Source organism: Heterodontus francisci, chromosome 21 (genome assembly GCF_036365525.1).
Source record: "Heterodontus francisci isolate sHetFra1 chromosome 21, sHetFra1.hap1, whole genome shotgun sequence".
NCBI lineage: Eukaryota > Metazoa > Chordata > Chondrichthyes > Heterodontiformes > Heterodontidae > Heterodontus > Heterodontus francisci.
The window spans coordinates 51,256,793-51,400,971 of NC_090391.1; the positions used below are offsets into that span (position 1 = coordinate 51,256,793).

The following is a 144,179-nucleotide window of genomic DNA, read 5'->3' on the forward strand; positions in this document are numbered from 1 at the left end:
TGGCACGGAGGGCATTTCCGAGAGGCGGCTCGGGCTGTGCGGGACCGGCTTCTGAGGAGGGTTTCGGGGCCTGGGTCCGATGAGCAGTTCCGGCTGAGCGGAGCTCCACGGCTAACGGACTCCACGCGGAGCTGCGTGTCGTCTTGAAGGCAGTGACACTGGTGGAAAAAATACGTCGCCAGCGCACACCATCTGGGAGGATGCTCGACGTACAGGTATCTCTGCAGGGTCCGAAGGCGGAGAGTCACAGCCTGGGTGCAGACGCACACCAGCGACTGACCGCCCTCCTCAATCGGGAGACTCAGGACCGCGACAGATACCCAGTGTTTCCTCTTGCCCCAGAAGAAATCGACGAGTTTCTTCTGGATCTTGGTGGCAAATACAGGGGGCGGGGCCAAATTGACCAACCAGTACCACAACATGGAGGCCACCAGTTGGTTTATGACCAACGCTCGGCCCCTGTAGGAAAGCACTCGGAGCAGTCCTGTCCAGCGTCCCAGCCGAGCGGGGACTTTCGCCTCCTACTCCTGCCAGTTTGCCGGCCAGGCTTCCTCAGCGGGGCTAAGGTGGACTCCCAGATAGAGGAGGTGCGTGATGCTCCACGCAAAAGGTGTCATCTCCTCCGGCAGGGAGTCCAACTGCCACTGACCATCCAGGAGTCCGGAACATTTCTCCCAATTGATCCTCGCGGAGGACGAGGCAGAAAAGGTCTCCTGGCAGTCGCGCATCCTCCGCAAGTCAACGGGATCTGTGATTGCGAGGAGCACGTCGTCGGCGATAGCCGAGAGGACGACCCGCATGGCCGGCTCGCGCAGAGCCAATCCCGTCAACCTCCTGCGAAGCAGGGTCAGGAAGGGCTCCACGCAGATGGTATACAATTGGCCGGACATGGGGCATCCCTGACGCACTCCTCTCCCAAAGCGAAGGGGCGCCAACAAGGACCCGTTAACTTTGACTAGACACTCTGCGGCGGCGTATAAAAGTCGGACCCGGGCCACAAAATGTGGCCCGAGTCCGAAAGCGCGCAGAGTCCCGAAAAGGTGATCGTGATCCACCCTGTCGAATGCCTTCTCCTGATCGAGGGAGAGAAAGGCGACCGACTGACCAGTCCTCTGGGAAAGATGGATCAGGTCCCGGACCAGGTGGATGTTGTCCTGGATGGACCGGCCCGGGACCGTGTAGGACTGGTCGGGGTGGATCATGTGGGCCAGCACGGAGCCCAGGCGGGTAGACATAGCCCGGGCAAAGATCTTATAATCCGTGCTGAGGAGGGAGACCGGACGCCAGTTTTTAAGCAGGCGGAGATCACCCCTCTTTGGCAGCTGGATGATGACCGCCCTGCGCCATGAGAGGGGCATCTCCCCAGTCGCCAGGCTTTCCCCCAGGACCCGCACGGAATCGATCCCCAGGACGTCCCAGAACGCCCTGCAGAAATCTACGTTCAACCCATCCAGTCCTGGGGATTTGCCCCTCGAGAGCTGGTGGAGGGCGCTGGTCAGCTCCGCCAACGTTAGCAGAACTTCCAACCATTTGGCGCCCTCCGGACTGACCTGCAGCAGGTCCTCCCACAAAACTCTGCGCGCGTCCTCGCTGGACGGATCCGGAGAGAACAACATACTGGAAATAGTACGGACCAGGAGGCCAATTCCATCCGGATCCGTGATGGAGGATCTGCCATCAGCGAGCAGCTGCTTACGGAACCCCTGCCATTTTTCCAGCGAGTTGAAGGGTGAGGCACGGTACAAAACTTCCATGATCTGGATCCGTAATTGCACATACGCGCCTCTGGACCCTATGAGCTGCAGGTCCCGAGGCGCGCCCTTCTTCTCTTTGTACGCCTGCCACAGGGCCGGGTCCACGATGGCATGGCCGAGGCGGGATTCCAAGTCGAGCACCTCCCTCTCAAGGTGCCCGACCTCGGCTTCCCGCCTCTTGGTCCACACCTTCACCTGATCCTGACTGAAGACATGGATGATAGTCTTGCCCACACCCACCATATCCTCAAGGAGGGGAAGCCCCCTGCTTCCGTCTCCATTCAGCCCAGAATCGATGGAACGAGTCCCGGAATCGCTCGTCTTCCAGCAGCTGGTTGTTCAAGTACCAGTAGGCAAAACCCGCCCGCGTGCAGAGCAGAGTGAACCTCGCCCACATCAGGTGGTGGTTCGAGCAGGGCACCAGCCTCATGGAGGCCGCCGAGACTCGGGAGACGTACGCCTGCGAAAAGTAGAGGTGGTCAATCCGTGCCCCTCCTCCTCCAGACTTTCACGTGAAGGCGCAGGAGTCGGGATGGAGATTCCGCCAGACGTCCACCAAGTGAAGGGAGCTGATCAGTTCCCTCAACTTCTCCACCAACGCATGCCCGCGCTGTGGAGCGCAGTGATCCCCCACCTCGAGCGTACAGTTAAAATCGCCCCCTCCGAGGATGTTGCAGTCACTGCTATCGAAGAAGCTCAAGAGAGAAGACACTTCTTCAAAGAAGTGCGCTTGCAATGCGCCGGGCCTGGGCACGTACACGTTCACAAAGTTGAGCAGCACGCTACCCAGACGAAAGGCGAGGTGGAGCAAGCGGCCCGGCACCAGCTCCTTGACCCCCAAGATCTCTGGCTGAAAAGTTGTGGCCAACAAGATAGCCACCCCACTAGAAATAGGGGTGAGGTGAGGGTTGTGGACCCACCCTGCCACTCCAGGAGCCAGGTGGCTTTGTCTCCCAGAACAGTGTGGGTTGCCTGCAGAAAGCTCACCACATATCTCCCTTCCCTGAGGACTGAGCGATTGTGCAATGTGCGGTGAGACCTCCCCTGCTGCCGTTGATGTTGAGGTTGGCTGTGATCATCTTCATGTCAAAGGTTCTTAAAAAAAACCGTCACCAACACTCACTGTGGAGCGGGAGTGGAAGAGCACCTGGCCTTCCTCTCACCCAGCAACCCATTGAAGAAGACATTAAAACGGCGCCTCTCAACCAGTTTCATGCCAGCACCCTTGATCGCTTTCTTGAGAAGGACAGGAACGGACCGGATGATCCGCGCCAGATTCGACCAACTGCCGAGGGCCAGCTCAACCTTATGGCAGAAATCCCTCAAAGCTGTGGGGAAATCCCGGAGTTCTGCCGTGGGGATGAGAGGAGACTCGGTGGGAGGCACGAGGAACTCCACCATCACACTAGCGATTTAATCAGGGTCGTCCTCCATGCCCCACACCGAGTCCCCGTCCTCCTCCGGGTCATCACCGCCAGCGGCTGACACGCCCACCACACACTGTGGGGGCGGACGTCCCGGCTGCGCCAGCTGGTTCCGCCTCCGACCCGATCCCACCCCCAGGATCGATGGCGGAGGAGTCCTCTCTGGGTTCTAGGATCGAACTGGAACCTATGGATACCAGCGGTTCAGGAACTGCCTCCATCCCCTTTCCCAGGCCAATCAGCTGTCCAGGGGAGACAGAAGTTCCCGACAGCAGCAATCCAGCCGGAGCCGGGACCAGAGGCGGAGAGAGGAGGCTATCTCCTGCCGCGCAAGTGCCCACAGGACCAGCAGAGAGGGAATTCCACAGATTGGCCTCTGGGTCGGGAACGTCCCGGGCGGCAGCGTCAGGCTGTTGGGAGGGCGGCCTCTCACAGGTCTCGCTGTCACCCAGGACACACGACCCATCGGACAAAGGAATGATTTCTCCATTGTGGTCCACCGATACCCCCACCAAGGGGGGTGCCCCCCACCTCAGGATCACAGGGGCATCTCCCGCACCTCCGCTCCAAGGGGTGGAGGGCTCCCTCCCAGGGCTCGAAGCCCTGATAGTGCTGTTGGCAAGGGGAGCCTGAAGACCCACGCCAGGAGAAGGACCCCGTGGTTCAGGGCCTTCGTCAGAGGAGGGACATCTCCTCCTCTTATTTTGGGAGATGCACGGAGGCTCAGAGACCTGGATCCTCTGCCTCCGAATCCACCTTCTGTCTGGTTACCCTGGGCCTGAGCCCAGCCCTGGGGCAGGTGGATTCCCTGGCAGCGGGCCTTGGGCTGAGCTCAGGCTTGGGTTGTGTCACAGTGTCCAGGGGTGTGCCTCCCACTGTTTATTTTTCCTCCGCACCTTTCTTCCACTTGGATGGGCACACCCCACCCCACCGTAGGCTGTGAAAGTCACAGCCAGCGGCCCACACGCCCACCACGCACTGTGGGGCGGACGTCCCAGCTGCGCTAGCTGGTGCCGCCTCCGACCCGATCCCGCCCCTAGAATCGATGGCGGCGGAGTCCTCTCTGTGTTCCAGGATCGAAATCACAGCCTCTGGCACCGACTGAACGGTATCTGGTGGAGATACAGGGGAGGTGGGAGGAGGTGCATCGGCGCCACCCTCGGCTGCAAAGGTGGAGTTGGCAGCCGGGAGGTTGGGGCAGTTCTTACAAACATGCTCCACGCCCTTGCACCGAGCCTCGTCCCAGGTCCAGAAGACGCCATAGGACGTCCCCTGGAACTCGACGTTGAAATGGCCTTCTGTGACCCCCTCCTGCACGAGCTGCATGAATAGGTGGCGGTGGAGGGAGTACACATGCCGGAGGCTGTTCTCCCGAAGACCGAGCGGAACAGGCGTGAGCCCCGTCTTTATGTTCCCCAGATGGTGCAGGTGGGGAAGGAGGAGCTCACCAGGAATGAAGGGCAGGACATTTCTCTAAATGACCCTTTGCACAGTGGTTTCCAGGGGTTCACTGGCAAAAAGGTCCCGCCCACGGTGAGCCCCTTGCTCAGAGCCAGAGACAAACGGCGCACTCGGTCTTCAGGTCTTCAGGAAAAACACTGCCTTCCCGTACATTTTAGAGGCGGCAACAATGGCCGAAGGGACGACAACCTCGGCCAATGCTTTAACATATGCCTCGACCGTCATGTTTGGATGGACGTAGCTCTTGACCCCATGCTTTGATGTTGTTTGTGCGAACTGTGACTCGGCAACAGCTGCAGTAGCCAGAGCTGCATACGTGCGAGAATGCCCGGCCACCGGTGAAGAGGGAGTTGCTGTGTGGCCTCAGAGCCGCGCCCACCCTGAAGAAATAAACCATCAGTTTATTTTAAACTAAAGCAATATCATGGGAGGGGTCGGGGTAGAGGAGAATATCGGTGCAAAGGAAACGGACAAGGAGAGGGGAGAAAAGACAGCCGAGCGTTGGAAGGGAGAGATGAGCGACGAGGATGTTGCTGTGGTTCGGTAGTTGGAGCACCTTACTTCAGAGTTCACAGTCCTATCTTCCAGTTAGGTGAGGGATCTTCGCCCGGGTCGGTTAGAGCCGCTCACTTCTCTCCTTTTCTGCTGCTCTGTAAAGACTATGAAGACTTTCTTCAGCTGCGCAGCTCCAGCCGTGCCGAGCCACACAGTTGGGGGTGGGGAGGGTGCCGCTTTTGCGAGGATGCCAGATAAACACGATTGCAAATACTCCCTATAAAATTTGGTAGCCCCACCCCTGAATCTTCTGGTGCCTCCTTCCTCCCTCCACTATCCAAACAACAAACAGTTCTTTGGTGCTCCAACAGCCACCTCTCCAAAATCACTTGCAGATCTTCTCGTCTTGAAAAGGTGCAACAGTTCCACAGTAAAATAAAAGCAAAATACTGCGGATGCTGGAAATCGGAAATAAAAACAAGAAATGCTGGAACCACTCAGCAGGTCTGACAGCATCTGTGGAAAGAGAAGCCCAGTTAACGTTTCGGTCAGTGACCCTTCTTCATAACTGGCAAATATTAGAAATGTCAAAGATTATAAATAAGTGAGGTGAGGGGGGGTGGCAAGAGATATCAAAGGAGAAGGTGTAGATTGGACACGGAAATGTCACGGAGCAAAGACAAACAATATGTTAATGGTGTGTTGAAAGACAAATCATTAGTACAGATATGGTGTTAACGGACTGTAGATTGAACAGAGGCAAGTACAAACATGCAAAAAACAGTGGGTAAGCAAACTGAACAAACTAAGATGTAAGATGATAAATAAAAAAATATTGTAAAAAATGTAAAAATGAAAAAATAAATAAAAATAAAAGTGAAATGGGGGGCCCCGTCATGCTCCGAAATTATTGAAATCAATGTTCAGTCCGGCAGGTTGTCGTGTGCCTAATCGGTAAATGAGATACTGTTCCTCGAGCTTGCGTTGATGTTCACTGGAACACTGCAGCAATCACAGGATAGAGATCTGAGCATGAAAGAAGGGGGGAGTGCTGAAATGGCAAGCAACCAGAATTTCGGGGTCCTGCTTGCAGACTGAGCGGAGATGTTCCGCAAAACTGTCACCCAGTCTGCGTTTGGTCTCCCCAATGTAGAAGAGACCACATTGTGAGCAGCAAATACAGTATACTCATTGAAAGAAGTGCAATTAATTAGCGGCTTCAACTGAAAGGAATGTTTGGGGACTTGGATAGTGAGGAGAGAGGAGGTAAATGGGAAGGTGTTACACCTCCTGCGACTGCAGAGGAAGGGGCCATGGGACGGGGGCGAGGTGGTGGGGGTAATGGAGGAGTGGACCACTGTGTCATGGAGGGAACGATCCCTTCGGAATGATGACTTGGGAAGAGAGGGGAAAATGCGTTTGATAGTGGCATCATGCTGGAAGTGGCGGAAATGGCGGAGCGTGATCCTTTGGATATGGAGGCTGATGGGGTGGAAAGTGAGGACAGGGGGAGCCCTGTCATGGTTCTGGGAGGGAGGGGAAGGGGTGAGGGTAGAGGTGCGGGAAATGGGCCGGACCCGGTTGAGGGTCCTGTCAACAGTGGGGGGGGAATCCTCGGTTGAGGAAAAAGGAAGGCATATCAGAAACACCGTCATGGAAGTTAGCATCATCAGAGCAGATGCGTCAGAGATGGAGACACTGGGAGAATGGAATGGAGTCCTTATAGGAGGTAGGGTGTGAAGAAGTGTAGTCGAGGGAGCTGTGGGAGTCGGTGGGGTGATAATGGACATTAGTAGACAACCTATCCCCAGAGATGGAGACAGTCCTACACAGCTCGACTCCCCCATCTCTTCTTCCGGTACATTGATGACTGTATCGGTGCCGTTTCCTGCTCCCACCCCAAGCTAGAAAACTTTGTCAAATTTGCTTCCAATTTCCACCCTTCTCTCACCTTTACATTGTCCATCTCTGACACTTCCCTTCCCTTCCTCGACTTCTCTGTCTCCATCTTTAGTTCGTTAACACCCTATCTGTATAATGCTTTGTCTTTCAACAAACCATTAACATATTGTTTGCCTTTGCTCCATGACCTTTTGGTCAGCTCTGTGGCCTTGTCCAGTCTACACCTTCTCCTTCGTCATATCTTGCCCCACCCCACCTCACTTGCTTATAACCTTTGACATTTCTAATATTTGCCAGCTCTGAAGAAATTTCACTGACCCGAAACGCTAACTCTGCTTCTCTTTCCACAGATGCTGCCAGACCTGCTGAGTGGTTCCAGCATTTCTTGTTTTTAGTTCCACAGTAGATGCAGCTGCTTCCACACTAGTCACCTCTTTGCTGTTACTCAACTCTGCTGTCTCCTCTCCAGTTACTCCACTCCAGTTGCAGTTGCAGCAACATAGGTGCTGCTGCTCTCCCTGATTGCAGGCAAGAAGTGCTTCCCAAATTGGCAAGCCAATCGCAGTGCTGTACCAGTCCTGGGAGTATTTTATCAGCACAGTGTAAAGGGAGCTTTACTCTGTATCTAACCCCATTCGGTCCCTGTTCTGGGAGTGTTTGATGGGGACAGTGGAGAGGGAGCTTTACACTGTATCCAACCCCGTTTTTTTTTTTCGTTTTTTTTACTCTGTATCTAACACCGTTTTTTTTTCTTTTTTATTCTTTTTTTTTTCTTTTATAAGGTGGCCTTTATACCCCAGGCCCCTTTTATATTTTTCACATCGAGGGGGCCTTTATTCCTCAGGCCCCCTTTATATACATATTTACAGTTTTAAAATAACTTTATTAATAACAGAAATAAACAAAAACTCAAATTAAAATGCCATTTTCAGCATCGACAATGTACTCTAGTCCCTGCGGTGCCCACTGGTCGTGGAAGGCCTCAAGCGTACCGGATGACACCGCATGCTCCTTCTCCAGGGACACCCGGGCGCGAACATAACCGCGGAAGAGGGGCAGGCAATCGGGGAGGACGGAACCCCCGACGACCCGCAACCTGGACCTGTGAATTGCCACCTTGGCCAGGCCCAGGAGCAGACCGACGAGGAGATACTCCTCCCAGCACAAGCCCCTCCGCACTGGGTGCCCAAAGATCAGGAGCGTGGGACTGAAGTGCAGTCAGAATTTGAGGAGCAGCCACTTCAGATACTCAAAGAGGGGCTGCAACCTCGTCCAGGCCGCAGAAAGTACAGGCGGCCAGGGAGTCCGTGAACCTACTTAAAAGTCTATTGCACGGGACTGCTCTATGCAGAACCCTCCATCCCAGGTCCCCGATGTAAAGGGGGAAGACTCCCGCGTAGGGCGACCTCTATCGGGGATTCCCCTCGCCGCCAGATGGCATCGCGGACCGCCAGGACGTGTCCGGCCGGCTGACGAGGGCGAGGAAGTGGAGAGTGTGCAGGAGCAGCCCGTGCAGGAAACCCCACCGCGCCGATTGGAATGGCACGGAGGGCATTTCCGAGAGGCAGCTCGGGTTGTGCGTGACCAGCTCCCGAGGAGGGTTTCGGGGCCTGGGTCTGATGAGCTGACCACCGCTCGGCCGGGATCGCCCCGCACTCCCGAGCCCCCTCGCCACCCGCAGTGAGGTGCGTCCCAGGGGTTTCGGCTACTCCTCCGCCCGCCGGACCGTCCCCGGAGTCGGCCGCCCGCACAGCCGAGGCGCTCTCCTCCGCCGGCGCGGGAGCGCCCGGACTGGAGGCGACCATGTTCCAGACTCAGAATAGATCCCGGTAAAAGACAGGCAACTCCCTCAGAGAGGCGCGGCTAACGGACTCCACCGGGAGCTGCGTGTGGTCTTGAAGCCAGTGAAACTGGCGGAAAAATTACGTCGCCAGCGCACACCATCTGGGAGGACGCTCGACGTACATGTATCTCTGCAGGGTCCGAAGGAGGAGAGTCGCAGCCTGGGCGCAGACGCACACCAGCGACTGACCGCCCTCCTCAATTGGGAGACTCAGGACCTCGGCAGAGACCCAATGTTTCCTCTTGCCAGAGAAGAAATCGACGAGTTTCTTCTGGATCTTGGTGGCAAATACAGGGGGCGGGGCCAAAGCGACCAACAAGTACCACAACTGGAGGCCACCAGTTGGTTTATGACCAACGCTCGGCTCCTGTAGGAAAGCAGTCGGAGCAGTCCTGTCCAGCGCCCCAGCCGAGCGGTGACGTTATCCTCCAACTCCTGCCAGTTTGCCGGCCAGGCTTCTTCAGCGGGGCGAAGGTGGACTCCCAGATAGAGGATGTGCGTGGTGCTCCACGCAAAAGGTGTCATCTCCTCCGGTAGGGAGTCCACACGCCACTGACCCGCATGGCCGGCTGGCGCAGAGCCAATCCAATCAACCTCCTGCGAAGAAGGCACAGGAAGGGCTCCACCCAGATGGTATACAATTGGCCGGACATGGGGCATCCCTGACGCACTCCTCTCCCAAAGCGAAGGGGCGCCGTCAAGGACCCGTTAACTTTGACTAGACACTCTGCGGCGGCGTATAAAAGTCGGACCCGGGCTCCGAAATGCGGCCCGAGTCCGAAAGCGCGCAGAGTCCCGAAAAGGTAATCGTGATCCACCCTGTCGAACGCCTTCTCCTGATCGAGGGAGAGAAAAGCGACCGACTGACCAGTACTCTGGGAAAGATGGATCAGGTCCCGGACCAGGTGGATGTTGTCCTTGATGGACCGGCCTGGGACCGTGTAAGACTGGTCAGGGTGGATCATGTGGGCCAGCACGGAGCCCAGGCGGGTAGACATAGCCCGGGCAAAGATCTTATAATCCGTGCTGAGGGGGTGACCGGACGCCAGTTTTTAAGCAGGCGGAGATCGCCCCTCTTCGGCAGCAGGACGATGACCTCCCTGCGCCACGAGAGGGGCATCTCCCCGGTCGCCAGGCTTTCCCCCAGGACCCGCGCGTAAGCTTCCCCCAGGACGTCCCTGAATGCCCTGAGGAACTCCACGGTCAACCCATCCAGCCCTGGGGATTTGCCCCTTGAGAGCTGGTGGAGGGCGCCAGTCAGCTCCGCCAACGTGAGCGGAGCCTCCAATCCTTCAGCGCCCTCCGGGCTGACCTGCGGCAGATCCTCCCACAAAACTCTGCGTGCGTCCTCGCTGGACGGATCCGGAGGGAACAATGTACTGAAATAAGTACGGACCAGGAGGCCCATTCCCTCCAGATCCGTGATGGAGGATCCGTCGTCTGCCAGCAGCTCAACGAGCTGTTTAAGAACCCCCCGCCATTTTTCCAGCGAGTAGAAGAAGGGTGAGGCGCAGTCCAAATCTTCCAGGATCTGGATCCGCGACCTCACGTACGCACCGCGATACCCTATGAGGTGCAGGTCCCTCAGCGCGCCCTTCTTCTCATTGTACGCCTGCCACACGGCCGGGTCCACGACGGCATGACCGAGGCGAGGCTCCAAGTCGAGCACCTCCCTCTCAAGCCGCCCGATCTCGGGTTCCCGCCTCTTGGTCGACCCCTTCGCGATCTCCTGACAGAAGACGCAGATGTGAGTCTTGCCCACATCCCACCATAGCCTCAAGGAGGGGAAGCGCCCCTGCTTCCTTCTCCAGTCGGCCCGGAATCGACAGAACGAGTCCCGAAATCGCTCGTCCTCCAGCAGCCGGTTGTTAAAGTGCCAGTACGCGGACCCCGCCCGCGTGCGGAGCGGAGTGAACTCCGCCCACACCAGGTGGTGGTCCGAGCACGGCACCAGCCGCATGGAGGCCGCCGAGACGCGGGAGACGTACGCCTGTGAAATGTAGAGGCGGTCGATTCGCGACCCCCCTCCTACAAACATCCACGTGAAGGCGCTGGAGTCGGGACGGAGATTCCGCCAGACGTCCACCAAGTTAAGGGAGTTGATTAGCCCCCTCAACTTCTCCACCGACACTTGGCCGCGCTGGGGACCGGTGCGATCCCCCACCTCGAGGGTGCAGTTAAAATCCCCCCTGAGGATGATGCACTCGCCGCTATCGATGGAGCTCAAGAGAGCGGACACTTCTTCAAAGAAGCGTGCTTGCAACGCGCCGGGCCTGGGTGCGTACACGTTCACAAAGTGGAGCGGCACGCTACCCAGGCGAACGGCGAGGTGGAGCAAGCAGCCCGGCACTAGCTCCTTGACCCCCAAGATCTCCGGCTGAAAAGTCGGGGCCAACAAGATAGCCACCCCACTAGAAATAGGGGTGAGGTGACTCATGTAGACCCCACCCTGCCACTCCAGGAGCCAGGTGGCTTCGTCTCCTGGAAAAGTGTGGGTTTCCTGCCGAAAGCTCACCACGTATCTCCCTTCCCTAAGGACTGAGAGATTGTGAAATCTGCGGTGATACCCCCTGCTGCCGTTGATGTTGAGGCTGGCTATGGTTATCTTCATGTCAAAGGTACTTAAAATCCGTCACCAACAGCTCACTGTGTGGAGGGAGTGGAAGTGCACATCTGGCCTTCCACTCCCCCATCAACCCATTGAGCAACACATTAAAACGGCGCCTCTCAACCAGTTTCACGCCCGCGCGCTTGCCTGTTATCTTCAAGGCGGCACGGACGGACTGGATGATCAGCGCCAGATTCGACCAGCAGTCGAGGGCCAGCTGGAATTTATTGCAGCAGCCCCTGCAAACCGCGAGGAAATCCCGGAGTTCCGCCGTGGGGATGAGAGGAGATTCGGTGGGAGGCACGAGGGACTCCACCACCTCACTGGCGATGGAATCAAGATCATCCTCCGTGCCCCCCACCGAATCCCCATCCTCGTCCGGGTCGTCACCACCAGCGGCCGACACGCCCACCGCACACTGTTGGGCAGACGTCCCGGCCGCGCCAGCTGGTCCCGCCTCCGTCACGATCCCACCCCCAGGATCGATGGCGGAGGAGTCCTCTCTGGGTTCTATTGTGAAACTGGAGCCTGCAGGCACCAGCGGATCAGGACCCCCTTCCACCTCCGTCCCCAGGCCAATGAGTGGTCCAGGGGAGACAGAAGTTACCGTCTCCGGAAAACCTGCCGGAGCCGAGACTGGAGGCAGAGAGAGGAGGCCATCTCCCGCTCCGCCAGCACCCACAGTCCCAGAAGATGGGGCAGCATTCTCGGTTATAACCGGGTCGGGTGTCTCCAGGTTGGTGGTGGACTCCGGCTGGGAGGGCCGACCCTCTGGGGCCTCGCCCTCCCCTTCACTCAGGGCACCCGACCCAGTAGCAGTGGCAGAATGGGCGGAGTCCCCAGGCATCCCAACCACAAGCAGGGCCCCACTTTCTCCTTCAGGAGGGGCCTCATGTACCGGGGCCTTCCCCTCCCCTCCATCCTGAGGAATAGGGTGCTCCTGCCCGGACTTTATATCCTTGGTGGTAGCGGTAGGGGAAACCTGGGGACCCGAGACAGGAGACAGCTCCCCTCCAACAGATGGGCACTGCGCCTCAGGGCCCCTCATTACCTCTGTGGAGGGCTGCCTTCCCCTCTTTTACCACCAGGGCGCAGAGGCTCAGAGACCTCGATATCATCAGAGGCCTCCACCTCCACACTCTCCTTTTTTTTATTCACCCTGGGCCTGAGCCCACCCCTGGGGCAAGTTGACTTCCCGAGATCGGGCTTTGTGCTGAACTCAGACTCGGGTGGTGTCACGGTGTCCAGGGGACGCGCCACTCGATGTTTATTTCTCCTCCGCACCTTCCTTCCACTTGGACGGTCACCCCCCTCCCTGTGAAAGCCACAGCCTCCGGTACCGACTGAATGGTATCTGGTGGAGGTGTAGGGAGGGTGGGAGGAGTTGCAGCGTCGCCACCCTGGGCCGCCGAGTTGGAGTTGGCAGCCGGGAGGTTGGGGCAGTTCTTACGAACATTCCCCACCCCCTTACAGACATGGCACCGCACCCCGTCCAAGGTTCAGAAGACGCGGTAGACCGTCCCCTGGAATTCTACCGAATACCGAGCGGGACTGGGGTGAGCCCCGTCTTTACCTCCCCCAGATGGTGCAGGTGGGGAAGGAGGAGCTCACCAGGGATGAAGGGTGGGACATTGGATAGAATGAGCCTTTGCGCAGTGGCCTCCAGGGGGTCCACTGGCAGAAAGGTCCTGCCCACGGTGAGCCCCTTGCTCAGAGCCAGGGACACCGCCCGCTCGGTCTTCAGGAACAACACTGCCTTCCCGTACATTTTAGAGGCTGCAACAATGGCCGAAGGGCCGACAACCTCGGCCATTGCTTTCACGCATACCTCGATAGTCATGTTCGGGTGGACATAGCTCTTGACACCTTGCTTCGATGTTAATAAAGCAAACGGTGACGGTCAACAGGTGCAGCTGCAGCAGCCGCAGCAGCATATGTACGGGAAGGCCCCGCCACCGGCGAAGGAGGGCTTGCCATGGGGTCTAAGAGCCACGTCCACCCCCAGGAAACAAAACAAATTTACACAATTTTAAATAAAAGCAAACTTTAAACAAGGTGGAGTGGGAGTAGAGGAGGATGGGGTAGGATGGTAAAGGAAAAGGGGAGGATAGGTGACTGAGGCGACTGAGTGGAGGAAGGGAGAGAAAGGCTGAAAAGGATGTTTGATCCAACTGCCAGTTGGAGCACCTTTACAACAATTAGTCCAAAATTGTTTGTTGTCTTCCAGTTGGGGGAGGCTTCTTCGCCCGGGACGGCTGGAGCCGCCTGGTACTCTCCTCTTCTGATTTTAACAAGACAGTCTTCACCCGGGCAACTCCAGCTGTCCCGAGCAGGCAGTTGGGGTGGGGAGGGAGCTCCCTGTGTGCAAACAACAATACAAATACAGGGGCCCCTACTGGATTTGGCTGCCCCACCCCTGAGTCTTCAGGCCTCTTCTCCCTCCCCCAAACAGTTTAAACTTAAGAGTCTTTCAGGTGCACTGTCACCCACCTCTCCAGAAAAATTGCAGCCTTCCTTGATGGTTTCCCTCCATTCTGTATTCACCTTTCTCCAGTCTCTCTCCCCAGTTGCTGCAGTCTCCACTCTCCACTCTGTATTCACCTTTCTCCAGTCTCTCTCTCCAGTTGCTGCTGTTTCCAGTCTCCACTCTCCTCTCTCCAGTTGCTGCAGCACAGGTGCAGCTGCTCCCCCTGATTGCTGGCAGGAAGTGTTCCAAATTGCCCAGCCAATCCCAGTGATGTACCTGTCCTGGGAGTGTTTGATGGGGACAGTGCAGAGCGAGTTTAACTCTATATCTTCCCCACACTACCTGTCCTGGGAGTAGATTGAACTAATATGATTGATAATCTGCATGTGTGACATTCCTGAACATTAATCACTGTGACAGTGTCTATGCTGTTCTGTACTTATAAAATAAAACTCTTTCTGTTGCTGTCTATTGCTGGAGTCTGTGTTCCTAAGTAGTTGCCTCATTGGTTATTGCTGAGTGTTGCTATTGAACTAGGGGAGCAGTCACTGCCGTCGCCATAGTGACCTCTGTCAACTGACCCGATCCACCCACTCCATTCCACTCCACAGCCAGTGTCTGTGGCTGAACCAGCTTGTTCACAACCTAGGCTTCCTATAGAACTCTGAGCCGAGCTGCCAGCTCCATCAGCCAGACCACTTACTTTCAACTCCATATCCTTGCCTGTCTCTGCTTCTGCCTTGGTTCCTCTGTTGCTTAATCCGTAATCCATTCCTTTGTCAGTTCCAGATGCAAATATTTCAACCCCCTCATCACTTACATCCAACCTTGCCCCCCTATAAACTTTAGCCCATCTAAACCTCTGCTGCCTGTATCCTAATTCACACCAAATCCCATTCATCCATCATGCCTGTACTTGCTTTTCTACATTGGCTCCTGGTCTGGTAACTATGTCCTCCTGAAGTCTCTGACTATCCACCTCACAGGTTACATTTCCCAGCTCCACATCATCTGCAAACGTTGAAATAATGGTCATTTATATCTACGTCTGTGCCATTAGTATGTGACAAAAGGAGGAGTGATCCTAATACTGATCAATGGGGAACACTACTGTATACTCCCATCCAGTCTGAACAACAACTGTTCACAACTTCTCTCTGCTTTCTGTTTCTTAGCCAGTATCATATCCACACTGTCACTGCCCCTTTAATACATGGGCTGTAGTTTCCCTAACAAATCCATTAGATAGAAAATGATCAGATGACATTTGAAATTCCATATAAATAGCATCAGCCATGCTGCCTTCAACAAGCCGCTGCATGATGTCATTGATAAACTCGATCAAGTTTGTCAGACATGATTGGCATTAACATATCCAGGATGCTTGTCATTTATAAACTCCTGTTTTTCCAAGGCAAAAAGGATGTGTCCCAGATTATAGACTGTAATAGTTTACATCGATGTTAGATTGCTGGAACTGTAATTCCAGAGTTTATCCATTTCTCTGGTTTTAAACAGGGTGTCACATTGAGGAATCTGTAGTAATCTATCACCATATCCTAGGAGCATTGTAAGATTCTGGCCATTTCCTCTGCTATTTCCACCATTCTTTCCATCAGCAACCCTCATACATCTCACCTGGAAAGCGTAAATGGTATTCGTTATCATGGTACCAACAGTGTTGGATTGAAATGAGTTAACTGAACCTGTTTGTTCAGTGACTGTCATTAATGTCAGTCTCCGTGGACCGTAATTGTGTCACTGGAGGGTTTCCATCTTCTATTAATAACGGGCACCTTTCAATGTGATATCCCAAAGTGTCAGCGGGAGCTTCATCCCTGGCACTAATGGATCAGTGGTTCTAGAGAGAAGGAGAAGATAGATCAGAATCTGAGAACAATAAGTTGTAATGTTACAAAAATGGAACAGAATCTGAGAACAATAGATTGGAATGTTACAACAATGGACAGGAGTTTATCTTATTGGTTTGACAGTCTTACTGCAGATGATGATTCGATACCATTAGAGTGGCGGATCTCCGATGCATTGAACATGATTCAATGCATTTACTATCCCGTTCTCGCTATTGGTGGTGTCCCTGGTAAGTCTCTCTCACTACCTTTCAATTCAATAAACCATGTTTAACTGCAATACTGATCTTATCGTTTACTCTGTCCACCTTGTTACTGTTGTCATTCCTGGTAAATATCTGTCTCCAGATAATAGCTCTAAAGACCATTACTAACTGTATTACTATTGTTTTAATTTGCTGTTGCATCTTTGCTGCTGTTGTCACGTTGCTAAGCCACTCTATTCAGCTATTACACGTGTAAACCACAATTCAATGCATTACCGCCCTTGTTATTGAAGTATTGGGGAGATTGAAGCCATTGTTTTCAGTATCCAACACAAACTCTGTTCACTATCCAACGAATCTGCCAATACATGAGGCTGAAACAGAGTGTTCACTTCCTCGCTGATTGCTTTGACCCTGAGCTAAGTTCCAATACTGTATCCTGTCCATCCCCAATCCTGTCTACGACTATTTCCTGGACATTTTCCACCCTGACCTGCCTAGTGCTCCTGCACAGTGCATCCCCAGTGGCTGTAGGCAGTTCTATTTGTTCATGGACGTGGGCATCGCTGGATAGGCCCGGAATTACTGCCCATCCCTAAATGCCGTTGAGTAGGTAGAGGTGATCTGTTTTCCTGAACGTTTTTTACCCAGCGACAGTGAAGGAATGGCAATATAGTTCCAAGTCAGGATGATGTGCTGCTTGGAGGGAACTTGCTGGTGGTGGTGTTCCTATGTATCTGCTCCCTTTGCCGTTCTAGCTGGTAGAGGTTGCGGGTTTGGAAGGTGCTCTTGAAGGAGGCTTGGTGAGTTGCTGCAGTTCATCTTGGAGACTGTACACACTGCTGTCATTTTGCTCCAATGCTGGAGTCATAGATTTACGAAATAGAAGGAGACCATTATGCATGCTGCCACTGTGCAGAGCAGTCCAGTCAGTCCCACTTTATTTTTTATTATTCATTATGGGATGTGAGCGACGCTGGCCATTTGTTGCCCATCCGTATTTGCCCTTGAGAAGGTGGTGGTGAGCTGCCTTCTTGAACTGCTGCTGTCCATGTGGGGTAGGCACACCCACAGTGCTGTTAGGAAGGGAGATCCAGGATTTTGACCAAGCGACAGTGAAGGAACGGCGATAGAGTTCCAAGTCAGAATGGTGTGTTGTGCACTCCCTGCTCAGTCCCCATAGCCCTGCAAGAACATTTCCTTCAAGTGCCATTCCAGTTTCATTTTGAAATCATTCATTTGTCTCTCCTTCCACCACCCTTATGGGCAGCGACTTCCAGGTCATTTTTAGATTTAGATTTAGATTTTAGATGTAGAGATATGGCACTGAAACAGGCCCTTCGGCCCACGGAGTCTGTGCCGGCCATCAACCACCCAGTTATACGAATCCGACACGAATTCCATATTCCTACCACATCCCCACCTGTCCCTATTTCCCTACCACCTACCTATACTATGCAATTTATAATGGCCAATTCACCTATCAACCTGCAATTCTTTGGCATGTGGGAGGAAACCGGAGGACCTGGAGAAAATCCACGCAGACACAGGGAGTACTGAAAACTTCACACAGGCAGCACCCAGATTTGAACCCGGGTCGCTGGAGCTGTGAGGCTGCGATGCTAACCACCGCGCCACTGTGCCGCACAAATTATAGCTTTTAATTCCGGATTTTTATTAATTAAATTCAACTTCCACCTTCTGCCATGGTGGGCTTCGAACCCATGTCCCCAGATCAGTACCATGGGTCTCTGCGTTACCAGTCCAGTGACAATACCACTCCGCCACCGCATCCGCATTACGACCCATTGCATTAAAAAAAACGTTCTTTTTCACATTCCCTCTGCATCTCTCGCCGAAAACCTTCCACCTGTGTCCCCTGGTCCTTGTACCATTAGTTAATGGGAACAATTTCTCCTTGTCCACCTTATCTGAGCCTGTTATAATCTTGTCCACCTCCATCAAATTTCCCCTCAATCTCCTTTGCACCAGTGAGAAGCACACCTGTTTTTCCAAACTAACATTATAACTAAAAGCCCCCATCCCTGGAATCATTCTGTCAAATCTCCTCTGCACCATCTCAAGGACGCTCACATCGTAGGAACTAGGCACAGAGCTCCATTTGGTGCCTAACCAGAGATCTGTATCGTTGCATTATAAAACTTCCCTACTTGTGTATTCTATTTCCCTACTTATGAAGGCCAATCTGTCAGTATTTCCTTTCACATTCAAACGCACTTGGAGACCCAGCTCCCTCTGTTCCGACACACTCGTTAGAACAGTGTCAATAAGGCTACATTGCCTCACCCTATCCCTTATGCCAAATTGTATCACCTCATACTTGTCTGTATCAAAATCCATCTGCCACTTGTATGCCTATTCTACTGGTCTATCTATGTCTTGTTGCAGGAAAATCATATCATCCTCGCTGTTTGTCCCTCCACCAAGTTTATCATCAGCAAATTTTGAAATTCCACTATATATCCAAGACCAAATCATTTGTATACAGCAAACTCAAAGCAGTGGTCCTAGCCATGCCCTTTAGGAAACACCACTATCTACCATCCGCCAGTCTGAAATCAACAACATTTTACCACAATAACTGTTTACTGTCGTTAAGCCATGTGTTTGCTCCTATTGGACACTGACCCTCCTATTCTATGAGCCTCAATTTTATTCACCAGCCTTTTATCTGGTACTTTATCAAACACTTTGTTCAAATCCATACAGACAACATCTACAGCATTCAACAACTTTCTCAGATTCTTTATCTAAAATACAATTAGATAAGTCAAGCATGATCTCCCTTTTTCAAATCTGTGCTCAATATCTTTAGAGATACAGCACTGAAACAGCGTCTGTGCCGACCATCAACCACCCATTTATACTAATCCTACACTTATCCCATATTCCTACCACATCCCCACCTGTCCCTATATTTACCTCCCACCGACCTATACTAGGGGCAATTTATAATGGCCAATTTACCTATCAACCTGCAAGTCTTTGGCATGTGGGAGGAAACCGGAGCACCCGGAGAAAACCCACGCAAACACAAGGAGAACTTGCAAACTCCACACAGGCAGTACCCAGAATTGAACCCGGGTCGCTGGAGCTGTGAGGCTGCAGTGCTAACCACGGCGCCACTGTGCCGCCCCGTTTATATCCTTATTAAACTCAAACCTCTCCAAGTGTCTGCTAATATTTCCCTGAGAATTGTTTCTAAATCTTTAATCGACACTCACAGAATCACATAATCGTTACAGCAGGGAAGGCGAGCAATCGGCCCATCGTGTCCGCACTGGCTCTCTGAAGGAACAATTTCCGACTTTTCCATTCCCCGACCTTCTCCCCATAAAGCTGCACATTCTCCCTTTACATTTTACTGTCTAATTCCCTTTTGAATACTTCAATTGAACCTGCCTCCACCACGTTCTCAGGCAACGCATTCCAGATCTTAACTACTGGCTGCATGAAAATGTTTTCCCTCATGTCACTTGTACTTCTCTTACCAAATATTTGAAATCTGTGTCCTCTCGTTCACGATCCTCTCACGAGTTGTAACAGTTTCTCTCCATCTACTCTGTTCAGTTCGCTCATGATTTTGAATACCTTTATCAAATCACCACTCAGCCTTCTCTTCCCCATGGAAAACAGCCCTAATCTCTCCAATTTATCTTCATAACTGAAATTCCTCATCCCTGGAACCATTCCCATGAATCTTTTCTGTTCTCTCTGCAATGTCTTTCCTCAAGTGTGGCACAAAGAACTGGATGCAATACTGCAGCTGAGACCGAACTAGTGTCTTATACAAGTTCAACATAACTTCCTTACTCTTGTACTCTATGCCCCTATTGATAAAGCCCAGGATAATATATGTTTTATTAACCTCTCTCACAACCTGTATTGCCACCTTCAATGACTTATGCACATATACACATAGGTCCCTCTGCTCCTGCGCCCTATTTAGAATTGTCCCCTTCATTCGGTGTTGTTCTTTTTACTGAAATGAATCACTTCACATTTCTCCACATTGAACTTCATCTGCCATCTGTCTACCCATTCCACCAACATGTCTATGTCCTTTTGAAGTTCTACACTATCCTCCTCACAGCTCACTATCCTTCCAAGTTTCGTATCATCTGCAAACTTTGAAATTGTGCCCTGCACACCAAGATCTAGTTCATTAATATATATCAGGAAAGGCAAGGGTCCCAACATTGATCCCTGGGGAACACCAACCACTACTCTTTGTTTCTGTCACTCAGCCAATTTCATATCCATGTGGCTACTGTCCCTTTTATTCCATGAGCTACAAGTTTGTTCACAATTCTGTTGTGTGGCACTGTATCAAATGCCTTTTGAAATATCATGGCCACCACATCAACAGCATTGCTCTCATCAATCCTCTCGGTTATCTCCTTGAAATACTCCAGCAGGTGAGTTAAACATGATTTTCACTTAAGAAATTCATGCTGGCTTTCCTGAACGAACTCACATTTCTCCATGTGACTATTGACTTTGTCCAATTTTTTTTTTTGAAGTTTTCCGACGACCAAAGTTAAACTTAAATCACTGATGATGAATTAACTGACCTGTAGCTGCTAGGAAGGTCCTCACACCCTTTATAGTATAAGGGTGTCACATTTGCCGTTCTCTAATACTCAAGCACCTCCCCCAACCATGGAGGATTGTAAGATGATGTCATGCTGTTGTGATATCTCCATTTCCACTTCCTTCAGCAGCCTGCGATGGAAGCCATCCAGACCAGGTGACTTGTCAACCCCAAGCACAGCCAGCCTTTCCTCGACCTCCTCCCTTCAATGCTTACTCTATCCATTATCTCGACTCTCTCCACTTCCATTGATATTTTGTCAGATTCCTCTTCCTCAGTAAACAATGATATGAAGAACTCTTCAGGTATATTTGATTTGCTCTGTGTCTCTATGTGTATATCACACTCTTTTCCCCGAATATACCACACCCCATCTCGTTCTACCTGATTAATATCTACATGCCTGTGGAAAATGTTTGCGTGCCCTTTTAAAAGATTTTTGCGTTCTCTTTCATGTTGAATAGTAGTGAATGGCAACGTGGTAAATGATGTACTGATGATTCGGGCTATTTTCTCCCGGATGGTGCAAAACTTGCTGAGTGTTGGATCTGCACCCATCCAGGCAAGTGGGGATTATTCAGTTTCACCCCTGAATGTGTGGTGTAAATATTACTTGCTAATTCTCAGCCCAAGGCTGGATATTGTCCAGTTCTTGTTACATGTAGGCATGGACTGCTTCAGTACCTACGCAATCTTAAATGAAACTAAACACTCTGCAATCCGTAATGAATAATCGCACTTCTGATCTTCTCATTGAAGGTCATTGATGAAACAGATGAAGCTGATGAAAATACCCTGAGAATAAACTGCATTGTTGTCCCAGGACTGACATAATTAACCTCCAACAACCGCAACCATCCTCATTTGAGGCAGTTATGACTCCAACCAGCATACATTTCCCCCCTGATTCCCATTGACCAAAGTTTTGCTAGGGCTCCGTGATGCCATACTCGGATGAATGCTGCCTGAATGTCAAGGGCAGTCACTCTCACCTCACCTTTGGAGTTCAGCTCTTTTCTCCATGTTTCGACCAAGGCTGTAATGAGGTCTGCAGATGAATGAACGTTGAGGATCCAAATTGAGCAGCACTGAGCAAGTTATTGGTGAGCAAGTTCCAGTTGGTAGCACTGCCGATGATACCTTCCATTATCCGGTTCCTGATAGTGAGTAGAATGAATGGTTATGAAAGCATGAGTATGGAAGACTGCTGACGTACACACTGAAAGAGAGCAAATAGTCGCACAGGATGTCCGTGAGGGCCCATGTTCATACTGCACAAGCTCGGTATGGTGATCAGTATCCTGGTCTGATTGACCCACATTCACACTGTACCAGTTCAGCAGGGTGATCAATATCCTGGGCTGGTTGATCCATATACACACTGTGCCAGCTCGGCATGGTGATCAGTATCCTGGGCTGGTTGACCCATATACATTCTGTGCCAGCTCGGCATGGTGATCAGTATACTGGGCTGTTTGACCCATATTCACACTGTACAAGATCGGCATGGTGATCAGTATACTGGGATGGTTCACCCATATCCACACTGTACCAGCTCACCAAGTTGATAAGTATTCTGGGCTGGTTGACCCATATACACACTGTATCAGCTCGGCAAGGTGATCAGTATCGTAGACTGGTTGACCCATATTCACACTGTAACAGCTCGGCATGGTGATCAGTATCCTGGGATGGTTGACCCATGTTCACACTGTACCAGCTCGGCATGGTGATCAGTATCCTGTGCTGCTTGACATATATTCTCACGGTACCAGCTCGACATGGTGATCAATATCCTGAGCTGGTTGACCCATATTCACATTATATCAGCTCAGCATGGTGATCAGTAATCTGGGTTGGTTGTCCCATATTCACTCTGTAACCGCTCAAATTGGCGATCAGTATCCTGTCGCTGGTTGACCCATATTCATCCTGTACTTGCTCGGCATGTTGCTCAGTATCCTGTGGCTGGTTGACCCATATTCAGACTGTACCAGCTCGGCATGGTGATAACAATCCTGGGCTTGTTGACCCATATTCACACTTTACCAGCTCGGCATGGTGATCAATATCCTGAGCTGGTTGACCCATATTCACATTATATCAGCTCAGCATGGTGATCAGTAATCTGGGTTGGTTGTCCCATATTCACTCTGTAACCGCTCAAATTGGCGATCAGTATCCTGTCGCTGGTTGACCCATATTCAGACTGTGCCAGCTCGGAACGGTGATAAAAATCCTGGGCTGGTTGATCCATGTTCACACTGTACTAGCTCGGCATGGTGATCAGTATCCTGGGCTGTCTGAACCATATTCATCGTGTACTTGCTCGGCATGTTGCTCAGTATCCTGGGCTTGTTGACCCATATTCACACTTTACCAGCTCGGCATGCTGATCAATATCCTGAGCTGGTTGACCCATATTCACAGTATACCAGCTCAGCATGGTGATCAGTAATCTGGGCTGGTTGTCCCATATTCACTCTGTACCCGCTCAAATTGGCGATCAGTATCCTGTGGCTGGCTGACCCATATAAAGACTGTACCATCTCAGCATGGTGATCAGTATCCTGGGCTGGTTGACCCATGTTCACTATGCACCAGCTCAGCATGGTGATCAGTATCCTGGGCTGGTTGATTAACTTTCACACCGGAACATTTCGGAATGGTGATCAGTATCCTGGGCTGGTTGACCCATATTCAGACTGTACTATCTCAGCATGGTGATCAGTATCCTGGGCTGGTTGACCCATGTTCACTATGCACCAGCTCGACATGGTGATCAGTATCCTGGCCTAGTTGACCGATATTCACACTGTACCAGCTCAGCATGGTAATCAGTATCCTGGGCTGGTTGACCCATATTCACACTATATCAGCTCAGCATGGCGATCAGTATCCTGGGCTGGTTGTCCCATATTCACTCTGTACCCGCTCATATTGGCGGTCAGTATCCTGGGCTGGTTGACCCATATTCACACTGCACATTCTCAGCATGGTGATCAGTATCCTGGGCTGGTTGTCCCATATTCACACTGTACCTTCTCAGCATGGTGATCAGTATCCTGGGCTGGTTGACCCATATTCACACTGTACCAGCTCGGCATGGTGATAAAAAATCCTGGGCTGGTTGATCCATGTTCACACTATACCAGCTCGGCATGGTGATCAGTATCCTGGGCTGTGGGAACCATATTCATCCTGTACTTGCTCGGCATGTTGCTCAGTATCCTGGGCTTGTTGACCCATATTCACACTTTACCAGATCGGCATGCTGATCAATATCCTGAGCTGGTTGACCCATATTCACATTATACCAGCTCAGCATGGTGATCAGTAATCTGGGCTAGTTGTCCCATATTCACTCTGTACCCGTTCAAATTGGCGATCAGTATCCTGTGGCTGGTTGACCCATATTCACACTTTACCAGATCGGCATGCTGATCAATATCCTGAGCTGGTTGACCCATATTCACATTATACCAGCTCAGCATGGTGATCAGTAATCTGGGCTAGTTGTCCCATATTCACTCTGTACCCGTTCAAATTGGCGATCAGTATCCTGGGCTGGTTGATTCATTTTCACACCAGAACATTACGGAATGGTGATCAGTATCCTGGGCTGGTTGACCCATATTCACACTATACCAGCTCAACATGGTGATCAGTATCCTGGTCGTGTTGTCCAATAGTTACACTGTACCAGCTCGACATGGAGATTAGTATCCTGGGCTGGTTGTCCCATATACACACTGTACCAGCTCGGCATGGTGATCACAATCCTGGGCTGGTTGACCCATGTTCACACTGTACCAGCTCGGCATGGTGATCAGTATCCTTGGCTGGTTGAGCCATATTCAGTCTGTTACCAGCTCGACATGTTGCTCACAATCCTCGTCTTGTTGACCTCTATTCGCATTGTAGCAGCTCAGAATGGTGATCAGTATCCTGGGCTGTTTGACCAATATTCACACTGTACCAGCTCGGCATGGTGATCAGTATCCTTGGCTGGTTGAGCCATATTCAGTGTGTCACCAGCTCGACATGTTGCTCAGTATCCTGGGATTGTTGACCCATATTCACACTTTACCAGCTCGGCATGGTGATCAATATCCTGAGCTGCTTCACCCATATTCACATTATACCAGCTCAGCATGGTGATCAGTATTCTGGGCTGGTTGTCCCATATTCACACTGTACCCACTCAAATTGGCGATCAGTATCCTGTGGCTGGTTGACCCATATTCAGACTGTACCATCACAGCATGGTAATAAGTATCCTGGGCTGGTTCTCCCATACTCACAATGTACCCGCTCGGCATGGTGTTCAGTGTCCTGGGCTGGTTGACCCATGTTCACACTGTACCAGCTCAGCATGGTGATCAGTATCCTGGGCTGGTTGACCCATGTTCACACTGTACCAGCTCAGCATGGCGATCAGTATCCTGGGCTGGCTGACCCACATTTACACTATACCAGCTCAACGTGGCGATCAGTATCCTGGGCTGGCTGACCCACATTCACATTATACCAGCTCAGCATGGCGATCAGTATCCTGGGCTGGCTGACCCACATTCACACTATACCAGCTCAACATGGCGATCTGTATCCTGGGCTGGTTGACCCATATTCACACTATGCCAGCTCAGCATGGTGATCAGTGTCCTGGGCTTGCTGACCCATATTCACACATATGCCAGCTCAGCATGTTACTCAGTATCCTGGGCTGGTTGACCCATATTCACACTATACCAGCTCAACATGGTGATCAGTATCCTGGGCGGGTTGACCCATATTCACACTGTACCAGCTCAACATGGTGATCAGTATCCTGGGCGTGTTGTCCAATACTTACACTGTACCAGCTCGACATGGTGATCAGTATCCTTGGCTGGTTGTCCCATATACACACTGTACCATCTCGGCATGGTGATCACAATCCTGGGCTGGTTGACCCATGTTCACACTGTACCAGCTCAGCATGGTGATCAGTATCCTGGGCTGGTTGACCCATGTTCACACTGTACCAGCTCGGCATGGTTATCAGAATCCTCGTCCTGTTGACCTCTATTCGCATTGTACTAGCTCAGAATGGTGATCAGTATCCTGGGCTGTTTGACCAATATTCACACTGTACCAGCTCGTGATGGTGATCAGTATCCTGGACTGGTTGAGCCATATTCACACTTTACCAGCTCGGCATGGTGATCAACATCCTGAGCTGGTTGACCCATATTCACATTATACCAGCTCAGCATGGTGATCAGTATTCAGAGCTGGTTGTCCCATATTCACACTGTACCCGCTCAAATTGGCGATCAGTACCCTGTGGCTGGTTGACCCATATTCAGACTGTACCATCACAGCATGTTAATAAGCATCCTGGGCTGGTTCTCCCATACTCACAATGTACCCGTTTGGCATGGTGTTCAGTATCCTGGGCTGGCAACACATATTCACATTGCACCAACTCGGTATGGCGGTCAGTATCCTGGGCTGGTTGACCCATATTCAAATTATACCAGCTCAGCATGGTAATCGGTATCATGGGCTGGTTAACCCACATTCACACTATAAGAGCTCAGCATGGCGATCAGTATCCTGGGCTGGTTGTCCAATATTGACACTGTACCAGCTCGACATGGTGATCAATATCCTGTGCTAGTTGACCTATATTCACACTGTACCAGCTCAGCATGTTAATCAGTATCCAGGGCTGGTTGACCAATATTCACACTATATCCGCTCAGCATGGCGATCAGTATCCAGGGCTGGTTGTCCCATATTCACTCTGTACCCGCTCATATTGGCGATCAGTATCCTGGGCTGGTTGACCTCTATTCGCTTTGTACTAGCTCAGCATGGTGATCAGTATCCTTGGCTGTTTGACCAATATTCACACTGTACCAGCTCGGCATGGTGATCAGTATCCTTGGCTGGTTGAGCCATATTCAGTGTGTCACCAGCTCGACATGTTGCTCAGTATCCTGGGATTGTTGACCCATATTCACACTTACCATCTCGGCATGGTGATCAATATCCTGAGCTGCTTCACCCATATTCACATTATACCAGCTCAGCATGGTGATCAGTATTCTGGGCTGGTTGTCCCATATTCACACTGTACCCACTCAAATTGGCGATCAGTATCCTGTGGCTGGTTGACCCATATTCAGACTGTACCATCACAGCATGGTAATAAGTATCCTGGGCTGGTTCTCCCATACTCACAATGTACCCGCTCGGCATGGTGTTCAGTGTCCTGGGCTGGTTGACCCATGTTCACACTGTACCAGCTCAGCATGGTGATCAGTATCCTGGGCTGGTTGACCCATGTTCACACTGTACCAGCTCAGCATGGCGATCAGTATCCTGGGCTGGCTGACCCACATTTACACTATACCAGCTCAACGTGGCGATCAGTATCCTGGGCTGGCTGACCCACATTCACATTATACCAGCTCAGCATGGTGATCAGTATCCTGGGCTGGCTGACCCACATTCACACTATACCAGCTCAACATGGCGATCTGTATCCTGGGCTGGTTGACCCATATTCACACTATGCCAGCTCAGCATGGTGATCAGTGTCCTGGGCTTGCTGACCCATATTCACACATATGCCAGCTCAGCATGGTACTCAGTATCCTGGGCTGGTTGACCCATATTCACACTATACCAGCTCAACATGGTGATCAGTATCCTGGGCGGGTTGACCCATATTCACACTGTACCAGCTCAACATGGTGATCAGTATCCTGGGCGTGTTGTCCAATACTTACACTGTACCAGCTCGACATGGTGATCAGTATCCTTGGCTGGTTGTCCCATATACACACTGTACCATCTCGGCATGGTGATCACAATCCTGGGCTGGTTGACCCATGTTCACACTGTACCAGCTCAGCATGGTGATCAGTATCCTGGGCTGGTTGACCCATGTTCACACTGTACCAGCTCGGCATGGTTATCAGAATCCTCGTCCTGTTGACCTCTATTCGCATTGTACTCGCTCAGAATGGTGATCAGTATCCTGGGCTGTTTGACCAATATTCACACTGTACCAGCTCGGCATGGTGATCAGTATCCTGGACTGGTTGAGCCATATTCACACTTTACCAGCTCGGCATGGTGATCAACATCCTGAGCTGGTTGACCCATATTCACATTATACCAGCTCAGCATGGTGATCAGTATTCAGAGCTGGTTGTCCCATATTCACACTGTACCCGCTCAAATTGGCGATCAGTACCCTGTGGCTGGTTGACCCATATTCAGACTGTACCATCACAGCATGTTAATAAACATCCTGGGCTGGTTCTCCCATACTCACAATGTACCCGTTTGGCATGGTGTTCAGTATCCTGGGCTGGCAACACATATTCACATTGCACCAACTCGGTATGGCGGTCAGTATCCTGGGCTGGTTGACCCATATTCAAATTATACCAGCTCAGCATGGTAATCGGTATCATGGGCTGGTTAACCCACATTCACACTATAAGAGCTCAGCATGGCGATCAGTATCCTGGGCTGGTTGTCCAATATTGACACTGTACCAGCTCGACATGGTGATCAATATCCTGTGCTAGTTGACCTATATTCACACTGTACCAGCTCAGCATGTTAATCAGTATCCAGGGCTGGTTGACCAATATTCACACTATATCCGCTCAGCATGGCGATCAGTATCCAGGGCTGGTTGTCCCATATTCACTCTGTACCCGCTCATATTGGCGATCAGTATCCTGGGCTGGTTGACCTCTATTCGCTTTGTACTAGCTCAGCATGGTGATCAGTATCCTGGGCTGGTTGTCCCTTATTCACAATGTACCAGCTCGGCATGGTGATCAGAATCCTCGGCTTGTTGACCTCTATTCGCTTTGTACTAGCTCAGAATGGTGATAAGTATCCTGGGCTGGTTGACCAATATTCACAATGTAACAGCTCGGCATGGTGATCAGTATCCTGGACTGTGTGTGCCATATTCAGTCTGTAACCAGCTCGTCATGGTGAACAGTACCCTGAGCTGGTTGACTCATATTCTAACTATACCAGCTCAGTATGGCGATCAGTATCCTGGGCTGTTTGTAACATATTCATTCTGTACCCGCTCATACTGGCGATCAGTATCCTGGGCTGGTTGACCCATATTCACACTGTACCTTCTCAGCATGGTGACCAGTATCCTGGGCTGGTCGACCCATGTTCACAATGCACCAGCTCAGCATGGTGATCAGTTTCCTGGGCTGGCTGAAGCATATTCACAATGTACCAGCTCGGTATGGTGATCAGTATCCTGGGCTGGTTATCCCATATTCACACTGTACCTTCTCAGCATGGTGATCAGTATCCTGGGCTGGTTGATCCATATTCACACTGCACCATCTCAGCATGGTGATCAGTATCCTGGGCTGTTTCACCATATTCACAATGTACCAGCTCAACATGGCGATCAGTATCCTGGTCTGGTTGACCCATATTCACAATGTACCCGCTCGGCATGGTGATCTGTATCCTGGGCTGGTTGACCCATGTTCACACTGTACCCGCTCGGCATGGTGATCAGTATCCTGGACCGGTTGACCCATATTCACACTATATCAGCTCAGCATGGCGATCGGTATCCTGGGCTGGTTGTCCCATATTCACTCTGTACCCGCTCATATTGGCGATCAATATCTTGTGCTGGTTGACCCATATTCACACTGTACCTTCTCAGCATGGTGATCAGTATCCTGGGATGGTTGTCCCATATTCACACTGTACCAGCTCGACATGGTGATCAGTATCCTGGGCTAGTTGACCCATTTTCACACTGTACCTTCGCAGCATTGTGATCAGTATCGAGGGCTGGTTGAAGCATATTCGCAAAGTACCAGCAAGGCATGGTGATCAGTATCCTGGGCTGGTTGTCCCATATTCACACTGTACCAGCTCAGCATGGTGATCAGTATCCTGGGCTGGTTGTCCCTTCTTCACAATGTACCAGCTCGGCATGCTGATCAGAATCCTCGGCTTGTTGAAGTCGATACGCATTGTACTAGCTCAGAATGGTGATCAGTATCCTGGGCTGTTTGACCAATATTCACACTTTCCCAGGTCGGCATGGCCATGAGTATCCTAGGCTGGTTGACCAATATTCTCAATGCACCAGCTCGGCATGGTGATCGGTATCCTGGACTGTTTGAGCCATATTCAGTCTGTAACCAGCTCGACATGGTGAACAGTATCCCGGGCGGGTTGACCCGTATTCATACTGCTCCCTCTCGGCATGGCATCAGTATCCTGGGCTGGTTGACACATATTCACACTGTACCCAGTCGGCATGGTGATCAATATCCTGCGCTGGTTGACCAATATTCACACTGTACCCTGTCGGCATGGTGATCAGTATCCTGGGCTGGTTGACCCACATTCACACTGTACCCGCTTGGCATGGTTGATCAGTATCCTGAGTTGGTTGACCCATATTCACACTGTACCAGCTCGGCATGATGATCAGTATTTTGGGCCGGTTGACCAATATTCACACTGTACCCGCTCGGAATGGTGATCAGTATCCTGGGCTGGTTGACCCATATTCACACTGTACCCGCTTGGCATGGTTGATCAGTATCCTGAGTTGGTTGACCCATATTCAAACTGCACCATCTCAGCATGATGATCAGTATCCTGGACTGGTTCACCATATTCAAATTGTACCAGCTCGACATGGTGATCAGTATCCTGGTCTGATTGACCCATATTCACAATGTACCAGCTCGCATGTGATTACTAACCTTGGCTGTTTGACCAATATTCACACTGTACCTGCTCGGAATGGTGATCAGTATCCTGGGCTGGTTGACCAATATTCACACTGTACCCGCTCGGCATGGTGATCAGTATCCAGCGCTGGTTGACCAATATTCACACTGTACCCGCTCGGCATGGTGATCAGTATCCTGGGCTGGTTGACCCATATTCACACTATACCAGCTCAGCATGGTGATCAATATCCTGGGCGGGTTGACCCATATTCACATTGTACCAGCTCGGTATGATGATCAGTATTTTGAGCTGGTAGATCAATATTAACACTGCACCCGCTCGGCATGGTGATCTGTATCCTGGGCTGGTTGACCCATATTCACCCTGTGCCAGCTCAGCATGATGATCTGTATCCTGGGCTGGTTGACCAATATTCACAGTGTACCAGCTCGGCATGATGATCTGTATCATGGGCGGGTTGTCCCATATTCACACTGTACCTGCTCGACATGATGATCAGCATCCTGGGCGGGTTGACCCGTATTCACACTGCTCCCTCTCGGCATGTTATCAGTATGCTGGGCTGCTTGACCAGTATTCACACTGTACCCGCTCGGCATGGTGATCAGTCTCCTGCTCTGGTTGACCAATATTCACACTGTACCCGCTCGGCATCGTGATCAGTATCCTGGGCTGGTTGACCATATTCACACCATGAAAGCTCAGCATGGTGAACAATATCCTGGGCTGGTTGACCATATTCACACCATGAAAGCTCAGCATGGTGATCAATATCCTGGGCTGGTTGACGCATATTCACACTATACCAGCTCAGCATGGTGATCAATATCCTGGGCGGGTTGACCCATATTCAAACTGTACCAGCTCGGTATGATGATCAGTATTTTGGGCTGGTAGATCAATATTCACACTGTACCCGCTCGGCATGGTGATCTGTATCCTGGGCTGGTTGACCCATATTCACCCTGTGCCAGCTCAGCATGATGATCTGTCTGCTGGGCTGGTTGAGCAATATTCACACTGTACCCACTCGGCATGGTGATCGGTATCCTGGGCTGGTTGACAGATATTCACACTGCACCAGCTCAGCATGGCGATCAGTATCCTGGGCGGGTTGACCCATATTCACACCGTACCCGCTCGGCATGGTATCAGTGCCCTGGGCGGGTTGACCCGTATTCACACTGCTCCCTCTCGGCATGGTATCAGTATCCTGGGCTGGTAGATCAATATTCACACTGTACCCGCTCGGCATGGTGATCTGTATCCTGGGCTGGTTGACCCATATTCACCCTGTGCCAGCTCAGCATGATGATCTGTCTGCTGGGCTGGTTGACCAATATTCACACTGTACCCGTTCGGCATGGATATCTGTATCCTGGGCTGGTTGACCCATAATCACACTGTACCCGCTCGGCATGGTGATCAGTATCCTGAACCGGTTGACCCATATGCACACACTGCCATCTCAGCGTGGTATCAGTATCCTGGGCTGGTTGACCCATATTCACACTGTACGCGCTCGGCATGATGATCTGTATCCTGGGCTGGTTGACCCATATTCACCCTGTGCCAGCTCAGCATGATGATCTGTCTGCTGGGCTGGTTGACCAATATTCACGCTGTACCCACTCGGCATGGTGATCGGTATCCTGGGCTGGTTGACAGATATTCACACTGTACCAGCTCGGCATGGTGATCAGCATCATGGGCGGGTTGTCCCATATTCACACTGTACCAGCTCGGCATGATGATCAGCATCCTGGGCGGGTTGACCCGTATTCACACTGCTCCCTCTCGGCATGGTATCAGTATCCTGGGCTGGTTGACCAATATTCACACTGTACCCGCTCGGCATGGTGATCAGTATCCAGCGCTGGTTGACCAATATTCGCACTGTACCCGCTCGGCATGGTGATCAGTATCCTGGGCTGGTTGACCATATTCACACCATGACAGCTCAGCATGGTGATCAATATCCTGGGCGGGTTGACCCATATTCACACGATACCAGCTCAGCATGGTGATCAATATCCTGGGCGGGTTGACCCATATTCACACTGTACCAGCTCGGGATGATGATCAGTATTTTGTGCTGGCAGATCAATATTCACACTGTACCCGCTCAGCATGATGATCTGTATCCTGGGCTGGTTGACCAATATTCACACTGTACCAGCTCAGCATGGTGATCAGTATCCTGAGCTGGTTAACCCACATTCACACTATGCCAGCTCAGCATGGGATCAGTGCCCTGGGCGGGTTGACCCATATTCACACTGTACCAGCCCGGCATGATGATCAGTATTTTGGGCTGCTTGACCAATATTCACAATGTACCCGCTCAGCATGGTTATCGGTATCCTGGGCTGGTAGACACATATTCACCCTGTGCCAGCTCAGCATGATGATCAGTATCCTGGGCTGGTTGACACAAATTCACACTGTACCAGCTCGGCATTGCGAACAGCATCCTGGGCTCGTTGTCCCAAATTCACACTTTACCATCTCAACATGGTGATAAGTATCCTGGGCTGGCGGACCCTTATTCACGCTGTTCCATCTCTGCATGGTGATCAGTATATTGGGCTGGTTGACCTTATTCACAATCTACCAGCTCGGTATGTGATTATAAACCAGGGCTGTTTGACCGTATTCACACTGTACCCGTTCGGCATGGATATCTGTATCCTGGGCTGGTTGACCCATAATCACACTGTACCCGCTCGGCATGGTGATCAGTATCCTGAACTGGTTGACCCATATGCACACACTGCCATCTCAGCGTGGTATCAGTATCCTGGGCTGGTTGACCCATATTCACACTGTACGCGCTCGGCATGATGATCGGTATCCTGGGCTGGTTGACCCATATTCACCCTGTGCCAGCTCATCATGATGATCTGTATCCTGAGCTGGTTGACCAATATTCACACTGTACCCGCTCGGCATGGTGATCAGTATCCTGGGCTGGTTGACCCAAATTCACCCTGCAACAGTACTGCATGGTAGGCAGTATCCTGGGCTGTTTGACCCATATTCACACTGTACCAGGTCAGCATGACGATCAGTCCCCTGGGCCTTTTGACCCATATTCACACCGTACCAGCTCGGCATTGCGGACAGCATCCTGGGCTCGTTGTCCCAAATTCACACTGTACCATCTCAGCATGGTGATAAGTATGCTGGGCTGGTTATCCCATATTCACCCTGTACCAGCTCAGCATGGTGATCAGTATCCTGGGCTGGTTGACGCATATTCACACTGTGCCCGCTCAGCATGGTGATCAGCATCCTGGGCTGTTTGAACTTATTCACAGTGTACCAGCTCTATATGTGATTACTAACAAGGGCTTTTTGACCATATTCACACTGAACCCGCTCGGCATGGAGATCAGTATCCTGGGCAGGTAGACCCATATTCACACAGTACCCGCTCAGCTTGGTGATCAGTATCCTGGGCGGGTTGACCCATATTCACACAGTACCAGCACGACATGGTGATCAGTATCCTGGGCTGATTGACCCATGTTCACATTGTACCAGCTCGGAATTGCGATCAGTATCCTGGGCGGGTTGACCATTATTCACACTGTCCCAGCTCGACATGGTGATCAGTATCCAGGGCGGGTTGACACATAGTCACCCTGTGCCAGCTCTGCATGATGATCAGTATCCTGGGCTGGTTGACCAATATTCACACTGTACCCGCTCGGCATGGTGATCAGTATCCTGGGCTGGTTGACCCATATTCACACTATGCCATCTCAGCATGGTGTCAGTATCCTGGGCTGGTTGACCCATATTCACACTGCACAGGCTCAGCATGGTGATCAGTATCCTGGGCTGGTTGACCAATATTCACACTGTACCCGCTCGGCATGATGATCAGTATCCTGGGCTGGTTGACTCATATTCACCCTGTGCCAGCTCAGCATAATGATCAGTATCCTGGGCTGGTTGACCCATATTCACAATGTACCAGCACGGCATTGCGAACAGCATCCTGGGCTCGTTGTCCCAAATTCACACTTTAACATCTCAGCATGGTGATAAGTATCCTGGGCTGGTTGACCCATATTCACGCTGTACCATCTCAGCATGGTGATCAGTATTTTGGGCTGGTTGACCTTATTCACAATGTAGCAGCTCGGTATGTGATTACTAACCAGGGATGTTTGACCAGATTCACACTGTAACCGTTCGGCATGGAAATCTGTATCCTGGGCTGGTTGACCCATATTCACACTGTCCACGCTCGGCATGGTGATCATTATCCTGAGCTGGTTGACCCAAATTCACACTATGCCATCTGAGCGTGGTATCAGTATCCTGGGCTGGTTGACCCATATTCACACTGTACCAGCTCGGCATGATGATCAGTATCCTGGGCTTTTTGACCCATATTCACAGTGTGCCCGCTCGGCATGGAGATCAGCATCCTGGGCCGGTTGACCCATATTCACACTGTAACAGTACAGCATGATAAGCCATGTCCTGGGCTGTTTGACCCATATTCACACTGTAGCAGCTCAGCATGACGATCAGTCCCCTGGGCTTTTTGACCCATATTCACACTGTACCAGCTCGGCATTGCGAACAGCATCCTGGGCTGGTTGTCCCATATTCACACTGCACCATCTCAGCATGGTGAGAGGTACGCTGGGCTGGTTGTCCCATATTCACCCTGTACCAGCTCAGCATGGTGATCAGTATCCTGGGCTGGTTGACCCATAGTCACACTGTACCAGCTCAGCATGGTGCTCAGTATCCTGGGCTGTTTGACCCACATTCACACGATACCAGCTCTGTATGTGATTACTAACGAGGGCTTTTTGACCATATTCACACTGAAGCCGCTCGGCATGGAGATCAGTATCCTGGGCTGGTTGACCCATATTCACACTGCACAGGCTCAGCATTGTGATCAGTATCCTGGGCTGGTTGACCAGTACTCACACTGTACCCGGTCGGCATGGTGATCAGTATCCTGGGCGGGTTGACCCATATTCACACTGTACCCACTCGGCATGGTGATCGGTATCCTGGGCTGGTTGACCAATATTCACACTGTACCCGCTCGGCATGGTGATCAGTATCCTGGGCTGGTTGACCATATTCGCACTATGCCAGCTCAGCATGGTGATCAGTATCCTGGGTGGGTTGACCCATATTCACAGTATACCAGCTCAGCATGGTGATCAGTATCCTGGGCGGGTTGACCCATATTCACACCGTACCCGCTCGGCATGGTGATCAGTATCCTGAGCTGGTTAACCCATAATCACACTATGCCAGCTCAGCATGGTATCAGTGCCCTGAGCGGGTTGACCCATATTCACACTGTACCTGCCCGGCATGATGATCAGTATTTTGGGCTGGTTGACCAATATTCACACTGTACCCGCTCGGCATGATGATCAGTATCCTGGGCTGGTTGACTCTTATTCACCCTGTGCCATCTCCGCATGGTGATCAGTATCCTGGGCTGGTTGACCCATATTCACACTATGCCATCTCAGCATGGTGTCAGTATCCTGGGCTGGTTGACCCATATTCACACTATGCCATCTCAGCATGGTGTCAGTATCCTGGGCTGGTTGACCCATATTCACACTGCACAGGCTCAGCATGGTGATCAGTATCCTGGGCTGGTTGACCAATATTCACACTGTACCCGCTCGGCATGATGATCAGTATCCTGGGCTGGTTGACTCATATTCACCCTGTGCCAGCTCAGCATAATGATCAGTATCCTGGGCTGGTTGACCCATATTCACAATGTACCAGCACGGCATTGCGAACAGCATCCTGGGCTCGTTGTCCCAAATTCACACTTTAACATCTCAGCATGGTGATAAGTATCCTGGGCTGGTTGACCCATATTCACGCTGTACCATCTCAGCATGGTGATCAGTATTTTGGGCTGGTTGACCTTATTCACAATGTAGCAGCTCGGTATGTGATTACTAACCAGGGATGTTTGACCAGATTCACACTGTAACCGTTCGGCATGGAAATCTGTATCCTGGGCTGGTTGACCCATATTCACACTGTCCACGCTCGGCATGGTGATCATTATCCTGAGCTGGTTGACCCAAATTCACACTATGCCATCTGAGCGTGGTATCAGTATCCTGGGCTGGTTGACCCATATTCACACTGTACCAGCTCGGCATGATGATCAGTATCCTGGGCTTTTTGACCCATATTCACAGTGTGCCCGCTCGGCATGGAGATCAGCATCCTGGGCCGGTTGACCCATATTCACACTGTAACAGTACAGCATGATAAGCCATGTCCTGGGCTGTTTGACCCATATTCACACTGTAGCAGCTCAGCATGACGATCAGTCCCCTGGGCTTTTTGACCCATATTCACACTGTACCAGCTCGGCATTGCGAACAGCATCCTCGGCTGGTTGTCCCATATTCACACTGCACCATCTCAGCATGGTGAGAGGTACGCTGGGCTGGTTGTCCCATATTCACCCTGTACCAGCTCAGCATGGTGATCAGTATCCTGGGCTGGTTGACCCATAGTCACACTGTACCAGCTCAGCATGGTGCTCAGTATCCTGGGCTGTTTGACCCACATTCACACGATACCAGCTCTGTATGTGATTACTAACGAGGGCTTTTTGACCATATTCACACTGAAGCCGCTCGGCATGGAGATCAGTATCCTGGGCTGGTTGACCCATATTCACACTGCACAGGCTCAGCATTGTGATCAGTATCCTGGGCTGGTTGACCAGTACTCACACTGTACCCGGTCGGCATGGTGATCAGTATCCTGGGCGGGTTGACCCATATTCACACTGTACCCACTCGGCATGGTGATCGGTATCCTGGGCTGGTTGACCAATATTCACACTGTACCCGCTCGGCATGGTGATCAGTATCCTGGGCTGGTTGACCATATTCGCACTATGCCAGCTCAGCATGGTGATCAGTATCCTGGGTGGGTTGACCCATATTCACAGTATACCAGCTCAGCATGGTGATCAGTATCCTGGGCGGGTTGACCCATATTCACACCGTACCCGCTCGGCATGGTGATCAGTATCCTGAGCTGGTTAACCCATAATCACACTATGCCAGCTCAGCATGGTATCAGTGCCCTGAGCGGGTTGACCCATATTCACACTGTACCTGCCCGGCATGATGATCAGTATTTTGGGCTGGTTGACCAATATTCACACTGTACCCGCTCGGCATGATGATCAGTATCCTGGGCTGGTTGACTCTTATTCACCCTGTGCCATCTCCGCATGGTGATCAGTATCCTGGGCTGGTTGACCCATATTCACACTATGCCATCTCAGCATGGTGTCAGTATCCTGGGCTGGTTGACCCATATTCACACTGCACAGGCTCAGCATGGTGATCAGTATCCTGGGCGGGTTGATCCATATTCACACTGTACCCACTCGGCATGGTGTCCGGTATCCTGGGCTGGTTGACCAATATTCACACTGTACCCGCTCGGCATGGTGATCAGTATCCTGGGCTGGTTGACCATATTCGCACTATGCCAGCTCAGCATGGTGATCAGTATCCTGGGTGGGTTGACCCATATTCACACTATACAAGCTCAGCATGGTGATCAGTATCCTGGGCGGGTTGACCCATATTCACACCGTACCCGCTCGGCATGGTGATCAGTATCCTGAGCTGGTTAACCCATAATCACACTATGCCAGCTCAGCATGGTATCAGTGCCCTGAGCGGGTGGACCCATATTCACACTGTACCTGTCCGGCATGATGATCAGTATTTTGGTCTTGTTGACCAATATTCACACTGTACCCGCTCGGCATGATGATCAGTATCCTGGGCTGGTTGACTCATATTCAACCTGTGCCAGCTCAGCATGATGATCAGTATCCTGGGCTGGTTGACCCATATTCACAGTGTACCAGCACGGCATTGCGAACAGCATCCTTGGCTCGTTGTCCCATATTCACGCTTTACCATCTCAGCATGGTGATCAGTATTTTGGGCTGGTTGACCTTATTCACAATGTAGCAGCTCGGTATGTGATTACTAACCAGGGCTGTTTGACCATATTCACACTGTACCCGTTCGGCATGGAAATCTGTATCCTGGGCTGGTTGACGAATATTCACACTGTACGCGCTCGGCATGGTGATTATTATCGTAAGCTGGTTGACCCAAATTCACACCATGCCATCTGAGCGTGGTATCAGTATCCTGGGCTGGTTGACCCATATTCACACTGTACCAGCTCGGCATGATGATCAGTATCCTGGGCTGGTTGACCAATATTCACACTGTGCCCGCTCGGCATGGAGATCAGCATCCTGGGCTGGTTGACCCAAATGCACACTATAGCAGCTCAGCATGACGATCAGTCCCCTTGGCTGGTTGTCCCATATTCACACTATGCCATCTCAGCGTGGTATCAGTATCCTGGGCTGGTTGACCCATATTCACACTGTACCCGCTCGGCATGATGATCAGTATCCTGGACTGGTTGACCAATATTCACACTGTATCCACTCGGCAGGGAGATCATTATCCTGGGCTGGTTGACCCATATTCACCCTGTGCCAGCTCAGCATGATGATCAGTATCCTGGGCTGGTTGACCCATATTCACACTATACCAGCTCAACATGCTGATCAGTATTCTGGGCTGGTTGACCCATATTAACACTATACCAGCTCAGCATGGCGATCAGTCTCCTGGATGGTTGACCCATATTCACACTGTACCAGCTCGGCATTGCGATCAGCATCCTGGGCTCGTTGCCCCATATTCAGACTGTACCATCTGAGCATGGTGATAAGTACCCTGTGCTTGTTGACCCATATTCACACTGTACCATCTCAGCATGGTGATCAGTATCCTGGGCTGGTTGAGCAATATTCACACTGTACCCGCTCGGAATGGTGATCCGTATCCGGGGCTGGTTGAACCATATTCACACTGTACCAGATCGGCATGGTGATCAGTGTCCTGGGCTGGTTGACCCATATTCACAATATACCCGCTCGGCATGGTGATCTGTATCCTGCGCTGGTTGACCCATATTCACGCTGTACCAGCTCATCATGGCGATCAGTATCCTCGGCTGGTTGACCCATATACACACTGCACCAGCTCATCATGGTGATCAGTCTCCTGGGCTGGTTGACCACATTCACACTTTGCCAGCTCGGAATGGTGATCAGTATCCGGGGCTGGTTGAACCATATTCACACTGTACCAGGTCGGCATGGTGATCAGTATCCTGTGATGGTTGACCCATATTCACATGGTGCCAGCTCGGCATGGTGATTAGAATCCTGCTCTGGTTGACCCTTATTCACCGTGTCCCTGCTCGGCTTGGCGATAAGTATCCTGGGCTGGTTGACCCATGTTCACACTTTGCCAGTTCATCGTGGTATCAGTGCCATGGGCGGGTTGACCCATATTCACACTGTGCCAGCCTGGCATGGTGATCAGTATCCTGGGCTGGTTGACCAATATTCACACTGTACCCGCTCGGCATGGTGATCAGTATCCTGGGCGGGTTGAACCATATTCACACTATACCAGCTCAGCATGGTGATCAGTATCCTGCGCTGGTTGACCCATATTCACGCTGTACCAGCTCATCATGGCGATCAGTATCCTCGGCTGGTTGACCCATATACACACTGCACCAGCTCATCATGGTGATCAGTCTCCTGGGCTGGTTGACCACATTCACACTTTGCCAGCTCGGAATGGTGATCAGTATCCGGGGCTGGTTGAACCATATTCACACTGTACCAGGTCGGCATGGTGATCAGTATCCTGTGATGGTTGACCCATATTCACATGGTGCCAGCTCGGCATGGTGATTAGAATCCTGCTCTGGTTGACCCTTATTCACCGTGTCCCTGCTCGGCTTGGCGATAAGTATCCTGGGCTGGTTGACCCATGTTCACACTTTGCCAGTTCATCGTGGTATCAGTGCCATGGGCGGGTTGACCCATATTCACACTGTGCCAGCCTGGCATGGTGATCAGTATCCTGGGCTGGTTGACCAATATTCACACTGTACCCGCTCGGCATGGTGATCAGTATCCTGGGCGGGTTGAACCATATTCACACTATACCAGCTCAGCATGGTGATCAGTATCCTGGGCGGGTTGACCCATGTTCACACCGTACCAGCTCGGCATGGTTATCAGTATCCTGAGCTGGTTAACCCATATTCACACTATGCCAGCTCAGCATGGGATCAGTGCCCTGGGCGGGTTGACCCATATTCACACTGTACCAGCCCAGCATGGTGATCAGTATCCTGGGCTGGTTGACTCATATTCACACTGTACCCGCTCGGCATGGTGATCAGTATCCTGGGCTGGTTGCCTCATATTCACCCTTTGCCAGCTCGGCATGATGATCATTATCCTGGACTGGTTGACCAATATTCACACTGTACCTGCTCGGCATGGAGATCAGCATCCTGGGCTGGTCGACCATATTCACACTATACCAGCTCAGCATGACGATCAGTCCCCTGGGCTTTTTGACCCATATTCACACTGTACCCGCTCGGCATTGCGAACAGCATCCTGGGCTCGTTGTGCCATAATCACACTGCACCATCGCAGCATGGTGATAAATATGCTGGGCTGGTTGTCCCATATTCACCCTGTACCAGCTCAGCATGGTGATCAGTATCCTGGGCTGGTTGACCCATATTCACACTATACCAGCTCAGCATGGTGATCAGTATCCTGGGCTGGTTGACCCATATTCACACTATACCAGCTCAGCATGGTGATCAGTATCCTGGGCTGGTTGAACTTATTCACAGTGTACCAGCTCTGTATGTGATGACGAACCAGGGCTTTTTGACCATATTCACACTGTACCCGCTCGGCATTCTGATCAGTATCCTGAGCTGGTTGACCCATATTCACACTATGCCATCTCAGCGTGGTATCAGTATCCTGGGCTGGTTGACCCATATTCACACTTTACACGCTCGGCATGATGATCAGTATCCTGGACTGGTTGACCAATATCCACACTGTACCCGCTCGGCAGGGAGATCATTATCCTGGGCTGGTTGACCCATATTCACACTGTACCAGATCGGCATGGTGATCAGTGTCCTGGGCTGGTTGACCCATATTCACAATATACCCGCTCGGCATGGTGATCAGTATCCTGCGCTGGTTGACCCATATTCACGCTATACCAGCTCATCATGGCGATCAGTATCCTGGGCTGGTTGACCCAGATACACACTGCACCAGTTCATCATGGTGATCAGTCTCCTGGGCTGGTTGACCATATTCACACTATGCCAGCTCAGAATGGTGATCAGTATCCGGGGCTGGTTGAACCATATTCACATTGTGCCAGCTCGGCATGGTGATCAGAATCCTGCTCTGGTTGACCCTTATTCACAGTGTCCCTGCTCGGCTTGGCGATCAGTATCCTGGGCTGGTTGACCCATGTTGACACTTTGCCAGCTCATCGTGGTATCAGTGCCATGCACGGGTTGACCCATATTCACACTGTGCCAGACCGGAATGGTGATCAGTATCCGTGGCTGGTTGACTCATATTCACACTGTACCCGCTCGGCATGATGATCAGTATCATGGGCTGGTTGCCTCATATTCACCCTGTGCCAGCTCAGCATGATGATCAGTATCCTGGGCTGGTTGACCCATGTTCACACTTTGCAAGCTCATCGTGGTATCAGTGCCATGGGCGGGTTGACCCATATTCACACTATACCAGCTCAGCATGGTGATCAGTATCCTGGGCGGGTTGAGCCATTTTCACACCGTACCCGCTCAGCATGGTGATCAGTATCCTGAGCTGGTTAACCCATATTCACACTATGCCAGCTCAGCATGGTGATCAGTATCCTGGGCGGGTTGACCCATATTCACACTATACCAGCTCAACATGGTAATCTGTATCCTGGGCTGGTTGACCCAAATTCACACTGCAACAGCTCAGCATGGTAAGTAGTGTCCTGGGCTGTTTGACCCATATTCACACAATGCCAGCTCGGCATGGTGAACAGTATCCTGGGCTGGTTGAACTTATTCACAGTGTACCAGCTCCGTATGTGATGACGAACCAGGGCTTTTTGACCATATTCACACTGAAGCCGCTCGGCATCGAGATCAGTAGCCTGGGCTGGTTGACCCATATTCACACTGTACCCGCTCGGCATGGTGATCAGTATCCTGAGCTGGTTGACCCATATTCACACTGTGCCATCTCAGCGTGGTATCAGTATCCTGGGCTGGTTGACCCATATTCACACTGTACCCGCTCGGAATGGTGATCAGTATCCTGGGCTGGTTGTCCCATATTCACACAGTACCAGCTCCACATGGTGATCTATATCCTGGTCTGGTTGACCATATTCACAATGTACCAGCTCGGCATGGTGATCAGTATGCTGGGCTGGTTGACCGATATTCACACTGTACCAGCTCGGCATGGTAATCAGTATCCTGTGCTGGTTGACCATATTCACACTGTACCAGCTCGGTATGGTGATCAGTATGCTGGGCTGGTTGACCGATATTCACACTGTACCAGCTCGGCATGGTAATCAGTATCCTGTGCTGGTTGACCATATTCACAATGTACCAGCTCGGTATGGTGATCAGTATCCAAGGCTGGTTGACCCATATTCACTCTGTCCCCGCTCAGCATGGTGATTAGTATCCTGGGCTGGTTGATGGTTGACAGCAAGGGGTCTGGTGAAGCGGGATTGAATTGAGTATAAAATGTTGCCACACTGAAGGTTGGTTCTCCACTGAGACTTTGCCACTCCCACATGGTGACACTTCGGCAAACCTAGTAAATGTTTAAATCATCTGCTATGTGGACCTTTGAGCACGGAGATCCACAGCCATAGGAACATAGTAAATCGGAGCAGGAATAGGCCATTCAGCCCCTCAAGGCTGCTCTGCCGTTCCTCAAGATCATGGTTGATCAGTATATCTTCTACCTCTATGCATTTCCCCACACTATCTCTACATCCCTTGATATTTCCAATGTGTAGAAACCTGTCTATCTCTGTCTAGAATATACTCAATGCCTGAGCCTCCACAGTCCTCAGCGGTGGAGAATTTTTACACCCATCGCTCCCCACATCAAACCCCCCTCCCCGCCACTACCCCCACCCGCTCTCATACCAACATTTCCGACTTTGACCTGCTCCAGTGTTCCAGTGAAAATCAACGCATGCTCGAGGAGCAGCACCTGATCTTTTGATTAGTCACTCGACAGCATTGCGGACTGAACATTGAATTGAATAATTTCAGGGCATGACTGGCCTTTTTCATATTTTAATATTTTCATTTCAAGAAGTATTTAGATGACCGCTTGAAATGCCATGGCATACAGGATTACGGGCCAAATGCAAGAATATCGGATTAGAGTAGTTGAGTGCTGTATGGCCGGCACAGACATGATGGGCCGAATACCCTATGACTCTATAACTTTATTTAATTTTTTTTAACTGTGTGCCTTTTTTTTATGTAGACCGAGCTAATCATTATTCTGCTCTTAACTCTCTCTCTGGACTAATGCTTTGTCTTTCAACACCAGCATTAACACATTCTTTGCCTTTGACTCAGGTCTGTTTTGTTATTTAAACTCTCCTGCCTCTCCCCAACAGACTCCTTCCCTTTTGTTCTCTTCCCCACTGCTCTCCGCCCACCCCTTAACTTGCTTGAAACCTAATTCTTATCTAATCTTTGACAGTTCTGATCACAGGTTACAGACCTGAGATGTTAACTCTGCTTCCCTCTCCACTGCAGTTAAACTGCTGGCCTGTAGTTGCTAGGCTTATCTTTGCATCCTTTTTTTGAATAAGGATATAACATTTGTAATTCTCCAGTCGCCTGGTACTCTCCCGAGTCTAAGGAAGATTAGAAAATTATGGCCAGTGCCTCTGCGATTTCCAGTCTCATTTCCCTCAGTATCCATGGATGCATTTCATCTGGCTCTGGCGCTTTCTCATCTTTCAGTACAGAAAGCCTATCTAATACTTCCTCTTTATCAATGTTAAATCTTTCTGGTGTATTAGTTACCTCCTCTTTCACTGTGGCCTGTGTAGCTCATCTCCCTTGATGAGGACAGATGTATTCATTTAACACCTCAGCTATTCCCCCTGCCTCCATGTTTAATTCCCTCTTTTGATCCCTCATTGGTCCTATTCAATCTTTTTCCACCCTTTTACTATTTCTATGCTTGCAGATGACTTTGGGAATTCCTTTTATGTTTGCTGTCAGTCTCAATTCATACTCTCTCTTTGCTTCCCTTGTTTGTTTTTCACTTCCCCTGTGAACTTTCTATATTCAGCCTGGTTTTCCATTGTATTATTGACCTGATATTTATCAAAAGGACAATTTTTCTTCTTCATCATCATCTCTTTCGCTTTTGTCATTCAGGGAACTCTGGATTTGTTTGCCCTAACTTTCCCCTTCGAGGGAACATATCTTGATTGTGCCTGAAAAATCTCTCATTTGAAGCAGCCCATTATCCACATACCATTTTTTCTTGCTGACCTTTGATTCCAAATTACTCAGCCCTGATCGATTGTCTGTTTAATTCTTTCTGTGGGATGTAAGCATTTATTGCCCATCCCTAAATGCCCTTGAACTGAGAATCTTGCGTGGCCATTTCAGAGGGCAGTTAACAATCTAACCCCATTGAAGTTGACTTTCCCCAGTTAATTATTCTTACTCTGGATTGTTCTTTGTCGTTTTCCATAGTCTATCTAAACCGTATGATACAATAATCACTGTCGCCTAAATGTTTTCCTGCTGACACTTGATCCACTTGGTCCAACTCATTCCCAAGAACCAGATCCAGCAGTGTTTCCTTTCCCATTTGTCTGGAAACATACTGCTGTGGAACTTTTTCCTGAACACACATTGGGAACTCTTGCCCCCCTCTGCCCTTTGTACCACTTATATCCCAGTCGATATTTGGATAATGAATGTTCCCCGTTATAATTGCTCTATAATTCTTGCATCTTTCTGTAATTTCCTTCCAAATTTTTTCCTCCATGTCCTTTTCACTAGCTGGTGACCTATAGATAACACTGAACAACGTAATTACACATTTATTGTTCCTTAGCTCTATCCAAATAGATTCTGTCCTCGACCCCTCTGGGATAGCCTCTCTCTGCAGTACTGCAATACTCTCCTTAATCAAAACCATCACCCCTCCCCCTTTTTCCCATTCCTATCTTTCCTGAACAACCTCTATCCAGAAATATTTAACACCCAGTTCTTCCCTTCTTTGAGCCAGGTCTCTGTTATCGCCACAAAATCATGTTTCCACATGACAATCTGCACCTGTACCTCATCAGTCTTATTAAATACACTCCATGCATTCTCATACAAGTTCAGTCAGCCTAATTTAGACTTTATTATTTTCTCTGTTACTCTGATCTCAACTAATAACTTTCTATTCTCTACTCCAGTGCTATCTATCTCTCCCAGTATTCTGTGCACCTTCGTATCTGTGTTCCTCTCTGATATTTCTCCTAGTTCCCACACCTCTGTCAAGTTAGTTTAAACCTTCCCCAATGACACTAACAAATCAACCCGCAAGGTAATAAGTCCCAGCTCCATTTAGGTGCAACCGTCCGGCCTGTACTGATCCGACATTCTCCAGAACTGGTCCCAGTGCCCCAGCAATGTAAAACCCTCCCTCCTGCACCATCGTTCCAGCCATGCATTCCTATTTCTTTAATTGCTTGCGTGGGTGCTGGTAGTAATCCGTAAATTCCTGCTTTTGAGGTGCTGCTTGCTAATTTCTTACTGATCTCGCTGAATTCTGACTGCAGGACCACCTCCCTCTTTCTGCCTATGTCGTTTGTAACGATGTGGACCACGACTGCTGGCTGTTCACCCTCCGCCTTTAGGATGCTCTGCAGCTGCTCAATGATATCCTAGACCCTGACAACAGGGAGGCAACACACCATCCTGGATAAACATCAGCGGCCCCAGAAACGCCTGTCTGTTCCTGTGATCATTGAATCATATCAACATTCCAGTCTTCACTGTACCCTCCAGTACAGCTGAGACAGCCCTGGTAACATGGCCTTGTCTCTGGCTACAGTCCGCAAATGAACCATCACATTCCTCAGTATTGAATACTGGTTCGAGAGTGAGATGCACTCAGGGGTCTCCTGTGCTACCTGACTGACTCCTGTTGACTGTCCGATGATCACCCATTCCCTCACTGCCTGCATACTCTTAAGCTGCGAGGTGACCACATCTATAAACGTTCTATCCACAAATTACTCAACCTCACGTATACACCGCAGTGACATCCATGGTCCCATCATCTGCAGCTTGTACATCATCCCAGACAGCAGGATGAGGGGGAGGAGGGAGTTAAGAAGAGACATAAGGCAGGAACATCGCATCATCCTGAATACTTTCGGTGATGCTGGATGCTATGGGCTCTGTCACTGCCAGTCCCATGATGTGGGGAACCATCTCCTCCCTCAGGCTCGGGGTGAAGGAATGCCTGGCCCTCGCTGGTTCACTGCTGCTCCCTGTGATTATGGGCCACCTTGTCCTGTAAGAGAGGGGACAGAATGTCAGTGATGGTGTTGAACTGTGGTTGGGTGACTTGCCTGCCATAGCTGAATAGCTGGAGCTATGTGGAGGCAGTGAGAGGTGGGTGTGAGGCTGGTATCAGTGGAAGGTGTGTGAGGGTGATGTAGAGTCTGTGAATGTTAGGTGTTAGTCCTGAGTGTCTCGGAATGCTGATGGGTGAGTGATGGGGGTGTGGTACACTGAGCAGTGTGAGAGGTTGGTGATGTTGGGGGTAGGAGATGCCATGTGGAGATGAATTCACTAACATTGACCACGCGTGTGAGCTCATTAAACTTCTTCTGGCTCTGCTGCCAGGTCCTCGGGGCCACTAGTCTTCCATTAACCTCCCTGGGATCTTGCTCCCATTCCCTTCGCTCTTTCTATTTCTCTTTCCCTCTTTCACAAACACGCTCTCTCTCTTCACTCTCTGTGTCTCTTGCTCATAGATTCAGAGATTGATGCGGCACTATTGAAGGAGTTATGTCGGCCCATTGTGTCAGTGCTGTCTCTTTGAAAGAGCTATCTAATTGGTTCCTCTCCCCTCCTCTTTCCCCAGACTCCTACAGTTATTTTTCGCTTTTCAAGTATTTGTTAAATTCCCTTTTGAAAGTATTATTGAATCTGCTTCCACCATATTTTCAGGCAGTGAATTCCAGATCCAAACAACTTACTGTGTCTGAAAATTCTCCTCATTTCACCTCTGGTTCCTTGTCAATTACCTTCAATCTGTGTCTTCTTAATACTGAACATTCTGACACTGGAAACAGTTTCACATTAATTACCCTATCAAAAACCCTTCATGATTTTGAATTCTATATGAAATCTCCTCTTACCCTTCACTGCTCTAAAGGTAACAATCCCAGCTTTTCCAATCTGTCCACGTAACTGCAATCCCAGATCCCTGGTACAATATGATTACAATTCTGCTGTTCCATGTGTCATGTACTGGGATGTGCTGTAGTGTTTTATATAGATTTAACATAACTTCCCAGTTTTGTTTTCTGTGCCTCTATTTATAACGCCCAGGATCTCATATGCTTTATTACCTGCATTGTTAACCTGTCCTGTGACCTTCAATGATTTACACATAAACTGCCCAGGTCTCTCTGTTCTTTCACTCCCTTTACACTGTAACATGTAACTTTTGCTGTCTCTCTACATACATCCTTCTAAAATGTATTACCTCACACATCTGCTGTGACAATTCAAATTTGAGAAGATTGAAGACGTTGTTTTCAGTCCCCGCTCCAAACTTTATTCCCGAGTTACCGACTCCATCCCTCTCCCGGCAGCGTGAGACTAAACCAGACTGTTCGCGCCTTGGTGTCATATTTGACCCCTGGATGACCTTCTGACCACCTCTACACACCTTCACTAAAACAGCCTATCTGCGCCTCGAAAATCAACTAAAAATCATAGAAAATCATAGAATGATCATAACACAGAAAGAGGCCATTTGGCCCATTGTGTCTCTGCCGACCAAAAATCAATCCCACCAGGCAAGTCCCACCTTCCGGTATTTGGCCCGTAACTCTGCAGATTACGGCACTTCAGGTGCATCAAGCCACCTTAAAATGAGTTCAGGGTTTCAGCCTCAACTACCCTTTCAGACAATCAGTTCCAGACCCCCGCCACATTCTGAGTGATTTTCTTCCTCATCACCCCTCTAATTTTTGTACCAATCATTTTAAATCGAAACCCCCTAGTCACTGACCTTACTGCTAAGGTGAATAGACCCTTCACCTCCACTCTATCCAGGCCCCACAAAATTTTGTACATTTCATCAGATCTCCCCTCAGCCTTCTCTGTTCCAAGGACAACAGCCCCAGGCTATCCAATCTTTCCTCATAGCTGCACTTTTCCAGTCCTAGCAACATCCTTGTAACTCTCCTCTGTATTCTCTCTGGTGCAACTACATCCTTTCTGTAATGAGGTGACCAGAACTGCACACAGTACTGAAGTTGTGGCTTAACCAATGAGTTATACAGCTCCAGCATAACCTCTCTGCTCTCATATCCTATACCACGGCTAATGAGGGAAAGGATTCCATATTCCTTCTTAACCACCTTATCGACCTGTCCTGCTACCTTCAGGGACATGTGGACATTCACTGCAATGGTCCCTCACTTCCTCTCCATGTCTCAGTATTTTCCCATTAATCGTTTATTTCTTTGCCTTGGTTGATCTACCCAAATACATCGCCTCACACATCTCCAAGTTGAATTACATTTTCCATTTTCTACCCGTCTGACCAGACCATCAGTATCTTCCTGCAGCTTACAGCTATCCTCCTCGCTATCTACCAAATGGCCAATCTTTGTGTCATCTACAAACGTCTTGATCATACCCCCTACATTTACGTCCAAATCGTTAGTATACAGCACGTTAAGCAGGGGACCCAGTACTGAGCCCTGCAGAACGTAACTGGAAACAGCCCTCCAGTCGCAAAAATTCCCGTTAACAATTCTCCTTTGTTTCCTGCCACTGAGACAATTTTGTATCCACCTTGCTGCATTTCACCGGATCCTATTGGATTTTGTTTTGTTCACCAGTCTTTTCTATGGGAACTTGTCAAAAGCCTTGCTAAAATCCATGTAGACCACATCAATTGCGCGACCCTCATCGATATTCCTTGTTACATCTTCAAACAATTCATGCAAGTTGGTCAGGCACGATCTTCCCTCAACAAATCCATGCATTCTATCCTTAATTAATCCATGTCTTTCTAAGTGACAGTTTATCCTGTCTCTCAGAATTGATTTCAATAATTTTCCCACTCCGAGGTCAGACTGACTGGCCTGCAATTATTTTGTCTATCCCTCGCTCCCTTTTTAAACAGAGGTACAACGTTAGCAGTTCTCCAATCCTACAGCTCCACACCTGTATCCAGTCAAAACTTGAAAATGATGGTCAGACCCTCTGCTATTTCCTCTCTTGCTTCTTTTAAGAACATGACGTATATTTCATCCGGATCTGGTGATTTATCAACTTTCAGGGTACTAATCCCAATAATACTTCCTCTCTCCCTATTTTTATCATATCCAATACTTCACACTCTTCCTCCTTAACTGCAATATCTGTATTATCCCTCCCTCTTTTGTGAAGACAGACACTAAGTATTCATTAAGAACCATACCAATATCTTCCTCCCCTCCACATAGGTTACCTTTTTGGTCTATTACGCACCCCACTCTCCCCTTAGTTATCCTCTTACTCTGAATGTTTTGAAAAAAATCATCTTTGGGTTCGCCTTGATTTTGCTTCCCAATAGTCTTTCATCACCTTTCTTCTATTTCCTAATTTCCTTTTTTATTTCACCCCTCCACTTTCGATAGTCTCGGTTTTCTGTCGTATTGAGTTCTTGATGTCAGACATAAGCTTTCTTTTTCTGCCTTATCTTACCCTGCAGGCTCCTTGTCATCCGTGGAGCTGTGGATTTGTCTCTCACCTTTTTTTTTTTCTTGGTGGAACATGTTTACTCTGAACTCCTTGAATCTCCCCTTTGAATGCCTCCCACTGCTCTGACACTGATTTACTTCAAGTAGCTGTTTCCAGTCCACTTTCGCTAAATCTCTCCTCAGTTTAGTAAAATTGGCTTTGCCCCAATTTAGAATTCTAACTCCTGTTCTGTCTCTGTCCTTTTCCATAATTATGTTAAAACTGACTGAATTATGATCGCGTTCACCAAAATGCTCTCCCGTTGCCACTCCTTCCAACTGCCCATCTTCATTTCCTAAAACTAAGTCTAAAACTGTGCCCTCTCTCTTGTTGCACTTGCGACATACTTGGCAAAAAAAAATTCCTGAATACGGGCCAAAAAAGTTCTCCACAAGATCGCCTGACGTCACTCCTGTCTCAGCTCCGCTGGACAAAACCCTCATTCATTCCTTCATTCCCTCTAGACTTGACCATTCCAATGTCCTCCTACATTCTGTTGTCTGTAAGCTTCAGGTCATCCAAAACTCTGCTGCTGATGAGTTAACTCACAGTAACTCCCGTTCACCTATCACACCTGTACTCGCGGACCTCCATTGAATTAGAATTAGAACATTACAGCGCAGTACAGGCCCTTCGGCCCTCGATGTTGCGCCGACCAGTCAAACCATCTAACCTACACTATTCCATTTTCATCCATATGTCTATCCAATGACCACTTAAATGCCCTTAAAGTTGGCGAGTCCACTACTGTTGCAGGCAGGGCGTTCCACGCCCCTACTACTCTCTGAGTAAAGAAACTACCTCTGACATCTGTCCTATATCTATCACCCCTCAACTTAAAGCTATGTCCCCTCGTGTTTGCCATCACCATCCGAGGAAAAAGAAACTCACTATCCACCCTATCTAACCCTCTGATTATCTTATACGTCTCTATTAGGTCACCTCTCCTCCTCCTTCTCTCCAACGAAAACAACCTCAAGTCCCTCAGTCTTTCCTCGTAAGACCTTCCCTCCATACCAGGCAACATCCTAGTAAATCTCGTCTGCACCCTTTCCAAAGCTTCCACATCCTTCCTATAATGCGGTGACCAGAACTGCATGCAATACTCAAGGTGCGGCCTCACCAGAGTTTTGTACAGCTGCATCATGACCTCGTGGCTCCGAAACTCGATCCCTCTACGAATAAAAGCTAACACACCATATGCCTTCTTAACACCCCTATTAAACTGGGTAGCAACATTCAGGGATTTATGTACCTGGACACCAAGATCTCTCTGCTCATCTACACTACCAAGAATCTTCCCATTAGCCCAGTACTCTGCATTCTTGTTACTCCTTCCAGAGTGAATCACCTCACACTTTTCCGCATTAAACTCCATTTGCCATCTCTCAGCCCAGCTCTGCAGCCTATCTATGTCCCTCTGTACCCTACAACACCCTTCGACACTATCCACAACTCCACCGACCTTCGTGGCATCCGCAAATGTACTAACCCACCCTTCTACACCCTCATCCAGGTCATTTTTGAAAATGACAAACAGCAGTGGCCGCAAAACAGATCCTTGCGGTGCACCACTAGTAACTAAACTCCAGGATGAACATTTTCCATCAACCACCACCCTCTGTCTTCTTTCAGCTAACCAATTTCTGATCCAAAGCTCGAAATCACCTTCAACCCCATGCCTCCGTATTTTCTGCAATAGCCTACCGTGGGGAACCTTATCAAACGCCTTGCTGAAATCCATATACACCACATCCACGGCTTTACCCTCATCCACCTGTTTGGTCACCTTCTCGAAAAACTCAATAAGATTTGTGTGGCACGACCTATCCTTCACAAAACCGTGCTGACTATCGCAAATGAACTTATTCTTTTCAAGATGATTATAAATCCTATCTCTTATAACCTTTTCCAACTTTTTACCCACAACCGAAGGAAGGCTCACAGGTCTATAATTACCAGAGCTGTCTCTACTCCCCTTCTTGAACAAGGGGACAACATTTGCTATCCTCCAGTCTTCCGGCACTACTCCTGTCGGCAATGACGATTAATCCTGTTGATTAAGAATTGTCTTGACGTTAACATTCTCATCCTTCTTTTCAATTTCCTCCATGGTCCCACCACTACCTGGGCAGGATTTCAAGGGACCCCGTAAGTTGAAGTTGGAGCTGGAGGCCCAGAGAATGGCGGTGGGTAGTGGGGCAAAGGGACTGTCTCAGCCCCTTGCCAAGTGAACTTGCCGTGAACAGGGATAGGCCGACAATGCCTTTCATACCCAAAGGTCAATTGAGGCCTTCCGTGGCCACTTCAGGTCCTCTTCTCGCTATCACTGGGATTTAACCAGCGTCGGTGGTCACACCTCCATGTGGAAAGGGCACCTTGTAAAACGGGATTCCCTCCCTGTGGGCTTGGGGAGGTTCCCACCTCCATAAGCAACCTGTGACCGTCGGAGGGTTCGGCCAGCAAACAATGAACCTGCAGGATACCTCTTCCACTGACGTGGATGGCCACCCGTCCAAAATGGTCCCAGACTGGCACCATTGACCGGACACATAAACACCGATCAGACCCCAAGCACTGAGGCAGACAGAAATTCAAACACACACACACAAGGTGATCAGACCTCAAGCACTGAGGCAGACAGATATGTAAATGAACAAACACATACACGCACCGATCAGACCCCAGGCACTGAGGCAGACAGATATACAAATACAGACAGACACACACACTGATCAGACGCCAAGCACTGACGCAGACCGATGTGCAAAGACACACACACACCAATCAGACCCCAGGCACTGAGGCAGACAGACATACAAATACACACACACATACACCGACAGGACTCCAGGCACTGAGGCAGCCGAATGTACAAACACACACAAACACAACGATCAGTCCCCAGGCACTGAGGCAGACAGATATACAAACACACACTCACACCGATCAGACCACAGGCACTCAGGCAGACAGACATACAAACACACACTCACACACACACACACACACACACACACACACACACACACACACACACACACACACACACAAACACACACACACACACACACACACAGAGCAATCACACCCCAGGCACTGAGGCTGACAGATATAAAAATACACACACATACACACACACACCGATAAGACCCCAAGAACTGAGGCAGACAGATATACAAACACACACACACACACCAATCAGACCCCAGGCCACTGACACACACACACACACACACACACACACACACACACACACACACACACACACACACACACACACACACACACACACACACACACACACACACCGATCACACCCCAAGCACTGAGGCAGAGAGATATACAAATACATAAGAACACACCGATCAGGCGCCAGGCACTGAGGTAGACAGATATAGAAACACAAACACACACCGATCAGACCGCATTCACTGAGGCAGACAGGTATACAAACATATAAACACACCGATCAGAACCCAAACACTGAAGCAGACAGACATACAAACACATAAGCACACACCGATCAGGCGCCAGGCACTGAGGCAGACAGATATAGAAACACAGACACACACCAATCAGACCCCAATCACTGAGGCAGACAGGTATACAAATACATAAACACACCGATCAGACCCCAGGCACTGAGGCAGACAGATATACATACACACAAACACACCGATCAGACCCCAAGCAATGAGGCAGACGGATGTGCAAAGGCAGACAAACAGACACCAATCAGACTCCAGGCACTGAAGCAGTCAGATATACAAATACACACACAGACACACAGACACACACACACACTGATCAGACGGCAGGCACGGAGGCAGACAGATCTACAAACACACACACACACACACACCGATCAGACCCCAGTCACTGAAGCAGGCAGATAGACAAACACATACACACACGCACGCAAACACACCAATGAGACGCCAGGCTCTGAGGCAGACAGATATAGAAACACATACAGACATCGATCAGACCCCAAGCACTGAGGCAGTCAGATATACAAACACACACACCACACGAACGCCGATCGGACCACAAGCACTGAGGCAGACAGACACACAAATACACACACACACACCGATCAGACCCCAGGCATTAAGGCTGACAGATATACAAAGACACACCACACAAACACCAATCAGACCACTGAGGCAGACAGACATTCAAACACACACACACACACACACACACATACACACACACACACACTAATCATATCCCCCTGGCACTGAGGCGGTCAGATACACAAACACACACACCAGTCATACACACACACCGATCAGACCCCAAGCACTGAGGCAGGCAGATATACAAATACACACACACATACACTCACACCGATCAGACGCCAGGCAAGGAGGAAGACAGATATACAAACACGCACAAACACACCGATCAGACACCGAGCACTGAGGCAATCGGATGTGCAAAGACACACACACACACACCTATCAGAACCCAGGCACTGAGGCAGACAGATATACAAACACACAAACACGCACAAACACACCGATCAGACACCGAGCACTGAAGCAGACAGATGTACAAAAACACACACAAACACACACACGCCGATCAGACCCCAGGCACTGAGGCAGACAGATATACATACGCACAAACACACCGAGCAGACCCCAAGTACTGAGGCCGATGGATGTGCAAACACACACACACACACACACACACACACACTAATCAGATCCCAGGCAAAGAGGTTGACAGACATATAAACGCACACACACACAGGCACACCAATCAGAACCCAGGCACTGAAGCAGTCAGATATACAAACACAAACACAACACACACACCGATCGGACCACAAGTACTGAGGCAGACAGACATACAAATACACACACACAAACACACCGATCAGACCCCAGGCACTGAGGCTGACAGGTATATAAAGACACACAACACAAACACTAATCAGACCCCAGGCACAGAGGCAGGCAGTCATACAAACACACACACACACACACTAATCAGACCCCCAGGCACTGAGGCAGTCAGATATACAAACAAACACACCATACACACACCGATCGGCCCACAAGCACTGAGGCAGACAGATGTACAAACACACACACACACACAACGATCAGACCCCTGGCACTGAAGCAGACATATATACAAACACACACACAAACACCGATCAGACCACAAGCACTGAGGCAGACAGATATACAAATACACACACACACACCGATCAGACCCCAAGCACTGAGGCAGACGGGTGTGCAAAGGCACACAAACACTCACCAATCAGACCCCAGGCACTGAAGCAGTCAGATATACAAATACACACACCGCACACAAACACTCACCAATCAGACCCCAGGCACTGAGGCAGAAAGATATACAAATACACACACACACACACCGATCAGCCCCCAGGCACTGAGGCAGACAGATATACAAACACACACACACACACACACACACACCGATCAGACCCCAGTCACTGAAGCAGGCAGATGGACAAACACATACACACACGCACGCAAACACACTGATCAGACTCCAAGCACTGAGGCAGACAGATATACAAACACATCCGCACACACCGATGAGACGCCAGGCTCTTGAGGCAGACAGATATAAAAACACAAACAGACATCGATCAGACCCCAAGCACTGAGGCAGTCAGATATGCAAGCACATAAACACACCGATCAGATCGCTGGCGTTGAGGCAGACAGATATACAAACACACACACAGGCACACCAATCAGACCCCAGGCACTGAGGCAGTCAGATATACAAACACACACACACACAACGATCAGACCCCTGGCACTGAAGCAGACAGATGTACAAACACACACACACACACCGATCAGACCCCAAGCACTGAGGCAGACAGATATACAAATACACACAAACACACACACACACACCGATCAGACACCAAGCACTGAAGCAGACAGATGTACAAAAACACACACAAACACACACACACCGATCAGACCCCAGGCACTGAGGCAGACAGATATACATACGCACAAACACACCGAGTACCCCAAGTCCTGAGGCCGACGGATGTGCAAAGACACACACACACACACCAATCATAACCCAGGCACTGAGGCAGACAGATATACAAACACACACACACAAACACTAATCAGACCCCAGGCAAAGAGATTGACAGACATATAAACGCACACACACACATGCACACACACACAGGCACACCAATCAGAACCAAGGCATTGTAGCAGTCAGATATACAAACACACACACCACACACACACCGATCGGACCACAAGCACTGAGGCAGACAGACATACAAATACACACACAGATCAGACCCCAGGCACTGAGGCAGACAGATATACAAAGACACACAACACAAACACCAATCAGACCCCAGGCACTGAGGCAGACAGTCATACAAACACACACACACACTAATCAGACGCCCAGGCACTGAGGCGGTCAGATATACAAACACACACACCATACACATACCATTCGGCCCACAAGCACTGAGGCAGACAGATGTACAAACACACACACACACACACAACGATCAGACCCCTGGCACTGAAGCAGACATATATACAAACACACACACAAACACCGATCAGACCACAAGCACTGAGGCAGACGGATGTGCAAAGGCACACAAACACTCACCAATCAGACCCCAGGCACTGAAGCAGTCAGATATACAAATACACACACCACACACAAACACTCACCAAGCAGACCCCAGGCACTGAGGCAGAAAGATATACAAATACACACACACACACACACCGATCAGCCCCCAGGCACTGAGGCAGACAGATATACAAACACACACACACACACACACACACCGATCAGACCCCAGTCACTGAAGCAGGCAGATGGACAAACACATACACACACGCACGCAAACACACTGATCAGACCCCAAGCACTGAGGCAGACAGATATACAAACACATACGCACACACCGATGAGACGCCAGGCTCTGAGGCAGACAGATATACAAACACAAACTGGCACCGATCAGACCCCAAGCACTGAGGCAGTCAGATATGCAAGCACATAAACACACCGATCAGATCCCTGGCGTTGAGGCAGACAGATATACAAATAAACACACACACACACCGATCAGACCCAAAGCACTGATGCAGACAGATATACAAATACATAAACACATCGATCTGACCCCAGACACTGAGCGAAACAGATATACATACACACAAACACACCGATCAGACCCGAATCACTGAGGCAGACGGATGTGCAAAGACACACACAAACACTCACCAATCAGACCCCAGGCACTGAAGCAGTCAGATATACAAATACACACACCACACACAAACACTCACCAATCAGACCCCAGGCACTGAGGCAGAAATATATACAAATACACACACACACACACACCGATCAGCCCCCAGGCACTGAGGCAGACAGATATACAAAAACACACACACACACAGATCAGACCCCAGTCACTGAAGCAGGCAGATAAACAAACACATACACACACGCACGCAAACACACCGATCAGACCCCAAGCACTGAGGCAGACAGATATACAAACACATACGCACACACCGATGAGACGCCAGGCTCTGAGGCAGACAGATATACAAACACAAACAGACTTCGATCAGAACCCAAGCACTGAGGCAGTCAGATATGCAAGCACATAAACACACCGATCAGATCCCTGGCGTTGAGGCCGACAGATATACAAATACACACACACACACCGATCAGACCCCAAGCACTGAAGCAGACAGATGTACAAACACACACAGACACACACACCGTTCAGATCCGAGGCACTGAAGCAGACATACATACAAGCACACACACAAACACCGATCAGACCCCAAGCACTGAGGCAGTCAGATATACAAACACACACACTACACGAACGCCGATCGGACCACAAGCACTGAGGCAGACAGACATACAAATACACACACACACACCGATCAGACCCCAGGAACTAAGGCTGACAGATATACAAAGACACACCACACAAACACCAATCAGACCACTGAGGCAGACAGACATTCAAACACACACACACACACACACACACACACACACACACACACACACACACACACACACACACACACACACACACACACACTAATCATACCCCCAGGCACTGAGGCGGTCAGATATACAAATACACACACACACACACTCACACCGAGCAGACGCCAGGCACGTCGGAAGACAGATATACAAACACGCACAAACACACCGATCAGACACCAAGCACTGAGGCAGTCGGATGTGCAAAGACACACACACACACACACTTATCAGAACCCAGGCACTGAGGCAGTCAGATATACAAACACACACACCATACACACAGCGATCGGCCCACAAGCACTGAGGCAGACAGATGTACAAACACACACACACACAACGATCAGACCCCTGGCACTGAAGCAGACATATATACCAACACACACACAAACACCGATCAGACCACAAGTACTGAGGCAGACAGACATGCAAATACACACACACACACACACCGATCAGACCCCAGTCACTGAATCAGGCAGATAGACAAACACATACACACACCCAAACACACCAATGAGACGCCAGGCTCTGAGGCAGACAGATATAGAAAAACATACAGACATCGATCAGACCCCAAGCACTGAGGCAGTCAGATATACAAACACACACACCACACGAACGCCGATCGGACCACAAGCACTGAGGCAGACAGACATACAAATACACACACACACACCGATCAGACCCCAGGCACTAAGGCTGACAGATATACAAAGACACACCACACAAACACCAATCAGACCACTGAGGCAGTCAGACATTCAAACACACACACACACACACACACACACACACACACACACACACACACACACACACACACACACACACACACACACACTAATCATACCCCCAGGCACTGAGGCGGTCAGATACACAAACACACACACCAGTCATACACTCACACCGATCAGACCCCAAGCACTGCAGCAGGCAGATATACAAATACACACACACACACACTCACACCGATCAGACGCCAGGCACGGAGGAAGACAGATATACAAACACGCACAAACACACCGATCAGACACCGAGCACTGAGGCAGTCGGATGTGCAAAGACACACACACACACACTTATCAGAACCCAGGCACTGAGGCAGACAGGTATACAAACACACAAACACACACACACCAATCAGACCCCAGGCACTGAGGCAGTCAGATATACAAACACACACACCATACACACACCGATCGGCCCACAAGCACTGAGGCAGACAGATGTACAAACACACACACACACAACGATCAGACCCCTGGCACTGAAGCAGACATATATACAAACACACACACAAACACCGATCAGACCACAAGCACTGAGGCAGACAGATATACAAATACACACACACACACACACACCGATCAGACACCAAGCACTGAAGCAGACAGATGTACAAAAGCACACACAAACACACACACACCGATCAGACCCCAGGCACTGAGGCAGACAGATATACATACGCACAAACACACCGAGCAGACCCCAAGTACTGAGGCCGACGGATGTGCAAACACACACACCAATCAGAACACAGGCACTGAGGCAGACAGGTATACAAACACACACACACTAATCAGATCCCAGGCAAAGAGGTTGACAGACATATAAACGCACACACACACACACACACACACACACAAACAGGCACACCAATCAGAACCCAGGCACTGAAGCAGTCAGATATACAAACACAAACACAACACACACACCGATCGGACCACAAGTACTGAGGCAGACAGACATACAAATACACACACACACACACATCGATCACACCCCAGGCACTGAGGCTGACAGGTATATAAAGACACACAACACAAACACTAATCAGACCCCAGGCACTGAGGCAGACAGTCATACAAACACACACACACACTAATCAGACCCCCAGGCACTGAGGCGGTCAGATATACAAACACACACACCATACACACACCGATCGGCCCACAAGCACTGAGGCAGACAGATGTACAAACACACACACACACAATGATCAGACCCCTGGCACTGAAGCAGACATATATACAAACACACACACAAACACCGATCAGACCACAAGCACTGAGGCAGACAGATATACAAATACACACACACACACCGATCAGACACCAAGCACTGAAGCAGACAGATGTCCAAAAACACACACAAACACACACACACCGAGCAGAACCCAAGTACTGAGGCCGACGGAGGTGCAAAGACACACACACACACACACACACACACCAATCAGACCCAAAGCACTGATGCAGACAGATATACAAATACATAAACACACCGATCTGACCCCAGGCACTGAGGCAGACAGATATACATACACACAAACACACCGATCAGACCCCAAGCACTGAGGCAGACGGATGTGCAAAGGCACACAATCACTCACCAATCAGACCCCAGGCACTGAAGCAGTCAGATATACAAATACACACACCGCACACAAACACTCACCAATCAGACCCCAGGCACTGAGGCAGAAAGATATACAAATACACACACACACACACCGATCAGCCCCCAGGCACTGAGGCAGACAGATATACAAACACAAACACACACACACACACCGATCAGACCCCAGTCACTGAAGCAGGCAGATGGACAAACACATACACACACGCACGCAAACACACTGATCAGACCCCAAGCACTGAGGCAGACAGATATACAAACACATCCGCACACACCGATGAGACGCCAGGCTCTGAGGCAGACAGATATAAAAACACAAACAGACATCGATCAGACCCCAAGCACTGAGGCAGTCAGATATGCAAGCACATAAACACACCGATCAGATCGCTGGCGTTGAGGCAGAGAGATATACAAATACACACACACACACACACAGATCAGAACCCAGGCTCTGAGGCAGACAGATATACAAACACACACACAGGCACACCAATCAGACCCCAGGCACTGAGGCAGTCAGATATACAAACACACACACCATACACACACCGATCGGCCCACAAGCACTGAGGCAGACAGATGTACAAACACACACACACACAACGATCAGACCCCTGGCACTGACGCAGACATATATACAAACACACACACAAACACCGATCAGACCACAAGCACTGAGGCAGACAGATATACAAATGCACACACACACACACACACACACCGATCAGACACCAAGCACTGAAGCAGACAGATGTACAAAAACACACACAAACACACACACACCGATCAGACCCCAGGCACTGAGGCAGACAGATATACATACGCACAAACACACCGAGTACCCCAAGTACTGAGGCCGACGGATGTGCAAAGACACACACACACACACCAATCAGAACCCAGGCACTGAGGCAGACAGATATACAAACACACACACACAAACACTAATCAGACCCCAGGCAAAGAGGTTGACAGACATATAAACGCACACACACACATGCACACACACACAGGCACACCAATCAGAACCAAGGCATTGAAGCAGTCAGATATACAAACACACACAGCACACACACACACATCGGACCACAAGCACTGAGGCAGACAGACATACAAATAGACACACACCCACACCGATCAGACCCCAGGCACTGAGGCAGACAGATATACAAAGACACACAACACAAACACCAATCAGACACCAGGCACTGAGGCAGACGGTCATACAAACACACACACACACTAATCTGACGCCCAGGCACTGAGGCGGTCAGATATACAAACACACACACCATACACACACCGATCGGCCCACAAGCACTGAAGCAGACATATATACAAACACACACACAAACACCGATCAGACCACAAGCACTGAGGCAGACAGATATACAAATACACACACACACACACACACACACACCCCGATCAGACACCAGGCACTGAAGCAGACAGATTTCCAAAAACACACACAAACACACACGCACCGAGCAGACCCCAAGTACTGAGTCCGACGGATGTGCAAAGACACACACACACACACACCAATCAGACCCAAAGCACTGATGCAGACAGATATACAAATACATAAACACACCGATCTGACCCCAGGCACAAAGGCAGACAGATATACAGACACGCAAACACACCGATCAGACCCCAAGCACTGAGGCAGACGGATGTGCAAAGGCACACAAACACTCACCAATCAGACCCCAGGCACTGAAGCAGTCAGATATACAAATTCACACACCGCACACAAACACTCACCAATCAGACCCCAGGCACTGAGGCAGAAAGATATACAAATACACACACACACACACCAATCAGCCCCCAGGCACTGAGGCAGACAGATATACAAACACAAACACACACACACACACACCGATCAGACCCCAGTCACTGAAGCAGGCAGATGGACAAACACATACACACACGCACGCAAACACACTGATCAGACCCCAAGCACTGAGGCAGACAGATATACAAACACATCCGCACATACCGATGAGACGCCAGGCTCTGAGGCAGACAGATATAAAAACACAAACAGACATCGATCGGACCCCAAGCACTGAGGCAGTCAGATATGCAAGCACATAAACACATCGATCAGATCGCTGGCGTTGAGGCAGAGATATATACAAATACACACACACACACACACAGATCAGAACCCAGGCTCTGAGGCAGACAGATATACAAACACACACACAGGCACACCAATCAGACCCCAGGCACTGAGGCAGTCAGATATACAAACACACACACCATACACACACCGATCGGCCCACAAGCACTGAGGCAGACAGATGTACAAACACACACACACACAACGATCAGACCCCTGGCACTGACGCAGACATATATACAAACACACACACAAACACCGATCAGACCACAAGCAATGAGGCAGACAGATATACAAATACACACACACACACACACACCGATCAGACACCAAGCACTGAAGCAGACAGATGTACAAAAACACACACAAACACACACACACCGATCAGACCCCAGGCACTGAGGCAGACAGATATACATACGCACAAACACACCGAGTACCCCAAGTACTGAGGCCGACGGATGTGCAAAGACACACACACACACACCAATCAGAACCCAGGCACTGAGGCAGACAGATATACAAACACACACACACACAAACACTAATCAGACCCCAGGCAAAGAGGTTGACAGACAGATAAACGCACACACACACATGCACACACACACAGGCACACCAATCAGAACCAAGGCATTGAAGCAGTCAGATATACAAACACACACACCACACACACACCGATCGGACCACAAGCACTGAGGCAGACAGACATACAAATACACACACACCCACAGCGATCAGACCCCAGGCACTGAGGCAGACAGATATACAAAGACACACAACACAAACACCAATCAGACACCAGGCACTGAGGCAGACGGTCAGACAAACACACACACACACTAATCTGACGCCCAGGCACTGAGGCGGTCAGATATACAAACACACACACCATACACACATCATTCGGCCCACAAGCACTGAAGCAGACATATATACAAACACACACACAAACACCGATCAGACCACAAGCACTGAGGCAGACAGATATACAAATACACACACACACACACACACACACCGATCAGACACCAAGCACTGAAGCAGACAGATTTCCAAAAACACACACAAACACACACACACCGAGCAGACCCCAAGTACTGAGTCCGAAGGATGTGCAAAGACACACACACACACACACACCAATCAGACCCAAAGCACTGATGCAGACAGATATACAAATACATAAACACACCGATCTGACCCCAGGCACAGAGGCAGACAGATATACAGACACAAACAGACATCAATCAGACCACAAGCACTGAGGCAGTCAGATATGCAAGCACATAAACACACCGATCAGATCCCTGGCGTTGAGGCAGACAGATATACAAATAAACACACACACACACCGATCAGACCCAAAGCACTGATGCAGACAGATATACAAATACATAAACACATCGATCTGACCCCAGGCACTGAGCGAAACAGATATACATACACACAAACACACCGATCAGACCCCAAGCACTGAGGCAGACGGATGTGCAAAGGCACACAAACACTCACCAATCAGACCCCAGGCACTGAAGCAGTCAGATATACAAATACACACACCACACACAAACACTCACCAATCAGACCCCAGGCACTGAGGCAGAAAGATATACAAATACACACACACACACACCGATCAGACCCCAGGCCCTGAGGCAGACAGATATACAAACACACACACACACACACACCGATCAGCCCCCAGGCACTGAGGCAGACAGATATACAAAAACACACACACACACCGATCAGACCCCAGTCACTGAAGCAGGCAGATAGACAAACACATAGGCACACGCACGCAAACACACCGATCAGACCCCAAGCGCTGAGGCAGACAGATATAGAAACACATACGCACACACCGATGAGACGCCAGGCTCTGAGGCAGACAGATATACAAACACAAACAGACTTCGATCCGACCCCAAGCACTGAGGCTGTCAGATATGCAAGCACATAAACACACCGATCAGATCCCTGGCGTTGAGGCCGACAGATATACAAATACACACACACACACCGATCAGACCCCAAGCACTGAAGCAGACAGATGTACAAACACACACACACACACACACACACACCGATCAGATCCGAGGCACTGAAGCAGACATACATACAAACACACACACAAACACCGATCAGACCCCAAGCACTGAGGCAGACAGATATACAAATACACACACACACACACGCACACACCGATCAGACACCAAGCACTGAAGCAGACAGATGTACAAAAACACACACAAACACACACCCACCGATCAGACCCCAGGCACTGAGGCAGACAGATATACATACGCACAAACACACCGAGCAGACCCCAAGTACTGAGGCCGACGGATGTGCAAAGACACACACACACACACCAATCAGAACCCAGGCAAAGAGGTTGACAGACATATAAACGCACACACACACACACACACACACACACACACACACACACACACACACACACACACACACCAATCAGAACCCAGGCACTGAAGCAGTCAGATATACAATCACACACACAACACACACACCGATCGGATCACAAGTACTGAGGCAGACAGACATACAAATACACACACACACACACACCGATCAGACCCCAGGCACTGAGGCTGACAGGTATACAAAGACACACAACACAAACACCAATCAGACCCCAGGCACTGAGGCAGACAGTCATACAAACACACACACACACAAACACACTAATCAGACCCCCAGGCACTGAGGCGGTCAGATATACAAACACACACACCATACACACACCGATCGGCCCACAAGCACTGAGGCAGACAGATGTACAAACACACACACACACAACGATCAGACCCCTGGCACTGAAGCAGACATATATACAAAGACACACACAAACACCGATCAGACAACAAGCACTGAGGCAGACAGATATACAAATACACACACACACAGACACACACACCGATCAGACACCAAGCACTGAAGCAGACAGATGTCCAAAAACACACACAAACACACACACACCGAGCAGAACCCAAGTACTGAGGCCGACGGATGTGCAAAGACACACACACACACACACCAATCAGACCCAAAGCACTTATGCAGACAGATATACAAATGCATAAACACACCTATCAGAACCCAGGCACTGAGGCAGACAGATATACAAACACACAAACACACACACACCAATCTGACCCCAGGCACTGAGGCAGTCAGATGTACAAACACACACACCATACACACACCGATCGGCCCACAGTCACTGAGACAGACAGATGTACAAACACACACACACACAACGATCAGACCCATGGCACTGAAGCAGACACACATACAAACACACACACAAACACCGATCAGACCACAAGCACTGAGGCAGACAGATATACAAATACACACACACACACACACCGATCAGACACCAAGCACTGAAGCAGACAGATGTACAAAAACACACACAAACACACACACACCGATCAGACCCCTGGCACTGAGGCAGACAGATATACATACGCACAAACACACCGAGCAGACCCCAAGTACTGAGGCCGACGGATGTGCAAACACACCAATCAGAACCCAGGCACTGAGGCAGACAGATATACAAACACACATACACACACACACACACTAATCAGATCCCAGGCAAAGAGGTTGACAGACATATAAACGCACACACACACACACACAGGCACACCAATCAGAACCCAGGCACTGAAGCAGTCAGATATACAAACACACACACAACACACACACCGATCGGACCACAAGTACTGAGGCAGACAGACATACAAATACACACACACACACCGATCAGACCCCAGGCACTGAGGCTGACAGGTATATAAAGACACACAACACAAACACTAATCAGACCCCAGGCACTGAGGCAGACAGGTGTATAAAGACACACACACACACACTAATCAGACCCCCAGGCACTGAGGCGTTCAGATATACAAACACACACACCATACACACACCGATTGGCCCACAAGCACTGAGGCAGACAGATTTACAAAAACACACACATACAACGATCAGACCCCTGGCACTGAAGCAGACATATATACAAACACACACACAAACACCGATCAGACCACAAGCACTGAGGCAGACAGATGTCCAAAAACACACACAAACACACACACACCGAGCAGAACCCAAGTACTGAGGCCGACGGATGTGCAAAGACACACACACACCAATCAGACCCAAAGCACTGATGCAGACAGATATACAAATACATAAACACACCGATCTCACCCCAGGCACTGAGGCAGACAGATATACATACACACAAACACACCGATCAGACCCCAAGCACTGAGGCAGACGGATGTGCAAAGGCACCGAAACACTCACCAATCAGACCCCAGGCACTGAACCAGTCAGATATACAAATACACACACCACACACAAACACTCACCAATCAGACCCCAGGCACTGAGGCAGAAAGACATACAAACACACACACATACACACCGGTCAGCCCCCAGGCACTGAGGCAGACAGATATACAAACACACACACACACACACACACACCGATCAGACCCCAGTCACTGAAGCAGGCAGATCGACAAACACAGACACACACGCACGCAAGTACACCGATCAGACCCCAAGCACTGAGGCAGACAGATATGCAAACACATCCGCACACACCGATCAGATCGCTGGCGTTGAGGCAGAGAGATATACAAATACACACACACACACACACCGATCAGAACCCAATCTCTGAGGCAGACAGATATACAAACACACACACAGGCGCACCAATCAGACCCCAGGCACTGAGGCAGTCAGATATACAAACACACACCATACACACACCGATCGGCCCACAAGCACTGAGGCAGACAGATATACAAACACACACACACACAACGATCAGACCCCTGGCACTGAAGCAGACATATATACAAACATACACACAAACACCGATCAGACCACAAGCACTGAGGCAGACAGATATACAAATACACACACACACACACACACACACACCGATCAGACACCAAGCACTGAAGCAGACAGATGTACAAAAACACACACAAACACACACACACGGATCAGACCCCAGGCACTGAGGCAGACAGATATACAAACACACATACACAAACACTAATCAGACCCCAGGCAAAGAGGTTGACAGACATATAAGCGCGCACACACACACGCACACACACAGGCACACCAATCAGAACCAAGGCATTGAAGCAGTCAGATATACAAACACACACACCACACACACACCGATCGGACCACAAGCACTGAGGCAGACAGACATACAAATACACACACACACACACCGATCAGACCCCAGGCACTGAGGCAGACAGATATACAAAGACACACAACACAAACACCAATCATACCCCAGGCACTGAGGCAGACAGTCATACAAACATACACACACACTAATCAGACGCCCAGGCACTGAGGCGGTCAGATATACAAACACACACACCATACACACACCATTCGGCCCACAAGCACTGAGGCAGACAGATGTACAAACACACACACACACAACGATCAGACCCCTGGCAGTGAAGCAGACATATATACAAACACACACACAAACACCGATCAGACCACAAGCACTGAGACAGACAGATATACAAATACACACACACACACACACACACACACACACACACCGATCAGACACCAAGCACTGAAGCAGACAGATTTCCAAAAACACACACAAACACACACACACCGAGCAGACCCCAAGTACTGAGTCCGACGGATGTGCAAAGACACACACACACACACACACACCAATCAGACCCAAAGCACTGATGCAGACAATTATACAAATACATAAACACACCGATCTGACCCCAGGCACAGAGGCAGACAGATATACAGACACACAAACACACCGATCAGACCCCAAGCACTGAGGCAGACGGATGTGCAAAGGCACACAAACACACACCAATCAGACCCCAGGCACTGAGGCAGTCAGATATACAAATACACACAAACACTCACCAATCAGATCCCAGGCACTGAAGCAGTCAGATATACAAATACACACACCACACACAAACACTCACCAATCAGACCCCAGGCACTGAGGCAGAAAGATATACAAATACACACACACACACACCGATCAGCCCCCAGGCACTGAGGCAGACAGATATACAAACACACACACACACACACACACACACACTGATCAGACCCCAAGCACTGAGGCAGACAGATATACAAATACACACACACACACACCGATCATACCCAAAGCACTGATGCAGACGGATGTGCAAAGGCACACAAACACTCACCAATCAGACCCCAGGCACTGAAGCAGTCAGATATACAAATATACACACCAAACACAAACACTCACCAATCAAACCCCAGGCACTGAGGCAGACAGATATACAAATACACACACACACACACCGATCAGCCCCCAGGCACTGAGGCAGACAGATATACAAAAACACACACACACACCGATCAGACCCCAGTCACTGAAGCAGGCAGATAGACAAACACATAGGCACACGCACGCAAACACACCGATCAGACCCCAAGCGCTGAGGCAGACAGATATAGAAACACATACGCACACACCGATGAGACGCCAGGCTCTGAGGCAGACAGATATACAAACACAAACAGACTTCGATCCGACCCCAAGCAAAGAAGCAGACAGATGTACAAACACACACACACACACACACACACACCGATCAGATCCGAGGCACTGAAGCAGACATACATACAAACACACACACAAACACCGATCAGACCCCAAGCACTGAGGCAGACAGATATACAAATACACACACACACACACGCACACACCGATCAGACACCAAGCACTGAAGCAGACAGATGTACAAAAACACACACAGACACACACACACCGATCAGACCCCAGGCACTGAGGCAGACAGATATATATACGCACAAACACACCGAGCAGACCCCAAGTACTGAGGCCGACGGATGTGCAAAGACACACACACACACACCGATCAGAACCCAGGCACTGAGGCAGACAGATATACAAACACACACACACAAACACTAATCAGACCCCAGGCAAAGAGGTTGACAGACATATAAACGCACACACACACACGCACACACACACAGGCACACCAATCAGAACCCAGGCACTGAAGCAGTCAGATATACAAACACGCACACCACACACACACCGATCGGACCACAAGCACTGAGGCAGACAGACATACAAATACACACACACACACACACCGATCAGACCCCAGGCACTGAGGCTGACAGATATACAAAGACACACAACACAAACACCAATCAGACCCAGGCACTGAGGCAGACAGTCATACAAACACACACACTAATCAGACCCCCAGGCACTGAGGCGGTCAGATATACAAACACACACACCATACACACACCGATCGGCCCACAAGCACTGAGGCAGACAGATGTACAAACACACACACACACAACGATCAGACCCCTGGCACTGAAGCAGACATATATACAAACACACACACAAACACCGATCAGACCACAAGCACTGAGGCAGACAGATATACAAATACACACACACACACACACACCGATCAGACACCAAGCACTGAAGCAGACAGATGTCCAAAAACACACACAAACACCGATCAGACCCCAGGCACTGAGGCAGACAGATATACATACGAACAAACACACCGAGCAGACCCCAAGTACTGAGGCTGACGGATGTGCATACACACACACACACCAATCAGACCCAAAGCACTGATGCAGACATATATACATACACACAAACACACCGATCAGACCCCAAGCACTGAGGCCGAAAGATATACAAATACAGACACACACACACACACACAGATCAGCCCCCAGGCACTGAGGCAGTCAGATCTACAAACATACACACACTGATCAGACGGCAGGCACGGAGGCAGACAGATACATATACACACACGCACGCAAACACACTGATCAGACCTCAAGCACTGAGGCAGACAGACATACAAACACATACGCACACACCGATGAGACGCCAGGCTCTGAGGCAGACAGATATACAAACACAAACAGACATCGATCAGACCCCAAGCACTGAGGCAGTCAGATATGCAAGCACATAAACACACCGATCAGATCCCTGGCGTGAGTCAGACAGATATACAAATACACACACACACACACACACCGATCAGATCCGAGGCACTGAGGCAGACAGATATACATACACACAAACAGACCGATCAGACTCCAAGCACTGAAGCAGACAGATGTACAAACACACACACACACCGATCAGATCCGAGCCACTGAGGCAGACAAATATACACAGTGGCACAGTGGCGCAGTGGTTAGCACTGCAGCCTCACAGCTGCAGGAACCCGGGTTCGATTCTGGGTACTGCCTGTGTGGAGTTTGCATGTTCTCCCTGTGTCTGCGTGGGTTTTCTCCGGGTGCTCCGGTTTCCTCCCACAAGCCAAAAGACTTGCAGGTTGGTAGGTAAATTGGCCATTATAAATTGTCACCAGTATAGGTAGGTGGTAGGGAAATATAGGGAAAGGTGGGGATGTTTGGTAGGAATATGGGATTAGTGTAGGATTAGTATAAATGGGTGGTTGATGGTCGGCACAGACTCGGTGGGCCGAAGGGGCTGTTTCAGTGCTGTATCTCTAATCTAAAAAAAATCTAATCTAATCTCAAACACACCGATCAGACCCCAAGCACTGAGTCAGACGGTTGTAGCACTGAAGCAGACGGTTGTACAAAGACACACACACACACACACACACACACACACCTATCAGAACCCAGGCACTGAGGCAGGCAGATGTACAAACACGCACACACAGACACACCGATCAGAACCCAGGCACTGAGGCAGACAGATATACAAACACACACACACACACACACACCAATCAGACCCCAAGCACTGAGGTAGACAGATATGCAAACACACACACACACCATTCAGACCCCAGGCACTGAGGCAGTCAGATATACAAAGACACACAGCACAAACACACTAATCAGACCCCCAGGCACTCAGGCGGTCAGATATACAAACACACACACACAGACCAGACCTCAGGCACTGAGGCAGACAGATGTACAAACACACACACACACAACGATCAGACCACAAGCACTGAGGCAGACAGATATACAAATACACACACACACACACACACACACACACACACACACACCGATCAGACACCAAGCACTGAAGCAGACAGATGTACAAACACACACACAAACACACACACACCGAACAGACCCCAGGCACTGAGGCAGACAGAAATACATACACACAAACGCACCGAGCAGACCCCAAGTACTGAGGCAGACGGATGTGCAAAGACACAAACACACACACCAATCAGAACCAAGGCACTGAGGCAGACAGATATACAAATACACACATACACACACTAATCAGACCCCAGGCAAAGAGGTTGACAGACAGAAAACACACACACACACACACACACACACACACACACACACACACACACACACACACACACACACACACACAGGCACACCAATCAGAACCCAGGTACTGAAGCAGTCAGATATACAAACACACACAACACAAACACCAATCAGACCACAGGCACTGAGGCAGACAGATATACAAACACACACACCAATCAGACCCCCAGGCACTGAGGCTGTCAGATACACAAACACACACACCACACACACACACACACCGATCAGACCCCAAGCACTGAGGCAGACAGATATAGAAACACAAATGTACACACACCGATCAGACACATGGAATTGAGGCAGAAAGATATACAAACACACATGTACACACACCGATCAGACACCAGGAACTGAGGCAGACAGAAAAAGAAACACACACTCACACACCGATCAGACGTCAGGAACGGAGGCAGACAGATATGCAAATACATAAACACACCGATCAGACTCCAGGCACTGAGGCAGACAGAGAAACAGACACACACACACACCGATCAGACCCCAGGCACTGAGGCAGACAGATATACAGACACACAAACACACTGATCAGACCCCAAGCACTGAGGCAGACGGATGTGCAAAGGCACACACACACACACCAATCAGACCCCAGGCACTGAGGCAATCAGATATACAAATACACACACGCACACACACGCCGATCGGACCTCAAGCACTGAGGCAGACAGACATACAAATACACACACACACATACCGATCAGACCCCAGGCACTGTGGCTGACAGATATACAAAGACACACAGCACAAACACCAATCGACCACAGGCACTGAGGCAGCCAGACATACAAACACACACACACACACACACACACACACACACACACACACACACACACACACACAGAGACACACACTAATCAGACCCCCAGGCACTGAGGCGGTCAGATATACAAACACACACACCACACACACACACACACCGATCAGACCCCAAGCACTGAGGCAGACAGATATGTAAACACACATGCACACACACACACACCGATCAGACACCAGGCACGGAGGAAGACAGATATGCAAACACGCACAAACACAGCGATCAGACACCAAGCACTGAGGCAGTCGGATGTGCAAAGACACACACACACACCTATCAGAACCCAGGCACTGAGGCAGACAGATATACAAACACACACACACACATACCAATCAGACCCCAGGCTCTGAGGCAGACAGATATGTAAACACACATGCACACACACACACACCGATCAGACACCAGGCACGGAGGAAGACAGATATACAAACACGCACAAACACAGCGATCAGACACCAAGCACTGAGGCAGTCGGATGTGCAAAGACACACATACACACACACCAATCGGACCCCAGGCACTGAGGCAGTCAGATATACAAATACACGCACCACACACACACACACACCGATCAGGCCCCAGGCACTGAAGCAAGCAGATAGACAAACACATACACACACGCTCGCAAACACACTGATCAGACCCCAAGCACTGAGGCAGACAGATATACAAATACGTAAACACACCGATCAGACCCCAAGCACTGAGGCAGTCGGATGTGCAAAGACACACACACACACCTATCAGTACCCGGGCACTGAGACAGACAGATATACAAACACACACACCACACACACACCGATCAGACCCCAGGCACTGAGGCAGACAGATATACAAACACACACACACTCACCGATCACACCCCAAGCACTGAGGCAGATATATATACAAACACACACACACACACCGATCTGACCCCAAGCACTGAAGAAGACAGATGTACAGACACACACACTCACACACACCGATCAGACCCCAGGCACTGAGACAGACAGATATACAAATATACACACACACACACCGATCAGACATCAAGCACTGAGGCAGACAGATATACAAACTCACATACACACACACCGACCAAACCCCAGGAATTAAGGCAGACAGATATATAAACACACACGCACACATGCACACACACACACCGATCAGACGCCAGGCACGGAGGAAGACAGATATACAAACTCATACGCACACACCGATGAGACGCCAGGCTCTGAGGCAGACAGATATACAAACACAAACAGACATCGATCAGACCCCAAGCACTGAGGCAGTCAGATATGCAAGCACATAAACACACCGATCAGATCCCTGGCGTGAGGCAGACAGATATACAAATACACACACACACACACCGATCAGATCCGAGGCACTGAGGCAGACAGATATACATACACACAAACACACCGATCAGACTCCAAGCACTGAAGCAGACAGATGGACAAACACACACCGATAAGATCCGAGCCACTGAGGCAGACAGATATACATACACACAAACACACCGAGCAGACCCCAAGTACTGAGGCCGACGGATGTGCTAACACACACACACACACACCAATCAGACCCAAAGCACTGATGCAGAGAGATATACATACACACAAACACACCGATCAGACCCCAAGCACTGAGGCAGACGGATGTGCAAAGGCACACAAACACTCACCAATCAGACTCCAGGCACTGAAGCAGTCAGATATACAAATACACACACCACACACAAACACTCACCAATCAGACCCCAGGCACTGAGGCCGAAAGATATACAAATACAGACACACACACACACCGATCAGCCCCCAGGCACTGAGACAGACAGATCTACAAACACACACACACTGATCAGACGGCAGGCACGGAGGCAGACAGATACATATACACACGCACGCAAACACACTGATCAGACCCCAAGCACTGAGGCAGACAGACATACAAACATGTACGCACACACCAATGAGACGCCAGGCTCTGAGGCAGACAGATATACAAACACAAACAGACATCGATCAGACCCCAAGCACTGAGGCAGTCAGATATGCAAGCACATAAACACACCGATCAGATCCCTGGCGTGAGGCAGACAGATATACAAATACACACACACACCGATCAGATCCGAGGCACTGAGGCAGACAGATATACATACACACAAACACACCGATCAGACTCCAAGCACTGAAGCAGACAGATGTACAAACACACACACACCGATCAGATCCGAGCCACTGAGGCAGACAGATATACATACAGATATACATGAGTCAGAAACTTTAGGGACTTTCAAATGGCTTTTAGATAGGTATATGGATAAAGGAGAATGATGGGGTATAGATTAAATTGTCCTTGACAGAGGACAAAGGATCGGCACAACATCGTGGGCCGAAGGGCCTGTTCTGTGCTGTATTTTTCTATGTTCTATGTTCTATACACACAAACACACCGATCAGACCCCAAGTACTGAGGCAGACGGTTGTACAAAGACACACACGCACACACACACACACACACACACACACACACACACACACACACACACACACACACACACACACACACACACACACACACACACACACACACCATTCACACCCCAGGCACTGAGGCAGACAGATATACAAACACACACACACACACACACCAATCAGACCCCAGGCACTGAGGTAGACAGATATGCAAACACACACTCACACACACACGCACACACACACACACACACACCATTCAGACCCCAGGCACTGAGGCAGTCAGATATACAAACACACACACCACACCCACAACGATCGGACCACAATCACTGAGGCAGACAGACATACAAATACACACACACACACCGATCAGACCCCAGGCACTGAGGCTGACAGATATACAAAGACACACAGCACAAACACCAATCAGACCACAGGCACTGAGGCAGACAGACATACAAACACACACACACACACACACTAATCAGACCCCCAGGCACTGAGGCAGGCAGATATACAAATATACACACACACACACCGATCAGACACCAAGCACTGAGGCAGACAGATATACAAACTCACATACACACACAGCGATCAAACCCCAGGAATTAAGGCAGACATATATATAAACACACACACACACATGCACACACACACCGATCAGACGCCAGGCACGGAGGAAGACAGATATACAAACACATACGCACACACCGATGAGACGCCAGGCTCTGAGGCAGACAGATATACAAACACAAACAGGCATCGATCAGACCCCAAGCACTGAGGCTGTCAGATATGCAAGCACATAAACACACCGATCAGATCCCTGGCGTTGAGGCCGACAGATATACAAATACACACACACACACACCGATCAGACCCCAAGCACTGAAGCAGACAGATGTACAAACACACACACACACACACACACCGATCAGATCCGAGGCACTGAAGCAGACATACATACAAACACACACACAAACACCGATCAGACCCCAAGCACTGAGGCAGACAGATATACAAATACACACACACACACACGCACACACCGATCAGACACCAAGCACTGAAGCAGACAGATGTACAAAAACACACACAAACACACACACACCGATCAGACCCCAGGCACTGAGGCAGACAGATATATACGCACAAACACACCGAGCAGACCCCAAGTACTGAGGCCGACGGATGTGCAAAGACACACACACACACACCTATCAGAACCCAGGCACTGAGGCAGACAGATATACAAACACACACACACAAACACTAATCAGACCCCAGGCAAAGAGGTTGACAGACATATAAACGCACACACACACACGCACACACACACAGGCACACCAATCAGAACCCAGGCACTGAAGCAGTCAGATATACAAACACGCACACCACACACACACCGATCGGACCACAAGCACTGAGGCAGACAGACATACAAATACACACACACACACACCGATCAGACCCCAGGCACTGAGGCTGACAGATATACAAAGACACACAACACAAACACCAATCAGACCCAGGCACTGAGGCAGACAGTCATGCAAACACACACACTAATCAGACCCCCAGGCACTGAGGCGGTCAGATATACAATCACACACACCATACACACACCGATCGGCCCACAAGCACTGAGGCAGACAGATGTACAAACACACACACACACACAACGATCAGACCCCTGGCACTGAAGCAGACATATATACAAACACACACACAAACACCGATCAGACCACAAGCACTGAGGCAGACAGATATACAAATACACACACACACACACACACCGATCAGACACCAAGCACTGAAGCAGACAGATGTCCAAAAACACACACAAACACCGATCAGACCCCAGGCACTGAGGCAGACAGATATACATACGAACAAACACACCGAGCAGACCCCAAGTACTGAGGCTGACGGATGTGCATACACACACACACACCAATCAGACCCAAAGCACTGATGCAGACATATATACATACACACAAACACACCGATCAGACCCCAAGCACTGAGGCCGAAAGATATACAAATACAGACACACACACACACACACACAGATCAGCCCCCAGGCACTGAGGCAGTCAGATCTACAAACATACACACACTGATCAGACGGCAGGCACGGAGGCAGACAGATACATATACACACACGCACGCAAACACACTGATCAGACCTCAAGCACTGAGGCAGACAGACATACAAACACATACGCACACACCGATGAGACGCCAGGCTCTGAGGCAGACAGATATACAAACACAAACAGACATCGATCAGACCCCAAGCACTGAGGCAGTCAGATATGCAAGCACATAAACACACCGATCAGATCCCTGGCGTGAGGCAGACAGATATACAAATACACACACACACACACACACCGATCAGATCCGAGGCACTGAGGCAGACAGATATACATACACACAAACAGACCGATCAGACTCCAAGCACTGAAGCAGACAGATGTACAAACACACACACACACACCGATCAGATCCGAGCCACTGAGGCAGACAAATATACACAGTGGCACAGTGGCGCAGTGGTTAGCACTGCAGCCTCACAGCTGCAGGAACCCGGGTTCGATTCTGGGTACTGCCTGTGTGGAGTTTGCATGTTCTCCCTGTGTCTGCGTGGGTTTTCTCCGGGTGCTCCGGTTTCCTCCCACAAGCCAAAAGACTTGCAGGTTGGTAGGTAAATTGGCCATTATAAATTGTCACCAGTATAGGTAGGTGGTAGGGAAATATAGGGAAAGGTGGGGATGTTTGGTAGGAATATGGGATTAGTGTAGGATTAGTATAAATGGGTGGTTGATGGTCGGCACAGACTCGGTGGGCCGAAGGGGCTGTTTCAGTGCTGTATCTCTAATCTAAAAAAAATCTAATCTAATCTCAAACACACCGATCAGACCCCAAGCACTGAGTCAGACGGTTGTAGCACTGAAGCAGACGGTTGTACAAAGACACACACACACACACACACACACACACCTATCAGAACCCAGGCACTGAGGCAGGCAGATGTACAAACACGCACACACAGACACACCGATCAGAACCCAGGCACTGAGGCAGACAGATATACAAACACACACACACACACACACACCAATCAGACCCCAGGCACTGAGGTAGACAGATATGCAAACACACACACACACCATTCAGACCCCAGGCACTGAGGCAGTCAGATATACAAAGACACACAGCACAAACACCAATCAGACCACAGGCACTGAGGCAGACAGACATACAAACACACACACACACACACACACTAATCAGACCCCCAGGCACTCAGGCGGTCAGATATACAAACACACACAACACACACACCGATCAGACCCCAAGTACAGAGGCAGTCAGATATACAAACACACACACACAGACCAGACCTCAGGCACTGAGGCAGACAGATGTACAAACACACACACACACAACGATCAGACCACAAGCACTGAGGCAGACAGATATACAAATACACACACACACACACACACACACCGATCAGACACCAAGCACTGAAGCAGACAGATGTACAAACACACACACAAACACACACACACCGAACAGACCCCAGGCACTGAGGCAGACAGAAATACATACACACAAACGCACCGAGCAGACCCCAAGTACTGAGGCAGACGGATGTGCAAAGACACAAACACACACACCAATCAGAACCAAGGCACTGAGGCAGACAGATATACAAATACACACATACACACACTAATCAGACCCCAGGCAAAGAGGTTGACAGACAGAAAACACACACACACACACACACACACACACACACACACACACAGGCACACCAATCAGAACCCAGGTACTGAAGCAGTCAGATATACAAACACACACAACACAAACACCAATCAGACCACAGGCACTGAGGCAGACAGATATACAAACACACACACCAATCAGACCCCCAGGCACTGAGGCTGTCAGATACACAAACACACACACCACACACACACACACACCGATCAGACCCCAAGCACTGAGGCAGACAGATATAGAAACACAAATGTACACACACCGATCAGACACATGGAATTGAGGCAGAAAGATATACAAACACACATGTACACACACCGATCAGACACCAGGAACTGAGGCAGACAGAAAAAGAAACACACACTCACACACCGATCAGACGTCAGGCACGGAGGCAGACAGATATGCAAATACATAAACACACCGATCAGACTCCAGGCACTGAGGCAGACAGAGAAACAGACACACACACACACCGATCAGACCCCAGGCACTGAGGCAGACAGATATACAGACACACAAACACACTGATCAGACCCCAAGCACTGAGGCAGACGGATGTGCAAAGGCACACACACACACACCAATCAGACCCCAGGCACTGAGGCAATCAGATATACAAATACACACACGCACACACACGCCGATCGGACCTCAAGCACTGAGGCAGACAGACATACAAATACACACACACACATACCGATCAGACCCCAGGCACTGTGGCTGACAGATATACAAAGACACACAGCACAAACACCAATCGACCACAGGCACTGAGGCAGCCAGACATACAAACACACACACACACACACACACACACACACACACACACACACACACACACAGAGACACACACTAATCAGACCCCCAGGCACTGAGGCGGTCAGATATACAAACACACACACCACACACACACACACACCGATCAGACCCCAAGCACTGAGGCAGACAGATATGTAAACACACATGCACACACACACACAACGATCAGACACCAGGCACGGAGGAAGACAGATATGCAAACACGCACAAACACAGCGATCAGACACCAAGCACTGAGGCAGTCGGATGTGCAAAGACACACACACACACCTATCAGAACCCAGGCACTGAGGCAGACAGATATACAAATACACACATACACACACTAATCAGACCCCAGGCAAAGAGGTTGACAGACAGAAAACACACACACACACACACACACACACACACACACACACACACACACACACACACACACAGGCACACCAATCAGAACCCAGGTACTGAAGCAGTCAGATATACAAACACACACAACACAAACACCAATCAGACCACAGGCACTGAGGCAGACAGATATACAAACACACACACCAATCAGACCCCCAGGCACTGAGGCTGTCAGATACACAAACACACACACCACACACACACACACACCGATCAGACCCCAAGCACTGAGGCAGACAGATATAGAAACACAAATGTACACACACCGATCAGACACATGGAATTGAGGCAGAAAGATATACAAACACACATGTACACACACCGATCAGACACCAGGAACTGAGGCAGACAGAAAAAGAAACACACACTCACACACCGATCAGACGTCAGGCACGGAGGCAGACAGATATGCAAATACATAAACACACCGATCAGACTCCAGGCACTGAGGCAGACAGAGAAACAGACACACACACACACCGATCAGACCCCAGGCACTGAGGCAGACAGATATACAGACACACAAACACACTGATCAGACCCCAAGCACTGAGGCAGACGGATGTGCAAAGGCACACACACACACACACCAATCAGACCCCAGGCACTGAGGCAATCAGATATACAAATACACACACGCACACACACGCCGATCGGACCTCAAGCACTGAGGCAGACAGACATACAAATACACACACACACATACCGATCAGACCCCAGGCACTGTGGCTGACAGATATACAAAGACACACAGCACAAACACCAATCGACCACAGGCACTGAGGCAGCCAGACATACAAACACACACACACACACACACACACACACACACACACACACACACACAGAGACACACACTAATCAGACCCCCAGGCACTGAGGCGGTCAGATATACAAACACACACACCACACACACACACACACCGATCAGACCCCAAGCACTGAGGCAGACAGATATGTAAACACACATGCACACACACACACAACGATCAGACACCAGGCACGGAGGAAGACAGATATGCAAACACGCACAAACACAGCGATCAGACACCAAGCACTGAGGCAGTCGGATGTGCAAAGACACACACACACACCTATCAGAACCCAGGCACTGAGGCAGACAGATATACAAACACACACACACACATACCAATCAGACCCCAGGCTCTGAGGCAGACAGATATGTAAACACACATGCACACACACACACACCGATCAGACACCAGGCACGGAGGAAGACAGATATACAAACACGCACAAACACAGCGATCAGACACCAAGCACTGAGGCAGTCGGATGTGCAAAGACACACATACACACACACCAATCAGACCCCAGGCACTGAGGCAGTCAGATATACAAATACACGCACCACACACACACACACACACCGATCAGGCCCCAGGCACTGAAGCAAGCAGATAGACAAACACATACACACACGCTCGCAAACACACTGATCAGACCCCAAGCACTGAGGCAGACAGATTTTCAAATACGTAAACACACAGATCAGACCCCAAGCACTGAGGCAGTCGGATGTGCAAAGACACACACACACACCTATCAGTACCCGGGCACTGAGACAGACAGATATACAAACACACACACCACACACACACCGATCAGACCCCAGGCACTGAGGCAGACAGATATACAAACACACACACACTCACCGATCACACCCCAAGCACTGAGGCAGATATATATACAAACACACACACACACACCGATCTGACCCCAAGCACTGAAGAAGACAGATGTACAGACACACACACTCACACACACCGATCAGACCCCAGGCACTGAGACAGACAGATATACAAATATACACACACACACACCGATCAGACATCAAGCACTGAGGCAGACAGATATACAAACTCACATACACACACACCGACCAAACCCCAGGAATTAAGGCAGACAGATATATAAACACACACGCACACATGCACACACACACACCGATCAGACGCCAGGCACGGAGGAAGACAGATATACAAACACATACGCACACACCGATGAGACGCCAGGCTCTGAGGCAGACAGATATACAAACACAAACAGACATCGATCAGACCCCAAGCACTGAGGCAGTCAGATATGCAAGCACATAAACACACCGATCAGATCCCTGGCGTGAGGCAGACAGATATACAAATACACACACACACACACCGATCAGATCCGAGGCACTGAGGCAGACAGATATACATACACACAAACACACCGATCAGACTCCAAGCACTGAAGCAGACAGATGGACAAACACACACACACACACACCGATAAGATCCGAGCCACTGAGGCAGACAGATATACATACACACAAACACACCGAGCAGACCCCAAGTACTGAGGCCGACGGATGTGCTAATACACACACACACACACCAATCAGACCCAAAGCACTGATGCAGACAGATATACATACACACAAACACACCGATCAGACCCCAAGCACTGAGGCAGACGGATGTGCAAAGGCACACAAACACTCACCAATCAGACTCCAGGCACTGAAGCAGTCAGATATACAAATACACACACCACACACAAACACTCACCAATCAGACCCCAGGCACTGAGGCCGAAAGATATACAAATACAGACACACACACACACACCGATCAGCCCCCAGGCACTGAGGCAGACAGATCTACAAACACACACACACTGATCAGACGGCAGGCACGGAGGCAGACAGATACATATACACACGCACGCAAACACACTGATCAGACCCCAAGCACTGAGGCAGACAGACATACAAACATGTACGCACACACCGATGAGACGCCAGGCTCTGAGGCAGACAGATATACAAACACAAACAGACATCGATCAGACCCCAAGCACTGAGGCAGTCAGATATGCAAGCACATAAACACACCGATCAGATCCCTGGCGTGAGGCAGACAGATATACAAATACACACACACACCGATCAGATCCGAGGCACTGAGGCAGACAGATATACATACACACAAACACACCGATCAGACTCCAAGCACTGAAGCAGACAGATGTACAAACACACACACACCGATCAGATCCGAGCCACTGAGGCAGACAGATATACATACACACAAACACACCGATCAGACCCCAAGTACTGAGGCAGACGGTTGTACAAAGACACACACACACACACACACACACACACACACACACACACACACACACACACACACACACACACACACACACACACACACACACACACACACACACACACACACCATTCACACCCCAGGCACTGAGGCAGACAGATATACAAACACACACACACACACACACACCAATCAGACCCCAGGCACTGAGGTAGACAGATATGCAAACACACACTCACACACACACACGCACACACACACACACACACACACACCATTCACACCCCAGGCACTGAGGCAGTCAGATATACAAACACACACACCACACCCACAACGATTGGACCACAAGCACTGAGGCAGACAGACATACAAATACACACACACACACACCGATCAGACCCCAGGCACTGAGGCTGACAGATATACAAAGACACACAGCACAAACACCAATCAGACCACAGGCACTGAGGCAGACAGACATACAAACACACACACACACACACTAATCAGACCCCCAGGCACTGAGGCGGTCAGATATACAAACACACACACCACACACACACACAACACACACACCGATCAGACCCCAAGCACTGAGGCAGGCAGATATACAAATATACACACACACATACCGATCAGACACCAAGCACTGAGGCAGACAGATATACAAACTCACATACACACACACCGATCAAACCCCAGGAATTAAGGCAGACAGATATATAAACACACACACACACATGCACACACACACCGATCAGACGCCAGGCACGGAGGAAGACGGATATACAAACACGCACAAACACACCGATCAGACACCAAGCACTGAGGCAGTCGGATGTGCAAAGACACACACATACACACCGATCTGACCCCAAGCATTGAAGAAGACAGATGTACAAACACACACACTCACACACACCGATCAGACCCCAGGCACTGAGACAGGCAGATATACATACACACAAACACACCGATTGGACCCCAAGCACTGAGGCAGACAGATATACAAACACACACACATACCATTCAGACCCCAGGCACTGAGGCAGTCAGATATACAAAGACACACAGCACAAACACCAATCAGACCACAGGCACTGAGGCAGACAGACATACAAACACACACACACACACACACACTAATCAGACCCCCAGGCACTCAGGCGGTCAGATATACAAACACACACACCACACACACACACAACACACACACCGATCAGACCCCAAGTACTGAGGCAGTCAGCTATACAAACGCACACACACACAGACCAGACCTCAGGCACTGAGGCAGACAGATGTACAAACACACACACACACAACGATCAGACCACAAGCACTGAGGCAGACAGATATACAAATACACACACACACACACACACACACACACCGATCAGACACCAAGCACTGAAGCAGACAGATGTACAAACACACACACAAACACACACACACCGAACAGACCCCAGGCACTGAGGCAGACAGAAATACATACACACAAACGCACCGAGCAGACCCCAAGTACTGAGGCAGACGGATGTGCAAAGACACAAACACACACACCAATCAGAACCAAGGCACTGAGGCAGACAGATATACAAATACACACATACACACACTAATCAGACCCCAGGCAAAGAGGTTGACAGGCAGAAAACACACACACACACACACACACACACACAGGCACACCAATCAGAACCCAGGTACTGAAGCAGTCAGATATACAAACACACACAACACAAACACCAATCAGACCACAGGCACTGAGGCAGACAGATATACAAACACACACACACACACCAATCAGACCCCCAGGCACTGAGGCAGTCAGATACACAAACACACACACCACACACACACACACACCGATCAGACCCCAAGCACTGAGGCAGACAGATATAGAAACACAAATATACACACACCGATCAGACACATGGAATTGAGGCAGACAGATATACAAACACACATGTACACACACCGATCAGACACCAGGAACTGAGGCAGACAGAAAAAGAAACACACACTCACACACCGATCAGACGTCAGGCACGGAGGCAGACAGATATGCAAATACATAAACACACCGATCAGACTCCAGGCACTGAGGCAGACAGAGAAACAGACACACACACACACACCGATCAGACCCAAAGCACTGAGGCAGACAGATATACAAATACATAAACACACCGATCAGACCCCAGGCACTGAGGCAGACAGATATACAGACACACAAACACACTGATCAGACCCCAAGCACTGAGGCAGACGGATGTGCAAAGGCACACACACACACACCAATCAGACCCCAGGCACTGAGGCAATCAGATATACAAATACACACACGCACACACACGCCGATCGGACCTCAAGCACTGAGGCAGACAGACATACAAATACACACACACACATACCGATCAGACCCCAGGCACTGTGGCTGACAGATATACAAAGACACACAGCACAAACACCAATCGACCACAGGCACTGAGGCAGCCAGACATACAAACACGCACACACACACACACACACACACACACACACACACACACACACACAGACACACACTAATCAGACCCCCAGGCACTGAGGCGGTCAGATATACAAACACACACACCACGCACACACACACCGATCAGACCCCCAGCACTGAGGCAGACAGATATGTAAACACACATGCACACACACACACACCGATCAGACACCAGGCACGGAGGAAGACAGATATGCAAACACGCACAAACACAGCGATCAGACAGCAAGCACTGAGGCAGTCGGATGTGCAAAGACACACACACACACCTATCAGAACCCAGGCACTGAGGCAGACAGATATACAAACACACACACACACATACCAATCAGACCCCAGGCACTGAGGCAGACAGATATGTAAACACACATGCACACACACACACACCGATCAGACACCAGGCACGGAGGAAGACAGATATACAAACACGCACAAACACAGCGATCAGACACCAAGCACTGAGGCAGTCGGATGTGCAAAGACACACACACAGACACACCAATCAGACCCCAGGCACTGAGGCAGTCAGATATACAAATACACGCACCACACACACACACACACACACACCGATCAGGCCCCAGGCACTGAAGCAAGCAGATAGACAAACACATACACACACGCTCGCAAACACACTGATCAGACCCCAAGCACTGAGGCAGTCGGATGTGCAAAGACACACACACACACCTATCAGTACCCGGGCACTGAGACAGACAGATATACAAACACACACACCACACACACACCGATCAGACCCCAGGCACTGAGGCAGACAGATATACAAACACACACACACTCACCGATCACACCCCAAGCACTGAGGCAGATATATATACAAACACACACACACACACCGATCTGACCCCAAGCACTGAAGAAGACAGATGTACAGACACACACACTCACACACACCGATCAGACCCCAGGCACTGAGACAGACAGATATACAAATATACACACACACACACCGATCAGACATCAAGCACTGAGGCAGACAGATATACAAACTCACATACACACACACCGACCAAACCCCAGGAATTAAGGCAGACAGATATATAAACACACACGCACACATGCACACACACACCGATCAGACGCCAGGCACGGAGGAAGACAGATATACAAACACATACGCACACACCGATGAGACGCCAGGCTCTGAGGCAGACAGATATACAAACACAAACAGACATCGATCAGACCCCAAGCACTGAGGCAGTCAGATATCCAAGCACATAAACACACCGATCAGATCCCTGGCGTGAGGCAGACAGATATACAAATACACACACACACACACCGATCAGATCCGAGGCACTGAGGCAGACAGATATACATACACACAAACACACCGATCAGGCTCCAAGCACTGAAGCAGACAGATGGACAAACACACACACACACACACCGATAAGATCCGAGCCACTGAGGCAGACAGATATACATACACACAAACACACCGAGCAGACCCCAAGCACTGAGGCAGACGGATGTGCAAAGGCACACAAACACTCACCAATCAGACTCCAGGCACTGAAGCAGTCAGATATACAAATACACACACCACACACAAACACTCACCAATCAGACCCCAGGCACTGAGGCCGAAAGATATACAAATACAGACACACACACACACCGATCAGCTCCCAGGCACTGAGGCAGACAGATCTACAAACACACACACACTGATCAGACGGCAGGCACGGAGGCAGACAGATACATATACACACACGCACGCAAACACACTGATCAGACCCCAAGCACTGAGGCAGACAGACATACAAACATGTACGCACACACCGATGAGACGCCAGGCTCTGAGGCAGACAGATATACAAACACAAACAGACATCGATCAGACCCCAAGCACTGAGGCAGTCAGATATGCAAGCACATAAACACACCGATCAGATCCCTGGCGTGAGGCAGACAGATATACAAATACACACACACACCGATCAGATCCGAGGCACTGAGGCAGACAGATATACATACACACAAACACACCGATCAGACTCCAAGCACTGAAGCAGACAGATGTACAAACACACACACACACACACCGATCAGATCCGAGCCACTGAGGCAGACAGATATACATACACACAAACACACCGATCAGACCCCAAGCACTGAGGCAGACGGTTGTATAAAGACACACACACACACACACACACACACCTATCAGAACCCTGGCACTGAGACTGCGGCAGGCAGATGTACAAACACACACACTAATCAGACCCCCAGGCACTGAGGCGGTCAGATATACAAACACACACACCACACACACACACAACACACACACCGATCAGACCCCAAGCACTGAGGCAGGCAGATATACAAATATACACACACACATACCGATCAGACACCAAGCACTGAGGCAGACAGATATACAAACTCACATACACACACACCGATCAAACCCCAGGAATTAAGGCAGACAGATATATAAACACACACACACACATGCACACACACACCGATCAGACGCCAGGCACGGAGGAAGACGGATATACAAACACGCACAAACACACCGATCAGACACCAAGCACTGAGGCAGTCGGATGTGCAAAGACACACACATACACACCGATCTGACCCCAAGCATTGAAGAAGACAGATGTACAAACACACACACTCACACACACCGATCAGACCCCAGGCACTGAGACAGGCAGATATACATACACACAAACACACCGATTGGACCCCAAGCACTGAGGCAGACAGATATACAAACACACACACATACCAATCAGACCCCAGGCACTGAGGTAGACAGACATATAAATACACACCCATACACACTCACAGGCACACCAATCAGACCCCAGGCACTGAGGCAGTCAGATATACAAACACACACACACCCACACACACACACACCGATCAGACTCCAGGCACTGAGGCAGTCAAATATACAAAGACACAAACACACGGCGATCAGACACCAGCACTCAGGCAGACAGATATTCAAACACAAACACACACCGATCAGACCCCATGCACTGAGGCAGGCAGATATACAAGCACAAAAACACACCGATCTGACCCAAGGAACTTTGGCAGACAGATATCCAAACACACACACACACCGATCAGACCCCAAGCACTGAGGCAAACAGATATACAAGCACACACACACGGCACAGTGGCGCAGTGGTTAGCACCGCATCCTCGCAGCTCCAGGGACCCGGGTTCGATTCTGGGTCCTGCCTGTGCGGAGTTTGCAAGTTCTCCCTGTGTCTGCGTGGGTTTCCTCCAGGTGCTCCGGTTTCCTCCCACATGCCAAACAGTTGCAGGTTGATCGGTTAATGGCCATTACAAATTGCCCCTAGTATCGGTAGGTGGTAGGGAAATATATAGGGACAGGTGGGGATGTGGTAGGAATATGGGATAAGTGTAGGATTAGTATAAATGGATGGTTGATGGTCGGCACAGACTCGGTGGGCCGAAGGGCCTGTTTCAATGCTGTATCACTACACTAAACACACCGATCAGATCCCAAGCACCGAGGCAGTCAGATATACAAATATACACACACACACACAAACCAATAAGACCCCAGGCACTGAGGCAGACAGATGTACAAACACACGCACACACACAACGATCAGACCCCAGGCACTGAGGCAGACAGATATTCAAGCACAGACACACACGCGCACACACACACGCACACCAATCAGACCCCAGGCACTGAGGCAGACAGATATACGATCACAAAAACACACCGATCAGACCCCAGGAACTGAGGCAGAAAGATATATACACACACACACACACACACAAACACCGATCAGACTCCAAGCACTGAGGCAGACAGATGTAAAAACACACACACACACCGGTCAGACCCCAGGCACTGAGGCAGACAGATATGCGAACTCAAAAACACACCGATCAGACCCCAGGAACTGAGGCAGTCAGATATACAAACACACACACACACACACCGATCAGACCCCAGGCACTGAGGCAGACAGATATACAAATACACACACACACACACAAACCAATCAGACCCCTGGCACTGAAGCAGACATATATACAAACACACACACAAACACCGATCAGACCACAAGCACTGAGGCAGACACATATACAAATACACACACACACACACACAAACGAATCAGACCCCATGCACTGAGGCAGACAGATATACAAACACACACACACCACACACACCGATCAGACCCCAGGCACTGAGGCAGACAGATATACAAACGCACACACACACACAAACCAATCAGACCCCAGGCACTGAGGCAGACAGATATACAAACACACACACACACACCGATCAGACCCCAGGCACTGAGCCAGTCAGATATACAAATACACACACACACACACACACACACACACACACAAACACACACAAACCAATCAGACCCCAAGCACTGAGGCAGACAGATGTACAAAAACACACACACACACCGATCAGACCCCAGGCACTGAGGCAGACAGATATACAAACGCACACACAGACACAAACCAGTCAGACCCCAGGCACTGAGGCAGACAGATATACAAATACGCACACAAACACACAAACCAATCAGACCCCAGGCACTGAGGCAGACAGATATACAAACACACACACCACACACACCGATCAGACCCCAGGCACTGAGGCAGACAGATATACAAACGCACACACACACAAACCAATCAGACCCCAGGCACTGAGGCAGACAGATATACAAACACACACACACACACACACCGATCAGACCCCAGGCACTGCGGCAGACAGATATACAAACGCACACACACACACAAACCAATCAGACCCCAGGCACTGAGGCAGACAGATATACAAGCACACACTCACACACGCACACACCCATCAGACCCCAGGCACTGAGGCAGACAGATAATCAAACATATACACCACACACACACACAACGATCAGACCCCAAGCACTGACGCAGACAGATATACAAATACACACACACACACCAATCAGACCCCAAGCACTGAGGCAGACAGATATTCAAGCACAGACACACACCGATCAAACCCATGCACGGAGACAGAAAGATATACAAACACACACACACACACCGTTCAGACACCAAGCACTGAGACAGACAGATGTACAAACCCAAAAACACACAGATCAGACCCCAAACACAGAGGCAGACAGATGTACAAACACACACACAGACGCACACACACCCGCACACCGATCAGACCCCAGGCACTGCGGCAGACAGATATACGAACACAAAAACACACCGATCAGACCCCAGGAACTGAGGCAGCAAGACACACACACACACACACACACACACACACACACACACACACACACACACACACACACACACACACACACACACACACACACACACAAACACCGATCAGACTCCAAGCACTGAGGCAGACAGATGTACAAACACACGCACACACACATCGATCAGACCCCAGGCACTCAGGCAGACAGATATACAAACGCACACACACACCGGTCAGACCGCAGACACTGAGGCACGCAGATATACAAACACACACACCACAGCGCAGGCCCTGATATATATATATATGCAAACAAACACAGACACACACACACCTGCGGAGACACAGCACAACCCAGGCACTCGACCACAATCCCCCCCACGTTTACCTCTCCTCTTCCCTCTCACCTCCGAGTACCTTGGTTAATGATTTGTCACTCGGAAAACAACAAAAGTGCGACAAAGGTCTTTGATGTATCATTTGTCAGATCCCCCCCGCCTCACCCCCCGCACTGCATCAGTTTACCAGTTGACTTCAGTGGAAATCTGTTAATGATGAGTCTCGGTGTAGGTCGCATACTTGTGGTTACTCAGTTGGACTGGACGGAACTTTGATTTGGTTCCCGAGTCTGGCTTTGCTGCAATATCGGCCGGAAAGCAGTCTGGCCAGTTCCTACTGTCCCTCGGTGTACCGGAGATACAAGCCCGCAAAGACCCCGCCCCCTCCAGTCAGAAGCTGACAAGTGATGAACCAGAGAAATTATTAACCGAGGTCAGGACGAGACTTGTCCCATAGAGGGAAACCAGTGCCCTTATGTTTTCCTTTTAGTTAATGATGATCCCCCCCCACTTCCTGGTTTACCAATTCCACTCTTCGGACTTGGTCTTTCAACGGTACAAACCACACCTTTGGTTAACCATTTCACCCTTTCCCCCACCCATTTTTCAGTTAAGGATTGCCCCTCCGCTCACTGGTTAACCATTTATCCCCACAGTGGCAAATAACCAGTAAAGTCGGGAAGCCTCACGCCCGGCCCCCGCCCGCCCACCCAGCAACCTCCTTCCACAATGCACCACACCTCACATAGACACCTGAGGGAAGGGGGCTCTCCTTCCCCCGCCTCACTCCCACAGAATGTGCCCTCAGACCCCCGCACCCACACACCATTCAAGGAACCACCCACAAAACCAACCTTCCAAAACATGCAGGGAAACGTAACGTGCAACAGGCCCTGTGACAAATCCACACATGGACACACACACACACAAGGCACAAAGCACAACCCAGGCCCTGACGCACACAGACACACACGCAAACACACATACACACACACAAGTACAGATACAAGGACACACAAGCACATCCACACAGACATACACACACAGCACAACCCAGCCCTGAGACACAGACACAAAAGCACACACGCACATACACACGCGTGTGCACAGAGCACACAGCACAACCCAGGTCCTGAGATACACACACACAGATTATCACACACGCAGACACACTCGACACAGATGCACCAACACACACAGATATACGCACACACACACACAGACACAGGTCACACCCAGGAACCTTAGCCAGACACATGCACACTCGGACACACACAGACAGACACACTTGGAAACACACAGATCACAACCGAGGCACTGATCTCGACACACACTTGCACATAGTTCACAACACAGGCACTGAGCTAGACAACAGATGACAACACAAGCACTGAGCTAGACACACACATACACAGATCACGACACAGGCACTGAGCTAGACACACACACACACACACATATGAACACAGATCACACCATATGCACTGAACCAGTCAAATTCAGTAACACACTGTGTGTGCAGGAGGGTTTTCTGACACAGTATATGGACAGGCCAACCAGGGGTGATGCCACATTGCATTTGGGACCGGGTAAGGAACCCGGCCAGGTGTTAGATGTAGATGTAGGTAAGCACTTTGGTGATAGTGATCACAATTCGGCTAGGTTTACCTTAGCGATGGGCAGGGACAGGTATATACCGCAGGGCAAGAATTATAGCTGGGGGAAAGGAGATTATGATGCAATTAGGCAATATTTGGGATGCGTAGGATGGGGAAGGAAACTGCAGGGGATGGGCACAATCGAAATGTGGAGCTTATTCAAGGAGCAGCTAATGCGTGTCCTTGATAAGTATGTACCTGTCAGGCAGGGAGGAAGTTGTCGAGCGAGGGAGCCGTGGTTTACTAAAGAAGTTGAAGCGCTTGTCAAGAGGAAGAAGAAGGCTTATGTTAGGATGAGACGTGAAGGCTCAGTTGGGGCACTTGAGAGTTACAAGCTAGCCAGGAAGGATCTAAAGGGAGAGCTAAGAAGAGCGAGGAGAGGACACGAGAAGTCATTGGTGGATAGGATCAAAGAAAACCCTAAGGCTTTCTATAGGTATATCAGGAATAAAAGAATGACTGGAGTTAGATTAGGGCCAATCAAGGATGGAAGTGGGAAGTTGTGTGTGGAATCAAAGGAGATAGGAGAAGCGTTAAATGAATATTTTTCGTCAGTATTTACAGTAGAGAAAGAAAATGTCGTCGAGGAGAATACTGAGATACAGACTACTAGGCTAGATGGGATTGAGGTTCACAAGGAGGAGGTGTTATCAATTTTGGAAAGGGTGAAAATAGATAAGTCCCCCGGGCCAGATGGGATTTATCCTTGGATCCTCTGAGAAGCCAGGGAGGAGATTGCAGAGCCTTTGTCCTTGATCTTTATGTCGTCATTGTCGACAGGAATAGTGCCGGAAGACTGGAGGATAGCAAATGTTGTCCCCTTGTTCAAGAAGGGGAGTAGAGACAGCCCTGGTAATTATAGACCTGTGAGCCTTACTTCGGTTGTGGGTAAAATGTTGGAAAAGATTATAAGAGATAGGATTTATAATCATCTTGAAAAGAATAAGTTCCTTTGCGATAATCAGCACGGTTTTGTGACGGGTCGGTCGTGCCTCACAAACCTTATTGAGTTTTTCGAGAAGGTGACCAAACAGGTGGATGAGGGTAAAGCAGTGGATGTGGTATATATGGATTTCAGTAAGGCGTTTTATAAGGTTCCCCACGGTAGGCTATTGCAGAAAATACGGAAGTATGGGGTTGAAGGTGATTTAAAGCTTTGGATCAGAAATTGGCGAGCTGAAAGAAGACAGAGGGTGGTGGTTGATGGCAAATGTTCATCGTGGAGTTTAGTTACTCGTGGTGTACCGCAAGGATCTATTTCGGGGCCACTGCTGTTTGTCATTTTCAAAAATGACCTGGATGAGGGTGTAGAAGGGTGGGTTAGTACATTTGCGGATGACACGAAGGTCGGTGGAGTTGTGGATAGTGCCGAAGGGTGTTGTAGGGTACAGAGGGACATAGATAGGCTACAGAGCTGTGCTGAGAGATGGCAAATGGAGTTTAATGCGGAAAAATGTGAGGTGATTCACTTTGGAAGGAGTAACAAGAATGCAGAGTACTGGGCTAATGGGAAGATTCTTGGTAGTGTAGATGAGCAGAGAGATCTTGGTGTCCAGGTACATAAATCCCTGAAAGTTGCTTCCCAGGTTAATGGGGCTGTTAAGAAGGCATATGGTGTGTCAGCTTTTATTCGTAGAGGGATCGAGTTTCGGAGCCACGAGGTCATGATGCAGCTGTACAAAACTCTGGTGAGGCCACACCTTGAGTATTGCGTGCAGTTCTGGTCACCGCATTATCGGAAGGATGTGGAAGCTTGGGCAAGGGTGCACAGGAGATTTACTAGGATTGTCTGGTATGGAGGGAAGGTCTTACGAGGAAAGGCTGAGGGACTTGAGGTTGTTTTCGTTGGAATGAAGGAGGAGGAGAGATGACTTAATATAGACATGTAAGATAATCAGAGGGTTAGATAGGGTGGATAGTGAGTGTCTTTTTCCTCGGATGGTGATGGCAATCACGAGGGGACATAGCTTTAAGTTGAGGGGTGATAGATATAGGACAGATGTCAGAGGTAGTTTCTTTACTCAGAGAGTAGTAAGGGCGTGGAACGCTCTGCCTGCAACAGTAGTGGACTCGCCAACTTTAAGGGCATTTAAGTGGTCATTGGATAGACATATGGATGAAAATGGAATAGTGTAGGTCAGATGGTTTCACAGGTCGGCGCAACAACGAGGGCCGAAGGGCCTGTACTGCGCTGTAATGTTCTAATTCTAATTTTTATTCTAATTCACACACACACATATGATCACTGATCGCACCACAGGCACTGAACCAGTCAAATTCTCTCTCTCACACACACACACACACACACACACACACACACACACACACACACACACACACACACATACGCACACACACACACACATACATACACAGTCACATGCACGCACACACACTGCAATACAGGCTTTCCGGCACTCACTCGCATACTCATACTCACATTCACACACACTCACACACACGCACTCTACAATCCAGGCATGCTCACAAACGCACACACACGCACACACACACACGCAGAGACACACTACAGTCCAGGCATGCACATACAAAGTCACACACACACACACGCGCACACACACACACACACACAAAGACACACAGACACACATACACACAATACAATCCAGGCCTGCAGGCATATACTCACACGCACACACACACAGCACAACCCAGGCCCTGATACAAATGCACACACAGACACACACACAAGCATGCACAAGCACGCTCTCAGATAAATGAAGATACAAAGCACAACTCAGGCCTGAGATACACACACACACACACATACGCACATGCACATAAGCACTCACAAACGACAAACTCGGCATCCAGGCGCGTGCAACCACACACACATGGATCACATGCCTGGCAGTGAGACAGACACACAAACAAACACACACACACACGAAGACACAAATACACAAAGTGTAACCCAGACCTTGAGACACACATAAAAACATGCGCACAACCACAGCCCAGGCACTGAGATACAAAGACATGCACCTCACAGCACAATGACCGAGACATACAAACAGACACACTCACGCAGACACACACCACAACCCATGCTCTGAGGCAAACCCACACACAGACACACACACACGTGTGTGCACGCATGTGCACGCATGCACACACACACACACAAATACACACATACATATACACAAAGAAACAAAGCACAACCCAGCCCTGAGATACACAAACACAAATGCACTGACACGCACATGCGCACATACACACGAACATAATGCAGAACATATACCACACCCCAGGCACAGAGCCAGACGCACACACACACAGACTCATGAATGCACACGCACACACACAGAGACCAGGACGAGTGCCACATACACACACAAACACACACACACACACACACACACACACACACACACACACACACACACACACACACACACACACACACACACACACACACACACACACACACACACACCATCGCCCAGGCCCTGAGATGTATATTAACACAAACATCACAACTCAGCTACCCAGACATACAGACACACATTACAACCCAGGCTGTTGGGGTAGAATGACTAAATGAATCACTCGGCACCCAGATCCAATTCAACCATCAAAGAGTTTATTGTTTAACACCGGTGGGGAACAGGCCTGTGGACAGTCCAGGTACAACAGAATAAATCCCACAATTTAAATAAGCTTATGCAGCCCTTATCGGCTGGATATTGTCCTATTGATTAGGGGTCTTATAATCACATGGATGTGTGATCAGGACATGTTCTATCCTTTATTCTGAGAGTCTCATCAGCTTGTGACTATGTGATCAAGTCCTGTCGTACCCCTATCTCTTTAGGTGAAGACATAACAGATGTAGAACAGACACACAGCACAACCCAGGCCCTGATACAAACCCACACTCAGACACAGGCATGTGCAAGCACACACACACGCAAACACACAGACAAAGGAAGATACAAAGCACAACTCAGGCCTGAGATACACACACAAACACACACACACACACACACACACACATAAATAAACTCACATGCACATTCGCACAGACACACGTGCAGACTACAAACTGGGCAACCAGGCATACACACACACTCACTCGCTCACACATACACACACACACACACACACACACACACACAGTCCAAACAGATGCCAGGCACTGAGCAAGAAAGACAAACACACACACACACACACACACAAACACAAACACACATACACACACACACAATCACTCTCTCTCACACACACACAAGCTGTCTCTCTCACACGCACATACACTCCCACTCTTTCTCTCACATTCACACCCACTCTTTCTCTCACACACACACACACACTCTGTCTAACATACAAATATTCTCTCTCTCTCACACACACACACGCACACATACACGCTCACACACACAGACACACACACTCTCTAACACACACACATACATTCTTTCACACTCACACACTCTCTCAGATACACACACATGCGTGCACTCTCTCCCTCACATACACACACATGCTCTCTCGCACACACACTCTCACACACATGCACTTTCACTTTCTCACATATATACATACACACATGCTCTCTCTCGCTCACACACACATGCACTCGCGCTCTCTTTCTCACACGCACACACACACAGACACACACACACACACACACAAACACTCTCTCTCTCTCTCACGCACACACTCCCTGTCTCACATGCACCCACATACACACGCTCTCTCTCTCACACACACTCTCTCACATACACACACACACACAAACAAACTCTCTCTCTCTCTCTCTCTCTCTCTCACACACACACGTTCTCTCGCATACACACCCACACACTCTCACTCACACACACAATCACTCTCTCTCACAAACACAATCACACACACACTCTCTCTCACCCACAGACACACACGCACACACATGCGCTCTCATTAACACACGCACTCTCTCACACAAACACACTCTCTCTCACACACACACTCTCTCACACACACACCGCATTCCCTCTCTCACAGGCACACACCCACACTCTCTCCCTCACATACACACACTCTCACAGACATGCACATACATGCTCCCTCTCTCACATACATAGACTCTCTCTCTCTCACGCACACACACAAACACTCTCGCACAAACACTCACTCTCAGACGCATTCACACACAGTCTCTCAGAAACACATACGCTTTCCCACACACAAACACACGCACGCACACACACTCTCTCTCTCTCACACGCATACACACGCTCTCTCTCTCACACACACTGTATTTCTTACACACGCACGACACTCTTTCACACACACACAACACACACGCTCTCTCTCACACACACACACTCTCACACACATGCACTTTCACTTTCTCACATATATACATACACACATGCTCTCTCTCGCTCACACACACATGCACTCGCGCTGTCTTTCTCACACGCACACACACACACAGACACACACACACAAACACTCTCTCTCTCTCACGTACACACTCCCTGTCTCACATACACCCACATACACATGCTCTCTCTCACACACACACACTCTCTCACATACACACACACACACAAACTAACACACTCGCTCTCTCACACACACACACGTTCTCTCTCAAACACACACACACACTCTCTCTCACACACACACTCACTCTCTCTCACAAACGCAATCACCCACACACTCTGTCTCAGCCAAAGACAAACACACACACGCACACACATGCGCTCTCTCTAACACACACTCTCTCACACACACACTCTCTCTCACACACACACTCTCTCACACACACACCGCACTCCCTCTCTCACAGGCACACACCCACACTCTCTCCCTCACATACACGCACTCTCACAGACATGCACATACATGCTCCCTCTCTCACACACATAGATGCTCTCTCTCTCTCACGCACACACACAAACTCTCTCGCACAAACACTCACTCTCAGATGCACTCACACACAGTCTCTCAGAAACACATACGCTTTCCCACACACAAACACACGCACGCACGCACGACACTCTTTCACACACACACAACACACACGCTCTCTCACACACACTATCTCTCTTACACACATACACAATTTCTCTCACTCTCACACACACACGCTCTCTCTCAAACACACGCACAAACACATTCTTTCTCACACACACACACACACGTACACATGCTCTCTCTCTCTCACACTATCTCTCTCTCTCTCACACACACAGTCTCTCTCACACTCACACACAGAGACTCTCTCTCATGCACACACGTACAGATGCTCTCCCCTGCATACGTACTCTCGCTTTCTCTCACATGCACGCTCTCTCTCAAACATACACACACTCTCTCTCACACACACACGTACACATGCTCTCTCTCTCACACACACTATCTCTCACACACATATAGTCTCTCCAACACACACACGCACTCTGTCCCAGACACACACGCACACTGTCTCTCTCTATCTCTAACACACACATGCTCTCTCTCACTTTGACACACACACACGCTCTCTCACACACACACTCTGTCTCTATCTCACACACACACTCTCTCTCTCACACGCACATACACACACAACCCGCTCACTCTCTCACCCGCACACGCACCCCACATGCACGATCTCTTTCCCTCTCTCACACACACGCTCTCTCTCGCACACACACGCACACACGATCTCTCTCCCTCTCTGACACACACACACTCTCAGCAACACGCACACACACTCTGTCTCAAACACACACACGCTCTCTCTCAAACAGACACACATACACACACACTCTCACACACACACACACATACACACACATACTCTCTCTCTCTCTCTCTCACACACACACACACACACAGATGCTCTCTCTCAAACACACACTCACACACATGCTCTCTTTCACACATGCTCTCTCTCTCTCTCTCACACACACATTCTGTCACACAGATACACACACATGCTCTCTCTCTTACGCACACACATGCACATATACACACACAACTCTCTCTCTCAGCCACTCTCTCTCCTCTCTCTCACTCACGCAAATTCTCTCTCTCTCTCTCAGTCACACACACACTCACTCTCACACACACACACACACACACACACGCACACACACACAAACACTGTCACAGACATAAACGCACGCTCTCTATCTCTCTCACACACACAAACACTCCACACACACGAACTCTCTCCCTCTCACACACACAAACACTCTCTCTCACAGACATGCACACACGCTCTCTATCTCTCACACACACATGCGCTCTCTCACACACATACACGCTCTCTCCCTGTCAGCCAAAAACACACACACACGCTCTCCATCACACACATGCACACGTTCTCTCTCAAACAGACACACATACACACTCACACACGCTCTCGATCACACACATGCACACGCTCTCTCTCAAACAGACACACATACACACTCACACACGCTCTCTATCACACACATGCACACACACACTCACACACACATGCTCTCTATCTGACACGCGCACACACACACATGCTATTTCACATGCACACATACACATGCTATTTCACACACACACACACGCACACACACACACACACCCACACACACACACACACACACACACTGTCTCAGGCACTCACATACGCTCACAAATGCACTCACGCACTCTCACAGACACACACACATTCACACACACACGGTAACTCTCAGACGCACTCACACACACTCTCAGACACACACTCGCTTTCGCGCTCACACACACGCTCTCAGACACACACACATGCTCTCTCACACACACATACACACACGCACTCTCACACACACACACTCTCCCTCACACACACACACACTCATACACACGCTCACACACACGCATACACTCTCTCTCAAGCAGACGGACATACACACACTATCTCACACACACACGCACGCACTCACACACATACGCACACATGCTCTCTCTCTCTCACACAGACACACGCTCACACTCTCACAGACATACACACATGCTCTCTGTCTCAAACAAACACACACTCGCTCTATCACAGACATACACACATGCTCTCTGTCACACAAACACACACGCACGCACACAACGCGCTCTCAGACACACAGGCACACAAATAGACGCATATACTCTCTCAGAGACGCAATCACACACACACACTCTATCACACGAACACACACGCCCACTCTCTGACGCACTCACACACATTCTCTCTAGACACGCACACGCTCTCTCTCACACACACAGTCTCTCACATACACTCTCACACGTACTCTCTCTCTCAAACACACACACATACACTCTTTCTCTGACACATCCAAAGACACATGCAGTCTCTCTCAGATACACACACAAACACTCACACACACACTCTCTCTCTCACACACACACACTCAGACACGCACGCTGTGTCTCTCAGGCATGCATACACAATCTCTCTCTCTCACACACACACACTCACACACACATACACACATACACACACACACGTGCTCTCGCAGACACACACGTGCATGTTCTCTATCACACACGCACACGCATACACGCACACTCTCTCTCTCACACACACGGTCTCTCACACACACACTCCTGCTCTCTGTCAGACACACACATGCTATCTCTCTCTCACACACAGTCACACGTTCTCTATCTCTCTGACTCACGCACACACAGGTCAGACCCTAGAACTGAGCCAGGCATATAAATGCACACACACACCACAGGCATTAAGACAGAGTCTCTCAGTCAGTTCAACATTTAACTCTCCATACAAGACCACAGTGCTGCAGATGCTAGAAATCTGAAATAAGAACAGGAAATGCTGGAAATACTCAGCAGGTCTGGCAGGATTTTTTGAGAGAGAAACAGAGTTTAATGTTTTAGATTGGTGACCCTTCATCAGAGATCAAAAAGTCTTTAAACCAGACGGGGAAAGGAGGGAGAAGGAGGATTATGATCAACAATTCAGTTTAACAATTTCAATATCATCCTTTTATTATTTAATCTCTCCTGTCTTCCACAGTATCAGAGACCTTCCCATTTGTTCATTCAGGTCCAATCGTTTTAATACATCACTGGATTCAGGAACACATTTATAAATCTCAATAAGTCCTCAATTAAACTGGTAACTTTGCTCCAGTCTGATGTATAATTTCTCTGTTTATTTCCCTTCCTCACAGTTAATGTGCTGACGATTGGGATCCTGTCTCGGGGAAAGTGCGGTCTCTCCAAATGTGTCACTCGCTACCTGGTGGCCATGTCAGCGGCGGATCTACTTGTCATTATCCTAGACCTGATATTGAGACACATTCCTATTGTTTATCTGGAACAGTTTCAGTTCCTGTGGTCCATCCCCATGTGTAATATCCACGCCGTCCTGCTTTATGCAGCCACAGACTGTTCTGTCTGGTTCACCGTCGCTTTCACCTTTGATCGATTTGTGGCCATTTGTTGCCAGAAGCTGAAAGGTAAATATTGCAGTGAGAGAACGTCGGCTGTGGCTGTGGGAACAGTGACTGTGCTGAGCTGTTTAAAGAACATCTTCTGGTATTTTATGTTAACAGGTCGGTATTCGTTGCAGAACGATCCCTGGTTTTGTGATATAACAATGGATGTTCTAGAATCCTTTGTCTGGATAGCAATTGAGTTCCTCCACAACATTCTAACCCCGGCGATCCCATTTGCGCTGATTCTGCTGCTCAACGCTCTCACCGTCAGACACATTTTAGTGAGCAGCAGAGGACGTAGGAGACTCCGGGCTCACAGCAGTGGGGAGAGTCGCAGAGACTCCGAGATGGAGAGTCGAAGGAAATCCATCATTTTACTGTTAGTAATCTCGGGGAATTTCATCCTGTTGTGGGCACTCTTAATGGCATATTCTCTATGGAGCCGGATGTGGTATTTGGGGTATCAGTCTGTTTATATCCCTGATCTTCTGCTGGATTTGAGCTTCATGCTGGAGCTCCTGAGTTGCTGCACCAACACTGCGATTTATGCCGTGACCCAGAGTCAGTTCAGAGAGCAGTTGAAGAAGGTGCTGAAATATCCCTTTACTACAATTGCTAAATTCATTCAATGTTGAGAGGGGGGGCGGCTCCAGTCACCATGGAGACAGAGCTGGGGAGGGGCCTGTCACCATGGGGACCGAGCGGGGGCCGGGCCTGTGAACATGGAGACATAGCGGGGGCGGGGTCTCTCACCATGGAGACAGGGCGGGGGCGGGGCCGGTCACCACAGAAAACAGTGAGAGGGCGGGGGCTGTCACCATGGAAAACAGATCGGGGGTGGGGCCGGTCATCATGGTGACAGAGCAGGGGTGGGGTTTGTCATCTTGGAGACAGAGCTGGAGCGGAGCCTGTCACCATTAATAACATAGCGGGGGCGGGGCCTCTCACCATGGAGACAGGCCGGGGGCGGGGCCTGTCACCATGGAAAACAGAGTGCGGGCATGGCGTGTCACCATGGAAAACAGAGCAGGGGCGGGGCCTTTCATCATTGTGACAGAGCAGGGGCGGGGCCTGTCATCATGGAGACAGAGCGGGAGCGGGGCCTGTCACCAGGGTGACAGAGCGGGTCCGGAGCCTGTCACCAGGGTGACAGAGTGGAGGACGGAGCCTGTCATCATGGAGACAGAGTGGGGTGCGGTCTGTTACCACGGTGACGGGGAGTGGGGTCGGGGTCTGTTTCCAGGGTGACAGGGAGTGGGGGTGGGTCTGTTACCAGGGAGATGGAGTGTGGGGGCGGGGTCTGTTCCTCTATTGACGGAGAGGGGACGGGGTCTGTTTGCAGGGTGACTGAGGTCGGGGTCTGTTACCAGGGTGAAGGGGAGTTTGGGCGCGCTCTTTTACCAGGGTGACGGGAAGTGGGGTCGGGGTCTGTTACCAGGGTGACCGGGAGTGGGGGCGGGGTCTGTTACCAGAGTGATGGAGAGTAGAAGCATGGTCTGTTTCTATGGTGACGGGGAGTGGGGGCGTAGTCTGTATCCCGGGTGATGTGGAGTGGGGGCACGGTCTGAATCTTTCGGACTCTTTTATCATCCCTTTCTAATATAAATGAATGCTGATAATTATTAATTATCCTTGATGATCATTTCTTAACATCTACTGACCTTTATAACCTTTATAAATTGTTCATAATTCTTTCTAACACTTTGTAAATCTTTATAATCCTTTGTGATTGTCGATGATTTATTATCCTTTATAAATCTTTATTCTCATTTATAACCTGTTACATTCACTGCCATGGAGAGAAAACAATGAAAAAGATCGCCGTGGGTTACTCTCATTTCAAACAAACCACAAATCATTTAAAATGGCCGCAGCACATTTCGCTTATAATGGATGCAGTGCAGGTGACATCAAACAGCCGTATGGAATGGCATTTAACATGGCCGCAGCACATGACATTTAAATGGGCGCAGTGCAGGTGAAAACAAACAGCCGCATGGAATGGCATTTAAAATGTCCGCCGCACATGTCGCTTAAAATTGACGCAGTGCCGGTGACAACAAACAGCCGCATGGAATGGCATTTAAAATGTCCGCAGCACATGTTGTTTAAATGGGCGCAGTGCAGGTGACATCAAACAGCCACATGGAATGTCATTTAAAATGGCCGCAGAGCAAGCAGCTGGAGTTGAATGAATTCCCATTCACACTCCAGGAAAGAGCCAATTCAACCAAGGTCTCTTAATACCAGCTGGAGTGGCCCTGAGTCCCAGTCACACATGAGGAAGGAGCCAATGCAATCCAGGCCTCCTTTAATGCCAGTTCGAGCCAATTCAATAAAGGCCTCTATTAATACCAGCTGGAGTGGTACTGAGTCCCACTCACACTCCAGAAAAGAGCCAATTCATTCCACGCCTCTAGTGATACCAGATGAAGTTGAATTAAATCCCACTCACACATAAGGGAAGAGCCAATTCAATCCAGGTCTGTATGAATACCAGCTTGAGTGGCACTGAGGCCCACTCACACACCAGGGAAGAGCCAATTCAATACAGACCTCTATTAATACCAGCTGGAGCGTTACTGACTCCCACTCATACACAAGGAAAGAGCCAATTCAATCCAGGGCGCCATTAATACCAGCTGGAGTGGTACTGAGCCACACACACAAACCTGGAAAGAGCCAATTAAATCCAGGTCTGTATTAATCCCAGCTGGATTGGTACTGAGGCCCACACACATACCAGGAAGGAGCCAATTCAAGCCAGGCCACTATTAATACCAGATGGAGTGGTTCTGAGTCCCACTCACAAACCAGAAAAGAGCCAATTCAATACAGGCCTGTATTAATACCAGCTGGAGCGTCACTGACTCCCATTCACAAACAAGGAAAGAGCCAATTCAATCCAGATCTCTATTAATATCAGCTGGAGAGATATTGAGTCCCATTCACACACCGGGAAAGAAACAATTGAATGCAGGCCGCTATTAGTACCAGCTGGAGTGGAATTAACCCCCACTCACACACAAGAAAAGAGCCAATTCAATCCAGGCCTATATTAATACAAGCTGGAGTGGGACAGAATCCCACTCACACACCAGAAAAGAGCCATTTCAATCCAGACCTCTATTAATAACATTTGTAGTGCAACTGAGCCCCACCCACAAACCAGAAAAGGGCCAATTCTGTCCAGGCCTCTATTCATACCAGCTGGAGTTGAATTAATTCCCACTCACGCACCAGGAAAGAGCCAATACAACCCAGGTCTCTTAATAACAGCTGGAGTGGCCTGAGTCCCAGTCACACATGAGGAAGGAGCCAATGCAATCCAGGCCTCCTTTAATACCAGTTCGAGTCAATTCAATAAAGGCCTCTATTAATACCAGCTGGAGTGGCGCTGAGTCCCACTCACACACCAGGAAGGAGCCAAATCAATCCAGCCCTCTATTAATACCAGATGAAGTTGAATTAAATCCCACTCACACACAAGGAAAGAGCCAATTCAATCCAGGTCTGTATGAATACCAGTTTGAGTGGCACTGAGGCCCACTCACACACTGGGGAAGAGCCAATTCAATACAGACCTCTATTAATATCAGCTGGAGCGTTACTGACTCCCACTCATACACAAGGAAAGAGCCAATTCAATCCAGGGCGCCATTAATACCAGCTGGACTGGTACTGAGCCACACACACAAACCAGGAAAGAGCCAATTAAATCCAGGCCTGTATTAATACCAGCTGGAGTGGCACTGAGGCCCACTCACACACCAGGAAAAAGCCAATTCAATCCAGACCTCTATTAATACCAGCTGGAGAGGTATTGAGTCCCACTCACACACCAGGAAATTGCCAATTCAATCCAGGCCTTTATTAATACCAGCTGGAGTGGTACTGAGGCCCACTCACACACCAGGCAAGAGCCAATTCAATCCAGACCTCTATTAATACCAGCTGGAGAGGTATTGAGTCCCACTCACACACCAGGAAATTGCCAATTCAATCCAGGCCTTTATTAATACCAGCTGGAGTGGTACTGATTCCCAATCACACAACAGGAATGAGTCAATTCAAACCACACCTCTATTCACACCAGTTGGAGTGGAATTAACTCCCACTCATGCACCAGGAATGAGCCAATTCAATCTCGGCATCAATTAATATCAACTGAACAGGCACTGAGCCACATTCAAAGTCCAGGAAACAACAAATTAAATCCAGGTCTCTATTAATACCCGCTCGAGTGGTACCGTGTCCCACCCACACCCCAAGAAAGAGCCAATTGAATCCAGGCCTTTATTAATACCAAATGGAGTTGAATTAGTTCCCACTCACACCCCAGGAAAGAGCCAATTGAATCCAAGCCTCTGTTAATACCAGCTGGGGTTGAATTAACTCCCACTCATACCCCAGGAAAGAGCCAATCCAATGCAGGCCTGTATTAATACCAGCTGGAGTGGTACTGAAGCCCACTCACACACCAGGAAAGAGCCAATTCAATCCAGGCCTCGATTCATACCAGCTGGAGAGGTACTGTGTCCCACTCACAGACCAAGAAAGAGCTATTTCAATCCAGACCTCTATTAGTACCAGCTGGAGCGTTACTGACACTCACCCATATACCAGGAAAGAGCCAATTCAATCCAGATCTCTATTAATACCAGCTGGAGCGTTACTGACTCCCACTCACACACCAGAAATGAGCCAATTCAATCCAGGTCTCTATTATAACCAGCTGGAGTGTGACTGAGTTCAACGCACACACCTGGAAAGAGCCAATTCATTCCAAGCCTATACTAACACCAGTTGGAGTGGTACTGAAGCCCACTCACACACCAGAAAAGAGCCATTTCATTGCAGGCCTATTTTAATAACATTTGGAGTACTACTGAGCCCTACTCACAGACCAGGAAAGAGCCAATTCAATCCAGACATCTGTTAATATCAGCAGGAGTGGTACTGAGCCCCAATCACTCAGCAGGAGGGATCCAATTTAATCCAGACCTCTATTAATACCTGCTGGAGCAGGACGGACTCCCATTCACACAACGAGAAACAGCCAGTTCAATCCACTCCTCTATTCAGACCAGTTGGAGTGGAATTAACTCCCTCTCACGCACCAGGAAAGAGCCAATTCAATCCAAGCCACAATTAATACCAGCTGAAGTGGTACGGAGTCCCACTCACACCCCAGGAAAGAGCCAATTCAATCCAGGCCCCTATTAGTAACATTTGCAGCTCTACTAAGTCCCATTCACACAACAAGAAGGAGCCAATTCAATACAGGCATCTACTAATACCAGGTGGAGAGGCACTAAGCCCCACTCAAACAACAGGAAAGAACAAATTTAATCCAGGCTTCTATTAATACCAGCTGGAGTGGCACTGAGTCCCACTTACACACCAGGAAAGCGCCAGTTCAAACCAGGGCGCTATTAACAGCAGCTGGAGTGGTACTGAACCCAACTCACACACTAGACAGAGCCAATGCAATCCAAGCCTCAATTAATTCCAGCTGGAGTGGTACTGAGTCCCACACACCCCCCAGGAAAGAGCCAATTGTATCCAAGCCTCTATTAATATCAGTTGGAGTTGAATTAATTCCCAATCACAAACCAGAAAAGAGCCAATTCAATCCAGTTCACCACTAATAGCAGCTGGAGTGGTACAGAGTTCCACTCACGCACCAGAAAAGAGCCAATTCAATCCAAATCTCTATTAATAACATTTGGAGTGCTACGGAGCCCCACTCACACACCAGGAAAAAGCCAATTGAATCCAAGCCACAGTTTATACCAGCTGGAGAGGCATTGCGTATCACGCACACACCAGGAAAGAGCCAAGTCAATCTCGGCATCTAATAATACCAGCTGGAGTGGTACTGAGTCCCACTCACACACCAGGAAGGATCCAATTCAATTCAGACCTCTATTAATACCAGCTGGAGTGATACTGACACCCACTCACATAACAAGAAAGAGCCAATTCAATCCAGGCCTCTATTAATACCAGCTGGAGTGATACTGACTCCCAGTCATGCACCAGAAAAGAGCCAATTTAATCCAGGCCTCTATTAAAAACATTTGGAAATCTACTGATTCCCACTCACACAACAGGAAAGAGACAATTCAAACCAGGCCTCTATTCATACCAGCTAGAGTGGCACTGGGCACCACTCACACACCAGGAAAGAGCCAATTCAATCCAGGCCTCTATGAATACCAACTGGAGTGGTACTGAACCCCAAACACACACCAGGAAGAGCCAATTCAATCCAGACCTCTTTTAATATCAGCTTGGGTGTTACTGAACGCCAATCACACACCAGGAAATAGCTACTTGAAACCAGGGCTCAATAAATACCGGCTGGAGTGGTACTGAGTCCCACTCACACACCAGGAAAGAGTCACTTCAATCCTGGCCTCCATTAATACCGGCTGCAGTGGCACTCAGTGCCACTCACACACCAGGAAAGAGTCACTTCAATCCAGGCCTCTATAAGTACCAGCTGGAGTGGTACTGAGTCCCACTTACACACCAGAAAAGAGCCAATTCGAACCAGGCATCGATTAATAACGTTTGGATTAGTAATGATTCCCACTCACACACCAGGAAAGCACCAAATCAATCCAGGGCTCTATTAATACCAGCTGGAGTAGTACTGCCTCCCAGTCGCACACCAGGAAAGAACCACTGCAATTCAGGCCTCTATAAATACCAGTTGGAGTGGCAGTGAGTCCCACTCACACACCAGTAAAGAGCCGGTTCAGTCCAGGGCGCTATTAACAGCAGCTGGAGTGGTACTGAACCCAACTCAAAAACCAGAAAAGAGTCAATTCTATCCAGGCCTCTATTAATACGAGTTGGAGTGGAATTAACTCCAAATCACACACCAGGAAAGAGCCAATTCAATCCAGGCCTCTATTAATACCAGTTGGAATGGAATTAACACCCATTCACGAACCAGGAAAGAGCCAATTCAATCTATGCATCTAATAATACCAGCTGGAGTGGTACTGAGTCCCACTCACACACCAGGAAAGAGTCACTTCAATCCTGGCCTCCATTAATACCGGCTGCAGTGGCACTCAGTGCCACTCACACACCAGGAAAGAGTCACTTCTATCCAGGCCTCTAATAATACCAGATGAAGTGGCACTGAGTCCAACTCACAAATGAGGAAGGAGCCGATGGAAACCAAGCCTCAGTTAATATCAGCTGGAGTGGTACTGAGTCCCACTTACACACCAGAAATGAGCCAATTGAATCCAGGCATCTAATAATTCAAGCTGGAGTGGAATTAACTCCCACTAACAATCCAGGAAAGAGCCGATTCAATCGAGGCCTCTATTAATACCAGCTGGAGTGGTACTGAACCCAACTCACACATCAAGAAGTAGCCAATTAAATCAAGGCCTCTCTTAATACCAGCTGGAGTGGTACTGACTCCCACTCACACGACAGGAACGAGCCAATTCAATACCGACCTCTATTAATACCAGTTGGAGTGGAATTAACTCCCGCTCGCGCACCAGGAAAGAGCAAATTAAATCCAGGTCTCTATTAATAACATTTGGAGTGCTACAGAGCCCCACTCACAACCAGGAAGGAGCCAATTCAATCCAGAACTCAATTAATACCAGCTGGAGTGGTACTGAGTCCCACTCACACACCAGGAAAGAGCCAATTTAATCCAGGGCGCTATTAATAGCAGCTGGAGTGGTACTCAACGGTACTCACACAACAGGAATGAGCCAATTCAATCCCGGGATCAATTAATACCAGCTGGATTGGTACTGAGCCCCATCACAGACCAAGAAAGAACAAGTTAAATCCAGGTCTCTATTAATACTAGCTCGAGTGGAACTGAGTACCACTCACACCTCAGGAAAGAGCCATTTGAATCCAGGCCTCTGTTAATGCCAGCTGGAGTTGTCTCAATTCCCACTCACACCCGAGGAAAGAGCCAATTGTATCCAAGCCTCTATTAATATCAGTTGGAGTTGAATTAATTCCCAATCACACACCAGGACAGAGGCACTTCAATCCAGGCCTCTAATAATACCAGCTGGAGTGGTACTGAGTCCCACGTACACACCAGAAAAGAGCCAATTCGATCAGGCATCGATAAATAATGTTTGGTTTCGCAATGATTCCCACTCACACACCAGGAAAGCACCAAATCAATCCAGGGCTCTATTATTACCAGCTGGAGTAGTACTGACTCCCAGTCACACACAAGGAAAGAGCCACTTCAATCCAGGCTTCTGTAAATACCAGTTGGAGTGGTAGTGAGTCCCACTCACACTCCAGTAAAGAGCCAGTTCAATCCAGGGCGCTATTAATCGCAGGTGGAGTGGTACTGAACGTAACTCACACAACAGGAATGAGCCAATTCAATCCCAGCATCAATTAATACCAGCTGGTGTGGTACTGAACCCCACTCACTCAGCAGAAAGAGCCAATTCGATCCAGGCCTCTATCAATATCGTTTGGATTGGTACTGATTCTCACTCACACACCAGGTAGGAGCCAAATCAATCCTGGCCTCTAATAATACCAGCTGGTGTGGTACTGAGTCACATTTACACACCAGAAAAGAGCCAATTCAATCCAGGTATCTAATAATTCCAGCTGGAGTGGAATTAACTCCCACTATCAAACCAGGAACGAGCCGATTCAATCCGGGCCTCTATTAATACCAGCTGGAGTGGTACTGAACCCAACTCACTCACCGGAAAGAGCCAATTCGATCCAAACATCTATTAATAACGTTTGGATTAGTACCGATTCCCACTCCCACACCAGGCAAGGGCCATTTCAATCCAAGCCTCAAATATAACCAGCTGGAGTGGTACTGAGACCTAATCACACACCAGGGAAGTGCCAATCCAATCCAGGCCTCTATTAATAGCATCTGGAGTGGCACTGAGTCCCACTCACAAAGCAGGAAAGAGCCAATTCAATCCAGGCCTCGATTAATACCAGCTGGAGTGGCAGTGAGACAAACTCACAAACCAGGAAAGAGCCAATTGAATCAAGGCTTCTGTTAATACCCGCTGCAGTGTAATAAACTCCCACTCACACAACTGTAAAAGGCAATTCAATCCAGGTCTCCACTAATACCAGCTGGAATGGTACTGAGCCCCTCTCATACATCAAGTAAGAGCCAATTCAATCCAGGCCTCGATTCATACCAGCTGGAGTGATACTGAGTCCCACTCACACAACAGGAAAGAGACAATTCAAACCAGGTCTCCATTAATACCAGCTAGAGTGGTAGTGATTCCCACTCAAACACCAGTAAAGAGCCGGTTAAATCCAGGGCGCTATTAATCGCATGTGGAGTGGTACTGAGTCCCACTCACACATGAGAAAGGAGCCAATTCAATACAGGCCTCCATTAATACCAGCTGGAGTGGCACAGAGTCCCACTCACACACCAGTAAAGAGCCAGTTCAATCCAGGGCGCTATTAATAGAAGCGGGAGTGGTACTAAACCAACCCACACATCAGAGAAGTGCCATTTCAATCAAGGCCTCTATTAATAACATTTAGAGTGCAACTGAGCCCCGCACAAAAACCAGAAAAGACCCTCTTCTATCCAGGCCTCTATTAATACCTGTTGAAGTGGAATTAACTCCCACTCACACACTGGGAAAGAGCCAATTAAATCCACGTCTCCAATAAATCCAGCTGGAGTGGAACTGACTCCCACTCACACATCAGGAAAGAACCAATTCAATCCAGGCCTCTATTAATAACATTTGGAGTGCTACTGAGCCCCACTCACACACCAGGAAGCAGCCAATTGACTCTAAACCGCAGTTAATACCAGCTGGAGTGGTACTGAGTCCCACTCACAAACCAGAAAAGTGCCAATTTTATCCAGGCCTCTATTAATACCAGTTGGGATGGAATTAACTCCCACTCACGCACCAGGACAGAGCAAATTAATTCCCGGTCTCGATTAATACCAGTTGGAGTGGAACTAACTCCCATTCACGCACCAGGAAACAGCTAGTTCAGTCCGGGTCTCTTAATACCAGCTGAAGTGACACTAAGTCCCACTCACACACGAGGAAGGAGCCAATGGAATCCAAGCCTCAGGTCATACCAGCTGGAGTGGTACTGAGTCCCACACTCACACACCAGAAATGAGGCAATTCAATCCGGGCCTCTATTAATGCCTGCTGGAGTGGTACTGAGCCCCACTCACACACCAGTAAGTACACAATTCAATCCAGACATCTATTAATACCATCTGGAGTGGTACTGGCTCCTAGTCGCACACCAGGAAAGAGCCGCTTCAATCCAGGCCTCTATAAATACCAGTTGGAGTGGTAGTGAGTCCCACTCACACACTAGTAAAGAGCTAGTTCAATCCAGGGCGCTATTAATCGCAGCTGGAGTGGTACTGAACGCAACTCACACAACAGGAATGAGCCAATTCAATCCCAGCATCAATTAATACCAGCTGGATTGGGCCTCTATTAATAACATTTGGAGTGCTACTGAAACCCTCGCACACACCAGGAAAGAGCAAATTAAATCCAGGTCTCCATTAATACCAGCTCGAGTGGAACTGAGTACCACTCACACCGCAGGATAGAGCCATTTGAATCCAGGCATATATTAATGCCAGCTGGAGTTGTATTAATTCCTACTCACACCCCAGGAAAGAGCCAATTGTGTCCAAGTCTCTATTAATACCAGCTGGAGTTGAATTAATTCCCAATCACAGACCAGAAAAGAGCCAATTCAATCCAGTTCTTCACTAATACCAGCTGGACTGGGACTGAGTTGCACTCACACTCCATGAAAGAGCCAACTCAATCCAGGCCTCTATTAATACCAGCTGGAGAGGCATTTAGTCCCACTTGCACACAAGGAAATAACCAGTTCACTCCAGGGCGCGATTAGCAGCAGCTGGATTGGAACTGAACCCAACTCACACGCTCGAAAGAGTTAATGCAATCCAAGCCTCAATTAATTCCAGCTGGAGTGGTACTGAGACCGACTCACAAACCAGAAAAGAGCCAATTCATTCCAGGCATCTACTAATACCAGGTGGAGAGGCATTGATTCCCAATGACAGAACAGGAAAGAAGCAATTCAATCCAGGGCGCTATTAACAGCAGCTGGAATGGTACTGAACCCAACTCAAAAACCAGAAAAGAGCCAATTCTATCCAGGCCTCTATTAATACCAGTTGGAGTGGAATTAACTTCAAATCACACACCAGGAAAGAGCCAATTCAATCCAGGCCTCTATTAATACCAGTTGGAATGGAATCAACACCCATTAACACACCAGGAAAGAGCCAATTCAATCCGGGACTCTTAAAACCAGCTGAAGTGGCACTGAGTCCAACTCACACACGAGGAAGGAGTCGATGGAAACCAAGCCTCAGTTAATACCAGCTGGAGTGGTACTGAGTTCCACCCACACACCAAGAAAGATGCAATTCAATCCAGCCTTCTATTACTACCAGCTGGAGTGGAACTGAACCCCACTCACACAGCATGAAAGGGCAAATTGAATCCAGACCCACATTAATACCAGCTGTATTGTCAATGACCCCACTCACACACCAGGAAAGAGAAATTCAATCCAGGGCACTATTAATACCAGCTGGAGTGGTACTGAGCACAACTCACAATCCAGGGAAGAGCCAATTCAATCCAGGCCTCCATTATTACCAGTTGGATTGGTACTGTGCCCCACTCACACACAAGGAAATTGATAATTCAATCCAGGCCTCTATTAATAGCAGCTGGAGTGGTGCTGAGCACCTCAAACACACCAGGAAAGAGCCAAATCAATGCAGGCCTCTATTCATGCAAGATGCAGCGGTACTGAGTCCCACTCATACACCAGTGAAGAGTCTATTCAATCAAAACATCTACAAATACCAGCTGGAGTGGTACTGAACCCGGCTCACAAACCAGGGAAGCGCAAATGCAATCACGGCCTCTATTCATACCAGCTGGAGCGGTACTGAGCTCACTCAAACACCAGGAAAGAGACAGTTCAAGCCCAGCCTTTATCAAAACCAGCTGGAGTAGTACTGAACCCCCACACGCACCTGAAAAGAGCCAATCCAATCCAGGCTCACATTAATACCAGCTGGAGTATCACTGACCCCACTCACACACCAGAAAAGAGCCAATTCAATCCACGCCCACATTATTACCAGCTGGAGATGGACTGAACCCGGATCACACACCAGGAAAGAGCCAATTCAATCCAGGCCCACATTAATACCAGCTGGAGTATCACTGACCCAACTCACACACCAGGAAAGAGCCAATTCAATCCAGGCCCACATTAATACCAGCCCGAGTATCACTGACCCCACTCACACCAGGAAAGAGCCAACCCAATCCAGGCATCTGTTAATACCGGCTGGATTGGTAGTGAACCACGTCACATACCAGGAAAGAGCCAATTCAATCCAGGCCTCTGTTCGCGCAAGCTGGAGTGGGACAAAATGTCAGACGCACACCAGGAAAGAACCAATTCAATCCAGGCCCACATTAATACAAGCTGGAGTATCACGGACCCCAGGGCGGCACAGTGGCGCAGTGGTTAGTCCCGCAGCCTCACAGCTCCAGGGGCCCGGGTTCGATTCTGGGTGCTGCCTGTGTGGAGTTTGCACGTTCTCCTTGTGTCTGCGTGGGTTTTCTCCGGGTGCTCCGGTTTTCTCCCACAAGCCAAAAGACTTGCAGGTTGATAGGTAAATTGGCCATTAGAAATTGTCACTAGCATAGGTAGGTGGTAGGGAAATATAGGGACAGGTGGGGATGTTTGGTAGGAATATGGGATTAGTGTAGGATTAGTATAAATTGGTGGTTGATGTCCGGCACAGACTCGGTGGGCCGAAGGGCCTGTTTCAGTGCTGTATCTCTAATCTAATCTAATCGACTTACACACCGGGGAAGAGCCAAATCAATCCAGCCTTCTATTACTATCATAAAAGCAAAATACTGCGGATGCTGGAAATCTGAAACAAAAACAAGAAATGCTGGATTCACTCAGCAGGTCTGGCAGCATCTGTGGAAAGAGAAGCAGAGTTAACGTTTCGGGTCAGTGACCCTTCTTCGGAACTGACAAATATTAGAAAAGTCACAGATTGTAAACAAGTGAGGTGGGGGTTGGGCAAGAGATAACAAAGGAGAAGGTGCAGATTGGACCAGGCCACATAGCTGACCAAAAGGTCACGGAGAAAGGGCAAACAATATAGATTAGATTTAGATTTTTAGATTAGAGATACAGCACTGAAACAGGCCCTTCGGCCCACCGAGTCTGTGCCGAACATCAACCACCCATTTATACTATGTTAATGGTGTGTTGAAAGACAAAGCATTAGTACAGATTAGGTGTGAATATACTGAATATTGAACAGCAGCAAGTGCAAACCTGAAGAAAAACAAACTGAAAAAAACAATGGGTAAGCAAACTGAACAAACTAAGATGAAATGAAATAAATGCAAAAAACGATTGTAAAAAATGTAAAAAGGAATGTAAAAAAAAAAAGAAAAAAAAAAGGAAGAAAAAATAACTAAAAATGACTAAAAATGAAAGTAAAGTGGGGGGCTGTCATGCTCTGAAATTATTGAACTCAATGTTCAGTCCGGCAGGCTGTAGTGTGCCTAATCGGTAGATGAGATGCTGTTCCTCGAGCTTGCGTTGATGTTCACTGGAACACTGCAGCAATCCCAGGACAGAGATGTGAGCATGAGAGCAGGGGGGAGTGTTGAAATGGCAAGCAACCGGAAGCTCAGGGTCCTGCTTGCGGACTGAGCGGAGATGTTCCGCAAAACGGTCACCCAGTCTGCGCTTGGTCTCCCCAATGTAGAGGAGACCACACTGTGAGCAGCGAATACAGTATACTACATTGAAAGAAGTACAAGTAAATCGCTGCTTCACCTGAAAGGAGTGTTTGGGGCCTGGGATAGTGAGGAGCGAGGAGGTAAATGGGCAGGTATTACACCTCCTGCGATTGCAAGGGAAGGTGCCCTGGGACGGGGACGAGGTGGTGGGGGTAATGGAGGAGTGGACCAGGGTGTCGCGGAGGGAACGATCCCTTCGGAATGCTGACAGGGGAAGGGAGGGGAAGATGCGACTGGTAGTGGCATCACGCTGGAGGTGGCAAAAATGGCAGAGGATGATCCTTTGGATATGGAGGCTGGTGGGATGAAAAGTGAGGACAAGGGGAACCCTGTCACGGTTCTCGGAGGGAGGGGAAGTGGTGAGGGTATAGGTGCGGGGAATGGGTCGGACACGGTTGAGGGCCCTGTCAACCACAGTAGGGGGGAAATCCTCGGTTGAGGAAAAAGGAGGTCATATCAGAAGCACCGTCATGGAAGGTAGCATCATCAGAGCAGATGCGACGGAGACAGAGAAACTGGGAGAATGGAATGGAGTCCTTACAGGAGGTAGGGTGTGTAGAAGTGTAGTCGAGGTAGCTGTGGGAGTCAGTGGGCTTATAATGGATATTGGTAGACAACCTATCCCCAGAGATGGAGACAGAGAAGTCGAGGAAGTGAAGGGAAGTGTCAGAGATAGACCACGTAAAGGTGAGTGAAGGGTGGAAATTGGATGCAAAGTTGATAAATTTTTCTAGTTCGGGGCGGGAGCTGGAAACGGCACCGATACAGTCATCAATGTACCGGAAAAAGAGTTGGGGGAGGGGGCCTGAGTAGGACTGGAACAAAGAATGCTCGACATATCCCACAAAAAGACAGGCATAACTAGGAACCATGCGGGTACCCATAGCGACACCTTTTACTTGAAGGAAATGCATGGAGTTGAAGGAGAAGTTGTTCAATGTGAGAACAAGTTCAGCCTCCTCTTCACTATGGACGTCCAATCGCTCTACACCTCCATCCCCCACCAGGATGGTTTGAGGGCTCTCCGCTTCTTCCTGGAACACAGGCCCAACCAGTCCCCATCCACCAACAGGCTCCTCCGCCTGGCTGAACTTGCTCTCACATTGAACAACTTCTCCTTCAACTCCATGCATTTCCTTCAAGTAAAAGGTGTCGCTATGGGTACCCGCATGGGTCCTAGTTATGCCTGTCTTTTTGTGGGATATGTCGAGCATTCTTTGTTCCAGTCCTACTCAGGCCCCCTCCCCCAACTCTTTTTCCGGTACATTGATGACTGTATCGGTGCCGTTTCCTGCTCCCGCCCCGAACGAGAAAACTTTATCAACTTTGCTTCCAATTTCCACCCTTCTCTCACCTTTACATGGTCCATCTCTGACACTTACCTTCCCTTCCTCGACTTCTCTGTCTCCATCTCTGGGCATAGGTTGTCTACCAATATCCATTATAAGCCCACTGACTCCCACAGCTACCTCGACTACACTTCTTCACACCCTACCTCCTGTAAGGACTCCATTCCATTCTCCCAGTTTCTCTGTCTCCGACGCATCTGCTCTGATGATGCTACCTTCCATGACGGTGCTTCTGATATGACCTCCTTTTTCCTCAACCGAGGATTTCCCCCCACTGTGGTTGACAGGGCCCTCAACCGTGTCCAACCCATTCCCCGCACCTATACCCTCACCCCTTCCGCTCCCTCCCAGAACCGTGAAAGGGTTCCCCTTGTCCTCACTTTTCATCCCACCAGCCTCCATATCCAAAGGATCATCCTCCGCCATTTTCGCCACCTCCAGCGTGATGCCACTACCAGTCGCATCTTCCCCTCCCTTCCCCTGGCAGCATTCCGAAGTGATCGTTCCCTCCGCGACACCCTGGTCCACTCCTCCATTACCCCCACCACCTCGTCCCCGTCCCAGGGCACCTTCCCTTGCAATCGCAGGAGGTGTAATACCTGCCCATTTACCTCCTCGCTCCTCACTATCCCAGGCCCCAAACACTCCTTTCAGGTGAAGCAGCGATTTACTTGTACTTCTTTCAATGTAGTATACTGTATTCGCTGCTCACAGTGTGGTCTCCTCTACATTGGGGAGACCAAGCGCAGACTGGGTGACCGCTTTGCGGAACATCTCCGCTCAGTCCGCAAGCAGGACCCTGAGCTTCCGGTTGCTTGCCATTTCAACTCTCCCCTGCTCTCATGCTCACATCTCTGTCCTGGGATTGCTGCAGTGTTCCAGTGAACATCAACGCAAGCTCGAGGAACAGCATCTCATCTACCGATTAGGCACACTACAGCCTGCCGGACTGAACATTGAGTTCAATAATTTCAGAGCATGACAGCCCCCCACTTTACTTTCATTTTTAGTCATTTTTAGTTATTTTTTCTTCCTTTTTTTTCTTTTTTTTTACATTCCTTTTTACATTTTTTACAATCTTTTTTTGCATTTATTTCATTTCATCTTAGTTTGTTCAGTTTGCTTACCCACTGTTTTTTTCAGGTTGTTTTTCGTCAGGTTTGCACTTGCTGCTGTTCAATATTCAGTATATTCACACCTAATCTGTACTAATGCTTTGTCTTTCAACACACCATTAACATATTTTTTGCCTTTTCTCCGTGACCTTTTGGTCAGCTATGTGGCCTGGTCCAATCTGCACCTTCTCCTTTGTTATCTCTTGCCCAACCCCCACCTCACTTGTTTACAATCTGTGACTTTTCTAATATTTGTCAGTTCCGAAGAAGGGTCACTGACCCGAAACGTTAACTCTGCTTCTCTTTCCACAGATGCTGCCAGACCTGCTGAGTGAATCCAGCATTTCTTGTTTCTGTTTCTATTACTATCAGCTGGAGTGGTGCTGAACCCTACCCACCGACCAGGAAAGAGCCAATGCATTCCAGGCCTCTGTTCATCCCGGCTGGATTGGGAGTGAAACACCTCACACACCAGGAAATAGTCAATTCAATCCCGGCCTCTATTAATAACAACTGAAGTGGCACTGAGCTCCACTCACACACCACGGAAGAGCTGAGCCAAACCAGGTTTCTTTCACTACCAGCTGGAGTGGTGCCAAACCCTACTCACAGAGCAGGAACGAGCCAATTCAATTCTGGCATCGATTGAGAGCAGCTGGAGTGGTACTGAGCACCACGAACACACCAGGATAAAGCCAAATCAATGCAGGTTTCTATTAGTACGAGCTGTAGCGGAGCTGAGTCCCACTCAAACACCAAGAAAGGGACAATTCAATCCCAGCCTTTATTATGTACCAGCTGGAGTGGTACTGAACCCCTTCACACCCCAAGAAATATCCAATTCAATCCAGGCCCATATTAATACAAGCTTGAGTATCACTGACCCCACTCACACACCAAGAATGAGCCAATTCTATCCAGGACTCCATCTGGAGTGGTACTGAGTTCCACTCACACAGCAGGAAAGAGCCAATTCAATCCAGGACTCTTTTATTACCAGTTAGCGTGGGACTGATCTCCACTCACGCACCAGGAAAGAGCCAATTCATTCCTGCAATTTATTACTACCAGCTGGATTGGTACTGAACCCTACTCACGCGGCAGGAAAGAGCCAATTGAATCCAGACCACATTAATATCAGCTGGATTGTCACTGACCCCACTCTCGCACCAGGAAGGAGCCAATTCAATCCAGGCCTATATAACTAACAGCTGAAGTGGTATGGAGCCCCCCCACACACACCAGGAAAGAGCCAATTCAATCCAGACCTCTATTGGTACAATCTGGAGTGGTACAGAATCTCAGTCAAACACCAGGAAAGGGCCAGTTCAATCCAGGTCTCTTTAAATACCAGCTGGAGTGGTACTGAGCCCCACTCACACAGCAGGAAAGAGCCAATTCAATCCAGGCCTCTATTAATACCAGCTAGATTGGTACTGAACCCGTCTCACACACCGGGAAAGAGCCAATTCAATCCAGGCCTCTGTCCATACCGGCTGGATTGGTAGTGTACCACGTCGCACACCAGGAAACAGACAATTCAATCCCGGCCTCTATTAATAGCAGCTGGAGAGGTACTGAGCACCACTCACTCGCCACGAAAGAGATAGTTCAATCCCAGCCTCTATGAATAGCAGCTGGAGTGGTACTGAACCCCACTCAAACACCACGAAAGAGCCAATTCTATACAGGACTATAGTAATACCAGCTGGAGTGGTACAGTGTCCCACTCACACGGCAGGAAAGAGCCACTTCAATGCAGGCCTAATTAATACCAGCTGAAGCGGTACTGAGTCCAACTCAAAGACCAGAAAAGGGACATTTTAATCCCGGACTTTATTAATACCAGCTGGAGAGGTACTGAACCCGGATCACACACCAGGAAAGAGCCAATTCAAAGCAGGCTCACATTAATACCAGCTGGAGTATCACTGACCCCACTCACACACCAGGAAAGAGCCAATCCAATCCAGGCCTCTATTCATACCAGCTTGAGTGTTACTGAACCCCACTCAAACACCACGACAGAGACAATTCTCTCCAGGACTCTATTAATATCGGCTGGAGTGGTACTGAGTTCCACCCACACACCAGGAATGAGCCAATTCAATGCAGGCCTGTTTCAATACCAGCTGGATTGTAACTGAGTCCCAATCACACCAGCAAAGAGCCAACTCAATCCAGGCCTCTGTTAATTCTGGCTGGAATGATAGTGAACCCCGTCACACACAAGGAAAGATCCAATTTAATCCAGACCCACATTAACACCAGCTGGGGTGACATTGACACACACTCCAGGAAAGAGCCAATTCAATCCAGGCCTCTATTAATACCAGCTGCAGTCGTACTGAGTCCCCTTCATACAGCACGAAAGAGACAATTCAATCCAGCCCTCTACTAATAGCAACTGCAGTGGTACTGAGTCCCACTAAAAAAGCAGGAAGAAGACAATTCTATCCACGCCTCTATTAATGCGAGCTGGAGTGGTACTGAGGCCCAATCACACACCAGGAAAGAAACAGTTCAATGCAGGACGCTATTAATATCAGCTGGAGTGTTACTGAAACTCCCTCAAACACCAGAAAATTTTCAATTCAATCCAGGGGTCTATTAATACCAGCTGGAGAGAGACTGAGTTCCACTCACACACCAGGAAAGAGCCAATTCAATGCAGGCCTGTATCAATTCTAGCTTGAGTGGAACTGAACCCCGCTCATTCACCAGCAAAGAGCCAATTCATTCCAGTCCTCTGTTAATGCCAGTTGGAGTGGTACAGTTCTCCACTCACACCAGCAAAGAGCCAACTCAATCCAGGCCTCTGTTAATCCCGTCACACACCAGGAAAGAGCTAGTTCAAACCAGACCCACATTAATACCAGCTGGAGTGACATTGGTCCCACACACACACCAGGAAAGTGTCAATTCAATCCAGCCCTCTACTAATACCAGCTGAAGTGGTACTGAGTCCCACTAAAAAAGCAGGAAGAAGACAGTTCAAACCAGGCCTCCATTACTACCAGCTGGAGTGGTTCTGAGTCCCAGTTAAACACCAGGATAGAGCCACTTCAATCCCAGGACTCAATTAATATCAGCTGGAGTATTACTGAAACTCCTTCAAACACCTGAAATTATCCAAATCAATCCAGGGGTCTATTAATACCAGCTGGAGAGGTGTTGCGTTCCACTCACACACCAGGGAAGAGCCAATTCAATACAGGACTGTGTCAATACCAGCTTGAGTGACACTGAACCCCACCCAAACACCAAGAAAGAGCCAATTCAATTTAGGCCTCTATTAATACCAGCTGGAGTGGTACTGAGTCCCACTCACATACCAGGAAAGAGCCAATTCAATCCAGGCCCACATTAATACCAGCTGGAGTGTTACTGACCCCAATCACACACCAGGAAAGAGCCAGTTCAATCCAGGACTCAGCTAATATCAGCTGGAGTATGACTGAAACGCCTTCAAACACCAGAAAAATTCCAATTCAATAAGGAGGTCTATTAATACCAGCTGGAGAGGGACTGAGTTCCACTCACGCATCAGGAAAGAGCCAATTCAATCCAGGATTTCATTAAAACGAGTGGGAGTGGCACTGAATCTCATTAAACAACCAGGAAAGAGCCATTTCAATCCAGGAATTTTTAAATACCGGATAAAGTGAAACTGAGCCCCAGTCACACACTAGGAAAGAAATTATTCAATCCAGGCCTCTATTAATAGCAGCTGGAGTGGTACTGTGAACCACTCACAAACCAGGAAAGAGCAAATTCAATCCAGGCCTCTTTTAATAACAGCTGGAGTGCTACTGAGCACCACGCAAACACAGGTGAAGAGCCAACTCTATCCAGCCCCCTATTAATACCATTTGTAGTGGTACAGAGCACCACCCACACACCAGGAAAGAGGCAAATCAATGCAGCCCTCTATTTATACCTGCTGAAGTCGCACTCTCTCCCACTCGCACCCCAGCAAAGGGCCTATTTAATCCATGCCTCCATTAATACCAGTTGGAGTGGTACTAAAGCCCACTCACGCAGCACGAAACTGACAATTCAATCGAGCCCTCGACGAATACCAGCTGGATTGGTACTGAGTCCCATTAAAAAAGCAGGAAAAATCCAATCCCATGTATGAGTCTGTTAATACCAGCTAGAGAGTTACTGAACCCCACTCAAACAGCAGGAAATATCCAGTTCAATCCAGGACCCTATTAATACCAGCTGGAGAGGTACTGAGTTCCACTCACACACCAGGAAAGAGACAATTCAATCCAACACCCTTTTTATACCAGCTGAAGTGGTACCGAGCGCCACTCACACACATTGTTGGAGCTAATTCAACCCAGCCCACAATTACTACCAGCTGGAGAGGTATTGAACCCCATGCACACACAAGGAAAGGGCCAATTCAATCCAGGCCGTCATTAATACCAGCTGGAGTGTCACTGACCCCACTCACACACCAGGAAAGAGCCAATTCAATCCAGGCCTCTATTAGAACCAGCTGTAGTGGTACTGATCGTCTGTCAAACACCAGGAAAGAGCCAATTCAATCCAGGACTCTACTAATAACAGCTGGAGTGTTACTGAACCACACTCAAACACCAGGAAAAATCCAATTTAATAGAGGACTCTATTATTACCAGCTGGAGTGATACTGAGCTCCACGCACTCATCAGGAAAGAACCAATTCAATCCAGCCTTTTATTCCTACGAGCTGGTGTGGTACCAAACACCATGCACACTCCAAGAAAGAGCCAATTCAATCCAGCCCCACATTAATACCAGCTGGAGTCTCACTGACTCGACTCACACACCAGGAAAGAGCCAATTCTATTGCAGCCTCTAACAACACCAGCTGGATTGTTACTGAGCACAACTCACACACCAGGAAAGAGCCAATTCAATCCAGGCCTCTATTCATGCCAGCTGCAGTGGTACTTAGTCCCATTCACACACCAGGAAAGAGACAATTCAATCCAGCCCCCTACTAATACCAGCTGGAGTGTTACTGAACCCCACTCAAACACAATGAAGGAGCCAATTCCATGGAGGTCTCTATTAAGACCAGCTGGTGTGTTACTGAAAAACACTCAAACACCAGGAAAGAGACATTTCAATCCATGACACTTTTAATACCGGCCGGAGAGGTATTGTGCCCCAGTTACACACCAGGAAAGAAATTATTCAATCCAGGCCTCTATCAATAAAAGCTGGAGTGGGACTGTGCACCACTCACTCACCAGGAAAGAGCCAATTCTAAACAGGCCTGTAACAATACCAGCTGGATTGGAACTGAGTCCCACACACACCGGGAAAGAGCCAATTCAATACAGCCCTGTATCAATACGAGCTGGCGTGGTACTGAACACCACCCACACTCCAGGAAAGAGCCAATTCAATCCAGGCCTCTAATAATGCCAGCTGGAGTGTTAGTGAACACCATTCACACAATAGGAAAGAACCAACTCAATCCGGGCCTCTGTTAATACCGGCTGGATTGGTAGTGTACCCCGCCAAACACCAGCATAGAGCCAGATCAATCCAGGCCCATAGTAATACCAGCTGGAGTTTCACTGAGCACCAGAAAAGAGACAATTCAATCCAGGGCTCTTTTAATAGCAGCTGGAGTTGTACTGAACCCCACTCACATACCAGGGAAGTACTGATTCAAACCAGCCGTCTAATAATACCAGCTGGTGTGGCACTGAACCCCACTCACACACCAGGAAAGAGCCAATTCAATCCAGACTCTCACTAATTCCAACTGGAGTGTCATTGACCACACTCACACACCAGGAAAGTGCCAATTCAATCCAGGCCTCTATTTATAACAGCTGGAGTGGTACTGAGTCCCATTTACATAGCAGGAAAGAGACAATTCAATCCAACCGTCTACTGATAGCAGCTGGAGTTATACTGAGTCCCTCCAAAAATAAGGAAGGAGCCAATTTCCTCTGGGGAAGGTGGGACCTGCACAAGAAGGATGGGTTGCATCTGAACCGGAGGGGCACAAATATCCTGGGCGGGAAATTTGCTCGACCTCTTCGGGAGGGTTTAATCTAGTTTAGCAGGGGGATGGGAACCGGAGCTACGGATCAGTGGATGCGGGAGCTGTAGAACAGACAGATACAGCGTGCAGAGAGTCAGTAAGGAAGGTTAGACAGTTGAGAGGGCAAAGTTGCAACCAATATGATAGGTTGAAGTGTGTCCATTTTAACGCAAGAAGTGTCAGGAATAAGGGTGATGAACTTAGAGCATGGATCAGTACTTGGAGCTATGATGTTGTGGCCATTACGGAGACGTGGATATCACAGGGGCAGGAATGGATGTTGGATGTTCCGGGGTTGAGATGTTTTAAAGGAATAGGGAGGGAGGTAAAAGAGGTTGGTGAGTGGCATTGCTAATCTGGGATAATATCACAGCGGCAGAAAGGGAGGTTGTCGAGGAGGGTTTGTCTACTGAGTCAGAATGGGTGGAATTCTTAAACAGGAAATGAGCTGTCACTTTATTGGCTGTTTTCTATAGACTCCCCAATAGCAACAGAGACACGGAGGAACAGATTGGGAGGCAGATTTTGGAAAGATGCAGAAGTAACAGGGTTGTTGACATGGGTGACTTCAACTTCCCTAATATTGATTGGAACCTCCTTAGTGCAAATAGTTTGGATGGAGCAGATTTTGTCAGAAGTGACCAGGAAGGTTTCCTGATTCAATATGTAGATCGGCGGACTGGAGGGGAGGCTATGTTGGATTTGGTGCTTGACAACGAACCAGGCCAGGTGGCAGATCTCTCGGTGGGAGAGCATTTCGGTGAAAGTGATCACAACTCCCTGACCTTTACTATAGTCATGGAGAGGTAGAGGAGCAGACGGGATGGGAAAATATTTAATTGGGGAGGGGGAATTACAATGCTATTAGGCAGGAAGTGGGGAGCTAAAATTGGGAACAGATCTTCTCAGGGAAATGCACGACAGAAATGTGGAGGTTGTTGAGGGAAAACTTGCTGCGACTGCTGTATAGGTTTTTCCCGATGAGGCAAGGAAGGTATGGTAGGGTGAAGGAACCTTGGATGACAAGAGATGTGGAACAGCTAGTAAAGAGGAAGAAGGAAGATAACTTAAGGTTGACGAAGCAAGGATCAGACAGGGCTCCAGAGGGTTACAAGGTAGCCAGGAAGGAACTGAAGAATGGACTTCGGAGAGCTGGATAGGGACAGGATAAATTCTTGGCGGTTAGCATTAAGGAAAATCCCAAGGCGTTCTACACTTATGTGAGGAACAAGAGGATGGCCAGAGTGAGTGTAGGGCCGATCAGGAATAGTGGAGGGAACTTGTGTCTGGAGTTGGATGAGGTAGGGGAGGTCCTAAATGAGTACTTTGCCACAGTATTCACTGGTGAGAGGGACCTTGTTGTTTGTGAGGACAGCGTGAAACAGGCTGATATGCTCGATCAGATTGATGTTAAGAAGGAGGATGTGCTGCAAATTTTGAAAGATATGAGGACAGATCAGTCCCCGGTGCCAGAAGGGATATACCCAAGGTTATTATGGGAAGCGAAGGAAGAGATTGCCGCACCTGTGGCGATGATCTTTGCATCCTCACTTTCCACTGGAGTAATACCAGATGATTGGAGGGTGGCAAATGTTATTCCCTTGTTCAAGAAAGGGAATAGGGATAACCCTGGGAATTATAGACTAGTCAGTCTTACGTCGGTAGTGGGCCAATTATTGGAGAGGATTCTGAGAGACAGGATTTATGATTATATGGAAACGCATAGTTTGATTAGAAATAGTCAGCATGGCTTTGTGAGGGACAGGTCATGCCACACAAGCCTTATTGAATTCTTTCAGGTTGTGACAAAACACGTCGATGAAGAAGAGCAGTGGATGTGGTGTTTGTGGATTTTAGCAAGGCGTTTGATTAGGTTCCCCATGGTAGGCACATTGAGAAATTAAGGAGGCATGGGATACAGGGACATTTGGCTGTCTGGATACAGAATTGGATGGCCCATAGAAGACAGAGGGTGGTAGAAGATGGAAAGCATTCAGCCTGGAGCTCGGTGACCAGTGGTGTTCTGCAGGGATCTGTTGTGGGGCTTCTTCCCTTTGTGATTTTTATAAATGACTTGGATGAGGAAGTGGAAGGCTGGGTTGGTAAGTTTGCCGATGGCACAAAGGTTTCTGGAGAAGTGAATAGTGGGAAGGCTGTTGTAGGTTGCAACGGGACATTGACAGGATGCAGAGCTGGGCTGAGAAGTTACAGATGAATTTCAAACGGGAAAAGTGTGAAGGGATTCATTTTGGAAGGTCGAATTTGAATGCGGAATACAGGCATAAAGACAGTGTAGAGGAACAGAGGGATCTTTGGGTCCACGTCCTCAGATGCCTCAAAGTTGCCACCCAAGTTGATAGGGTTGACTTTCATTAACAGGGGGATTGAGTTTAAGAGCCGCAAGGTTATGCTGCAGCTCTATAAAGCCCTGGTTAGACCACTCTTGAAATATTGTGTTCAGTTCTGGTCGCCTCATTACAGGAAGGATGTGGAAGCCTTAGAGAGGGTGCAGAGGAGATTTACCTGGATGCTGCCTGGACTGGAGGGCATGGCTTATGATGAAAGTTTGAGGGAGCTAGGGCTTTTCTCATTGGAGCGAAGAAGGATGAGAGGTGACATGATAGAGGGGTACAAGATGATGAGAGGCAAAGATAGAGTGGGTATCCAGAGACTTTTTTGCCAGGGTGGAATGGGCTACCACCAGGGGGCATAATTTTAAGTTGATTGGAGGAAGGTTTCGGGGAGATGTCAGAGGTAGGTTCTTTACACACAGTGGTGGGTGCGTGGAATGCACTGCGGGAGAGGGGAGTGGGCGAGACGAGAGCGTGGAGGGGAGTGTGGAAGGGGAGTGTGTGTGGGGAGTGGGGGAGAGGGGACTGGGGGAGAGGGGGTTTGGGGAGGGAAGTGGGGGAGGGGAGTGGGGGAGCGAAGTGGGGAGGGGAAAGTGGCCATGGGGGAGTGGGGTAGGGTAGACGATTGGGAGAGGAAAGGGAGAAGGTAGTGGGACAGGGGCAGTTCCGGGGAGGTTGTGGGGACAGGAGTGGGAGAGTGGAGAGTGCGTTGTGAGGGGTAGTTCGGGGATTAGGGAGGGAAGAGGGGGAGGGGAGAGGGGGAGGGAAGTGGGAGAGGGTAGTGGGGGAGGGGGTGGGGTAGGGAAGTGGGGGGTAGTGGGTGAGCGTAGTGGGGGAGGGAAGTGGGGTGAGGGGATTGGGGGAAGGAAGTGGGCAAGGGGAGTGGGAGAGAGTTTTGGGGAAGGGGTGAAGGGAAAGGTGTGTGGGGGAGTGGGTGTGGTGAATGGGGCGGGGAGGCGAGTCGGCAGGGAAGTGAGGGACAAAAGGGAGAGGGCAGAGGGAAGGGGTCTGGGTAGGGGTGTAGTGGAGGGTAGGGGGAGGGGAGTTGGGCAGGGTAGGGGAGGGGAGGGCGGGGTGTTGGGGAGGGGAGAGGTGAGCGGGTAGGGGAATGAGGAGGGGAGGGGAGAGGGGAGGGGAGGCGAGTTGGGGAGGGGGTGAGGAGGGGACTGGGAACGGAGTAGGGGAGGGGAGAGGGAATGGAGTGGTGGAGAGGACCAGGAAGGGGAATGGGGAGGGGTGTCTGGAGGGGAGTGGGGAGGGGGGTGTGGTGGGGAGTGGGGAGGGAATTTCTGGAGGGGGTTTCTGGACCAGAATCTGGAGGGGAGTCTGGAGGGGAGTGGGGAGGAGAGTGGGCAGGGGAGTGGGAGAGGGGATGGGTTGTGGAGGGGAGCAGGAGAGGGGGTGGGGGAGAGGAGTGTGTGGAAGGGAGTGCGGAGGTGTATGGGGGAGGGGGAGGGTGAGGGGGTGGGGAGGTGAGTTGGGGAGGGGATTGGGGAGGGTAGGAGAGTAGTAGAGGGGTGTTTGGGAGAGGAACGTGGGGAGGGGTGTGGGGGAGGGTGGTGTTGGGAGGAGAGTTGGGGGAGGGGAGTGGGAGGTTGGGGTGTTTTGGGAGGGGAGTGGTAGGAGGGGAGTGGTAGGAGGGGAGTGGTAGGAGGGAGTGGGGGAGACGCGTGGAGGGGAGTGCTGGAGGAGCAGGGGATGGGGAGGGGGAGGGTTTGGGGGAGGTGAGAGCGGGAGGGGAGTGGATGAGGGGAGTGCGGGAGAGGAGTGGGAGAGAGAAGTGGGGGAGGGTAGGGATTGGGGAGGGAGTGGGAGAGAGGAGGGAGACGAATGGGGGAGGGGAGTGGGGTAGGAATAGGGGAGGGAATTGGAGAGTGCAGAGGGGCATGGGAGTGGAGGAGAGGAATGGAGGACGGGTTGGGGAGCGGGTGGGGGAGGGGTGTGGGAAAGGGCAGTGGGGCCAGGGAGTAGGGGTCGTGCGAGGGAGTAGGGGAGGCGAATGGTGTGGGGGAGGGGGTTGTGGGAGGGGAAGGAGAGCGCTGGTGAGGCAGAGGATTGGGGAGGAGAAGGGGAGTGGGGAAGCGGAGGGGAGACAGGAGGGGGTTTGGGGAGGCGAGTGGGGAACGCGAGTTGGGGACGGGAGTGGTGTTGGGAGGGGAGTGGGGGATGGGAGAGTTTGACGGAGGGTTGCAGGGGAGGAGAGTGGGGGAGGGGAGGTGTTGGGGAGGTGAGTGGGAGGGGAGAGTGGGGAGAGGTGTGTGGAGGGGAGTGGGGAGGGGAGTAGGGGTGCGGGAAGGGGATGGGTTGGTAAGGGGAGTGGAGGACGGGAGTGCGGCAGAGTAGTGGTGGGAGGAGAGAGGGAGGATGGAGTGGGGGAGAGGTGTGGAGGAGGTGAGTGTGGGGGAGGAGTGGGTGGACGGGTTCGGGGGAGGGATCAGGGAGGGAGAGGAGTGGAGGAATGGATTGGAGAGGAGTGAGGGGAGGGGTTAGGGGAGTGTGGGGTGTAGAGTAATGGCGTCGGGAGGGAGTGCGACGTTAGGGGACTGGGTTGCGGAGTTAGGGGTGTTGTGGTATGGAGTTAGGGGAGTGCGGTAGGGGAGAGGGAGGGGGAGGGGAGGGGAGTGGGAGTGAGGGAGAAGTGGAGGTGCGTGGGGAAGGGGAGTAGGGAGTGTGGGGAAAGGGAGAGGGAGAAAGGGGAAGGGGAAATGGTGAGGGGAATGGGAGAGGGGACTGGGAGTGAGGAGTAGGAGAGAGGGAGGGAGTAGGGAAGGGGAGTGGGGGAAGGGGAGTGACTGTGTGTTAAGTGGAGTAGGGGAGAGGGGAGGGGAGAGGGGAGGGAATGGAGAGTGCGGGAGGGGAGTGGGTGAGGGGTTGTTTGGGAGCGGAGTGGGGAGGGGAGTGGGAGAGGGTAGAGGGGGAGGGTGTGGTAGCAGAGAGTGGGGGACACGCGTGGAGGAGGAGATTGGGGGAGGAGTAGGGGATGGAGAGGGGGAGGGTTTGGGGGAGGTGTGTGAGGGAGGGGAGAGTGGGAGGGGAGTGCGGGAGAGGAGTGGGAGAGAGAAGTGGGGGAGGGTTAAGGGGAGGGGTTGGGGAGGGGAGTGGGAGAGAGGAGGTGGAGACGAGTGGGGGAGGGGTGTGTGGTAGCAGTAGGGGAGGGGAGTTGGAGAGGGCAGAGGGGCATGGGAGTGGAGGAGAGGAATTGAGGAAGGGATGGGGGAGCGGGTGGGGGAGGGGTGTGGGAAAAGGCAGTGGGGCAGGGGAGTGGGGACGGGAGAGTGAGTAGGGGAGGCGGGTGGGGTGGGGGAGGGGTTGAGGGAGGGGAAGGAGTGTGCTGGTGAGGCAGGGGACTGGGGAGGAGAAGGGGAGTGGTGAAGGGGATGGGAGACGGGAGGGGGTGTGCGGGGAGGAGCGGGGGACTCGAGTTGGGGACGGGAGTGGTGGTGGGAGGGGAGTGGTAGAAGTGGGAGTTAGTGGGAGGGTTGCGGGGAAGTAGACTGGGGGAGGGGATGTGTTGGGGAGGTGCGTGGGAGGGGAGAGTGGGGGAGAGGAGTGTGGAGGGGAGTGGGGAGGGGAGTAGGGGAGAGGGGTGTGGGGAAGGGGATGGGTTGGGGTGTGGAGTGGAGGAGGGGAATGCGGGAGAGGAGTGGGGGTGGGGAGTGGGCTGAGGGAGTGGGGGAGAGGTGTGTAGGAGGGGATTGTGGGGGAGGTTTGGGTGGACGGGTTGGGGGAGGAGTCGGGGAGGGAGAGGGGTGGGGGAATGGATTCGAGTGGAGTGAGGGGAGGAGTTAGGGGAGAGAGGGAAGCGGAGTAATGGAGTCGGGAGGGAGTGCGACGTTAGCGGACTGGGGTGCGGAGTTAGGGGAGTGGGGGTGTGGGCTTAGGGGAGTGCGGGAGTAGAGAGGGAGAGGGGGAGGGGAGGGAAGTGGGGGACAGGGAGAAGCGGAGGTGTGTGGGGAAGGGGAGTGGGGGAGTGTGGGAAAGGGAGAGGGAGAAAGGGGAGGGGAAATGGTGAGGGGAATGAGAGAGGGGACTGGGAGGGAGGAGTGGGAGAGACGGAGGGAGTAGTGAGGTGAAGTGCGCGAAGGGGAGTGAGTGTGTGTTAAGTGGAGTAGGGGAGAGGGGAGGGGAGGGGGAGGGGAATGGAGATTGGTGTGGATAGTGGAGTGAAGAGGGGAGAGGAGAGTGGGGAAAGGAGGGGAGTTGGGAGGTGGTAGGGGATGGGATTTGTGAGGGTCTGGGCAGGTGAGTGGGAGAGGGGAGTGAGGGACGGGTGTGGGGGAGGTGAGTGAGTAGGGGAGTGGGGGAGGGGAGTGGGGGAGAGGATTGGAGGACGGGTTGGTGGGGTGGAGTTGGGGGAGGGAGGAGAGTGGGGGAATGGAGTGGGGAGTGGGTGCGGAGTTAGGGGAGTGGAGAAGGGGAGAGGGAAGGGGAGGGGAGTGGGGGAGGGAAAATGGGAGGGGGAAAACGGAGTGGGGGAGGGCGAGGTGGAGTGGGGGAATGGGGTAGAGGAGGGGACGGGGAAAGGGTAAGGGGGAAAGGGGGAGGGGGAAAGGGGGAGCGCAATGGGGAGGGGAATGGGATAGGGAACTGGGAGAGAGCAGTGGGAGAGTGGGAGGCAGTAGAGGAGTAGAGTGGGGGAAGGGGAGTGCGTGTGTGAAGTGGGGTATAGGAGAGGGGAGGGGAGTGGAGAGTGGAGTGGAGAGGGGAGTGTTGAAAGGAGAGGAGAAGTGAGGGGATTGGGCAAGGGAGTGGGGGAGGGGAGTGGAGGGTTAAGGGAAAGGGTCCGGGGAGTGGGGGAGTGAAGTGCGGGAGGGGAGTTGGGAGGGTGAGCGGGTACGGTAGTGCGGACGGGGAATAGAGGACGGCAGTGAGTGAGGGGAGTGCGGGGGCGGAGTGCGGATTTTGGGAGGGGAGTGGGGAGTGGTGGAGGGGAGTGGGGAGATGGGAGGGAGGGTGGGGAGGGTAGTGCGCCGGGGAGTGAAGGATGGGATTTGGGGAGCGGAGTGAGGGAGCGGCGTGCGGGAGTGGGGCGGCAAGTGGGGAGCTCGGGAGGGGAGTGGGGCAGGGGAGAGGGGGAGGGGTGTTCGGGAGGGGAGTGGGGGAGGGATGCGGGGAAAGGAGTAGGGAGGGGAGTGTAGAGGGTAGTGGTTAGTGGGGGAGGGTATGGGAGTGGGGAGTGGCGGAGGGGCATGGAGAGGGGGAGCAGTGTGGGGTAGGAGAGGTGGACTGAGGGTGGAGGGTTGGGAAGAAGGGGAAATGCTGCGGGACGGGAGTGCGGAGTGGAGTGGGGGTGGGGAGAGGGGATGAGACTGCTGGACGAGAGTGGGGGAGTGGAGTGCGTGTGGGGAGTGGTGGTGGGGAGTGGTGATGGGGAGTGCGTGAGGGTATGGGAGTGGGGGAGGGAATGGGAGTGTGGGAGGGGGAAGGGAAGTGGGGGAGGGGAGTGGAGGAGAGGGGGTCAGGGAAGCCAGGGTAGTGGGGATGAGTGGGGGAGGTGAGTGGGGGAGGGGGAGGGTTGTGCAGGAGTGAGAGGTGGACTGAGGATGGAGGGTAGGGGATTCGGTAAGATGTTCCTGAGGGGAGTGCAGGGGACAGGGTAGCGGAGAACGGGAGTGAGGGGAGGACGATGAGGAGGGTGGAGGGGAGTGGGATTGGGGAGGGTGAAGGGGACAGGGGAGGGGGAAGGGAGTGGGAGAGGGGGAGGGTCTTGAGGGGGAGCGGAGTGTGGAAGGGAGTGAGGAATGGGTGTGTGGGAGGGGGGTGGAGTTGGCAGGGCAGTGGAGCAGGGAAGTAAGGGAGGGGAGCGGGGGTTGTGAGTGAGGAGGGGAGTGTGGGAGGTGAGTCTGGGAGGGGACAGGGGAGGGGATTGGGTCAGGCGAGTGTGGTGTGGGGGAAGGGAGTTGGGGAGGGCAGCGAAGGGGGAGTAGGGAGAAAATGGGGGAAGGGAGTGGGGAGTGGGGGAGGGAGAGTAGAATTGGGGGAGGGAGAGTGGGATTGGGGCAATGTAGTGTGGGAGGAGTAGGGGTGAGGGTGAGGAGTGTGAGGGAGGGAGTGCGGTACAGGAGTGGGGAAGGGGAATGGGTAATGGGAGTGGGAATTGGGAGAGAGGAGTGGGAGAGGGTGAGGGAGTAGGGAAGTGGAGTGGGGGAAGGGGAGTGAGTGTGTGAAGTGGGGTAGGGGGAGTGATAGGGGAGTGGAGGGGGAGAGGAGAGTTGAGTAGTGAAAGGAGGGGAGTTGGGAGTGGAGGACGGTGTGGGAGAGGAGTTGCGAGGGATGTGTGGAAGGGATGGGAGTGGAGGAGTGTGGGGGAGGAGAGTGGAGGAGGAGGTGAGAGAGGAGAGTGGGGGAGGGAGGGGAGGTGAGAGTGGAGTTGGGAGTGGGAGATGAGAGTGAGTGTGAGGAGTGGGGTACAGGAGAGGGGGAGGGGAGTGGGGGAGGGGAGTGGGAAAGGGAGGGGAGAGGGGAAAGGAGGGGAGTGGGGAAATGTGGTGGCAGGGTGAGGAGAGTGGGGCAGGTGATTGGGGAGTGGGGAGGTTATAGGAGTAGGGGAGGGAAAGGGAGTCAGGGTGGGGGAGGTGAGTGGGTGAATGGGGGAAGGGAGTGCGTGAAAAGAAAGGGAAGTTGTGGAGGGGGTAGGGAGGCGGGGTATGGGAGTGGGAGAGAGGGAGTGAGGGAGGGTGAGGAGTGGAGTGGGGCGAGGACAGTCGGGGAGGTGTGGGGGAGGCGAGCGGGGAAGGGATTGGGGAGGGGTGTGGGGAAGGAGTGGCTGTGAGTGGTGTAGAGGAGGGGTCGAGGGAGTGGAGTGGGTGAGGGGTTGAGGCAGGGGTGTTGGGAAGGAGTGAGGGTGTGGAGTGGGGGAAGGGAGCGGGGGTGACGCGTGAGGGGAGTTGTTGGGGTGGGAGGGGAGAAGGGGAATGCAGTGACGAGGCGAGGAGAGATAGGGGAGCGGGGGTACGGTGTTAGTGGGTGGGGGTGCGGAGTTAGGGGAGTGGGAGGGGAGAGGGGGAGAGTTGTTACGGGAGTGGGGGCTGCGGGGTGTGGGAGGGGAGTGGCTGTGGGGCGCGGGTTAGGGGTGTGGGGAGAGGGTAGGGGTGTGGGGGACGGATGTGGAGAGAGGAATGGGGGCGGTGTGTGGGATGGGGATGTAGATAAGGGGAGTTGGGAGGGAAGGGAGTGGGGGAGGGGAATGGGACAGAGGAGTGGGAGAGTGGGAGGGAGTAGGGAAGGGGAGTAGGGGAAGGGGAGTGAGCGTGTGAAGTGGGGTACGGGAGTGGGGGTAGGGAGAGGGGAGGGGAGTGCAGAAGGGTGTGAGGGAGGAGAGGGCGGGAGGAGAGTGACAGACGGGGAGGTGAGTAGTGAGGGGAGTGGGGAAAGGAGTGGAGTGATGAGTGCACTGGGGAAAGGAGGGGAATGGTGAGAGGTGTGGGGAAAGGGGAGAGTGGGGAAAGGAGGTGAGTGAGGAGGGGATGCAGGAGGGGTTTGGGGAGGGGTAGGGGAAGGGAGTGGGGGTTGGGGAAAGGAATGCAGTGGTGGGGGGAGTGGGGAAAGGAGGGGAGTGGGGAAAATAGGGGAGTGGTGTGGGGTGGGGGAGGGGATTGGGGAGGGGAGAGGAAGGGAGTGAGTGCGAGGAGTGGGGAATTTCGGGAGGGAAGGGGGTGGGGGAGGGGAGGGCGCAGGGTGTGGGTGAGGGGGGTGGGGTTGGGGAGGGGGAAGGGAGTGGGAAGGGGAGAGGGAAGGATGTCGGGGAGGGGGGAAAGGGGTTGATCAGGGAAGGGGAAAAGGGAGAGGGAAGGGAGTGGGGATTGGGAGTGTGGCGGTGAGATCAGGAGGGTGAGTGGGGAGTGTAGTAGGGAGTAATGAAGGGAGTGGGGTGGGGAGTGTGGGTGGAGAGTAGGGGAGGGGAGTGAGGGACGGGAGTGTGGGACGGGAGTAGGGGAGGGGAGTGGGGGAGGAGATTGGGGAGGGTGAGGTGTGTGGGGAGGGGGAGGGGAGAGGGAGAGGGGAGTGAGGGTGGCAGGGCAGTGGAGCAGGGATGTGGGGAGGGCAGTGGGGGATGGAGCGGGGAGGAAGTGGGGGAAGGGAGAGGAGGGGGCGGGGACTGGGGGAGTGGGGAGTGGGGAGGGGAGTGTGGAAGGGCAGTAGGGAGAGGGAGAGTGGACTTGAGGGAAGGCAGTAGGGGAGGGGTGGGGGTATGGGTGAGGGGGAACAGTGTGGGAGAGGGAGTGCGGGAAAGGAGTGGGGAGTGGGGGAGGGTAGTGTGGAGTCGGCAGAGAGGAGTGAGGGAGGGGTGTGGGGAATGCGCGAGTGGACTCGGAGAGAAGAGTGGGAGGTGGGAGGGAGTAGGGAAGGGGAGTTGGGCAAGGGCAGTGAGTGTGTGAAGTGAGGTAGGGGTAGTGGGTGTGGAGTGGAGAGGGGAGTGGTGAAAGTAGGGGAGTTGGGAGGGAGTGGGGAGGGGGGAGCAGTGGGGATGGGAGTTGCAAAGGTTGCGTGCTGAAGAGGGGTGTGGAGGACAGTGGGGGAGGAGAGTGGGGAGGGGAGGGGAGTTTATTGGGGAGAAGAAGGTGAGCGTGAGATGGGAGGGGAGTGGTGAGGGGAGTGGGGGAGGGAAGGGGGAAGGGAGTGGGGGAGGGGAGTGGCGGCGGGGAGTTGGGGAGCAGCGTGGGGGGGAGAGGGAAACGAGTGGGGAATGGGAGGGGAATTAGAGAGAGGAGGGGAGGGGCAGGGAGTTGAGGAGGAGATGGGAAATGGAAGAGGGAAAGGACTGTGATTGGGGAGATGGAAGTTAGTAGGGGAGGGGAGTGGTGGTGTGGAGATGGGCAGGGTCAGTGTGGAGGCTAGTGGCGGAATGATGAGGGGAGTGGTGGTAGGCAGATGGGGAGGGGGAGAAGGTATGGTAGTGGGGGAGTGAAGAGGGGAGTGGAGGGGAGTGGGAAGATAGGGGGATGGAGTGGATGAAGGGAGAGGGAAGGGAGTGGGGGAGGGGTATGGGGAGGGGAGTTGGGGAGGGGAGTGATGGAGCGGAGTGTGGGAGGGGAGAGGGAGAGGAGTGGGGGTGTGGAGTGCGGTGGGATTTGGGGAGGGGAGTGCGGAAGGAGTGGTGGAAGGTGTGGGGGTTGGGGAGAGGGAGATGGGGAGGGGGAGTGTGGGAGGGGAGTGGGGGATGGGGAGTGGGGGACGGGGATGGGGAGTGTGGGAGTGGAATGGATATGAGGGGAAGGGGGAGAGGAATGTGGAAGGGGAGAGATTGTGAACGGAGTGGGAGTGGAGGGGAGTGCGGAAGGAGTGGGAGTGGGGAGTAGGGCAGGGGAGAGGACGATGGGAATGGGGAGGGGGTATGGGAGTGGGGTGGGGAGTGGAGGATGGGACGGGGAGTGGGGCAGGGAATTGGGCGAGGCAAGTGGGCGAGGGTGACGTGAGGGGCGTGGAGTGCGGGAGTCAGGGAGGGGGTGGGAAGGGGTGAGGGACGAATGGGGTAGGAAGACTGTTGGAGGGAGTGGGACTCGGGGAGAGGACGAGAGTGAGGTATGTGAGTGGGGAAGGGGAGTGGGGTAGGAAGAGTGGGGAAGATATAGTGGAAGAGGAGTGCGGGGAGAGTGGGGGAGGGGAGTGGAGGATGGGAGTGGGGGAGGACGACGAGGATTAGGGGAGGGGAGGCCAAAGACGAGTGGTGGAAGGGGAGGGGAGATGGAGAGGGGGAAGTTGAGAGGGGGAGGGGGAAGGGAGTGGTGGAAGGGAGTGAGTGAGGGGAGTGGGGGAAGGGGAGTAGGTGAGGGGAGTGGAGAGGGGATGTGGTTGGGGGAAGGAGAGTGGGGATAGGAGGAGGGGGAGGGAACGTCAGTGGGGTGTGCGATAGTAGAGTGCGGGGGAGGAGAGGTGGAAGGGAGTAGGGGAGGGGAGTGCGGGATGGCGAGAGGGGGATGGGGAGGGGTATTGTGGGAGTGGAGGGGAAGTGACGGGGAGGGGGAGCGGAGTGTGGAATGGAGTAGGGAGGGGAGTGTGGAAGCGATGGGAATGGTGGAGGGTCAGGGGAGTTGGGACGGGGTGGGGAGGGGCTTGGGGATTGGGGTGGGGTGTGCAGGAGGGGGAAGGTAATTGGGCGAAGGGAGTGGGCGAGGGGTATGGGGGAGCGGTCTGGGCGAAAAGGAGGGAGAGTATGGGAGGCAGAGGGGGATGTGAGTGGGGAAGGGGATGTTGGGGTGTGGGGAGCAGGGGTGAGGTGTGGGGGTGGGGTAGCGGCGAGGGGACGGGTGTGGGGTAGGGGAGTGATGTAGGGGAGGCTTGTGGGAAGGGAAACGGGGTATGAGGGGGAGAGGGGTGGGGAGTGTGGGTGGGGTGTGGGGGAATGGGGAGGGGGTGGGGAGTGGGGGTGTGGTGTAAAGGTGGGGTAGTGGCGAGGGGAATGGTGCAGGGGCAGGGCAGTGAAGCAGGGGAGTGGGGGAGGGGTTGTGTGGGAGGGGAGTAGGGGACTGGGGGAGGGGAGTGGAAGAGGGGAGTGGGGGAGGGGAGTGGTGGAGGGGAATGGGGGAAGGGTGGGGGAGGGTAGCGGCGTAGAAGAGTGTGAGGGGAGTGGGTGATGGGCGTGGGTATCGGGGAGTGTGGTAGGGGTGTGTGGGAAAGGGCATTGGGGAAGGCGTTTGGGGAGGGGAGACGGGGACGGGCGTGTGTGGGGATGGAGGGTCGTGGGGGCACTGGGTAGGGGAAGGGGAGTGGGTGAGGGGACGGGAGAGAGTGGGGGAGCAAGTGGGGGAAGGGGGTGGGGGAGGACGAAGATAAGTGCGGGATGGGAGTATGAAGAGCAGTAGGGGAGGGGATTGGGGCGGGTGAGGGGAAAGGAGAGAGGGGGAGGGGACGGGAGTGGGGTGAGCGATTGGGGGAAGGGTCTTGGGGTGGGGTCGTGGTGTGGCGGTTGGGGTGGGGGAGTGATGAGGGGAGGGGTTAGAACGGGTGTGTGGGAGTGGTTTAGGGAGGGGAGTGAGCAAGGGAGTGGGGAGGATGAGCAGTGTGGTAGCGGTGGGGAGTGTAGTAGGGGTGGGCTGGGAGGGGAGTGGGGGCGGACAGTGGGGGAGGAGTGTGGGGGAGGGGAGTCGGGGACGGTAGTGGGGAAGGGAGCGGAGTGGGGCAGTGGAGTAGGAGAGGGGGGCGGGAGAAAGGGGAGTGGGGAAGAGAATGGGGGTGGAGAGTGGGCGTGTAGATAGGGAGGGATGGGAGTGGGGGAGTTGTTGGAGTGATTTGGGGGAGGGGAATGGGGAGGGGTGTGGTGGAGAAGGCGGAAGAGAGAGGAGTGGGGGAGGGCCTGGGAGAGGGCTGCATGGGAGTGGTGCAGGGGAGGGGGAGTTGGAGGGGGAGGGGATTGGGGAGGGGATTGGTGAGGGTGTGGGGGAGAGGAGTACGGGATGGGTGTGGTGAAGGGGAGGGGTGGTAGGGGAGTGGCGGGTTGGAGTGGAGGTGGGGAGAGGAGTTAGAGGAATGGGCTGGGGAGTGGGGGAGGGGAGTGGGGAGGAGAGTGGGGGAGGGGGAGGGATGGGACAGGAGTGGGGGAGGGTAGTGGAGAATGGGTGTGGGGTGGGTAGTGGCGGAGGAGAGTGGAGTGGAGGAGGGGAGTGGGTCAGGCGTGTGGGGGAGGGGAATGGGGGAAGGGAGAGGGTGAGGACAGTGGGGGAGGGGTGTGGGGGAGGGGCGTGGGGGAGGGAATGGGCGTGTGGGAAGTGGAGGGGAGTGGAAGAATGGGGGAAGGGAGGTGGGGGTGAGTGGGAGAGAGGGAGTGTGGGAGGGGAGGGGACGGGGAGGAGTAGAGGCGGGAATGGTGGAGGGGTTGGAGAGTGGGGGATGGGGTAGGTGTGTGGGGGAGGGAGAGTTGGACTGATGTAGAGGGGAGAGGAGAGGGTTAGTACTAGTGCGGGACGGGAGTGGGGAAGGGACTAGTGGGCGTCGGGTAAGGGGAAACGGGAAGGGATTGGGGATGGTAGTGGAGGATGGGAGTGGGGGAGGGGATTGGGGAGACCAAAGAGGAGTGGGGGAGGGAGTAGTGGAGGGAGTTGGGGAGGGGCTGGGCAGTGGAACAGGGGAGTGGTGGAAGGGAGTGTGGTCGTGGTGGTGGAGCGTTTGGGAGGCAGTAGGCAGGTGAGGGTGGAGAGTGTGGGGAGCGGGAATGGGCCTGGGACTGGGAACTGGAGGAGCGGCATGGGAGACGGGAGTGGGGGAGTGGCGTGGGGAGGGCTGTTTTGGAGGGGAGTGCGGGAGGGGAGTAGAGGAGGGGTGTTTGGGGGCGGAGTGGGGTGGGGTGCGGTGGATTGAGTGTGGAGGGTGAGGGGAGTGGGTTAGGGTTGGTGCGGGACGGGAGTGGGGGATGGGAAAGCGGGAGGCCGAAGAGAATTTGGGAAGGGTAGTGGATTGGGGAGGGGGAAGGGGACAGGAGCAGAGGGAACGGAGTTGGGAAAGGGAGAGAGGGAGGGAAGTGGGGAAGGGGAGTGGGGAGGGGAGTCTGTAGGGGAGAGGTGGAGGGAGTGGTGGAGGGCCAGGGCGGTGGATAGGGGGAGGGGTAGGGGAGTAGCGGTGTGAAGTGGGGGAGGGGGAGGGGAGAGGAAGGGCGGTGCGGTGGAGGGGGAAGGAAGTCGGGAGTAGAGGGATGGAGTGGGGGGGGGTGAGGTGTTAGACGAGTTAAGAGGGGAGTGGGGGTGGGGGACGGGAGTGAGGGGAGTGGCGGTGGGGTGTGTGTGGAGGGGACAGGGTGAGGTGGTGGAGACGTGGTATGGGGAGGGTAGTGGGAAGGAGGAAGGGAGGGAGTGGAGTGGAGGAGGGGAATGGGGTAGGAGAGTATAGGCGGAGAAGGGGAGGGGAATGGGGAAGAGAATGCGAGGAAGGGAAGGGGTTGAGGACAGTGGGGGAGAGGTGTGGTGAGGGGCGTGGGCAGGGAATATGGGTGATGGATGCAGAGGGGAGAGGCGTGATGGGGAAGGAAAGTAGTGAGGGGAGTGGGAGAGTGGGAGGATGGGGGGAGGAGTAAGTGAGGGGAGTGCGGGATGGGGAGGGGTATGTGGAGGGCGAGGTGGAATGAAGGTGGAGAGGGACTCAGTGTCACTCCAGCTGGTATTAAGAGGGGCCTGTATTGAATTGGCTCTTTCCTGGTGTATGAGTGGGACTCAGTGCCACTCCAGCTGGTATTAAGAGGGGCCTGTATTGAATTGGCTCTTTCCTGGTGTATGAGAGGGACTCAGTGCCACTCCAGCGGGTATTACTAGCGGCCTGTATTGAATTGGTTCTTTCCTGGTGTGTGACTGGGACTCAGTGTCACTCCAGCTGGTATTAACAGCGGCCTGGATTGAATTGGTTCTTTCCTGGTGTGTGAGTGGGACTCAGTAGCTGTCCAGCTGGTATGAACAGAGACCTGGATTTAATTGGTTATTTCCTGGTGTGAGAGTGGTATTCAATACAACTCCAGCTGGTATTAATAGAGGCCTGGATTGATTGGCGCTTTCCTGGTGTGTGAGCGGGACTCAGTGCCACTCCAGCTGGTATTAATAGAGGCCTGGATAGAATTGGCGTTTTCATGGTGTGTGTGTGGGACTCAGTACGACTCTAGCTGGTATTAAGAGGCGCCTGGAATGAATTGGCTCTTCCCTGGTGTTTGAGTGGGACTCAGTGCCACTCCAGCTGGTATTAATAGAGGCCTGGATAGCTTTCTGTCTTTACTGGTGTGTGATAAGGACACAGTTTCACTCCAGCTGGCATTATCGTGGCCTGGATTGATTGGCTTTTTCCTGGTGTGTGAGTGGGACTCAGTGCCACTCCAGCTGGTACTAATAGAGGCCTGGATAGCTTTCTGTCTTTACTGGTGTGTGATAAGGACACAGTGCCACTCCAGCTGGCATTATCGGGGCCTGGATTGATCGGCTCTTTCCTGGTGTGTGAGTGGGACTCAGTGCCAAATCAGCTGGTATTAACAGAAGCCTGGATTGAATTAGCTCTTTCCTGGTGTGTGAGTGAGTCTCAGTGCCGCTCAGCTGCAGTTACGAGAGGCCTGGATTGAATTAGCTCTTTCATGGTGTGTGTGTGTGGTTTCAGTACCACTCCAGCTGGCATTAATAGAGGCCTGTATTGAATTGGCCCTTTCCTGTTGTGTGAGTGGGACAGAGTGCCAATCCAGCTGGTATTAATAGAGGCATGGACTCAATTGGCTCTTTCCTGGGGTCTGAGTGGGACTCTGCACAACTCTCGCCTGTATTAAGATGGGCCTGGATTGAATTGGCTCATTTCTAGTCTTTCAGTAGGACTCAGTAACAGTCCAGCTGGTATTAACAGATGCCTGGATCAAATTGATTATTTCCTGCTGTGAGAGTGGGATTCACTACCACTCCATTTGGGATTCATAGAGGTCTGGATAGAATTGGATCTACCCTGGTGTGTGAGTGGGATTCAGTACCACTCCAGCTGGTATGAATAGTGGCTTGGATTAAATTGGCTCTTTTCTGGTGTATGGATGGCGTTCAGTACCACTCCAGCTGTTATTAATTGAGGCCTGGATTGAATTGGCTCTTTCCTGCTTTGTGATTGGGACTCAGTACCACTCCAACTGTTCTTTGCTGGAGTGTGATTGGGGCTCAGTACCAGACTTGCTGGTATTAATATAGGTCTGTATTGAATTGGCTCTTTCCTGGTGTGTGAGTGGGACACAGTGACAATCCAGCTGGTATTAATAGACGCCTGGATTGAATTGGCTCTTTCCTGTTGTGTGAGTGGGGCTTGGTACCTATCCAGCTGGTATTGATAGAGGCCTGGATTGAATTGGCTCTTTCCTGCTGGGTGAGTGGGGCTCGGTACCAGTCCTGCTGGTATTTTTGTAGACTGGATTGAATTGGCACTTTCTCGGTATCTGAGTGGGGCTTGGTACCAGTCCAGCTGGTATTAATAGCAGGCTGGTTTCAATTGGCCCTTTCCTGGTGTGTGAGTGGGGCACAATACCACTGCAGCCGGTATTAATATAGGCCTGGATTGAATTGATTCTTTCCTGGTGTGTGAGTGGGACTCTGCATCAGTCCATCTGTTATTAACAAAGGGCGGCTTCGAACTATACCTTGTGTGTGGCTGTTTGATGTCACCTGCAGTGCGGCCATATTAAGTGACTTTTGCTGCGGCAATTTTAAATGAAATTCCCTGTGTTTGTTTGATGTCACCTGCACTGCAGCCATTTTAAGCGACATGTGCTGAGCTATTTTAAATGATATGCACTGTGGGCTTTTTGATGTCACCTGCACTACGGCCATTTTAAGCAATATGTGCTGTGGCCATTTTAAATCATATGCACTGTGGTCCATTTGATGTCTCTTGCAATGTTTCCATTTTGAGCGACATGTGCTGCGGCCATTTTAAATGATATGCACTGTGGTCTGTTTGAAATGACAGCAATCCACAGCGATCATTTTCAATGTTTTCTTTCCACGGCAATGAACATGACTGGTTATAAATTTGAATAAAGACTCATAAAGTATAATACATCATAGACAATCATAAAGAAATATAAAGATTCACAAAGTATTGGGAAGAATTATAATCAGTTTATAAAGGTTATAAAGTTCAGTAAATGTTTTAAATGATTGGAAAGGATGTCAATAAATAGAAGGATTTTTTAATCATAAAGGGATTAATAGAATATAAAAGATTCAGAAACAATCAGAATCCGCCACCACTGCCCGTCTGCCTGGAAACAGACCCCGCCCTGCACACCCCGTCACCCTGAAAACAGACACCGCCTCCAATCCCCGTCACTCTGGAAGCAGACCCCGCCCCAAATCCCTTTCACCCTGGAAACAGAACCCGCCCAGACTCCTCCTTCCCTCTGGAAACAGACCATGCCCCCAGACCCCGTCACCCTCGCAAGAGACCCCGCTCCATTCCTTCACCCTGGAAACAGAATCAGTCCCCACTCCTTGTTCACCCTGGAAACAGACCCCGCCCCCACTCCTCCGTCACATGGGAAACAGACCCCACCTCCAATCCGCCGTCACCCGGGAAACAGACCCCGCCCCCACTCCTCCGTCAGACTGGAAACAGACCCCGCGCCCACTCCTCCTTCACCCTGGAAACAGATCTCGCCCCGACTCCCCGTCACCCTAGAAAGTGACCCCGACCGCAATCCGTCACCATGGAAACAGGCCCAACCCCCACTACCCGTCACCCCGGAAACAG

The 144,179-nt window shown here is 50.5% G+C and overlaps 1 protein-coding gene across 1 annotated transcript; it reads left to right on the top strand.

Moving 5' to 3' along the window:
* The first annotated feature begins 15,874 nt into the window (after nt 1–15,874).
* Nucleotides 15,875–103,864, top strand: LOC137381120 (probable G-protein coupled receptor 139). The gene is made up of 2 exons (XM_068053509.1): nt 15,875–16,055; nt 102,963–103,864. Exons 1-2 carry the CDS (start codon nt 15,875–15,877, stop codon nt 103,862–103,864), a joined length of 1,083 nt encoding a protein of 360 aa, XP_067909610.1.
* Nucleotides 103,865–144,179: the final 40,315 nt, after the last annotated feature.

What these genes read in the sequence shown, in the direction of transcription:
- LOC137381120 (XM_068053509.1), top strand. Translation starts at nt 15,875, where the DNA reads ATGGAACAGAATCTGAGAACAATAGATTGGAATGTTACAACAATGGAC. An exon ending in CGCTATTGGTGGTGTCCCTG is followed by an intron (nt 16,056 to 102,962) that starts GTAAGTCTCTCT and finishes CCTTCCTCACAG; the next exon opens with TTAATGTGCTGACGATTGGG.